The 144,179-nt window shown below is 44.0% G+C and overlaps 1 protein-coding gene across 2 annotated transcripts; it reads right to left on the bottom strand.

The window, feature by feature from the left end:
• Positions 1–44,461: 44,461 nt before the first annotated feature.
• Positions 44,462–126,549, bottom strand: SLC38A4 (solute carrier family 38 member 4). 2 transcript variants are annotated; one of them, XM_083182644.1, is made up of 16 exons: positions 126,455–126,549; positions 91,713–91,939; positions 89,992–90,085; positions 88,577–88,692; positions 87,603–87,676; positions 86,948–87,040; positions 84,728–84,809; positions 84,542–84,624; positions 83,809–83,867; positions 82,984–83,253; positions 80,431–80,510; positions 74,082–74,182; positions 57,115–57,239; positions 48,478–48,622; positions 47,246–47,343; positions 44,462–46,042 (listed from the first exon to the last, which is right to left on the bottom strand). In XM_083182644.1, the coding sequence occupies exons 2-16, from the start codon at positions 91,829–91,831 to the stop codon at positions 45,941–45,943; spliced, it is 1,641 nt and encodes a 546-aa protein (XP_083038770.1). In that variant the 5' UTR covers positions 91,832–91,939; positions 126,455–126,549; the 3' UTR covers positions 44,462–45,940. The 2 variants fall into 2 exon arrangements, with proteins under 2 accessions (XP_083038770.1, XP_083038769.1); XM_083182643.1 differs by lacking the exon at positions 126,455–126,549 and adding an exon at positions 95,885–96,013.
• Positions 126,550–144,179: the final 17,630 nt, after the last annotated feature.

The raw sequence follows: 144,179 nt of genomic DNA, 5'->3' as shown, positions 1-144,179 counted from the left end.
GAGCATCACGGTGTGCGGCATATGTGTAATGGGCATCACAGTGTGTGGCATATGTATAATGAGCATCACGGTGTGCGGCATATGTATATTGGGCATCACGGTGTGGGGCATATGTATAATGGGCATCACGGTGTGCAGTATATGTATAATGGGCATCACGGTGTGCGGCATATGTGTAATGAGCATCACAGTGTGCGGCATATGTGTAATGGGCATCACGGTGTGCGGCATATGTATAATGGGCATCACAGTGTGCGGCATATGTATAATGGGCATCACTTTGTGCGGCATATGTATAATGGGCATCACTGTGTGCGGCATATGTGTAATGGGCATCACGGTGTGCGGCATATGTATAATGGACATCACAGTGTGCGGCATATGTATAATGGGCATCACTGTGTGCGGCATATGTATAATGGGCATCACAGTGTGCGGCATATGTATAATGGGCATCACAGTGTGCAGCATATGTATAATGGGCATCACGGTGTGCGGCATATGTGTAATGGGCATCATGGTGTGCGGCATATGTGTAATGAGCATCACGGTGTGCGGCATATGTGTAATGGGCATCACAGTGTGGGGCATATGTATAATGGGCATTAAGGTGTGCGGCATATGTATATTGGGCATCATGGTGTGCGGCATATGTATATTGGGCATCACGGTGTGGGGCATATGTATAATGGGCCTCACGGTGTATGGCATATGTGTAATGGGCATCAAGGTGTTTGACCTATGTATACTGGGCTCATTATACATATGCCACACACCGTGATGCCCATTATACATTTGCCACACACCGTGATGCTCATTATACCTATGCCCCACACCAGTGGCGGGCTGGGCCGGGGGGCAGCGTGCCCCCCGGGCCACTCTGTTACCCAGTGTCTTGGGCCGCCGCCACTTCGAGTCACATTCATACCCCCCTCTCCCCTCCTGCGCTCCCTATTACAGGCAGAGCGCACTGTAAAGCACAGGTTTCCCCCACCCCAGTCAATTAGCGGCTATTTAATACGTGGCACCAGCCGCCAGTCAATCAAAACTTGTGTTCCGGCAGCCGCGGTGATTGGCTGCCGGGACACGAGCTCCGATTGGCTCACGAACTGGAGCCATATTTCAAACGCCTGCCAGAGGGGATAGCAGCGGCGGTGGCGGCGGCAGTGTGAGTCGGGCTGGGCTGAGCTCCGCTTGGATGGGGGAGAGATAGAGTTCTGAGAGGTGGCCACATCTATAACAGCCACCCCAGCCCCCGCAAGACCAGGTAAACACATGGCTCTGTCCCCTCTATTGTACTTTCTCCTCCTCCTACCTTACCTGCTGCTACAAGGGATGTGTCAGCATCGCAGCAGTGACAGTCCCCTCACTCTCTTTAATGAGTGGGACAGTCCCCAGCTCCCACCTAGTCTGTCCTGGCTCTCCTCTAACATGCAGCATCTCTCATCCTAATTCGGTACCAGCCAATTCCCCCTTTCCCCGGCTTCCACCACAACCTTCTTATTTCTGCCCTCCCTAGTACCCTGCATCTCTCTGCCCTCCCTAGCGCCCTGCATCTCTCTATCCCTCCCTAGCACTCTGCCTCTCACTATCCCGCCCTAGCACCCTGTGTCACCCCACCGTCACTGTCCCTGTGTCTCCAACTACGCTGTCCCTGCATCCCCGCCGACACTGTCCCTGCGTCTCTCCCTGCCATCTCTGTCCCTGCGTCTCTCTACAACCATGCTGTCCCCGCATACTCGCCGACACTGTCCCTGCATCCCCGCCGACATGGTCCCTGTATTGTGGCCCACTCCATGTGGCATAATGTTAATTTTGCCCCCTAATGCACAGCATAATGTGAATTTTGGACCATTCCGTGTGACATAATTTACATTTTGACGCAATCCGTGTGGCATAATGTGAATGTTGGCTCAGTCCATGTGAATTTTGGCTTATTTGTGTGGCATAATGTGAAGGACATGCCCCTTTTTGAGTGGCCACAAAAACGGCAGTCTTAATATTTAAAAAAAAAATGTTATAAAGGGGCCGCCCCCAATATACCTATGCCACACACCCTGATGCCCAATATACATATGTGGATCTCTCTGTGTCCCCGCTGTCACTCTCTCTGTGTTCCCGCTGTCACTCTCTCTCTGCTGTCACTCTCCCTGTCCCTAGTGGCATAACTAAATATTTTGCTTCCCCCTGCCAAAAAGTTTGTGTATAATTTATGGGGTGCTGCTAAATCTAATGTTTCAATCCAGTATAATTCCATGTGTGCCGTATAATTCGATGTGTGCTGTCCAGGGGTTCCGCCATCTGTGCTGTATAATACCATGTGTGCCATCATGTGTGCTGTATCAGGTCAGGGGTGCCACCATCTGTGCCGTATAATTCCTGGGGTGAGCCAAGTCTGTTGTTTAATTCATGGGGTGCTGCCAAGTGTGCTGTATTAGTCCAGGGGTGATGCTAAGTGTGCCATATCAGTCCAGGGGTGATGCTAAGTGTGCCGTATCAGTCCAGGGGTGCTATTAAGTGTGCCGTATCAGTCTAGTGTTTGTGCCGCCCACTTGTGTCGCTTATCATAGTTATCCAACTACTTCCGTGCAACCTTTTAGCCTAAAAACAATATTGTGAGGTGTGAGGTGTTCAGAATAGACTGGAAATGAGTGGAGATGAATGCTATTGAGGTTAATAATAGCGTAGGAGCAAAAAAATAATAATAATAATTCTGCGATTTTAGCAGTTTTTATGCTTTTTAAAAAAAAAATCAGAACCCAAAACCCAAAAATCCAAACACAAAAGGTAATCAGAACCCAAAACAAAAAACACAAAAAGTGGCCGGTGCACATCCCTAGTCCACATACATCTATCCTCCATGCTCTCCTGGTGATTCATTAGTGCCAAGCTTCTTTGAGTGTGTCTTTTTCCACTACAATGCGTCTTTTTTGCAAAATGGAGGAAATAGGATGCACAAGCTTCTGCTGCTTAAAATTATATGCAGATGCCTATATGCCTAAATAACTCATCAGCTCTTTTGGATTTCAGTATCATTTATATGCGAATGATACTCAAATCTGTCTATCAACCCCAGAGTTATCACCAGTGGTTTTGGGCTGAGTCTCTGAATGCCTCTCTGCCATCTCATCTTGGATGTGTTCTCACCAACTCAAACTCAATATTTCCAAAACGGAATTACTTATATTCCCACCAACTAAGAACAGTTAGCATCCTGATATCTCCATCACTGTAGACAACTCGACAATCTACCCTACCTCACAAGCTCATTGCCTAGGGGTCACCCTTGACTCTGTCCTTTGTTCCCCACATTCAATCTGTCACCAAATCATGTTACATGCATCTAAAAAACATATCCAAAATACGACCGTATCTCACACAAGACACTACTAAATCTCTTATCCATGCACTCATTATATACCGCATTGATTATTGCCATAGTCTCCTAAATGGTCTTCCCAAGAACAGACTCTTGCCACTGCAATCCATTCAAAATCCTCTTTCTAGGCTGATCTTCCTTGCAAGATGCTCATTGTCTGCTGATCCGCTCTGCCAGTCCCTCCTTTGGTTACCTGTGTTTTACCGTATTCAATATAAAACCCTTTTGCTAGCATATAAAGCTATTAACCATACTGCACCAGCATACATCTCTTCACTTATCTCAAAATATCTCCTATCTCGACCACTCCGCTCTGCACAAGATCTGCGTCACTCTTCTGCACGGATCACCAGCTCCCATTCCCATTTACAGCACTTTTATCTGCCTGCTCCCACCCTATGGAATGCCCTTCCATGCACAGTAAGGGCTTCATTCAGATCTCATCGGTACTGCGTGCATTTGCACGCAGTACTGATGTTGCGCGTCTGCGCATGCGCAGGCGGGTATCTGCGCATGTGCAGACATATGGGGGGGGCGGAGATGGGCGGGGGGCGCCGGGCTGCCCCATTACCATATGGGAATGCCCAGCTTTCCATGGGCGTTCCCATGAGAACGCTGGGCGTTCTCATGGTAATGAGGCAGTGACGCGAGTGTGGGGGGCGGGTAGCTGACATCACCGGATGTCAGCTGCCCGCCCATATCCACGCCAGCGTGCACGCAAATGTAAGTAACTGAAAAGTCACTTATATATGCGTGCACGCTAAACATCATTCGATAGTCGGTGACCATCGAAAGATGTGGGTGGTGACCCGAGCCATGCGAATGGATGTTTATGCAAAACATCCATTCGCAGCTGTTCGGGCGAAGCAGCACTTTGAGGGGCGGCGGTTGTTCGCCGGGCGGGGTTTGGTGGACTCGCAAGGCTGCAAATTCGCAGCCTTGCGAATCAACCTGAATAACCCCCTACGACTCTCCAATAGCCTCCAAACTTTCAAGCGTTCCCTGAAAACTCACCTCTTCAGGCAAGCCTATCATATTTAAGTTCCATATGCATAACCATCTGAGGCACTTATGTATCATATAGCTTCCCTTCTGGACCTACAAGCTATGCTATTACTGGTGCCTGTCCTTGTGTTTCCCTCCTATATCCCTATAGAATGTAAGCTTGCAGCAGGACCCTCCTACCTCCAAGTCTGTCTGATGTTACCCAGTTAGTTTTATCTCTGTTTACAGTTGTAAAGTGCAACGTAATCTGCTGCGCTATATATATATATATATATATATATATATATATATATATATATATATATATATATATATATATATATATATATAAAAATAATATTCGGTGTGTGGGTGTATCTGCATACAAAATGTTATGTTACATAATTCTAAGCAGCAGAAGCTGTTTGTGCATTGTTTTACTAATAAGATGTGTTGGAACTGGAAAAGTTGCACGCAAAAATGTTCGATAGTAAATGTGTAATGTGCAAGAAGGCTAGATGTGCAATACTGTGCAAATGTTTTAGGCAAAGTTAGAATGCTTTCAAGAATCGAAGTGTTAATAGTTTATTTTTAACATTTAACAAAGTACAAAGTGAATAAACAGAAGAGGAATACAAATCAACCATTTGCCTTCAAAACAACATAAATTCTTCACAGTTTCGACCTATTCAGTTAAAGTGCAGATTATTCAACTGTTGCCTTACTGCACTGAGGTCATGGGTTTGATTCCCACTATGAAACTAAAGGTGGCCATACACCTACAGATTTATCTTCAGATCTGGCTGGTTGGAACAAAAACATGGTAATGGATGACAGTTGACAGATGACAGCAAATGACAGTTGACCATTTGCTTGGAAATACTGGAAAACTGACAAACTGTCATTCAGATATTACCAGGTGTTTGTTCCAACCAGCCAGATTTGAAGATAAATCTGTAGGTGTATGGTCACCTTAACTGCATAGTTTGTATATTCTCCCTGTGCTTGCTATACTGGTAGGTTAATTGGATCCTGACATATTAACCCTATAATGTCTTTGTGTGTACATGTTGTAGGGAATATAGATTGTAAGCTCCACTGGGGCAGTGACTGATGTGAATGTTCAAATATTCTCTGTAAAGCTCATTCAGAAAATGTGTGCGCTATATAAATAACTGATAATAAATAAATAAATAAACTGTCAGAAAATTCAGCAGGGTCTGAAAACACGTGGATCAGGGAATTACTTGCCAATCCACGTGTTTTAGTCGAAATTGCGTCCGTTTTTCACATGCATTTTCAGCCAATGCAGTTTTGAATTTTTACAAAAGGGAAGCTGCATCATCTAAAAAAAAAATAGGAAAATGGCCGCAATTGAATAAGGAAAGTCCTTTTGTTCAGTAATAAGGAAAAAAATCGGACTGATTGAATACCCCCCATAGCAGTGAATACCCCCCATAGCAATGCATATCTACATTTTTGCTTGTATTTAGAAACAAAAGGCAATCATTAATTTATAGCAATATAAAAGCACGTCAGACTGAACCTGTCTAATCAAATACCTTGGGAATCTGAGAAGTGCCAGAGAACAGAATGTGCCAGATCAGAGAGATGCAGGATTAGCAGAACTATAACTGTCAATTTACCTAGATTCTGCTGTGCAGGAAAGTAGCAGTAGTACGTTCCTATTGGCAGTTTAATCCCATACCTTTAGCACCTGATTGTGGTTCACTTGCAAAAGCAAATTCTCTCTCTAATGGACAAAACCATGTGCACTGCAGGTGGGGCAGATGTAACATTAGAGCAGTGACGTGCGGTGAGGTCATTGCCTGGGGAGGCAATAACCTCACCGCACGTCACTGCAGTGCCTGTGCGGTATACAGCACCAGTGTGATATACATCACCTGTGTGTATACAGTCAGGGCCGGTGTCAGCCCTGTCAGCGCCCCAGGCACCCCCCCGCTCGTGCGCCTCCCTCTCCCCTCCGCTCACCCACTCGGAGGGGGGAGGGAGGGTGCGGGCGCTCCCCGCAGGTTGCCGTGGATTGTCTGTCCAGCACATGGGGGATGGGGGCAGCGGGCGCCTGCAGCGGAGATTGCCGCTCTGACTGTCCAGCACGGGGCTCCAGGGGGTGTGGGTGCGAGCACGGGGGACAGCGGGTTTAACACTGATGCCGGCAGAGAGGGGTGCGGATGCTCCCCGCAGGTTACCTCTCTGCGACATCACAGAGTGGGGATCAGCGGGTGGCTGCGTGGATTGCCGCCGGTACATGCCCCCCTCCCCATCCCTCCCCTCCCACCACCCGGCGGACTCACCTGTCCTCGGCGGTGGCGGCGGCCAGTCCTTTCGGCGGTGAGACGGGTGAGTGACATCTGCTTTCTCCCTGCAGGTGCCGAACTCCCCGCTGTCCCCGCTGCTGCATCCCTCCAGGGCCCTGCATGTATGTGATTGGACAGCGGATCCAGCACTGGATCTGCTGGCCCAATCACATCTGGGGGCGTGCGTTTATACTGGTGCCGCTGTCATTGCGGCATCAGTATAAGTGCCGCTTCCCCATTCATTTTCAATGGGCTTTTACAGCCCATTGCTGCACTCTGCCCCCTGCCCTCCCCTACCCGCCCCCCGCTGCCCGGAATTTTAATGTTAACAGCGGTGCAAGAAGGTGGGAGGCAGGGGGAGAGGTAGAAATGATGAAAAAAATAAAAGAAGATATATAAATATTTATTATTTTCATCATTATGACAGGGGAGGCTCTGCCTCCCCTGACTGCACGTGCCTGCATTAGAGAGTAAATGTTAGGTGCTATTTTGTTTCTGTGTAATTACTGGCTGCATAATTTTTACACTGCAATATAGATATCAGTTTGAAAAACTGTACAAACCCCACCCAAATCTAACTCTCTAAAAATTATAAAGTAACCACTCTAATGCTGTGGGTATTTAGGGGACAGGACCTAATGCTGTGAGGAGCCTGCCCCATCAGAGATCTGAGCTGTAGTCAAGTCGTTTCTTTCCTGACCCCGCCCTGCACCCCCATCTCTCTGACAATCTCTCCCTCCCTTCCTGGCACTATCTCTCTCTTTCTTTCTTCCCCTAATACTGTCTCTGACCCTCTTGCTCTCTCTCCCTCCCCCTCTTTCACTGACACTGTCTTACCCTGACACTGTCTCTCTCTCTCCCTGTCTCTCTCTCTCTTGATCTCCTGTATCTGCTCCTCTCACTCTCCCCTTGATGCTGTCTCTCCCTCCCCTCTGTCGCTGATACTGTCTGGCCCTCTCTTTCTCTCCCTGACACTGCTCTCTCTCTCTCTGACACTATCTCTCTTCCCCTCCCTCTCTCTCCCCCTGGCACTGTCTCTGTGTCTTACCCACCCTCTCTCTCTCCACTACACTGTGTCCCTCTCTTTCCCTGCCTCCCCTTCAACTCTCTCTCCCCCCTAATGCTTTATCTCTCTTCCTACCCTCCTTTATCTCTCCCTAAAGGCCCCCATACACTATACGATTTGGGCACGATTTCACCCGATTCGGATGAATCGGGCCATGAAATCGGCCCAAATCGCATGGTTTGACAGCCCCCCCGATCCGATGCGCGGTCCCGTGCGCATCGGATCGGAGTCGGGCAGTCGGACCGGCTGCACATAAGATTTCCTAAATCTTATGTGCAGCCTCCGGGCGGGGGACGCCAGAGCCAGGCAGGGGGAGAGCGGGCAGCGTCAGCGGTGACAGACGCTGGGGAGGGCGATGCTGGAGAGCCGGGCTGGGGACACAGGCAGCAGCGGGCGGGGGTGGACGCCGGTGAACGGAGCTGGCCGGGCGCAGCATGACCGGGGACGGGGAGAACGCTGCAAGAAAAAAAAAAACCATTACAAATGAATTGGAAGCCAGTGATTGGCTGAGAGAGCTCTCTCAGCCAATCAGCAATTGGCTGAGAGAGCTCTCAGCCAATCACTGGCTTCCAATTCATTTGTAATGTTTTTTTTTTTTTTTCTTGCAGCGTTCTCCCCGTCCCCGGTCATGCTGCGCCCGGCCAGCTCCGTTCACCGGCGTCCACCCCCGCCCGCTGCTGCCTGTGTCCCCAGCCCGGCTCTCCAGCGCCCCCCCACCGCCCGCTGCCTATTTGACAGCTACAATGCTCGGCTCCCCCCCCTGTTGCTCCCCAGTGTCCCTCACCCCGCTCTCCCCCTGCAGCTCCCCGGGAGTTTTATATGATAAATCGCAGCGATTTATCATATGCACAACTTGGCACATCAAGTGCCTTATCATGATGGAAACCTCCCGGGGAGCTGCCAGGGAAATCGGGTCCGACTTGTCCCTAGGACAAGTCGGGCTAATGTATGGGGGGCCTAACACTGCCTTTCTGTCTCTTCCTGGCACTATCTCTCTATATCTTCTAGTCAGTGTGTACCCAGCCTTAGACAATGAAAGATCATTAGAGATGGAGGTTCATGGTTCATGATTTGTGGGACAATTTATGAAATATCTCCATCCATGCGCAGTGTGTGCAATAAGAGTACATGTACATCACACAGAAGATTAAATAGTACAGTGACTGTAGGGTGTAGGCCCAGCTTGCCTACTGTGGATGTGTGTGTAAGCTACCAGACATGTAAAGAAAGAGTAAAAATGAGATAGATTACACTCTAAAGGATATAATAGATAATATCTATAAATTTGATTAGATCCCATATACCGTTATAAAAAAATTGGGCCTGTAGTAACTTGCGTTACTTGGATAGTTGCATGGAATATCTGATATCGTTGGCATTCATCTTTTGTTAAATAGCAGTTATACTAAAATTATATGGAAACCTTCAGCATGACTATTTAAATAAATAGGTCCCAATGTTTGCTATGTACTTATTACCCAGGTTATCAAAATACAGCACGTGTCATGGCAAAACATGTTTAATGGAAGTTATGAAAATCAGGGGCAGATGTATTAAACGGTCAAAGAGATAAACGCGAGGTGATAAAGAGTGATAAATATCCACTCAATCAGCTTCCAAATGTCATGTTATAGGCAGTGTTTGAAAATGGTAGTAAGGAGCTGATTGGCTGGACATTTATCTTTCTTTATCACCCTCGCGTTTATTTCTTTTTGATACATCTGCCCCTCAGTTACCAAATGCAGGAGAGAAAAAGCAAAGAGGAAGAACTGATCTAGTCAGTGGTTCATTTAAACATATTGTAGGTTCTCAAATTCTGTACTTTTCCAGCACTTTACAAAAGTAAGGATATCTAATCTGTACAATTCATCACGATAAACCACAAGACATGGGAAAATATATGTGTACTACAGTATGATTAAGGACTCACATGAACTCAGTGACATCTACTCAGATGACTTTCAATACATACCAAAATTAACATATGACTTCATAATAAATGACTGGCGCCTAATGCCTAAAAAATTGCATTGGATATATTTAACCATTTTGTCACAGCTTTTAAATGGCTTACACTGGAGACACAATATACACTTGCTTAGGCTGTTTAGTAGGAAGTAAAATAGTTGATTAATATGCAATACATATTTAATGCCTTATAGCAGTGGTTCCCAAAGTTTTTTGAATCTCGGCACCCTAGAGTATAAGATTTTCTTTTCAGGGCACCCCTAGGCCAAAAGTTTCTTATTCAGAAACTTAGAAAAAAATATTAAATTAAATATATTATTTTTATATGTCATAGTTAGGTTTAATTATGTAGTGAGGGGCAATATTTGTTTCTGTTTGTCCACATATTTTATGACTGGCAGCCACCAGCACTGGCTTTGCCTTTTACATTGAACATAAATAATTTGAATTGATCCTGGACCACCAATCCAAGGCACCCCTTCAAGAGTCCTTAGGCTCCCCAGGGAGCCTAGGCACACAGTTTGGGAACCACTGCCTTATAGTAATGCTGTCAGGGCCAGATTAAGGGCCTCATGGGCCTGGAGATTAAAATGTTCAATCAAGGGCCTATTATGAGAAGTGGAGGAGGTGAGGACAATGCCATGTAGGCATGTAGAACCCATAGGCCCCAATATCTCTTTAAATATATAAAATAAAAAAAAAGAGTCCTGTGATACTTACCTTGTAAAACAGGATCCCATCATGTTGACTGTCAGCAGTAGGATCGTGGTACCCAAGCAGCTGCTCTCCATGTTATGCTGTACATAGGACATGTAGGTAGGTACATAGGTAAGTAAAAAATAGGCAGTGGGAAAGTTGATAGGTACATAGCAGGTTGGTAGTATGTAAGCAGGCATTAGGTAAGTAAAGAGTAGGCTATAGATAGAGGTGCAGTAGTTTAGTAGGTAGTCAGGTATGTAGCAGGTAGGTAGTATTTAAGCAGGTGGTAGGTAGGTAGGTATGTAGAAAGTAGGCAATAGAAAAAGGTAATTATAGAGTAGGATAGGTAGACAGGGCTGGCAGCAGGTAAGCAGTCATTATGTATGTAGTATATATGTAGATGGTACATGTGTAAGTTGAGATTAGGATGTAGGTACTGTAAGTAGGAAAGTATATAGCAGCATGTAGCAGGTAGGCAGATGGTAGGTAAATAGTAGGTAGATTGTTAGTTTGTAGATAGATAGCAGATACTTAATATGCAGGAAGGAAATAGGTAATAAGCAGGTTAGTAGTTAGCAGTCATGTCTGGTGGAGGGGGTGCGGGTAGCTGAGCCTGAGGAAATACCGCTTTCATTACCCTACTCATTTTGCTGTCAGAGAGGCTCTGGTCCCGAACAGTTGGCAGCAACAGAGGAGCTGGGAAAAGAGGTAAGGGGACTATCAGTGGCATCCCCAGCAGTGGTAGTGGGCTGGGTGATAGAGTTCCATGGCGGCGCAGGGGCGGGCTGAAGGAGGAGCCATCAGTGGTGACTGACCAGCTCTGTTTGTTTGTCTGATTGTGATAAACTCCAAAACCACTGATTCAAATGCATTTGGTTTACACCATTGTGTAGGTTATTTTTGCCATTGTGTTTTAGGCTAGCAGCAGTGGCTAAGGGCAGTGGACGGGAGCAGCCATGCAGGTGGTGTTGCAACCTGGTGCGACCACATTGAAGATACACCATGGGCATGGCACTACTGGCATACGCCTAGGACCTTATTCTGGTCCGTTCGCAGCCGGTATTCTTTCACACAGGGGCCGGTGAAAAGACTGCAGGGGGGGGGGGGGGGGGTGGCAGAATGTCAAACCCATGGAAACGCTGTGCATTCTCAGGGACCCGGTGACGACCCGGTGACATGTGCGCTGGGGGCGGGCAGCTGACATCACCAGATGTCAGCTGCTCACCCATTTCCTCCCGGATGTACAAACATATACAGTATAACTGACCTGAAAGTCACTTTATATATGCATACACGCACCACATATTTCGATGGTCGGCGACCATCGAAAGATGTAAGATGTGGGAAGTTCCCCCTGGCATGTGAATGGATGTTTATGCAAAACATTCATTCGCAGCCCACGCTGAGCAAATCAACCAGAATAACCCCCTTAGTCACGGCGTACTTGCCTACTTTTGAAAAGTAGTTTCAGGGATATTAAAGATTAAACTGTAATACGCCGCGCAGAGCTTGGTTGAGGGGGCGTATTACATTCTGACCAGGTGGCATTTTCATCTCCACCTATGGGTGTATCTACTGTCACTAAGGGGTGTGTCCTGTAATGACAAGTGAAAAAGAGCACAAAGGACAATATCAGCTACAAACTAACATCGAACGAACATTATGCAGCAGCGCTACACACCGACATAACAAATGGGGTAGATACTGACATCAAACCTACAGTATATATGACAAATACATTTGACAGACTTTAAATCGGCTTTGGTGGCAACTACTAATTAAAAGTTTACAATTTCAACTCTTTTTTAAACAGGCCACCTTGGGGGGGAAAGAGGCAACTGCTGCTGAGAAACAGCCTTGTCCAATGATATATTATCCAATGTGCTAGCACTACAGCATACCCTCCAACATTTGAAGGGCAAAATTGGTACACGTCCGGAAAGGGGGCGTGGCCATGGAAAGGGGGCCAGCGGGGTAATTAGTCAAAAAGCCGGAGCCTCCTGCTAAACGCGGGAGGGTAGGCAAGTCTGAGTCACAATCCTGCCTCGGCACATGCTTTGTGAGCTGTTGCAAAAATCAAATGTTTTGTAGACTGTGCTTAAAAATGGACCCCATCTCTAATTTTTTAATAATTTTATTAATCACTCTTCGGATGCTCAGAACATCTCAGTGCAATCTTCCACAAATGCCACTAACAATATTGCAGTCCTATGTGCTGAGTTCATTAGCCTCAATGGTTGTGCGTTTGGTAAAGATGGTCCATACCATCAGCAAAGTAAGAGCAGAATATTTTGCCTAGTAAAATGACACTATGTTGTGCCTGCAAAATGATTTGTTTTATTAGCACAGGCTTTGTTATGAGAATATGAATATTTATGACATTTTCTTTCCGTTTCTCACACTGATAACTACTAAATCACTACTTGATTGGAAGAGGTACAAAAACCTAGAAGACAAAGCTGGTGAGTAACACAAATATTATGTAAAGGGGACAGTACTAGAGCGCATTATCCCGGCTGACTGTGCTGCACATGACACCTACAATGAATGTGTAAAAGTTAATATTTATGTGCTGTGCTTACTCATGCTACTTTGGCCAGTAACCTTCTCATGTGACTGAAGTGATAACTATCATTAAGAAGTTAAAAATAAATTAAACATAATTTCAAGAGTTAAAACATAAAAGAATAATACACTTAAATACAATTTTCATATATAAAATGGGAATGGTTAATATTTCCCTATATGTCCAGGACAATTGTGCCATCTGACTGAGACACGCGTGCGTCTCACACGCACGCGCGTCTCAGTTTCCGTTGGCGGGGCGACGGGAACCCTGTCCGTCTCCGCTTCAGGGAGACGGACAGGGTTAGGGGGGGGTGCGGGGAGGCGGTGGGGACCCCGGGTGACCGCCGACAAGCCGGCGGTGACTCGGGGGAAGCGCCTTCGGAAGAGGACGCGCGCGTATCTCGTGCGCATGCGTCCCCTTTCGCTGTACGGGTGGCGGGGGATGGCGGCTGGCGTCGCCATCGCCATCCCCTGCAATGATAAGACCTGCCCCATCTGTACATAGGATTTAGGTAGTATAGCAACAGCAAGTCACATACACATAAAATAAAACCTTGAGAGCACAGTAACCATAATGAAGGATCCATGCAGGCATTTTGGATAATAACTTCCATGGTTTGTGTGTTCCACCTAATGAGGTACCAGGTGAGGCAGCCATCTTGGGCGAACTGCGCAGGTTTGCACTCAGTTGAAAAGTTTCCTGGAATAATCTTATATTCTTTTATACCTGTATTTTGTTTTTGGTCTTTTGTGTTACTGCGTTGTTATGCTGCTTTTATATATGCTGTATTATCTTTGTGAGCATTTTAGCTGGATAATGGAAGATAAGTGTGAATTGAAATATGACCATTCATTGAAACGCATGATTATGTTGACAATAAAGGACTGAAGATAGGTAATAAATTGGTGGAATGCATGAATCATCTGGAAGTGATGTTTACCGCAAGTTAGAATACACCATGCACTCCAACTGATTTAACATACAGGAACTGGAATTGATGTTATGATATACGCTACGGATTAGAACGTAATATGCATTCCACTGAACAGCAGTGACCATTTGTGGGAAATTATTTGGGTTTAACCGTTTGAGTGCCAATATCTCTGTGAGGCATGTTTAAAATATCCACAACAAATGCTATCGTCGCTCAAATTTGTTATATAAATTAAAATAAAAAATGTTGTTTAAAAATAAGATTATATTTCCTATATAAGGTAAACATTACAGGTTATTATGAAGAATAAAAATGTTTGCTTAAAGAGAGAACCAATGTAAGATGGGCGCTGGTTTTTTGTTTGCTTCAATTGTAGCTCATAGAAAAAATAGAGAAACATAGACATACATAAATTAGGGACGTATGTGTATGTATGAGGTCTATATAATAGTAGCCCAGATGGCAAAGAATATCTCAAAGGGATATCGTACCCTCACTCACACAGAGTAATGGGTATACAAGCACATTAGGGTATCTTTAGACTTCGTGAAACACCTTTATATGTGACGGAATGCGTAAAGTGAATGCGTACCGTACTCACATGTACGATCACTTTTATAATCGCATAAGGGTATCTTTTTAGGATTCCACAGGTACTTCTAGGTGTTTTATGGCAAGTATCCTCCAATCGTCCCCAAGCATAAAAAAAGAAAGAAAACGTTCTTTCTTATTCAAAAGATTTTATTTGGGGTGTGACATAAAAGATGTGCAGGGTGCAACCTGTACCCAAGGATGTTATTAGAACAAAAGGGAATCGTACCTGAAATGGCAGAGTATGGCCATCCACTGCCAGTCAGGTGCTTCCGGGGTTACAGGTAGATAAACTGCACAGCTCCTCTCCACCAACGCGTTTCGACAGGTGAACTGTCTTTCTCAAGGCTGGAGAGCAGTTGTGCCTAGTACTGGTATTTATAGTAATGGCTTAATCATGGTGGACTCTCCCACTAAGGGGGAGGAGATCCTACCGGAAGTAACAGTGTAATACTGAGAACGATGTTATATGGCTTGAAAACAAGTAATAATGATCTATTTGAGGACCATATGAAGTGTATGTTGCCCCCTTTATGTATAATAGTTTGAGCGCTTGTGGCTGATTTCTGAGTGAATAAAAAACGTATTTAATCAGAACCAGGAAGCGGCGGGTGAAACGCATCTGAAGCGCATACGTCACTTCCGTCGCTTCAGACTGGACATTATAAAGGTAGCAGAATCGTCTGCTCCAATATCATAGCGGAACGTCACTTCCATCTATGTGTGATATCAGGAAACGGCGGGTGACACGCAAACGTCACATCCGCCGCTTCTAACTGGTCTTAGAGTTTATGCCAGCACGATCTTTCGAGCGTGCATCCGGCAGGTGACTTCCGTCTATTATGCATAGTGTCACGCTCTGTGAGCGTGTTGACGTCACTAGCGCTGGTTCTGTATGCGATGAAAGGGCCATACTAACGTGTATGGCTAATGACCCGCATCTGGAACGCATCCATTACTTCCGCTAGAAATGGTGTACCATAAAGGCGGAAGAAAATGTAGGATCATGAATTAAAGTGCCAGTGCTCATAATACCGTCAAAAGGACCCTAATAAAAAAGGGGAAGGGGAATGTCCTCATAATTTGGGCAATATGTTAAAAAGATAAAAAGATCAAGCCATTATAAAAATAAAATACCATTACTATTACAAAAACGGGGTTAATATACATAAAAATACCATATGCAAGAAATATGAATAAAAATATATACATGTATGCAGAATAAAATATGCTATGGCAACAAAAAGCACAGGAATATCATAAAAACACTTTAATTCAAAGTCAGAATTTAGGCCATGAGGTGAAAGGGTATTCAAGTCATAAATCCACCTCATTTCCTTTTGGGCTAATTGGGTATCTCTAGTATTATGTCTCCAATTTTCTTTTATTAATCCTAAGCCCCAAAACCCCACAATCCCATTGGGAGAACTATTGTGGTGGGTTTTAAAGTGCATAGAGAATGGGTGGTCCATATGTGCCTTTTTTTATATTCCGAATGTGTTATTGAGACAATAGACGATACTCTCGAGAACATTATGTCCAAACTAGAAAAACTTCTCTTAAAAGAGAATCAAATCTGGTGGGAAGTGGTGTCTCTTGAGAAATACATATCTGCCAAATTAGTCCCAAAAGGATTAAAAATTACCAAAAACGCCTCATTTAATAATATGTCCGACCTGTTTAAAAAAAGGTGGGACCAGACGTTAACAACGTGTTCACTCTCCTTAATGGAGATTATTATCCTGGAAAGGAAAAAGGAGAAAGATAAACTTGAAGAAGATATTAAAAAACTTGAACCCCTATTGATTCCATTCCAAACTCAAAAGGAGTATAAAGATCTAGAGGATAATATTAAAAATAAAATCAGAAAAAATGAGGCGGAGATCTCCTTACGCAAACAGAGAAAATTTCAAAGGGATCGTAAGATTGCTTTGGAAGAACAGGAGACCAATGTGACCGAGAGACCCGGTCCAGAGTCGTCGGTCACAACTCCTGGAATTCCACAGCGGAACACACCCCTTAATGGTAATAGGTTTTCTAATAAAAACCAAAACAAGAACAAGAACAAAAATACCAGATTGTACTCTGAAGCGGTTAAGAAGAATTATGGAAATTATAATAGCAATATTAGGAACGAGAGGAATACACAACCTCAGGGTGGTCAAAGGAGGGACAACTCAGAGAATTGGAGACAAATTCCTCATAGATCAGGAAACAACACCCCATACCAGCCAAGAAGGAAAACATATAGGAAACCTGATTCAGACTGGGAAAGTAGGATGAACCAATCAGTATATCCTGAAAGAGATGAAAGCTCCAGGGTACAACCTAACTATGACAACAGACGGCTTGAATCTACCGACTACTATCCCAGAACACATAATAGATACACTCCGTTAGAAAACAATCGGGAGAGTTTTTTATCCAGGGGACCAATACCCAGGCGGAATGTGTAATTAAACCCAGTAAGAGTAGGAAAAGGGGCAAGAGAGGGGGTAAACGAAAACGCACTCGCCCCCAAAAAACACTAATACCCCGCAATCCTCCCCAATCAGATGGTGAAAGCGGTACTAAGATTTTTAATCTCAGCTCTCATATACTGACCCCAGAAGAAGTGTCAGTTCTAGAGAAAGGGTTAAAATATTGCCCAAGCAACCAAATACATTTTTTTGATCTTTATATTGATGTAGAGAAATTCATAAGAAAGTTATCCTTAAAGAAGTTCTTTCTTTCAAAAGACACAGATAATGCTGAAGGTCAAACACCCACTCCCTTCAAAAAGAAGTCGACCTTTAACCCTAGTCAAGTCAAGGGCTGTTTTATTAACACTTTCCAAAAACTTGTTAATGATGAGATTTGTTCCCTCAAAAATAATCTTCCAGCCCATAAGCATAATTTATCCATAAAAGAACGAAATGCTCTGAAAGAGTTAGAAGACAACACCAAAATTATTATCAAACCCGCCGATAAAGGCGGGGGGGGGGGGGTGGTTGTTTTAGATAGAGCCAAATATATGGAGGAGGTATTTAGGCAACTAAAAGATGGAAAAACCTATAAAAAGTTAAGATCTGACCCTTCCCAAAGGGTACTAAAAAACCTTAAGACCCTAATTTCCACATATACAGAAACAGGAACCCTGTCCAATGAGGTGGCAGACTTTTTAATAAAAGAGGATTACTCTGTGCCAGTAATTTATTTACTGCCAAAAGTTCATAAAAGTCTCACAGAGCCCCCAGGTCGCCCCATCATTGCAGGGACCAATTCTATAACGTCCAATCTGTCGTTTTTTATCGACCACCACTTACAGCCCTTGGTGGTCAATAATAAGTCATATCTCAAAGATACCAAGGATATACTAAATAAAATCAAAGAAGTAAAGTGGGAAGAAAATTATTTTCTTGTAACAGCTGACGTCACGTCTCTTTATACGATTATCGATCACGAGCATGGCATTGAAGCAATTAAAGAGACATTAACGGTGACAGATATGGACAGCAATCTCCAGACTTTTATCTTAGAGGGGATTAATTTTATTTTACGTAATAATTATTTTAACTTTGACGGCTCATTTTATAATCAGGAAATTGGTACCGCCATGGGGACCAGGTTTGCCCCCAGCTATGCCAATACATTTATGGCACGCTGGGAGGATAAGATGGTATGGCGTGGCCATGACTGGGAGGCAAACCTGGTTCGTTGGTGGCGGTACATCGATGACGTGCTTTTTATTTGGAATGGCGAAGAATCCATTTTAAACGATTTCTGTGTCTTTTTAAACTCCAATTCTCTGAACATTCATTTATCTTTTAATATTAGCAAGGTCACTGTAAATTTTTTAGATTTAAAAATTTATGTGGAAAATAACACTTTGGAAACTTCAGTTTTTATAAAACCTTCTGATTCTAACACTTTTATTGACCCTAAGAGCAACCATTTAAAGAGATTGCTCACTAATGTGCCTAAGAGCCAATTCATACGTCTTAAAAGGAATTGCTCGAAACAGGAGTCATATGATGAGAGCAGTAAGGTCATGAAACACAAGTTTATGCAAAAAGGCTATAAAAACAAATATTAGACAAAGCTCTAGAGGACGTGGCCACACTCTCGAGAGAAGTTCTTTTAACCCCAAAAGAAACAATAGCATCAGAAGGCCAAGATTTAAACGTACCTATTATTCTGCAATATTCAAGCCATCACAAATATGTAGAAAAGATTTTTCATAAGAATTGGAATCTTTTATTGAGAGACCCTATCCTTAACAATATTCTACCCAATAAACCACGGTTCATATACCGTAGAGCTCCTACAGTGAAAGATAGAGTGGTTTCTAGTTCTTTTACTAGCAGAGCTATAGGGGGCCAAATTAGGAGTCAGGGCTTCCACAGATGTGGGGATTGTCCCATGTGTAAGACTTGCAGACATACGGATAAAAAAAACACCAATCTTGTTTTAAATTTTAGGATTAAACAATTTTTAACTTGTAATTCCAAATATGCTATTTATGCTATTATGTGCACATGTAACAAAGTTTATATAGGTAAAACCACGAGGGCACTAAAAACACGCTGGTCCGAACACATTCGGAATATAAAAAAGGCACATATGAACCACCCATTCTCTATGCACTTTAAAACCCACCACAATAGTTCTCCCAATGGGATTGTGGGGTTTTGGGGCTTAGAATTAATAAAAGAAAATTGGAGACATAATACTAGAGATACCCAATTAGCCCAAAAGGAAATGAGGTGGATTTATGACTTGAATACCCTTTCACCTCATGGCCTAACTTCTGACTTTGAATTAAAGTGTTTTTTTATGATATTCCTGTGCTTTTTGTTGCCATAGCATATTTTATTCTGCATACATGTATATATTTTTATTCATATTTCTTGCATATGGTATTTTTATGTATATTAACCCCGTTTTTGTAATAGTAATGGTATTTTATTTTTATAATGGCTTGATCTTTTTATCTTTTTAACATATTGCCCAAATTATGAGGACATTCCCCTTCCCCTTTTTTATTAGGGTCCTTTTGACGGTATTATGAGCACTTTAATTCATGATCCTACATTTTCTTCCGCCTTTATGGTACACCATTTCTAGCGGAAGTAATGGATGCGTTCCAGATGCGGGTCATTAGCCATACACGTTAGTATGGCCCTTTCATCGCATACAGAACCAGCGCTAGTGACGTCAACGCGCTCACAGAGTGTGACACTATGCATAATAGACGGAAGTCACCTGCCGGATGCACGCTCGAGAGATCGTGCTGGCATAAACTCTAAGACCAGTTAGAAGCGGCGGATGTGACGTTTGCGTGTCACCCGCCGTTTCCTGATATCACACATAGATGGAAGTGATGTTCCGCTATGATATTGGAGCAGACAATTCTGCTACCTTTCTAATGTCCAGTCTGAAGCGGCGGAAGTGACGTATGCGCTTCAGATGCGTTTCACCCGCCGCTTCCTGGTTCTGATTAAATACGTTTTTTATTCACTCAGAAATCAGCCACAAGCGCTCAAACTATTATACATAAAGGGGGCAACATAAACTTCATATGGTCCTCAAATAGATCATTATTACATGTTTTCAAGCCATATAACATCGTTCTCAGTATTACACTGTTACTTCCGGTAGGATCTCCTCCCCCTTAGTGGGAGAGTCCACCATGATTAAGCCATTACTATAAATACCAGTACTAGGCACAACTGCTCTCCAGCCTTGAGAAAGACAGTTCACCTGTCGAAACGCGTTGGTGGAGAGGAGCTGTGCAGTTTATCTACCTGTAACCCCGGAAGCACCTGACTGGCAGTGGATGGCCATACTCTGCCATTTCAGGTACGATTCCCTTTTGTTCTAATAACATCCTTGGGTACAGGTTGCACCCTGCACATCTTTTATTTCACACCCCAAATAAAATCTTTTGAATAAGAAAGAACGTTTTCTTTCTTTTTTTATGCTTGGGGACGATTGGAGGATACTTGCCATAAAACACCTAGAAGTACCTGTGGAATCCTAAAAAGATACCCTTATGCGATTATAAAAGTGATCGTACATGTGAGTACGGTACGCATTCACTTTACGCATTCTGTCACATATAAAGGTGTTTCACGAAGTCTAAAGATACCCTGATGTGCTTGTATACCCATTACTCTGTGTGAGTGAGGGTACGATATCCCTTTGAGATATTCTTTGCCATCTGGGCTACTATTATATAGACCTCATACATACACATACGTCCCTTATTTATGTATGTCTATGTTTCTCTATTTTTTCTATGAGCTACAATTGAAGCAAACAAGAAACCAGCGCCCATCTTACATTGGTTCTCTCTTTCTGCAATTCCGTCGTCAAGAGGTTTCTGGTGAACCCCTTCTTCCAGTGTACGGCTGCAGGATTCTGGATTTGCGCCTTGGGACGATCTCACTTTTTTCTGTAAAAAATGTTTGCTTGGCAATTTTCACACCTATTTTGACAAATTCACTTGGCACTTAAAGGGTTATATAGCAAGAGATGGCAAGAGATGGATGGATACAGTATCCGCACCCTGAGGAAGGTACTGTAATTCTGAAACACTATGTGATAGATGTACATTACTTTAATTAAATATTAATTGTTGAGAACAGTCTTGTTTCAGATATTGGAAACAGCTAGTTCCAATAGCTGTTTCAGCTCGAACATGGAATGGCCAGCACTGCTAAATATGCACTTGTCTGATTCTACTCAGACCATCTTGCCATTTGGAGGTATTCCTATGCATTGGGACATTGTCTGTGTTTTAACTTGTTTTAGGAGAGTTTAAATAAATGCAGTATTATGCATATATTTTATGGCCCAGTGAGCAGTTTCTGGTGGCACAGCAAACAGACCCTTGAACGGAGTGACTGGTACTAAGATCCTAACCTCACCTTGGCTAACTACAAAAACTGGATTCCATCCTGCTACAGCAAAGATCCTACAATACACCACTTTTGGGAAGCCCCACAAGGTCCTTGATCATACTCCAGCGGCCCCTTACCATCATTTGCGCATTCGCATCATAGTGAGGACTCTGGACCCAAGCTGGAAAAATCCCTTCAATTTGGTGAGATAAATACAGCTGTACATCCAGTGTATAGCCCATTTAAGAGGACTCAAATTGCACCAGAAAGACTCCTCCAAAAATCCCCCCCAAGGCTCACACCAATACTGCTCAGTAGTAAATACTTGTTTTAAATTAATGTTTTTATATTATGTGTATTGAATAAACTGTTATAATATTGCAGGCAATCCCATCTGATATTTTCATTTATATTTATATATTTTTATGGTTTAGAATTTATCAGCACTGCTTATCTGTGTATATGTTGTGATTGTCCCCTTTAAGGTTTACTATAGACCTTATACAAGCAGCTGCTTTGTATAAGAAAAGAAGCAACCAATACCAGCACCTAGTTCCCTGCTTTTTTGCTAAGAAACCCTGTTGCATAGTTTGGACATGCCTGCCTTAAGTCAGGGATGGGGAACCATCGGCCCTCCAGCTGTTGTTGAACTATGCACCCCAGCATGCCCTGCTACATTTTTGCTATTTGGCTGTGCTAAAACTGTTGAAGGTAGGGTTACCACCTAGTCCCTTTAATTCCGGACACATATTAATTACACAGGTTCTGTGGCTGGCTGACTTCAAGACTCCACTTCACCTGATTTTAAACTGCCACAGAACCTGTGTAATTAACATGTGTCCGGAATTAAAGGGACTAGGTGGTAACCCTAGTTGAAGGGCATGCTGTGATGTGTAGTTCAACAACAGCTGGAGGGCCTAAAGTTCCCCCATAGCTGCCTTAAGTAATGTGTGCTGTGCAGTTCAATCCTCTGTGTTGAGGAAAATGACAAGGTAAACTCATTAGCACTGGGGTGTTAAGGGCCCTACATACGCAGAGATGTGTGCCAGAGATACATAACGGGAGATTCAGCACAAGAGATTTCACTAATTGGCTCATTTCAGACAATGAGCCACATACAGAGAGATTTGTGTCAGAGATTCAAATTGGGAGATTCAGCACGGGAGATCTCAAATCTGTCACGACTGGACATTGTGCAGCTGGCTACTCTGGATGTGCCTGCCCAGACTGCGCTATATATATATATATATATATATATATATATATATATATATATATATATATATATACACAGACAGTATATATATATATATATATACATACACATACATAGTGTATATATATATATATACACATATATATACATATATATATATACATATATATACATATACATATACATATATATATATATATATATATATATATATATATATATACACACACACAGTATATATATATATATATATATATACATACACATACATAGTGTATATATATATATATATATATACACATATATATACATATATATATATATATATACATATATATACATATATATATATATATATATATATACACACACAGTATATATATATATACATACACATACATAGTGTATATATATACACATATATATACATATATATATATATATATATATATATATATATATATATATATATATATATATATATACACACACAGTATATATATATATATGCATACACAGTTTAATAGTTTTAGTCCCCCATATAAAAAGTTTAATCGTTGGTGGTATAGTGTGGCATCCCCCTCTCCCCTCAACCGTTGGTGGCACAGTGTAAAAAAAAAAAAAAAGAATATACTTACCAACTCCGTTGTCTTCCAGCGTCGCGTCCTCTCACTGCAGCTTCCATCTGACTGCAGAGGGCGGGCGCGGCACCCGGCAGGTCCAGGAAGCGTCTCTGCTGGGCTCCGGCGGCGAGGCTTCCAGGCGGCGGGGCTTCCAGGCGGCGGCGGCGGGGCTTCCAGGCGGCGGCGGCGGCGGGGCTTCCAGGCGGCGGCGGCGGCGGGGCTTCCAGGCGGCGGCGGCGGGGCTTCCAGGTCGGTGGCAGCGGGGCTTGACAGTCACAGTCACCGGCATGACAGTCGCTCAGATGGCCCTGCTCATCCCCGCGCCACACATGCGGGAGATGAGCAGGAGCTTCTGAGCGACTGTTATGAATTGACTGACCGGGCCATTCTGAATCTTGTGCAGATTCAGAACGGCGGGGGCGCGCATGTAAATCGCTGTGTGGGCTATATACACAGCGATTTACATGCATTTTCAGGCATTTTCTGAGCGATTTAGTAAAATCGCTCAGAAAGTGCCTGAAAATTGTGCTGTGTGTGGGGGCCATTAGAGAAGGTGTGTGCTCTTAAGTGTTATCGGATTGGGCTGTCCTTTATACACACTTTTTCCAGCAGTGGAGTGTTTCACCTGTGGTGCAAATAATTTGTTCTTGAAACAGTTTACACTGTGACATTTTTCTGTTTTATTAAAGAACAAAAACAGGGGTTCATCCAAGGGATTCGGTTGATATATCTACAATCAAAATCCAGACGGTCAAAATACCGACAACCATTGACCGATGGTCAAAATACTGACAAGGTCAAAATACCGACATTTAAAAAACTGACACGGTCAAAATACCGACCAGGTCAAAATACAGACAAGGTCAAAATACCGAAAAGGTAAAAATACCGACATTTAAAATATACACAGGTCAAAAAGTATACAAAAGTTATTCAGATTTTTTGGTCTGTATGTTGACATAGGTCGACATGAAACCTGTATTTGTGTACCGTATCCAGGGCCGGTGCCACCACTAGGCAGCCTTAGGCATTTGCCTAGGGCGCCGGCCGCTGGAGGGCAGCAGTTTGGAGCTTGTCCCCCCGGCGCCGCATCACCTAGGAAGCCACCCACTACCCCCTTCCTGCGGAGCATCGCGTCACATCCTGGCGACCTGCATCACCCACCAAGCTCCCCCCCCCGGAACGTCACAGTGATGGACACCCCCTCCCCTCCCTGGGAAGAGTCGCGGCGGCCAGCCCCCCCCCCCTGGAACATCACGGCGCCGGACACCCCCCTCCCCTCCATGAGGAGAATCGTGGCGGCCAGTGCCGCTACGCACGGCAAGCGACACCCACCCCCCCCCCCGAACGTCACGGCGCCGCATCACTGGACCCGGCAGGTCGGCCCCCCTGGAGTGGGTAAGTGGTTGATCGCCGGGGGGCCCGCCCCCCTCCCTGCCTGGGGCGCTCCGGTGCCTAGCACCGGCCCTGACCGTATCCCCTCGCCATGCTTCGGGCACAGTGCCTTGCTACACTTGGCACACTATTTTATTCTCCCTCCATGCCCTAGTAGATGGTAGGGCATGAAATTCCACCTGTTGGCACATGTCGGTGCGACATGGACAGTGCAACGTAGTACCGCGTCCCCTCGCATGGCTCGCTGCGCTCGCCTTGCTTTGGGCACGGTGCCTCGCTGCGCTCGGCACACTATTATGTTCCCCCTCCATGTCCACTGGGATGGTAAAGTATGAACAAGTTATATGTCGGTATTTTGACCATGTCTGTATTTTGACCGTGTCAGTATTTAAATGTCTGCATTTTGACCTTGTCAGTATTTTGATCTTGTCGATATTTTGACCGTCGGTCAATGGTTGTCGGGATTACAGCAACATTACATTTAGGAGTCAAAATGTAGTTTGTGCATGGGTGGTAATGAGGTTAAAAATCATCAATGGGGTTAAGAAGATATGGGGGGATTTTCTAAGCTTAACTAAAAGAGAGAGCATTTACACTTATGGGATTGGAGGCTAAAGGAAAGTATTGCTGTGTAATGGAAACAATTCCTCAGAGGTGATACAGCACAAAAAAAAGTACTTTAGCCATCAATGGGCACAAGTAATGATTGTGGAATAGGGGTGACATTCAATAGGATGCGAAAATGTGATTTTTGCGATTTTTTTCACCAAAAACAACCGAAATCGCACTTTTTCCCGAATTCACATATTTAATTAGATGCGAAAAATGGCAAAAACCTCAGATTTTGCCACAAAATCGCACATTCTGAAAGTGTGATTTTTAGTCACGACAACATCCAGATGTTTTCCCATTGAAAAGTATACAATTCGCCCATAAGATCTCAGAAAAAAATCACCAATTCCTCCCTCCCCTTCGACCCGGAATTTTGGCTGCTCAATCTCATGGATATACCCATCTCCCGATATAAGAACTCCCTAATTAGACATCTAATGAATGCAGCTAGAGCGGTCATACCTTGCCACTGGAGGTCCAAGTCACCTCCCCCCATCACACACTGGTTTCGCAGAGTGGATTTGTACATGTCAATGGAGGACCTGACATCCTTTCTGAAGGATTCCTCCCAGACCTTTACTGCCATGTGGTTAAGTTGGCTCTCCTACAAAGAAACCCCAGATTATTCTCATTATATCTCGTCAGGCCAGGCAGTTGAAACGTAATGGTCCCTGGGCACAACCCCCTCCTACACTATTCCTCTTCCCTTCTCTTCTTCTCCCCTTTCTTCTTAATTATACTGTCACGGTATTATCCTTTCTTTTCACAAAGAATGTGCATCTTTTTCTCATATGAGAGTTAATTGTATTAGACCAATGATATGATCGAATAATACTTTTATAGAGAAACACTGCACATAATTCTTGTAAATGTTTTTATTATACTCCTGCTTTTGTCGGAAGTGCATTACATTGTTTTATACCAAGATGTACTGTGACCCATTTCAATAAAAATTGATTGCATAAAAAAAGAAAAGTATACAATTCGCATATTTAATGAGATGCGAAATCGGGAAAATGTGTCTAAAATTACATATGTAGACCAGGTTCTGACAGGTGAATTGGCCAGAACCCTGCACAGATCATTGAGATCTGTGCATGGTCCTGTCTTTAAAAATGTGTAAAATTTAATTTTTTTAACACAAACTCGCATATTTCCTCAAATTCGCACATTTTCATGACTAAATATCGCACATTTTCATGACTAAAATATCGCACATTATCGCACTTATTCACACTTTTTTACCTGGAATACGCACCTCATTAAATATGCGAATTTCGCGGCAAAAAAATTATTTTAAAAAGTGCGAAAATAGGCGAATTTAAAAATGACTAAAAATAGCATCCTATTAAATGTAACCCCTGAAGTCCAGACCTTAGGCACAATGGCAGAGCCAGATTAAGGTCTAAATGGGCCTGGAGCTGAAAATGATCAAGGGCCTATTATGCACAAAAATAGGGCTTGTGGCCAGCACCTAATAGTGTGGGGGACGTGACCAGTGTTCTGGTTGGATGGTCTGCTCATGGGTGTGTCTGTATTTGTGTAAATGCTTTCAACTAATTATATATGCCTAGAAAAGGCAGGGGGCTGGCATAGGAAAAATGCAAGGAGATATATTGGCGGGTGCCCTCCAAAGGTACACCCGCAGGATGCCGATGTCCTAAAATACTTGCGGGGTGAGTCATAAAAAAAATACTGAAAGCCGAAACTTGGTAGACAACATTTCAGCACCTTTTATGTGGTCACCTTAGTTTACCACACCATATACCCCTTATACAAATCATGCAACACAATAGTAACCCCCTTATACTGTACTTGACTCTTACAAATTATGACATATGGAATGAGCCAAAATTCACACCGATTGAGCCAAAATTCACACTATGGCACACAGATTGAGTCAAAATTCAGGTTATGCCACACAGATTAAGGCAAAATTCACATTTTGCCACATGGATTGAGCCAAAATGCACACTATACCAGGCATGTCCAAACAGTGGCCCTCCTGCTGTTGTGAAACTACACATCCCAGCATGCCTTGACATAGTTTTAACATTCCCTAATAGCAAAACTGTGGCAATGCATGGTGGGACTTGTAGTTTCACAACAGCTGGAGGGCCATATTTTGAACATGCCTGCACTATCCCAAACAGATTAAGCAATAATGCACAATATGCTTCATGAATAGGGACATTGCATGCCAAAGGCGCGCATTAAAAATGTACACCATAATGCCCATTACATGTTAAGCCACACGCCATAATGTCCATTACGTATTATGCCAAACACCATAATGCCTATTTAAAAATGATGCTACATAAGTGATGCTTACCTACATGTTCATTGCCAGGGGTTCCATGTTCATTGCCAGGGGTTCGATGCTCATTGCCAGGGGTTCCATGCTCAATGCCATGTGGGATTACATGCTCATTGCCAAGGGGGAATACATGCTCGTGGTAACTGGGGGACAGCCACCGCCGGGCAGAAATGACAGCCATTGACAGCAGGGCCAGATTAAAGCAGGGGCAAAAGGGGTCAGTACCCATGGCCCCCCTCTAGCTAGGGGCCCCCTGTGGTTGGCATGTATTTTTAACAAAAACATTATTATTATTTTTTTTTTTATAAAGGTTTTGTGCATGGGAGTGGAGTAGTGCTGCAGCTTCATCTATCTGACAATGTGACAATAATTAATGGTGCTGAGCATCGGGAGCTGAGGTACACTGATTGCACAAGTGTGCAGTGCATTACTGGGAGTTGACTAAGCCCCATGACACTTTGCACAAGAGGGCAGAGGCTGAGAGGTTTATGCTGAGCTCTGAGTGGTGGAGCTCATTACATGCTTATCAGGCCTATGGAGGACAGCAGTAGCAGTCTAGTCATGGGAGGGTTTTTAATCAAAGGCAGCACTGACACTGTGAGATCTCCTACAGTCCTACAGAGTAAGCAGTTACCCATTGACCAAGTTTATACTGTCTTTACTCTGTGTTTTGACAGTATAATAGTCTCTCATGCAGTTTGTGGCCAGTAATGACAAGTGCAAGGGGGTCCCCCTGTCTAAAGTGCCCCGGGTCCCCCGAAGGCTTAATCTGGCACTGATTGAAAGCCGGGCAGAGAGCAGGGGGCTGCCCGGCTGTATTCAGAGCACTGCATGTCCTGGCTATTTGAAATAATACCCCTTTTACACCAGAAAATGCAGGGACTTACCCGAGAATATGGTCCCAGGATCATGCCGGGACATTCTCGGACTGGCCCCTTTTACACGAGCCTAATCCCTGCATTTTCTGGTGTGAGGGGGAGAGAAAACCACCGCCACCCCCCTTTAAACAAACAGCTATATCTTTAGAACCAACTGACCCATTTACATGTAGGCTTCAAATGATTTTGGTCCCGTGAAACTGGGCCGTTTGGTTCCAGAGAAATCTGAACAGCCATGAAATTACATTTCAGAAATGAAAAAAAAAATTGGTTTACCCACAATATCTCTAGAACCAATGTACCCATATGGACCAGGTATCAGATTGAAGGCCCAATGATTTGGGTTCGACTGAGATCAACCTCGAGCTTCTGTGATGCCAGAGTGGGAACTGGACAACATTCCAGGTTTGCCTGGCGGTATCTCTGGTTCCCGGGGGGCTAGCGACACGGGGCTGGGCTCGTTGCAAAGCCCTGGCCCTCAGCTACAGAATTTGAGTGGACCTGGAGCTGTAGCTCCATCAGGCCCATTGTTAATCTGGCCCTGTACAATGGTAGGGAAGATACTGTTATGCTGTGTACACACGGCTCCCGAAAAGGGGGCGCGGCCTCGAGAAAAGGGGGTGTGGCCTAGCGGATGACGCGACCACCGGTCATCGGCGCTGAATAGATGCTGTGCGCATGCGCACAGCGTCTATTCTTGGCAGGCTGGGGGGGCTCCCAACTGTCCCTCCCCACCGCGGGACAATGGCGGCCCCGGGCGGGACGCGGGAACGTCCCCGAATATCGGGACGTTCCCGCGGTAAGCGGGACAGTTGGGAGGTATGCCATATGGGACATAGATGGATAGTGTGGGCATAGACACACATACCAATGGACATAGGGGATACGGTCACTAGTTCTACAACAACTAGGTTGACAAGCATTAGGTCGACACCAGTAGGTCGACATGCATGAATGTTAACATGACTGAAGGTCAACATGGGGTTAGGCTTCATGTCCACATGAACCTTTTGACTGTCGACTCCCCATGTCGACCTACTGACCCTGTCAACATAATGACCATGTGGACATAATCCCACATCGACACTCAGTCACATCGACCTTTATGCATGTCGACCTAGTGGTGTCAACCTAATGCTTGTTGACCTAGTTGCTGTCTATCCAATGATCCATACCTGGACAGAGCACCATATGTGGCTATAGACTGACAGACGAATGGTGTTTGGGGGGGGGGGGGGGGCATAGGTGGACCATATGGGAGCATAAATGAACAGAGAGAGGAACACAGGTGGGGATGTGGTCGTTAAGTCGGCACAAGAAAGGTTGACACAACCTAGGTCAACATCAGAAAGTGGACAGGCAGAAGGTTGACAGGGACTGAAGTTTGTCCGGGTCCTTAGTTCAACCGGTGGAAGGTCGACGATGCAGAAGGTTGACACGGTTTTTAAAAAATTATTTTTTCCACTGTGGTTCCAGAACAGGCAGTAGGTCATGCCCTACCATCCACTAGGGCATAGACAGGCGCAGTGTGACAGGCTCAGCAGCAGCCTGCAGCCACAGACGACAGCAGAGGATGCAGAGCAGGGACAATGCCTCTCCTGCTCGGTGCCTACCTGCTTTGCATCCTCTGCTGAGCGGGTAGCGCCGGCCCTGGTAGCATGCCATCATGAAGAAAATCATTAACTTACTATCTTACTAGATATAAAGAACAAATAGATATATCTATATAAAATAGGTTACAGGTTTCAGAGTTAAACTTTCTCCAGTAATGTAACTAAGGATCATACAATGTATTATGCCACTCCAAGTAAATATTGTGAAATGCAGAGCTATAAACTTTCCGTCAGACACATGAAAATGTACATACTGTATAGTGTAAATAAACATTCCATATGGATTGTAACTATATCTGCGTAGCTAAAGTACAGGATGCCATTTTTACATAGTACAAATGCCTGACTAATTTCAAAGTTGCTGGTTGCCTCAGAAGCTAATTCCACACATGTGACTCTAGAAGTCTAATTGTACAAAGCATTATGCGGCTCCTGATGCAGTTTTGTACAATTAAAGGATACAATGGCAGAGTATAAAAATGGGCAATGGCAGAGTGATGTTTGGCATTAGCGGGGGGCGCAGAATATGAATATATTACAATTACTTCACTTGGGAGACTTACAGTAGTAAATATTATCTGATCCAGAGTGGATATAAAAGCCAGGAAATCGGGTACAAGAAGGTATGTTGCTTGTGCGCTGCCATGGGCCAATTGGCGATACACAATATATTTCACAATATACACTGCTCAAAAATATAAAGGGAACACTAAAGGCCCCCATACACTAGGGCGACTTGTCCTGAGGACAAGTCGCCCCCGACTTCCCCCTGAGCTTCCCCGGCAGCTCCCCGGGGGAGCTTGATAAGATTGGCACTTGATGTGCCATTTTTTACATGTGATAAATCGTCTCGATTTATCACATGTAAACCCGGGGAGCAGGGGGGGGGCTGCAGAACAGGGCTGCTGGTGGGGGGCGCTGCTAAGGCAGTGTGCAGGGGACGCTGCAGGGGACAGTGACAGAGCCGGGCAGGGGGAGGCAGGAGCTGTCAGTGCTGGAAAAAAAAACCCATACAATGAATGGGCAGCCTGTGATTGGCTGAGCGCTCTCTCAGCCAATTGCTGACTGGCTGAGAGAGCGCTCAGCCAATCACAGGCTGCCCATTCATTGTATGGGCTTTTTTTTCCAGCACTGACAGCTTTTCCTGCCCGGTTCTGTTACTGCCAACTCTGTGTCCCCCGCAGCGCCTCCCTGTCTTACTAGCAGCGCCCCCCCCCCCCCGCATTGACAGCTCCCGGCTCCCGGCGGAGGTAGTGCAGGCGGGGACCGCAGGCGTCGCAGTGCAGAAACTGTTGGCGCGGCGGGAGAATAGAAAGAAATCTTATTCAAAAGACTGGGCGGCCGCTGATTGGCTGAGAGCTCAGCCAATCAGCGGCCGCCCGGTCTTTTGAATAGGGAGCCGACAATGCGGGGGGGGGGGGGGGGGCGCTGCTAGTAGACAGGGGAGCTGTATATAAAGATATATTGGATCTGAACATCGTGGGTGCTAAAAAGCACCCATGATGGCTCAGATTCCGATATATCTTATGTTCTGTAGGTCCGATGCCGTGATCCGATCTGATGCGCGCGGGACCGAAATCGGATGAAATCGGCCGAAAATCGCATAGTGTATGGGGGCCTTAACATAACACATCCTAGATCTGAATGAATGAAATATTCTCCTACCAGACCTGGACTAAAGCATCCGCCAACTGATGTCCCAGATGTGCTCAATTGGATTCAGGTCTGGTTAACGGGCAGGCCAGTCCATAGCATCAATGCCTTCGTCTTGCTGGAACTGCTGACACACTCCAGCCACATGAGGTCTAGCATTGTCTTGCATTAGGAGGAACCCCGGGCCAACCGCACCAGCATATGGTCTCACAAGGGGTCTGAGGATCTCATCTCAGTACCTAATGGCAGTCAGGCTACATCTGGCGAGCACATGTAGGACTGTGCGGCCCCCCAAAGAAATACCACCCCACACCAATACTGACCCACTGCCAAACCAGTCATGCTGGAGGATGTTTCAGGCAGCAGAACGTTCTCCTTGGTGTCTCCAGACTCTGTCATGTGTGTAACATGTGCTCAGTTGAACCTGCTTTCATCTGTGAAGAGCACAGGGTGCCAGTGGCGAATTTGCCAATCTTGGTGTTCTCTGGCAAATACCAAATGTCCTGCACAGTGTTGGGCTATAAGCACAACCCCCACCTGTGGACGTCAGGCCCTCACACCACCCTCATGGAGTCTGTTTGTGACCATTTGAGTAGACACATGCACATTTGTAGCCTGCTGGAGGTCATTTTGCAGGCAGTGCTCCTCCCAGAGCCAGCCCTAGGCATAGGCAAACTAGGCACCAGCAGCTTCTGCTGATTAAAATGATATGCAGCATGCCTATATTCTGTGTGTGAGTGAGGCTGTATCTGCATATATAATAGTGTATTCATGGAAATCACTGTAAAATAGCATTCCGTATGCAGGTACAGCCACAGTCGCACACAGAATATAGACATGCTGCATATCATTTTAATCATCGGAAGCTCCTTATGTGTCTTGGTCACATAACAATGCAAATAAGATGAATTTTCAGCAAAAAAGGCACCCAACGTTAGCAGAACTGGCCAGGAGCTGCATGGCCTATTGAGGCAAGATGTATGAGGAAACATCTGTATCCAAGCCGAGGCAGAGGTCACAGTGTTAGCGGCTGTGCGAGTGCTGTCTGCGGGTGGGTTGTTTGTGCAATTGTGTTCGGCATTATGTGTGTCATGTATAAATGCATTAATAATGTGCAACATATGTGTAACAGGCATTATGTGTATCGTGTATAAGGGCATTAATAATGTGCAACATATGTGTAATGGGCATTATGTGTGTCATGTATAAGGGCATTAATATTGTGCAACATATGTGTAAGGGGCATTATGTGTGTCATTATGTGTATGAAGGGCATTAATAAAGCTTGGCATAATGTGTAAGGGGCATTATGTTTATAAGGACATTAATAATGTGTGTCATGTGTAAGGGGCATTACTGTGTGGTATTATCAGGGGTGTCAAGAGAAAGGGGTAGGGGGTACAAATTACCCAGGCCAAAGTCTGATGGAAGGGCTCATTGGGGGCCCCAGGCCCCCTCCCCTTAAGTGACAGCAGAAGCTGCAGCTCTTCTCCTCTGCCCAGCGCACACTGCTTTGTGCTGGGTTGCAGTGTGGCTATGGAGGTGCTTATAATACAATATTTTCTCAGGATTTTTTTCCAAGGGTATAATGTGAATAATGTGAGGGTAATGTATATAAGGTAAAGTGGTACTACTGTGTGATGTAACATGAATAAGGGACACCATCGCATGATATAATGTGAATAAAGTTGCACTACCGTGTGGCATAATTTGAATTGGGAGTACTATTGTGTGGCCATGCCCCTTCCCAGCAAGAACACACCCCTGTTTGGGCCGCGCACTGAATGTGTGCACTGTTTCTATTTAAAATATTGCGGGTAGGAGCACCAAAATGATGACTGCTATGATGAGGGTTGATGGTGCTGGGAAAGGGGAGCAGGGTCAGAGGCGGAACTAGTGGCGGTGCTAGGGGGCACCAGCCAAAATCTTGCCTAGGGCGTCATTTAGGCTAGGGTCGGCTCTGGCTCCTCCTGTTCCTCCTTGCACAAAGGTGGATGTTGCGGTCCTGCTGCTGGGTTGTTGCCCTCCCACGGCCTCCTCCATGTCTCCTGATGTACTGGCCTGTCTCCTGGCAGTGCCTCCATGCTCTGGACACTACGATGACAGACACAGAAAACCTTCTTGCCACAGCTCGCATTGATGTGCCATCCTGGATGAGCTGCACTACCTGAGCCATTTGTATGGGTTGTATACTCTGTCTCATGCTACCACTAGAGTGAAGGCATATATATATATATATATATATATATATATATATATATATAATGAATAAATATAATGAACAGAGGGATTTAATAAATATAAGTTAGAGTGGGAGTCAATAAACTAGCCCATTTATTGGCTTGGTGGACAGATAGGTTGCCCAGGGCTCCCACTTCAGCAAATACAGTATCTCCCCGGCCCACACTACACCCTTCCTGGAATGCTCCAAACTACACTGCAGTAAGTTATGGATGAGTTTGCCTCCATCTCTACAGGGGTGGCCCTTCTATCAGACACCCACTCCCGTGCGGAAATAATGCCATGCCAACATAACAAATCATGTACTTTCTCTCTGTCCCTTGTTCCCCTCTCCCCCTCTCAGTCTTTCTTTCACTTGCTCCCCTAGACACCTTCAGTTTTATTTACCAACTTTAATCTGACTCGGTCAATAAATATAAGGTATTCCTCGTGTCTATGTATATAATTAACAGGGGGATTACATAAATATAAATTTGAGTGGGAGTTCATATAATGAACAGTGTAAGCCAAGGAATAAATATAAGGAACAGTGGGAATAATATGTATAAGTATCAGTTGACGTTCATAATTAGAAGATACAATGGGAGTCTATTATCTTGAAGAAGGTGCTAAATAAATGATATGTAGCATCTGATTGGTTGCTATGGTCCTGGCTCAGTTTAAACACGGTGTCACAGTGACCTCTAACTATACTGGAACCCTTTGGCAATAAATATGTAATTTGCTAATAGTCGATGCACTTATGTAAATTATTTGCATTCTTACTGTACATGCATCATTCTTACTAACCAATGGAATGTGGTTATTCTTGACTATTCAAAGCATCAATATGCAGATTCAAAAGACTCAAGCCTACAGAAAAGATTGCGCATTGTTGTTGCATATTAAGTTTCAGAAATCACTGAACTCTTGTTCAGTGGTCTCCAACCTTTTTTGGGGCGTGAGCTAGTCAAGACAAAATAAACTGGCTGAAGAGCTACTAAAATAATAAAAAAAAGAAATCATACCTCCCAATATTGGAGGCAAAGGAGACATTAGGAAATTAGGGGGCATGGCCTACTATTGTGGTACTCCTATGAGGCCGCATCACCATTTTTTCTGCTATGGGGGCATGGCCAGCACTCTGAGAGCTACTGGCCATGCCCCCAGCCTCTCTGAATAGACACTGTTCCATATATACACATGCCACCAGTAATGCCAGTTACACAATGCCCCAATACCCCCAGTTATGCCCTAAACACAATGCCCTCCCCAGCAGTGCCAGATAAACAATACCCACCCGATTCTGTTGCCATTCTAAATAAATACTCTGGTGGTACCCACTGTGCCGGGTATGCCCCCACTTTGCCAGAGTATGCCCCCACTGTGCCAGCAGCAGCAGTACTCACTGTTGTTGTTGTTCCTGCTGCTGCTGGGGGGATTAGAGTCTGGTGCTCCCCAGCTGGCTGGCTGGCTGGCTCCTCCGTCTCCTCCGCCGCTGCCGCTTGCCTTCCCTGTGACTAGACCATCAGCTAATCAAAGCTCGCGGGCTGGCTCCTGAATGGCTGCCGGCCCACAAGCTCTGTTTGGCTGACAGCCCAGTCAGTCACAGGGATACACAGTGAGGGGAAGGAGAGGCGCGCAATGCACTCTCCTCCCCTCAGAACTGGAAGCGGCAGTGGTGGCAGACGAGGGAGGGAGGCACAGGCGGGAGGGAGGCACGAACTGACGGACGGGCGGGAGGCATGGATGGACAGGAGGCATGGACAGGCGGCAGGGCGGACGGCTGCAGTGGTCAAGCCACCCGGATCACTACTGCAAGCTACCAGTAGCTCGCGAGCGATGGTTGGCGACCACTGCTCTAGTTTAAATTGTCATAATATTACAAGGGTGGCATATATATCAAGTGTCAAATTTTGAATGAGATACACCAATCACTGATCGCATAGGCAGCATTGTTTTTTAATGCTGTATGAATGAAAATTTGTAATTAAAATCGCAAATGACAGCGCTTACAATAAGAGCTGTCCTTTGCGGTGTGAGGACTCCTGGGTTTATGATCCAGCAGTCCTACTGAACATGCAGAAACAATGGGGGAAACTGAGAGGCAGGGCAGTATCTAGACAATAAATATACTTAAAATAAACATTTTAACAGGAGCATAGACTTGTTGCAGTGGGCATGGCTTTGCAGGAAAAGACTGCCTTACACCATTGTTTTGGGCCCTGCAATCCCCAGGCATTTGACTACCAGATAAAAAAGAAAATCTGATTCATGCCCCTTATTTTATTTGTCACTTTTACGCTTTATAATTATGCCCCTTATACATTATGCACCATACCTTAATATCCATTATGAAGGTAAGTGCCCATTGCACCATATTATGCATCACACAATAATGCCCCTTGTACCACATAATGCCTCACATACAGGGGAGCCGAGAGAGGGGGGGAGCGGGTACTAATTACCCGGACCCACACTTGCTGAAGGGGCCCCGCAGGGGCCCTGGTCTGACCCCTCCCTTCCCCCTCCATCCCTCCCGGGTAGCAACAGTAGCACACACCTCTACAGCATGTGCTGTGCTGACAGCAGGCTCAGCATGAGTGTGTCACTGACAGCGTGAGAGGTCATGCTGAGCCTGCAGTCAGCACAGCACATGCTGCAGGTGTGTGCTGCTTCTGAGATTACAGTTTTTAGAGTTTTCTTTCACCCTCCTCTAAACATTTTGGGGGCGTGGCCTAAGTGTGGGAGGTTCCCACAACACACACTTAGGCCACGCCCCCAAAATTTTACCGGGGCCCGGCATTCCTCTCGGCTGCCCTGCTCACATACTAATGCTCCTTACACAAATTATGCCAGAAACAGTAATGGCCAGGGCACCATATTATGCCCTTTACACCATATTTTTCCTGCACAGTAATGCCCCCAACATCATATTATACCTTTAACACTGTATTATCCCTATATAGTAATACCCCTTACAGCAAATAAAGTGTCACACAGTAATGCCCTTGACAACATATTATGCCTCACGTATTAATGCCCATTACCCTTAAAAATTATGCCACATTACTGGATCCTTATCAGGGGGTTTCAATGAGACAGCTGCTGCCACCACCTTCTCTACCTGCGGCATCTTGATTCCCTCTTGGGAAGTTTGCAATATGAAACCCATAGACTTCTATAGATGGTACTACCTATGGGGAACAAACTATACAATTTTACTTTCCAGGGCTTGGTGCATGTGGTGAATAAATAAAATGCATAAGCAAATAACCTCTATATTGCTCAATGTTAGAGAGCCAAGTTTATTATAATTATTGTACAGGTTGAGTATACCTTATCCAAATATCTGCTATCCAGATCTTTCCGAAAACCATACATTCCAGAAAGTGAAAAAAAAAATTCTTACTAAAAGCACTACTGGGGACATATGTAACAGCACTACTAAGGACATTATATGTAACTGGTGCTACTGGGGACATCTGTAACAGCGTTACTGAGGACATTATATGTAACTGGCACTACTGGGGACATCTGTAAAAGAACTACTGAGGACATGATATGTAACTGGCACTACTGGGGACATCTGTAACAGCACTACTGAGGACATGATACAGTATGTAACTGGCACTACTGGGGACATCTGTAACAGCACTACTGAGGACATGATATGTAACTGGCACTACTGGGGACATCTGTAACAGCACTACTGAGGACATTATATGTAACTGGCACTACTGGGGACATCTGTAACAGCACTACTGAGGACATGATATGTAACTGGCACTACTGAGGACATGATATGTAACAGCATTACTGAGGATATGATATGTAACTGGCACTACTGAGGACATGATATGTAACAGCACTACTGAGGACATGATATGTAACTGGCACTATTCTGGACATCTGTAACAGCACTACTGAGGACATGATATGTAACTGGCATTACTGGGGACATCTGTAACAGCACTACTGAGGACATGATATGTAACTGGCATTACTGGGGACATGATATGTAACAGCACTACTGAGGACATGATATGTAACTGGCACTACTGAGGACATGATATGTAACAACACTACTGAGGACATGATATGTAACTGGCACTACTGAGGACATGATATGTAACAGCACTACTGAGGACATGATATGTAACTGGCACTACTGAGGACATGATATGTAACAGCACTACTGAGGACATGATATGTAACTGGCACTACTGGGGACATCTGTAACAGCACTACTGAGGACATGATCTGTAACTGGCACTACTGGGGACATCTGTAACAGCACTACTGAGGACATGATATGTAACTGCCACTACTGGGGACATCTGTAACAGCACTACTGAGGGCATGATATGTAACTGGCACTACTGGGGACATCTGTAACAGCACTACTGAGGACATGATATGTAACTGGCACTACTGGGGACATCTGTAACAGCACTACTAAGGACATTATATGTAACTGGTGCTACTGGGGACATCTGTAACAGCGTTACTGAGGACATGATATGTAACTGGCACTACTGGGGACATCTGTAACAGCGTTACTGAGGACATGATATGTAACTGGCACTACTAGGGACATCTGTAACAGCACTACTGAGGAAATTATATGTAACTTGCACTACTGGGGACATATGTAACAGCACTACTAAGGACATTATATGTAACTGGTGCTACTGGGGACATCTGTAACAGCGTTACCGAGGACATGATATGTAACTGGCGCTACTGGGGACATCTGTAACAGCGTTACTGAGGACATTATATGTAACTGGCACTACTGGGGACATCTGTAAAAGAACTACTGAGGACATGATATGTAACTGGCACTACTGGGGACATCTGTAACAGCACTACTGAGGACATGATATGTAACTGGCACTACTGGGGACATCTGTAAAAGAACTACTGAGGACATGATATGTAACTGGCACTACTGGGGACATCTGTAACAGCACTACTGAGGACATGATACAGTATGTAACTGGCACTACTGGGGACATCTGTAACAGCACTACTGAGGACATGATATGTAACTGGCACTACTGGGGACATCTGTAACAGCACTACTGAGGACATTATATGTAACTGGCACTACTGGGGACATCTGTAACAGCACTACTGAGGACATGATATGTAACTGGCACTACTGAGGACATGATATGTAACAGCATTACTGAGGATATGATATGTAACTGGCACTACTGAGGACATGATATGTAACAGCACTACTGAGGACATGATATGTAACTGGCACTATTCTGGACATCTGTAACAGCACTACTGAGGACATGATATGTAACTGGCATTACTGGGGACATCTGTAACAGCACTACTGAGGACATGATATGTAACTGGCATTACTGGGGACATGATATGTAACAGCACTACTGAGGACATGATATGTAACTGGCACTACTGAGGACATGATATGTAACAACACTACTGAGGACATGATATGTAACTGGCACTACTGAGGACATGATATGTAACAGCACTACTGAGGACATGATATGTAACTGGCACTACTGAGGACATGATATGTAACAGCACTACTGAGGACATGATATGTAACTGGCACTACTGGGGACATCTGTAACAGCACTACTGAGGACATGATCTGTAACTGGCACTACTGGGGACATCTGTAACAGCACTACTGAGGACATGATATGTAACTGCCACTACTGGGGACATCTGTAACAGCACTACTGAGGGCATGATATGTAACTGGCACTACTGGGGACATCTGTAACAGCACTACTGAGGACATGATATGTAACTGGCACTACTGGGGACATCTGTAACAGAACTACTGAGGGCATGATATGTAACTGGTGCTATATACGTGCAAGAAAATGATTGCTTAGCATTCAAATTCAGTACCTGAGATAGTGAACAAACTTTGTTTCATGTTTTGAAACCTTTTTGATATGTAACAGCACTACTGAGGACATGATATGTAACTGGCATTACTGGGGACATGATATGTAACAGCACTACTGAGGACATGATATGTAACTGGCACTACTGAGGACATGATATGTAACAGCACTACTGAGGACATGATATGTAACTGGCACTACTGAGGACATGATATGTAACAGCACTACTGAGGACATGATATGTAACTGGCACTACTGGGGACATCTGTAATAGCACTACTGAGGACATGATCTGTAACTGGCACTACTGGGGACATCTGTAACAGCACTACTGAGGACATGATATGTAACTGGCACTACTGGGGACATCTGTAACAGCACTACTGAGGGCATGATATGTAACTGGCACTACTGGGGACATCTGTAACAGCACTACTGAGGACATGATATGTAACTGGCACTACTGGGGACATCTGTAACAGCACTACTGAGGACATGATATGTAACTGGCACTACTGGGGACATCTGTAACAGCACTACTGAGGGCATGATATGTAACTGGTGCTATATACGTGCAAGAAAATGATTGCTTAGCATTCAAATTCAGTACCTGAGATAGTGAACAAACTTTGTTTCATGTTTTGAAACCTTTTTGATATGTAACAGCACTACTAAGGACATGATATGTAACTGGCATTACTGGGGACATGATATGTAACAGCACTACTGAGGACATGATATGTAACTGGCACTACTGAGGACATGATATGTAACAGCACTACTGAGGACATGATATGTAACTGGCACTACTGAGGACATGATATGTAACAGCACTACTGAGGACATGATATGTAACTGGCACTACTGAGGACATGATATGTAACAGCACTACTGAGGACATGATATGTAACTGGCACTACTGGGGACATCTGTAACAGCACTACTGAGGACATGATATGTAACTGGCACTACTGGGGACATCTGTAACAGCACTACTGAGGACATGATATGTAACTGGCACTACTGGGGACATCTGTAACAGCACTACTGAGGGCATGATATGTAACTGGCACTACTGGGGACATCTGTAACAGCACTACTGAGGACATGATATGTAACTGGCACTACTGGGGACATCTGTAACAGCACTACTGAAGACATGATATGTAACTGGCACTACTGGGGACATCTGTAACAGCACTACTGAGGACATGATATGTAACTGGCACTACTGGGGACATCTGTAACAGCACTACTGAGGACATGATATGTAACTGGCCCTATATAGGTGCAAGAAAATGATTGCTTAGCATTCAAATTCAGTACCTGAGATAGTGAACAAACTTTGTTTCATGTTTTGAAACCTTTTTTAATGCACAAATAAAATATATTTGTGTGTATTTCATGGGGTTGATGTGTTTGTACAACATAAATGCAAGCTACTTCAAAATACATAATTGAAATATCGAACTATTCTGAAATACGGAATAATCCGTTATCCAAAATTTTTCTGGTCCCGAGCATTTTGGATAAGGGATACTCAACCTGTATAGTGTGCATCAGCACTGTATTGTTCTGTCTTTGTAGAAATACAAATTGAAGCATGATATCACCTCTTATTGTGTTTGTACTTAGGGTGTGCAGTCCAACATCCCTTTCCCCTATATACTGCATATGAGAAATGCAGTCAAGCCTCCGGCATTTTTATAGGTTTGACCACGGTTTTGAGGATCATGAATCCTGCCCCAAAAATCTACTATGCAAATAATGGCATTCAACAATCCCTAAGCTAGTGGTTCCCAAACTCTTTTAAAGCACTGCACCTTAGAGTATCAGAATTGTTTTCAATGGCAAAAAATGGTCAAAAGTTTCTTATTTAGAAATCAGGAAAAATATTAAATTACATCAGTTGTGTTTATATGTCATCCTTAGGTTCAATTATGTGGTGAGGAACAGGATTTGCTTCTGTATGTCCACATATTTTATTTGGCAGCCACAAGCACTGGTTTTGCCTATTACTTTGACCGTAAATAATTTGAATTGGTCCTGGACCACCAACCCAGGGCACCCCTGAAGGTGTCTCGTGGCACCTCGGGGTACTACGGCACACAGTTTGGAAACCACTGCCCTAAGCGGTTATTCATCATATATGTAATTACTTATACTGTTGCGTCCTTCTAGTTTATACAAAAGTACAATGCTTTGGAGACACAAATTAAACAAAACCTTTTTGGTTCAAAAAGTGGTTTATTCCATATTTTTTATCTTACTATAAAAAAATACAATGTCAAACTACAGTATATTACAAACTAATATAGCAAAACATCACAACTGCAATTAAAAAAAAAAAATCCACCCAAATCAACCTAAAGTTTATCATGTGCATTTTCTGAATACAGCTAACATACTACCACTAGTAGTTTTATTATGCCTTTAAGAAAATAAAAGAACATTCAAGTTAGTAATAATAACTATATCTAATGTAGGTATTATGATGATTTTAATTAAAAAAATAAAATACTACAATCCATAAAAGAAGTGAAATCTATATACAGAGAAAACCCACAAAATCCCTAACCTATCCATAAGCTCTCAGGGACTGATGCAGAGTAGTTGGCAAATTGGGCGTAAAGTACTCACCCCCCCCCCCCCACCTTAAAAAAAAAACACCTAAGACCAGGAGTAAGAGCCTATTTCTGCAGCATCTGTAGGCAGGAGATGCGCCTGCGTTTTAAACAACTCTTGTGCATATTTCTGCATGGCTGCATTTGTGGAACCAGCCTTACTGTACTCAGCTTATGACAGAATGCCCCTTTCCACCAAGGTCCTACTTCTCCAGGCATAAGCAGCAAAGTCACACAACTCCGGCCTAGGCCTATATGTGTGAACCCAGTTTCTAGCAATGTGTAGACCAAGTACATGTAACATTTGCTACACTATGAACACTGGTGAAGTAGTTCCTCTGCATCCGGCCCTTACAGTACATAAACATTGGCAGATCATTATACATGAGAAGGTGAAATCAACCATCTGAGGTATTTTTTTATTGCTATGGTATATAATGTACTGATGATGTAATGATTTGATTATGATAATTTATTCTATTATCATAATATGACTTAAGTTATTAAATTAACCATTGATGGTCGGCAACTACCCGCATACCATGTATCGTATGCAACCCCCAACAAGTGCTGCCGGATCAGACAAATTTTACATGCAGCACTTGTGATTACTGGATCCAATCAGAATTGGAGGTTAGACACATACGATTTTGCCACTTTTCACCTGATTTCTCGGCCCAATCTGCGGGAATCAGGTTAAGCGGGCACAAAAGTGTATGGCCAGCTTAAGATAGTTTTACCATTGATGGCAGAGGAACAGATAGTAAACCATCATGGATGGTGGCTACAGGCCAATGGTTTTTTTTTGTTTAAACTTGCACTGCAGCGCAGAGTTACTTGGCTGTCAGCTTTGAGTATGGCAGCTTCAAATCCGAGTGAGTGGGAATGAGACTGCATGCACGATGGCCATACCACCTCTCTGCTCTCATTTTAGCGGCAGTCAGTGCACTGGTGACTTGACAGACAGCTGTCAGTTAGCATACTTGCCACAACCCATACATCTTCTTCATAGATGGGCAGGCTGTCACTCAGCTAAGCTGCACAGAGAGATGCCAGGAACCACCAATGGTACACCATTGCATAATAAATTGCCAAAGATAATTCCTTATTTTTCTCCATCAATGGAAACTATCGATGAAAAGTCCCGGACATGTCTTCCAATTCGACTATTGCTTATTGCCTATGTAGCCGCACTGACATCTATGTATAGCATTGGCTTATGCTGATATGGTACAGAATGCTGATAGGATGATTTACTGAATGGCTCTAACAGCCTATGTTACCACCATTAGTAGCGATACATGTTGTTTATTGACGTCTAGAACGGTTAGATGTGGATACATGTGCCCCATTGTCTGTTACAAACATATGTAACCGCTATCACCTCTCTACAACATAGAGGTACAAACAGTGCCCAAATCAATATGTAACTTTGTTGTGTTACAAATTAAATATGAGTAGATGCCATTAGAAAATCACACTGCATAATCAGAGTCGGCCACACTAATAACAAATAAAAATATGCTGAAGTATATATACTGTATGTATAATCAATATGAATGCTCAATACAATGAACAAGACATGCTGAACGTATAATATACATACATATTTATAGATATATATTTTCTAAAACTTTTCTCACACTGGGGCAGATGTGTTGTGATAAAGAGTGATAAATGTCCAGCCAATCAGTCCCTAACTGTCAATATCCAAACACAGCCTATACCATGACAGTTAGGGGCATATTGGCTGGATGTTTATCACTCTTTAGCACCCTTGCGTTTATCTCTTTTCATGGCATCATACATCTGCCCCACTATGACATACACGGAATCATTCATCACTAATCTAGCCATATCCATTACAGCTCTCCCTGCACCACCTCTCTGAGTCATTGTGGAAGACACAGTCATACTCGGACTAGACATTGTACCGGATTCAGCCCTGATCACTGGGCTGCGAGTGTTCAGAGCCCACCGATCAGGTAAAACACTACCCTATCCAGCCATCTGCCTTTTCTGGGGCACTCCCAGAAAACATTGGCATTACACTCCCAAAGCTCCCGGCGCCTGTCAATCAACTTGTGAACAGCCAACAATGGCTATCCGCTGCCGGCTGCGATTGCATGGACAGCTTGCGCAAGTGCACTGCATACCGGTTATTCAATAACTTAAGCTTCAAATTCACAGCCTAGAGTACGGATCTGAATGAGGCAGTGGAGCCCTGGTGATCCAGAGTACAGTTGCTGTGGTGGAGAAGTGGGGATGGGGAGCGATGGGGGGGGGGGGGGTATCGGTGTGCGCCACTGGTGCACAGCTGGAGGCAGCACTGGGGCAATCCCAATTAATCAGTGGTATGCCCAGAAATCTCAGGAGAGCCCGCTCCTGCAGCGCAGCTCAGCCCGATAAATTTCTGGGCATACCACTGAAGAGGTTAATACAGAGTGATTGACAGTAAGGAACCATTTGGGGAGGTAACGGGGAGTAAAGGCAACACTACAGGAGTACACAACAATTTTCAGGGCAGTATCTGCCTTCAGCTACAATCAGGCATGTAGAGAAACATGGTGCCAGCGTCGCTACTGCCTCGGACAGTCTATGGGGGGAATTTACTATGGACAGTCTATGGGTGGGAATTCTATTTAACATGAGATGTTGCTATGGGCAACCAATCAGATCTATCTATTAACTTCTAGAAGGTGCTAAATAAATAAGTAGATTCTGATTGGTTGCCAAAAGCAACATCCGGTGTGAAACAGAACTCTCATTTTAGTAAATTTCCCCCTATGTGACCAAAGACTTGGTTGATGTTCCCCGATATTGTGCTTATGGAGCTCATGTCTTTCTGTCTGGTTTATGTCACATGCAACCATGAAATCAGCCATTCATGATGCCTGGAACCATCAAATATGGAGGATTGCAGTGCATCATGGGAACTGGTGGAGTCCCTGTGCTTGAATACCATTTTTTATTCTATGTAAATGGTGGTAGAAGCTACAGTATAGTAAAAAAAAAATCCTTAACTATTAGGGAGGTACCGTAAGTAACTATTACAGTTAACCTGAACTAAAAGCTGCAATCTACTAAACAACACTGAAAGTACATTATGACTAATAACGTATGGTCAATTTCCCCCAATCAGACTTAACGCAAGGACAGTAACAATACAGATACGGCACAGACTGTCCATTAATATCCACCAATGAGAGCAGAAACGAATAGTATCTTCTTGAATCCAGAAGTTTTTTTTCTTTCAGACTTGCATCAATCCCCTCCAGAGATCATCTACTCCATGTTAATACTTCTAATAATAAAACAGTGGCATGTGGTAAAGTATAAATAACAAACCCTTGTACAAAAAAGTGTTTTATAGTTCACATATTGGTGCCAACAGCAGTCTTTGGATTGATCTAGCATCTTGTATTAGAGGATTTCCATCCACGCTGGCATCCAGCCAAAGGCAGGCGTCGTGTATGCGTTAGGCAACACAGGGGTTAATGGTGCTTGGAAGAAGAGGAGTTGTGGATCCAGTCAGATATAATGAGTGACATGCTTCCAATCATAAATATGAACCCAACGATAAGGAAAACAAGAGCCTACAAGACAAGACATAAATACATGAGTCATGTATTCTGTGTTCTCACATGTAATACATATGAATATATTATACCCTAAAAAGAAAGGTTTGCTTGATAATATTTTGATTTTACAAACGTAAACATAATATCACAATATTTCAGATTGCTAGTGGCAAAGTAGCACCCTCTACTGTCATGAATGTCTTATATCATAGTCATCATTCATACCGCCAATGGTTCCAGGAGTAATGATTCATTGTTGAAATGTTCTGCCTGTACATTCCATGGGTGTGTTGCACAGTGTTATCAAGTCTGCACACACTACATAGTGATAGCTTGAGAAAGCGCTGGTGCATTTTTTTTATGGTCATTAAGAAAACGGAAGTCATATTGCTTAAAAGAAGACATTATTAACCCTTTCAGGTCCAACGTCTAGTCAGGCTCAACAGACCCAGTGCTACCAGCAGACCCAGTGGTGCGTCACTTTAAAATAAGAACATTAACATTGTTCAACGTTCAATGTAGACCATTTGTGAATAAAAGAAAAACAACCACATTTACAATTAATTTAAACATTTAAACCAGACTGTTTGAATTGCAAAAAAAAGTTATTAAGTTGACATTAAAACATATTTACTGCAAGGTGCTCCTCATTCTAAAGATTATAAGGGGAAATTTACTAAGATGTTTATTCTACTTCACATGTGATGTTGCTATGGGCAACCAATCAGAATCTACTTATTTATTTACCACCTCGAGTCTAGAAGTTAGTAGACAGGATCTGATTGGTTTTCCATAACAACATTACATGTGAAGTAGATTTCCCATCTTAGTAAATTTCCCCCATAGCATCATAGAATTTTGTGGATTTTTTTCCCCTCAATCTAGAAATCCGTACACATTGTTCTTGCTGAGTTCACCTTACATTATAACACACACAGACAGGAAACGTAGCACAATGTGACAGTTAGTCATATTTCTTTGATATCGTCAAGGAGCAAAGCTCCCTCTGCTGGTAAAAGAATGGAATTGTAAATGCAGTAATTTTCCACACAGTATGACTAATTTATTAATGAAATGACAGGCCGTATCTGCTCTTTATAAAGACATTTTACCTCGCTGACATAAGAATAGCATAACAGTTTACTATCGCAAGTCAGTATTTTATCATTTCTATGCTATTTTTAGAAGGGGCTTTTCTTTTTAAGTATTATTACTTACCCCAATTTTCTGTGGTGAACGGAAAGGTTCTTTTTTCACAATTCGTAAATAAAAGGCAGCTGGAAGAATAAAGATCAACATTGTTGCCGCAGAAGCCCCTACAGTGAAAAAGAAAATCCACAATTTAATTTTGTTAAGTTCATTTTATATTGCTGACCTGATTTCTGTGCTTTACCAGTTTAAGGGCCAGAAGTACTAAGCTTGAAAAGTGGTAAAATTAAGCCAATCAGCTCCTAACTGTCATGTCACAGACTGTTTGAAAAATGATAGGTAGGAGCTGATTGGTTGGATCTTTATCACTCTCTATTTTATCACTTTTCAAGGCTGTCGACAGTGAAAATTTTGACAGTCATAATGTTGAGGCCAAAATGATAACACTGATATTGTTAGCTATAAAGCAGCACACTTGCTATTCTGGATATACAGTAAATCTGGAGTATATATTATTGATATACAGCTGGCCATATGAGATGGACAAACAAGCAGTGGAGACTCATAACTTTTGGGGGTGGGGGGTGCCACTAGCCGCAACCGCGTGGGGATACCACAATGCAGGCACACACCCCTGCCGCCACCGTTCCTCCTGGTCCCTGCAGCGTTCCCGGCACCCGTGATATGATGACAGGCTCCGGGACTGGCGCATGCGCAGTACAAACCTCTGTACTGCGCATGCAGCGAGATTCTATGGACTGCTTCTGCAACAGCCTGTAGAAAGGCGTCCCGGAGGGAGGGAACACCTTCCAAAGGGACTGAATTGGGTGACTGGCAGGTCTGACTTCCAATAGGAAGTCACTACCAGTCAAAGTGAAGCCAGTGCAGTCTCACAGACTGCATCTGGCTTCACTACAGTGGTGGATTTTACCTGGGGGGGGGGGGGGGGGGGGGGCTGCAGCCCTGCCGCCCATAGGTAAAACTAAATATATGCTTTAAAAAAAAGTATTTTCTGAATACATTTTTATGATTACAAATGTGTATTGTATAAATAACTGTGATATTCTTATTAACTTCAAGTTTGATTTCAGATGTGGAAGTATGGACATCAAACCATTATTGTTGTTTTTAATTGCCTTTAAAAAATGTTTCTATGTTAGTTAAAAAGGCTAATTAATGTAAATTTGCATGATTAAAAGGTGACGTGAGCTGTAATGCACACTGATTATTTTCTCAACCTTTTTATCCACAATGGCACAACAATGCACACAATTAAATAGAACATAATTCTAATAACATACCTATGAATCCAAAGATATCCTTAATAGTTGGCACAAATATAACTAGAGTGTTGTTGAGGGCCAGGAGTACGAATGCTATGAGGAAATGCCTTAGCAAATTGAATGGTCTTCCGGGAAATAACATTGCGGAGACTGAAGAACGGATCTGGAGAAAAACAAAAACATACTTATAACGACTATATACTATATATGGCTAGTGTCCGTGAGTCTCCGAAACACTGCCTTCTGTTGGCAGAGAGTGAAACTACATCTTTCTCAATCATGCAAACACAGAAGGTAGAAATATATTGAAAGGCACATGGTTTCCAGTTGGTGGGGAAAAATGTAGGATATATAGAGACAATTGTAAGATGGCGCCTAATGTTATAAGCCCTTATTTAGAACAACTCTATAGGGTTAACGACAATAAGCAATCCAGAAAGTCCTTGTTTGTATTTATTTTCATGAAAAGTCTTTTTAGTTCATAAAAGGTGATAACATTTCACATTAGGAAGATTTTTTTTTACATAATATTATTTACATTTGTGGACATGGATGAAATTGAGTCAATGTAGAGAAGATTCCAACGTGTTTTGCCTACATGAAACTTCATCAGGGGTCTTTCAAGCATGTAAAGAATTACAAAGAAGGTGCTTCGCAGAAAATGTAAGTATTTCAATGTTTGGTTTTCAACAATCCTTTAATCAATATTAGCTGATTTTGATAGTTTCACTGATAAAAAGGGTTTTAATAGGCCTTGTATGTGGGTGAATGGCTTAAAACAATATTAGTGGTCCTATTGCAGAGTACCATTGGATAACCAAAATTCTATGGACCAAACACTAAGAATGGACATTAGAGATGTGACCTAATGTGTAGAAGCTTCTACACATTAGGACACATTACCATTCATACCTTACCCTGCATGATATAGACAGGGGTATCACTGTCATGTACAGTAGCACATATCTTTGCATTCCTATGTGGGAGAAGTGGTGTCAGCACACATAAGTGCTACATGACAGTGGCGCCCCTGTCTATACCATTTAGGGTAAAGTATTAAGGGTAACTGGCACTTAAGGTGGCCATACACACGCAGATTTATCTTCAGATCTGTCTGGTTTTAACAAAAACATGGTTATGGATGAGCGCAAATGACAGTTGACTATTTCCTTGGAAATGCTGGAAAACTGACAAACTGTCACTCATCCATAACCATGCTTTTGTTCCAACCAGCCAGATCTGAAGATAAATCTTACTAGTGTATGGGCACCTTAACTTTCCCTATACCTGAACATACCTCCCAACTGTCACGATTCCGTCGGGACAGTCCCGATTTTCGGGTCCTGTCCCGACGTCCCACCCGCGGCAGGCATTGTCCCGCTGCGGGGGGGTGGCAGTTGGGAGACCCCCCAATGTAGTAGAATAGACGCTGTGCGCATGCGCACAGCGTCTATTCTCGTATGAAAATGAGGTTGCGGCTAATTAGCATAAGCCGCGCCCTCATTTGCATACGCCATGCCCCCTTTTCGGGCGCTCGCGCGGTCTTCACATGAAAAGTTGGGAGGTATGCCTGAAGCTATCATTTTCAACAGCTTCCATGTTACAGACTGGGTTAGAAAATTGACAGGTGGGAGCTGATTGGCTAGTTGATTATCACTCTCCATTTTATCACTTTTCGAAAGCCATATTGTGTAAGTGTATGGGCCCCTTAGGGGAAAGATAAACCTACTTGTAAATAGTATATACAGTACTGTAACAACTGTTTCTAAAAAAAAAAAATGCTACTAAACTAAATAAGGTTATATTATAATACAGAAAAGTCTAAAAGATAGTTAAAATTAGCAAAAGCAACTAATTTACACCAATATCAAAACAGATTACTTTAGGTAATTTGTGACTGTATTGATTACTGAAACTACGTCTGATAATGTAATGAAGATTCCGGCTTCCTATTTCCCCTGCATGTGGGGAAGTCAGCTAAAGGAATTTATCCACCACACACACACATATATATATATATATATATATATATATATATATATATATATATATATATATATATATATATATATATATATATATATATATATATATATATATATATATATATATATAAAGTATTCACAACAAAGCTTAGCTGTGTATTCTACAGGCACGCTGAACATTCTTCTCCACATTTACACAACTACTGTACTGCTGGGCTGTGATGGATCTACCAGACAAAATGTAAGGCACACATCAGCTGAAGGAAAGTAGGTGAAAGTTCAGAAGTGGTTACTAGCAGATTACATTACTCTGGCAGAATGTTCTGGGTGTGGAGAGGAAGCTGTTGCTATAATAATTAACCTGAATTATACAAATAATCTGTAGTAATAGGTGTAGTGTATTTTTTATTAATGGAACTGGATTAACTGGTTTAGTGGAGTTTGTCCTACTCCTATATTAATATGGATATGTGCCATACAGTTTTCTAGAAGCAATGTTTTTATATATATTGTTTAAAATTATATAAGCATTTTTTTTATTAGGAAACTAAGACTTTCTGTTCTCTTTTTTTAGCCTTCTATGCTGGGAATTTAGGGTGGTAGGTATATTGCATATTCTGCATCCACATATGTTATGATTTGCAGCCAATAGCACTGGCTTTGCCTAGTACACCGACCATAAATAATTAGAACTTGTCCTGAATCATTAACCCAAGGCACCTCCTCAAGTGTCCCAAGACAACCCAGGGTGCAACTGGCCATCGATAGTGTATGAATGATCATTGATGATTTTGCATATCGATGGTCATCCATTTTCTCTGATTGAGTGGCCTATGGGCCAGTGAAAATGTGGGGGCAGTGCTTTGCAGGTGTTGGGGGGGGGGGGGGGGGGGGGGTGTGAAGCTATGCTCCGTGTCCCGGCACTGTAGGGAAAAAGCAAAAATGAAACTATTCGTTTAAGCTTGACATCGATGGTGGGAAACCATCTGGTTTTCCCCCATCGATGAAAAAACTATTTGACATCGGCCATAAACCATCGATGTTTTCTAGTCATCAATGGTCATCCCTAGCACACAGTTTGGGAACCACTGACATAAGGATTGATTTGTGCACAAGTTTAGAGATACACAAGTTTTATTTACTGATACCGTAGAAAGTTGTAAACTATGCATATGAGACACACACACACACACATGTGTAAAATGTGAAATTAATTTATAAGGTTTAAACTTTAAATATACCAAAGTATTTATCGTGAAATAACAAGACTATAAAATAAATGATATATTGCTATAAGCTGGTCATTACTGGTCATAAAGCCGCCACTATGATTAAAAGGATTGAGCGCAGGCTAATATTTAGCTAAAATAACATGATCATAAATCGCTATCACAAATGCTAGTTCCGCCACCTATACGTTGGGTTATTAACAAGAGGTGAAAGTGAGTGACCACCTGTTTCCTGTTTGTCACAGCAATTCTTTCTGTTTGATTTTATTTAAACTTGCACTACAATGTGTCACTCAGAAATTAGCAAACAGCTTTATGCAAAAGACTTTAAAGAAGTCTTTAAAAATCTCCGCTTTCAGCACAGAAACTTAAGGAATGATTCTGGTTGGTTTGCAAAAGCAAACTCCTTCTTTAATGGACAAAACCATGTGCACTGCAGGTGGGGCAGATGTAACATGTGCAGAGAGAGTTACATTTCAGTGAATTATTATGTTTCTGTGCAGAGTAAATTCTGGCTGCTTTATTTTTACACTGCAATATAGATTTCAACACACCCCACCGGAATATAACTTTCTATGCATGTTACATCTGCCCCACCTGCAGTGCACATGGTTTTGTCCATTAAAGAAGGAGTTTGCCTTTGCAATCCAACCTGAATTAGACCCTCAGACCTCTCTTTCAGACAAATGAAGCAATGCAGAGAATCGTGGTGGCGCAGATATCCTAACTGGTGTGGGCTCTGGACATTGAACCACTACTTTTGTTTAGTATGGAGCTTAACAATTAAATATATGTATAATATGGCTGGACAGTTCTAAACACAACATAGAATGGCTAGATCTGAAATCAATGACACTTTTCAGAGTGCAACATTTCATGCTTTAGGAATCCAATGGGTCAATTATGATTTTTCACAGGTCCAGTCTCTACCACTGTTTTGTGTACAGGAGAAACATTAAAGGTGCCCATACACGGTCCAAGGGTGCCGTGCGATGCAATGCACCCTCCCGCGGGCATCCCATCGCACATCATATAAAGTCTGTGCATCTCATGCTTTTAGCTTCGGATCGCATCGCACGCAAATCGCATGTGATGTGATCTAGTTCAAAACGCACCGAAATATTGTACAGTGTATGGGCACCTTTAGTGTTTCTCCTGTATCTGGCACTCTACCTAAATGAATATGTCCACAAGTCACTATATATTTATTTTTTGAAAGATGCAAATCACATAAAATAATTAAACATATTTATATTATACAACTATTACAAGTCGGCAAGGGCGTATCTACCATAGGTGCAAGGGGTGCAGCTGCTATGGGGCCCAGAGCTGAAGGGGGTCCATCTTTACTGTGTAAGTAATATGGTTTACATACATTTATCACCATCAGTTGCTAAATAAGGGGCCCTTACAAACTTTTGCTATGGGGCCTACGAATATCTAGGTATATCCATCTAACAAAACAATCCAATTATTCTTTGTATATATTCGTTTTTTGTATCTTGTGGCCTGTGGCCAGTAAGATATGGTTTTCCGAAGAATCTAAAACACATTTTTTCCCTTCTCAGGTATTTCTGTATGACTGCGTTATTTATTACCCTGGTGAGATGGATATATTCAGTGTCAGACTCGAGCTCAGAGATTCTCAATGCAAGCCCCAGGCAGCCTACACAGGCCTGATTGTACATGCGGAACACAGTCAAAAAAAAGTTCAATGTTCAGTGTATCATTTGGTACAGTATAGTTATATGTTGCATTTGATTCCTAAATGGTTCTTCTAACTGATTTGTGAGAATGAGATAAATAATCAATAGCAGTGCATGGATCCACAGATAAGGCACGGGCTAATAATGTGGACGTGATAAATATTTCTGTGAATATGTCTAGAGGCCGTTCTACATTCTTCAGAATCACTGTCAGTCCAACAATTGCTGACGATATTTATATAGAGTGACAGGTGAAATGCTCTACTGTAGCCACTAGATATTTAAGAAATTGAGGTTAACAGCTCCCTAGATGGATTCCCAAATAGCACGTTTTCTTTCCATACTGTAGGTCCCGTTTTACAGCAATCCCTGGTTAGTGTATAAATTAATGTTAAATTATCATTGCTGGAAACATTGAAAGAAGTAACATTGTAAATATACACACACACACACACACACACACACAGGCGGAACTACCATTGGTGCGGCAGGTGCATTGCACTGGGGCCCCTGAGGACTAAGGGGCCCACTACTGCCACCCACTGCTGTGTGTCATATTGTCAATCTTGGTTGGAGTGGAGTAGGGGGGCCCAAATTGTATTTTTGCACCCACAAGTTCCACCACTGTGTGCGCACACGCACACACACACACACACACACACACGTGGGTGGCTATAATTTGGGGTATTGTGGACCACCTGCAGTCTGCAATCATCCTCTGCCTGGACATTTCTGGTGGCTGGTAGACCTACACACAGGGCGACTGTGATAAGCGATCTGCGCAATGCTGAATTGATAGCTCAGCAAGATCACTCAGTACACAGTGACGTGTCAGTAATGTGTGCTGAGCGATCTCTCAGGGCCAGTGTTCTCCGGTAAGAACACTGGCCCTGACTGGTGACCTGACTAGATTTAGCGAGCATGCAGGATATTCATCATCCTGGCAACAGCAACACCTGGAGCGATGTGGGGTAATTTTCTAAGCAATCTAGTCAGATCACTTAGACAATGGGCTGAAATCGCCCCTTGTGTAGGCCCCATAAAGGGGCAGACAAGATGATATAAGTGGTTCTTATCTGCTATCAAGATATATGTGTCTATGATCCTCTACCATACAACTGTGTTATACTCAGCGGTGGATTTTACCTATAGATAGCAGGATTTCAGCCCCCCCCCCCCCCTAAAAATCCGCCACTCTGCTCAGCCTTAGTGAAGGCAGATGCAGTCCACGAGGTGCAGGTTGTACAGGGACTTTGGGCAGCAGAGACTGGCAACAGCCCCCCTCTTACACACAGGTAGGAGCTGCCTCTAGTTATAATACAATCACAGTGGCTGGGTAGCATTCTCTGCCTGCCTCACTGCCACCAGCTGATTGGTGAATGTCACTCTGCTGGTTTTTGTGTTCCGGGCTTACACCTATTCTATGGACAGGAAAATGGCGGAAAACGACAGAACAAATTATCATTATTACCTACTGTATATATGAAGTGAAACTGTATCAAGAGATTACTTCTCAAGGCCAAGTCATTTCCATGCAAATATTGAAAGCGTAACAATTTTATCACTTCATATGTGTGCATATAAATACTGTATGTGAAATTTCAGATTTTATTTTGAGTAATGTCTCAAAACCAAATTGAAATCTATGCAGTCAGCCAATTGCTAACATGAGAAATACACCTTTTTCCAATATATGATTTTTATTGCAGAACTGGGGAAACGAGACACGGCGACGCTGTGTTTCTGTTCAACACTTTTAACATTTTGTGGCAACCAGATTATATTTATAGTACATGAAAGGCAATACTGCCATAACAAGCTAACAGCTGCCTCAAATCTTCAAAGCAGAAGCCTTCAGCAAAAGCTATTGCTAGGAGAATTACTGTGCTTCATACAGGCTGAAGACAAGAAAGCAAAATAACCAACAAGACAGCAGAGGGCGCTACAGTCAGTCAGGGACATGTAGAATGCTGCAGCTTTCTGCACATGTACAAAGTATGGAACTTTAGTTTTGAGTAAAATATTGTATACTGTACCATTAACATATAAAGGGCTCAATCCAATTAGGGACAACATTGACAGCAGGAAACTTCCTAACCTCTATATAAGACATATTCTCACCTCTATATCATCCCAATTTAGCACATAAATAGCTCATTTTGTCTGCAACCCCATAGGGATGCATAATAAGTTGTGCAATATCAGGGCTACCATATGTGTAATACCCCTTTTAGACCGCAAATGTTGGGTCATAACTGGGATTAGGACACGAGTCTGTCTCAGGAGCAAACCACCATTTGCAGAGTGTAAGCTCCCCATCCAACCTGGCTTATTGTCGGGTTGCTGACGTCATACAGGGGTGGGAGTAGTGGTGCATCATTAGGGGGTGGGGGTGGAGCAGGGCTTGGAGCTGGCAGTGCTGCATCCTCCATAGTGTGAACTGGACCTAGGTCGCTCGACCCTGGTTACCCGTTCACACTGCACCTTAACCTGGGTCAGAGCCATGTTTATGCCTGGTCGTCACCAATCCTGGTTGCTTGGGTGGCGCTTTCACACAGGATACGGTCATTGGGTCACCAGCATGACGGTAGACAAGCATTAGGTCAACACCATTAGGTTGACATGACTTTAAGTCAACATGCAGGAAGGTCGACATGACTTAAGGTCGACATGGGTTAGGTCGACAGGGTCATTAGGTCGACATGGTTTTTTTGAGCCAAAATGTTCCGACAGGCAGTATTTCATGCCCTACCATCCACTAGGGCATAGTGGGAGAATAAAATAGTGTGCCGAGCTAGCGAGCCACCCGAGGGGACACGGTGGTACATTTCGGTGTCCATGTCGACGCAACATGTGCCGACAGGCGGTATTTCATGCCCTACCATCCACTATGGAGTGGTGGGCGAATAAAATAGTGTGCCGAGTGCAGCTAGGCAACGTACCCGAATGTTGATTGTGTTGACATTCCGGTAAAAAAAAAAAAAAACATGTCACCTTTTTCAATGTCGTCCTTACCCATGTTGACCTAATGACCCTGTCGACCTTACCCATGTTGACCTAATGACCCCATCGACCTAAAGTTATGTCGTCCTTCCAGCATGTCGACCTTCCTGCATGTCAACCTTAACTCATGTTGACCTAAATGCATGTCGACCTAATGGTGTCGACCTAATGCTTGTCGACCATAATGCTGGTGACCTAATGATCCATACTCCTTTCACACCAAACCTCGACCCTGGTTGGTTACATAATGACCCGGCAATAACCCGGGATGAGAGTGCGGTCTAATGCCCCCCATACACGGTCCGTTAATCGGATCCGTTGTGTGCTTAAACAGCACGGATCGGATCGCATGCCTAGTGCATGCAGTGTGCATGCACTGCGATCCGATCCGATGTATAGCTAGTACAAAAAGCTTGTGCAGCACATACTTTTTGTACCGTACTATGTGATGCGCGGGAGCGTGCATCGCATAGTACAGAACGGAGCCATACACAACGGACCGTGTATGGGCTCCTTTATGACTAATGTGCACACTACATTGCAGGCATTGCACTTAAGTAAACTGACCTCCTAAGCTTTTTGTTTTATAGTTTTGCAGTGTACATATAGACAAATGAGTCTAGCTGGCAGCTCATTAGCATACAGCATTTTCTAATTCCATCACTTTCACACTATAATTAACAGTATAGACAACACATTTAAGATTTCATGGCTTCAGGTGTATGTACTTACTGGGAATAAAACAATTGGAACTGTTAAGGTTACTGCCACAAGTACTGCCAAACGGACGCAGAGAAGAAGGGTGTCAAATCTGTACACTTTTGTGTAAGTGTGAAGTAATTCGTCCTGCACTTCGCCTGCAAGCATGGCAAATAGAAACATGATAGTTTATTTATAAAAACAGAAATACCAAATCAAAAAACAATAAATAGAATCAAAAGCTTACCTAAGCTTGAGATGAAATAAGCACCCTGTTTTTGTAGTAAGAATTAGTAGAGCAGTTGTCATTGGTGGTTTAGTCATAGGTACTGGTTGGTTGCAGGTCAGGTGGGTTAGCCAGTAGTGACAGAGAGGGGGGAGGAGTCTGGAAGGTTATATAAGTCTTGGCTGAGGTAAATTATCCCTCTTGCCATTTTTGGATTCCCTGGAGATTGCGGTCCCTCTGGAGTCTGGATAGGATAAGTATCGCTTTAATTGCTATTTTTCTATATCTCTATTCGCTCTAAGTTTCATATTCTTTATTCTATATCTTTGTGCAAAGCTTTCTTCTCGTTTTAAACTTTTAATTTTCTGTCCTCTTTCCACGGCTTCAGTGGCTGGCTGCTGCTGCAGTCATTTGCTGCGCCTGCGGGTTCTTTTAAGGTTTGTGTGGTAAAAGTTTTTCTGTAGGTAGTGGTATGTCTCGCCCTCGCCGCAATGCGCCCCCTCCCCGGCGGCTGGTGGAAGCGGCTAGGCCGTTGCAGGCCGCCGCGTCCTCCCAGGTCTCCAGGGGAGCGCGCTTGTCAGCGGCGGCGGCGGCGGGGGGTTCGCGCCTGGCCCCCGCTCCCCCAGCTAACTTGGCGGGAGTGAGAGGGAGGGCGCGCGGGCGAAGTAGTTCGGCGGGGCGGGTGGCTGCGCGCTCTGCCGGGGTACAGGTACCTGTAATGGCGGCCGCGGGTGTAGGCACGCCGCGCCCGTCCCCCTCGCCTTCCGGCCTGCAGGCTTGGTTGGCTAGGGGGGCGCAGGGCAGGGGGTCACCTTCCCTGGTTACCAATATTCAAGGGGGGGGATCTGGGTCGGACAGTGGAGGTACAGAGACGGCGGCTAGCCCCGCCCACCTGTCTCAGGCGGACATTTTGTCCACAGAATATTTCCAGGCAAGGGGCAGTCCCACAGCTTCAGGAGCTGGGGACTCCCACCAGCGGGGGCAGTTAAGTAACTTGTCCCCTGCCAGCAGGCAGCGGGATCTTAGGGTGTGCGATTGGCAGTCACCTCAGTCAAGGAGAGGGGCTTTTTCACCCATTGTTAGGGTTAGGTCATCCCCTTTGCCGGGCTTCGCCCAGCCCCCACCTGCTCCAGTATTAGTACAGGGGCCGGTGTCGGTAGTGCAGCCGGCAGGATTGCAGGCAGTGGGTGAGCTAGGGAGCAATGTAGCAGCGGCACAGGCAGCTCAGTTTAGGAGTTGGTCCCCATACTTTAACACAGCAGCCCAGCAGCAGGGGGTGCAAGGGCAGTGGCCAGTGGCGCCGCAGTGGGGGAGCATGCAGCAGCCATTTTATCAACCGCAGGGTCAGGCTTGGATTAACACGGTCCCTGGTAACATGGGCCAGCAGTTTTGGCCAGTAAATCAGGGATTTGGGCAGGCTCCAGGTGGCTTTTATGGCGTTATGGGGCAGCAGGGAGTAATCACATCAATGCAGCAAGGTAATTTTCAATTGCCACCCCCACCACCGCCCCCGCCCATGCCAGAGGCCACACCCCCCAGGGTAACTGCAGCGCTTCAGCAGGTAGGGCAGGGAGGGGGGCCTGTCGGGGCGCAGGGTGGCAGTGAGGAGGTTATCGCAGTGGTTGCTGATGAGGAAAATGTTATGAGCTCTGTGCCTGTTAGTATTCCTTTGCAGGCGGTTTCGGATGGAGCAGGGCCTGGGAGCGTATCTGAAGTCCTGGAGTCTTCGAGTCAAGTCGCAGTGGGCGCACTGCGCGACGTGGGACAGTCGGTTGGAGCTGAAGAGCAGGCAGGGCCGTCAACATCAGGAGCAGGTGAGATCTCGCGCTCAGTGCGGCAGCAAGCGGAAGGGTCGCATTCAGACAGTTCATCTGATTCATCCAGCTCGGATGGTAGGCCGCGCAAGCTGATGAAGTACTTTGCGCAAAAGATTAGGGGAAAGAAAAAGGGAGCAGGGGGTTCAAGGAGTGCGGCTAGTAGCGCAGCCAGGGTAGGTCCGGATGCATCGGGTGACGCGGTGCATTGTTCTAATACGGCCATATTAAGGGGTGTGAGGTCAAAAATTAGGGACAAAATCAGGAAGGGACGTTTCGTGGACATGTTTGCTATAACACATGAAGCAAAGAAGGAATTGGATGAGGCCAAGGCAAAAGGCCCGGCAGCGGAGGAGGCTAGGAGGTCTTATACCAACTGGCTGGCGGGGGCTTATGTGTTTGCAGCATGCTACACGGAGACCAGGCCATCGGAGCATATGAATATGTTTAAGTATTTTCATCTAATACATAACATGTATTCAACAGGCAGGGTTAATGCATGGAGGCAGTACGATGAGCTTTTTAGGAAAAAGCAGGATGGGGAGAGAGTCTTTAGTTTGGGATTTAAGGACGTGGAGGTGTGGTTGGAAGTTACCCAACAAATGAGGGGGTCAAGTGGGGGCGAAGTAGGGGGGGGGCGAAGGCAGTTTTTTCTTAACAGGCCCGGGTACAGTGTGCCCGGGAGGGGAAAATGCTATGCGTATAACAACGGGCAGTGCTCAAAAGGAGCAGGGTGTAGATACAGGCACGTGTGTTTGCAGTGCAGTGGGGCCCACCAGGCAAGAGAGTGTACAAAGCCAAGGGGGCAAGCAGCTGGGAGAGGAGAGACTGGGCCTGGCAATAGGCAAGGCGGAGTCGCCAGTTAGGATTGAGGAGTTAAAGAGGTGGTTGAGGCTCTATCCTCTTAGGGAGGAAGCAGCCTTTTTGTTGCAAGGGTTTTCAGAGGGTTTTCGTTTACCAGTTGTAGATAGGGTTATTGCATCGGCAAATAGGAACCTGAAGTCAGCTAGGGATTTTCCAGAGGTGGTTAGGAAAAAGGTGCAGAGTGAAGTGAGCTTAGGCAGAATGGTGGGACCCTACAGGGAACCACCAATAGAGGATCTTTGTATTTCTCCGCTGGGGGTGGTGCCTAAGAGAGAGCCTGGGAAATATAGATTGATTCAGCATTTATCTTATCCAGAAGGGGGCTCGGTGAATGAGGCGTTAGATCAGGAATTTTGTAGTGTAAGCTATGAATTGTTTGAGCATGCGTTAAGCTTGGTGCAGGGTTTTGGGAAGGGAGCCTTGATGGCTAAGGTAGATGTGGAATCAGCTTTTAGGATTTTGCCTTTGCACCCGGATTCGTTTAAATATATGGGTTTTAAGTTGGGAGGAGAGTTTTACATAGACAGATGTTTACCGATGGGTTGTTCGGTTTCATGCTCATTCTTTGAGTGTTTCAGCAGCTTCCTTCAGTGGTGTATTAAGGTGGGCTGTAAGCAGCAAGGGGTTACCCACTACCTGGATGACTTTTTGTTAATAGGTCCGGCGGATAGTGAGGTGTGTAGTGAGTTACTGTTTTCAACCAGTGCATTGTTTTGGGTGCTGGGGGTGCCGATCGCAAAGGATAAGACAGAGGGGCCGGTTAGTAAGCTATCTTACTTGGGCATTGAGATAGATACAGTAGTGGGTATTTGCAGGCTTCCAGAGGAAAAGGTGTCGAGGTTGAAGGGGCAGTTGGAGGAGTTCTTAAAGGTGAAAAGGGTCACTTTAAAGCAGTTGCAGTCATTGCTGGGGTTGTTAAATTTTGCCTGTAGGGTGATTCCAATGGGCAAAGTTTTTTGTAGAAGATTGGAAAGGGCTACGGCCGGGGTTAAGAAACCTCATCATCAAGTTAGGATCTCGGCGGAGTTAAAAGAAGATATAAAAGTTTGGTTATGTTTCGTGAGGGATTTTAATGGAGTTAGGATTTGGCAGGAGGCGGTGGCAAATGACGAGCTGCAATTATTCACGGATGCATCTGGGGCAATAGGTTTCGGGGCTTATTTTAAGGGGCACTGGTGCGCGGAGGAGTGGCCGGAGGATTGGAGGGTGAGAGGATTTACTGCTAGTATGTTGCTGTTAGAGCTTTTCCCAATAATAGTGGCAGTGGAGCTATGGGCTAAGCAGATTGCGGACAAGAACATTGTTTTTTGGTGTGACAATTTGGGAGTAGTTCACTCAGTCAACAATCAGAGGTCGGATTGTCCAAGGGTAATGCGTTTGCTTAGGCATCTTATTCTGCGTTGCTTGCAGGAGAATATTACTTTCTCTGCAAGGCACGTCCCGGGGGTAAAGAATGAAATAGCGGATGCGTTATCAAGGTTCCAATGGGATAGGTTCAGGAGGCTGGCGCCAACAGCTGATATTGATGGTGTGTCATGTCCTTCTCAATTATGGCAGATCATCGAGCCGGCATCGAGAGTTTAGCCCTGAAGGCTTTGGCCCCAAGTACGCTGAGAAGTTACTCGGCGGCTTGGAACGAGTGGTCGGTTTTTACAGCAAGGTGGGGTGAGGGTAAGTGCCAGGAGGAAGTCATGTTAGAGTTCGTTTGGGCTTGTCACCAAGAAGGTAGATCTAGGGCTGCAATGTCTGGGGCTTTGGCGGGAATAGCTTATTTCGCTAAATTGAAGGGTCAAAAAGACCCTACTAAGTCATTCATTTTGGCTAAGGCTTTGAAGGGGTGGGCCAAGGAACAGAGGACAGGGGGAGATTTGAGAAGGCCGATAGATCAAGGGTTACTGCAGGATTTAGTCACGGCAGTTTCGGGGGTGGCAGTGGATGAGTATGAATCAGCCTTGTTTGGTTTAGCATTTGGGCTGGCGTTTTTTGGGGCATTTAGGATCGGAGAGTTAGTGGCAAGAAATAAATCGTGTGGGGTGTCTGGGGTTTTGAAAGAGAATGTGGTGATTAAAAACGATTTAGTGTTGATAAAGATTCAGAGATCAAAAACGGATCAGCTGGGTAGGGGGCGCTGGATTTCTTTGAAGGAAGAGGAGAATAAAGGGATCTGTCCGGTTGAGTTGGCAAGCAAATTTAATTTGGTTAGGCCAAAAGGGGGGGCTCAGTGGTTAGTACATAAGGATGGTACGCCATTAACTAAATTTCAATTTTCTAGTGTGTTTGGTAAGTGCTTAGTGGCCTTGGGCATACCAGAAGAGGAATATGGTACTCATTCCTTCAGAATTGGGGCAGCAACTTGCGCAGCGGTTGCGGGCAGTTCAGAGGAGGCGATAAAGCGGCTGGGTAGGTGGAGATCGTCAGCTTTCAAGGCGTACATAAGGGGGGATAAGCTATAGAGAGCGCGCTCCTGGCGAGTTTGTTTTTTAGGTAACCCAGGGCCATAAGCCGCCTGCCTTTTATAAAGGGGGATTGGATGGCGTTTCACTTTTTTCCTCTTAAAATCTGAGGTTTTGTGTTGTTCACATCCATCTGGGTAGCCTAAACAACTCAGTTTACCTTTCCTTGGCTAGTTGCTTTAGATACGTTAAGTAATTTAAGTTTCTAATGGTTATCTTATATAATTTTATTTTAGGTTCGGCTGATGTGGTGGGTAGGGTGTGGATTGTAGGACACTCATTTATATATTGGGCAGGAAGGCATGAGAATAGGACCAAAGGGGCTGGTAGAGTGAAGTGGATTGGGGTGAGAGGTCTTTCCTGGTTTAGATTATGGGACTTATTATTGATTTCGGAGAAGAAGTGGGGTGCTCCAGATGTGTTGATTATTCACGCAGGTGGCAACGACTTAGGGTCGTGCAAAGGCGTTGAATTAATTATAGCAATTAAGATTGATCTTCAGGGCATAAAAGAGAGATGGCCCGAAGTGAGATTGTATTGGTCGGAGATGATTCCGAGGAGGGTATGGAGAGGGACACAAGGAGGAGCTGCATTAGATAGGGTGAGGAGGAAGCTAAATGCAGCAGTGTCCAAGTTTATCTGGAGCATGGGAGGTTTTGTGATTAGGCATCCGGGAATCAGATATGAGAAGGAGGAGCTTTACAGGGCAGACGGAGTGCATCTGAATAAGGAAGGGATGAAGTTGTTTGTCACAGCCTTGTTGGGAGCGCTGGGTATGTGAGGATTTCTAGCTGGGTGGCGGACTCTGGCCTGCGGGGGCGGCCATCGTTTTGGCGGAGAGCATGGCTCCTCGGTTGAAAGAGATTAGCGTGACAGAAATTGGCTAGCATTTTCCCTGGGAGAGAGGCGAGTCGGTCACTACCTTAGGGGAGGACCAGGTCACCATCTTAGGGAGGGACCAGTGCTCTGCCAGTTAAGGGAAGATTTGAGCTACTCAGTTAGGTTACGCAGGGCGTGGCTATGGCCACGCCCATTTTTTGCATTGATACATAGGCGATTGCCGAGGGCCATGCTTCTTGGGCCACTTTTGATTAATCCTTGAATTTCCAGCCATTCGTTTAAATAAATTCTGGCTGTGACCTTAATTTTCCAATTTACACAGTTGTCTGAGTCATTATTTATTGTCTCCGAGTCAAGTTATTTGTGTCCGAGTCTTTATTTTATTAGCGTAAGAATTCTGAAGGAATAAAACATATGGGTGACTTAATAGAATCAAAAGCTTACCTAAGCTTGAGATGAAATAAGCACCCTGTTTTTGTAGTAAGAATTAGTAGAGCAGTTGTCATTGGTGGTTTAGTCATAGGTACTGGTTGGTTGCAGGTCAGGTGGGTTAGCCAGTAGTGACAGAGAGGGGGGAGGAGTCTGGAAGGTTATATAAGTCTTGGCTGAGGTAAATTATCCCTCTTGCCATTTTTGGATTCCCACCCACCCACCCGAAGTAAGAAAATTTTGTTGTGTAAGTGCAAAGGTTTAGGACCTTGCAGGAGGAGGAAAAGGAGAAGTTGCATGGGCTGAGGGCCTTGCAAATTGAAGGGCGAAGGAAAAGTGCAAAGGTTTAGGACCTTGCAAGAGCGTTGGAGGGCGGAGAGCATGGCTCCTCGGTTGAAAGAGATTAGCGTGACAGAAATTGGCTAGCATTTTCCCTGGGAGAGAGGCGAGTCGGTCACTACCTTAGGGGAGGACCAGGTCACCATCTTAGGGAGGGACCAGTGCTCTGCCAGTTAAGGGAAGATTTGAGCTACTCAGTTAGGTTACGCAGGGCGTGGCTATGGCCACGCCCATTTTTTGCATTGATACATAGGCGATTGCCGAGGGCCATGCTTCTTGGGCCACTTTTGATTAATCCTTGAATTTCCAGCCATTCGTTTAAATAAATTCTGGCTGTGACCTTAATTTTCCAATTTACACAGTTGTCTGAGTCATTATTTATTGTCTCCGAGTCAAGTTATTTGTGTCCGAGTCTTTATTTTATTAGCGTAAGAATTCTGAAGGAATAAAACATATGGGTGACTTATTGCAGAAAACATATATTTCAAATAGTAGATAAAATACTTATACCAAAATCAACATATTATAAGATATTTAACAGAATTTAGATATCTAAATACATAAAATGTGTGTTATTATTGCTGTGACTATTGATGAGATAAGATAATAAGGGTAATGGGCCTCTACTGTATGATATACTGCTCAAGCACCCTCTGTATGCCTCTGCACATACACAAAACATGGTTTTGCCCCTCGGGCGGCGTTACATTCTGCCCACAATAGAATGTAACACTATAAGTATACACTTATACACTTAAGATTTTGAATCTTTGTCATTTTGAAGTTTAGATCAGTGGTTGTCAACCGCAGTCCTCAAGTACCTCCAACAGTTCACGTTTTGCAGGTCTCCTCACAGAATCACAGGTGATATAATTAGCTCCATCTGTGATCTTTTAAAATGTGTCAGTGAATAATGAGTGCACCTGTCAGGTGACCTGGAAAACGTGAACTGTTGGGGGTACTTGAGGACCAGGGTTGGGAACCACTGGGTTAGATTATGGACTTTGCGAAGTTAGAAAATATTTGAGTGATATCTTCCGATGTCACAAGATTTGGGGGGCAAATATTAAGAATTCCCTGAATGCATGTGAGGTATGATTTTCCCTGTTTTGACCACATAAACCACCCTTGGATTTCCATAGGGACTGCTAAAATGTCAAATTTACCAAGCTCCAGAACACAAAGCTTGTCTTAGTAGCTAATGCAATCCTAAAATAGCATTAGCCATTGCAGCCTATGATTTAAGGTGCGCACACACGGGGGCGATATTGGCTGAAATCGCTGGGAATATGGTCACTGAGCGACCATATTGCCAGAGATTTGGAGTGCTGCTGCCGATAAATCGGGATTCCGGCGTCAGGATTTTGAACGCCGGGATTCCGACCGCCTGGATTGTAATTGCATACCTTCTCCAAGTTTGACTATCCTAAATACTGTTCCAACTATTTAAGCAGTGGCCCCCCAAAAGAGTCTTCTTTTTTCTACTGTTTGTCATATGTTGTTACTGGGGAGCACCACCAACCCACCCTATATTCACCTATAAGAGGAATACTTTTTGGTAGTTGGTTTTACGTCAAATTTTTGGGCGCATCTCAGTGAAAATACTGTTCTTCTAACTTTCCTGGAATGTCTGGAAGAGTCCAGAATGGAGGGAAAGCACTTACAGCCTACAAAGGGAGTCTTGGTACCAATTGTCATTTAATCCATAATTCTAACCCTATCGCCCACTGTAAGTTGCTGGAAATGGCAGCTTTTATCAGTAGGGGACTGGTCAACAATCCAGGGTAGCTCTGCCACCATTGTAAAATGCCACAAATTACTGCTTTAAACAGCAGCAGGTAGGGCCAGTAGGAGATTGCTGAGCCATTGAAGTTGGTCAATGAAAGTAGGCATGTATGCCATAGCGGCATTGTTTGTGGTACAATAAATGCTAATAGTAGTTTCCAACACTAACTAGCCAGTTGCCACTTTCTCTCAATGGCACACTCTCATCGGTACACCAGAAGGAACATTATGGGGGTTATTCTGTTTGGTTTGCAAATGTAACTCTCTCTGCACATGTTACACATCAACCCCAACTGCAGTGCACATGGTTTTGTCCATTAAAGAAGGACTTTTGCAAAACAACCAGAATAACCCCCAGGTTTTCTTTCTGTCTTGGCAGCAGATATCTACTCGCAGTCATCTGCAACTTTGCAGATTAGTGATCCACTCTAAATCAGGTCCTTAGTGTGCTACAAAAACACTGTTCGCGCAGGCTGCAGGGGCAGAGGATGTAGAGGCATGTGGGGAGGAGCAGCTACAACACTAAGGGCCAGATGTATCAGGTTTCAAAAAGTGATAATATGAAGACTGATAAACAGCCAGTCAATCGTCTCCGAACTGTCATTCTACAGCCTGGGTTTGAAAAATAACAGGTAGGATCTGATTGGTTGGTCATTTATCACTCTCGAATATTTTTGAAGCTTGATATATCTGGCATAAACACTCACTCTCTAAGGTGTAAATTTACTAAAGCTTCTAAAAATGAAAAGAGGTTAAGTTGCTCAGAACAACCTCAGATTTTGTCTATGATTTCTCTATTGCATCCTAGAAAATGATAGACAAAATCTGATTTTTTTGGTTGTTATGGGCACCTTTAACTTTTAGAAGCTTTAGTAAATGTACCCCTAAGACAGATCCTCAATTGTAAAGTAAGAAAGGTGATGGAGAGGAAAGGTGGTGCTGATGTGTTAATGAATTAGAAGGATGATGGAGGAGAGGAGGTGCAGGAGTGTGATGGAATTCGCAAGGTGATGGAGGAGAGGGTAGGGCTAGAGTATAAATGAAGAAGCAGAGTGATAGAGGAGAGGATGATGCCAGATTGCAAGTCTAGGAACAGAATGATTAAGGAAGGGATGGGACTGGAGTGTTATGGAGGAGAGATTGGGGCCAGAGTATGAGGGGAGGAGCAGGATGAGGGAGTAGAGGATGGGGCTGGAGTGTGATGAAAGGACAAAGGTAATGGAGTTGGGGGTGTAATCAAAGGCACAGAATGATGCTCTAAAGGATTGTATTTTATTGTGAGGGAAGAAAGGTGGGTGATGGAGGAGAAAATGGGGCCAGTGTGTGAGGGAAAGAGAAGGGTGATGGAGGAGAGGCTGTAGTTGGTGGGATGGAGCAGGGTGATGAAGGTGAGCATGATGCAGGAGAGTTAGGGAAGAAGGAGTGTAAGAGAAGTAGAAGGTGTCAGAATGGTGCGCTCGGCACCTGTCCCCGGGAAAGCAGCAGTAGCAGCATCAGCCCCGTAGGCTTATTTGTCCCTCTGCATTTCCAGTCCCTGCTAGTGGGCAGCCTCGTTTCCCGTGCGACCTGTCCCCATTGGCTTTGTGCCTTTTAATCTGTCGGCGTGCCCTTTTGTGTGTGTCTAGCGCTGTGTGCCAGAGAAGGAGCTGCCCACACTAGTAACCTGACAGGACGGCGCCATCATTGCTGTGCAGAGTGTCCTGAGCCCAGGCACTTCTACCTGGTGGGGGAGCTGTCAATCACCGCCGCCAGCAGCCCTGTATATAAGCCGCAGCACTAAACCTAAAGTACCTCCACCAATACACCTGTTGTACACCTGCCTGCTATATACTTCATATCTGCAAGTTAACCCTTTCAGCAAGGGTGTAACTACCATAGGTGCCGGGGGTGCAACTTCTATGGGGCCCAGAGCTGAGAGGGGCCTACTTTGCCTGTCAAAGTATCATGTTCTGTATACATTTTTCAGCACATGTGATAAATAGGGGCCCTTACAAACTTTTGCTATGGAGCCCAAATGTATCTAGTTACACCACTGCCTTTCAGTTCCTGTACCAAAATAAACCAACCCCACAAGCACCACTATATACTCTACAACAGAATGATGATGAAGTAAAGCATGGGGCTGAAGTATGAGGGAAGGAGCAGGGTGCTGGTGGACAGGACTGGGCTGCAGTGTTAGGGAAGAAGTAGGGTGATGGAGGAACTGATGTTGCCCATAGCAACAAATCAAATTCTACTTTTTTATCTAGCACCAGGTTGATATAGACAACATCTTTACTTCTAAGAACCCGCACTTAAGTAAATATAGCCCATAGTGTCTAACGGACTTGATCACAAAAATACATAAAACATTATTGCAACAAGACAGTTAAGCGATGTTTTACTTCTGCACATGTGCATATGCTGGGTGCGAGCGGGCATGGCAAACCGCTAGTTCACCATCTCGTTCACACCCAGCAGGGTGGGCGGAGGGTAGCGGTGACGGGCTGCGCCCATGGGAACGTCCAGCATTTCATGGGTGTTCCCATGGACATTAGGCAGTGACGCGGGTGCCGTGGGTGAGCAGCTGACAGCACCTGACACCCTCTTCCTGTACAGGGAGCACGCAAAGCGAAGACACCAGAGACTATCTTAGTTTTGCATGCACCTTCCATCGAATGATTTGGCCCTCTCACCCAAGGCTGCGAATGGATGTTTATGCAAAGCATTCATTCGCAGCCGTGAATGGGATTTGCCAAGCAGGGGAGGCTGTGTGAGCGGCATTTAATCCACACGCAAAGCTACGAATTTCGCTTTTCGCATTTATTGGACCTCATCTTGGGAGTGCCGGCTAAAATACGCTGCGTATATATATATATATATATAGGCAGTTAGAGCAGTATGCACACCAAACAAGATCAACTGTAAAGTGCTGTAGCCATATAAATGTCAATATGCAAAAAATTAGAGGCCAGCACAATGAAATAAATGTCCAAAAATATTTTATATGTAGCAAAAAATCGATTCCATCAGGAAAAGACAAGGAGTGGACACACCAATGATGAAGCAATACAGTCCAGATACATGGGAATTACCACATCCAATAGAAGTAATGTGGTGGTCCACTGCGAGGGTCACTGATGCCCAACAATATATACATACATATATCCCCCTACAGTTACCCATTGACCAAGTTTATATTGCCTTTACCCTGTGTTTTGATAGTGTAATATTCTCCCATGCAGTTGCGGCCAGTAATGACAAGTGCAAGGGTGCCCCCCTGTCTAAAGTGCCCCGGGCTTAATCTGGCACTGTGTGAATGTTCTCGTTGCTTTAATGGGGTGTGGACAGCAGGATCTCTGCATGACCCCAAAACAGTGTGATGCTGGAGGCATTAAAAACAATTGTGATGTTATTTGGTGTAGCAGCGAGAAATAAAGTATTGTAAACATTAGCTTTTTGGCCATTATATAAAAGCCCTTTAACCTGCACAGAGATTGACCCCTGGCACGCATTCAACTCCAGCAAGGCACTCCTTTAAAAATCAATGTTATGTGCATTACGTGGAAAGAGCATGACTTTAGCAGCAATGTGAAAAATATGTGAGCCCAGTAAGAGAGCCATGCCTCACTCTCACTTTGCATTACTTAAGTTTAAGGATCGCGACTTCAGAATTACAGTTAGGAGTCTCAGGAGTCTTATATGGTTATTTTCATCCAACCCCACAAACAGACTGCCTATTTGGCTTATATTAAAGTTCTGATGATCTAATGGGCCAGAATGGCCATGTAGAGATACCAGGGATGGATGAGCAGTTTGGCTGCAGGCATACTACAGAAAGTAAGGGGAATGCCATGAGAGACTCTTGAGTTGTGACCACACCCCCTTTTTTGTGCAGGATGCCGCTGTTGGCCATTTGACAGTCGGGATCATAAGCGCTACATCCTGCAAATACATACCGTACATTTTTTAGTATGTAGGGTAAATACTGGCTGCATATGGCCCACATACGCTGTAAAGCTTTATTTGTACACTGCAAATTAGATTTGAGTTTGAACACGTCCTGCCCACAGCTATATCTCTCTGCACATCTTAAATCTTCCCCACCTGCATTGCAGCATGCTTTTACCAAGATGCACTTGCTCTTTCTTACTTTACAGTATTCCCAAGTCTGAATTTGGCCCAGTTTTTGACTTTCTGTTTACCTCCAATCAACTTGTCTCATTGTATCACTGCCAAGTACATACAGCCCTAATGCCCCTATATAGTACAAATCGATTTGAAAGTGACCCTGAATCGCAGTGTTAGCCGCATTCGATGCAGACTCAATCCCTATGTGCGGCCCCACGGCATTGGGTTCAAAAGCAGAAATAGACTGTGCAGGCAGGTATACTTCTGCTTTGATCTAAAGCATTGCCATGCTGCTCAATACATCCCCCCCCCCCGTGTGTGTGCCCTCCCTCCCTCCCTCCTGGCAATGTCTATATCAAATCGATATCGACCGTTGACAGGTCGGCCTGTGTGTACACCCAATAACTTCCATAGGGTGCTCTTTTTTTATCATATTTTTGCCTCAAGTAATGTCAACTCAAAAATGTCTTCTACCAAATTACCAGCATATTAATTTTAATGATGATAGTGAACTACAGAACTGTAGAAATTTAAAAAGCTCCAAAAAGCTAAACTTGGCCCCAATTTCCAAGTAATTGTAGCCTATAGGATCCTGCCCTGCACATGGCCAGTAGGTGATCTGGGCCCAAACCAGACAGTAAAATAATTGATAACTACTACTTTACTATTTACTTTGCTGTTATGGCCTCTATTAAAAAACAAATTCTGGTACTTGTGTATTTTCACGGGCCCACGATGTTGATCGTACGGCATCTCATTGCATCACATCGCATGCAATATAGTGGCATGCAATGCATGCGATGCGATCTTTAATTGTAGAAGCATCCGGATGGGTGCTTACAATGTTTAATGCACCCCCATTGTCAACGCCACCCCCACTGTCAACGCCAACCCAAAGCATGGCAAGCGCAGCGAGCCCGCGAGGGGCGGCAGTACGCCTTCTCCGACCTTTTCATACCCCCACTATCCACGTCAGCGTGGAGTTGATCTTAGATAGTGTGGTGAGCGCAGTGAGCCTCCGAGCCCGAAGCGCGGCGAGCCCCGCGAGGGGACGTGGATTACTTTACATGTATTCCGCGTCCCTGCGTGGGGCTCACTGCGCTCGCCACGCTTCGGGCTCGGTGGCTTGCTGCGCTCGCCACACTATCGAAGATCAACTCCACGCTGATGTGGATAGTGGGGGTATGAAAAGGTCAGAGGATGCGTACCGCCACCCAGCGCGGGCTCGCTGCGCTCGCCACGCTTCGGGTTGGAGTATATAGTGGGGGTTGCGTTGACAATGGGGGTGCAGTTAAAATTCTGGGGGCATTTAACATTGTATGCACCCATCAGGGTGATTGTACAATGAAAAATCGCATGGCATGGCATCGCATGCCATTTGCTGGCATGCGATATTTAATTGTACATTCAGGCTTTTTCACGCAGAAATCGCATCGCATCGCATACCATCGCATACCCTATTTAGTGGTATGCGATGCGATGGGCGCAGTGATAATACACAAGTACCCAAATTCCAAATTAGCCCCTAAAATTCATTGTTTATCACTGCAATATGATAAAATGTAGAGGTTCTTCATTATAGACATTATAGAATTATAAAGGGATCATTGCCCCATGCATATGGCTCTTGCATCATCCTCATTCGAAGGTTGTGCTGCCCCACTCAGGTGTTATTTACCCGCCCATCCAAAGCGGGGATATATCTGCAGATGTGACAGGCCATCTGGATGTCTGTATGTGTGGTCGGTTCAATTTCTGAGGTGGATGAGGAGCAGCTTCAATTGTAAGAAGCATCTGGCTACTATATTGCTGCTCCACATTGGCTGCAATTTGGGGGGCATTAGAGCCTTGGATAGCCCATGCCTTAATGTTGCCCCTGCCACCACATGATCAAAACAATTATCTCCTGAAATACTTGGTACAATTTATTAAGACCTGTCTCCAAGGGCCTTATTTTGGTTCATTCTTTCTGACAAAATCCTTCTTAGATGGACAAAACCATGTGCACTGCAGGGGGGGCAGATGTAACATGTGCAGAGAGAATTAGATTTGGGTGAGTAATTTTGTTTCTGTGCAGGGAAAATACTGACTGCTTTATTTTTACACTGCAATATAGATCTCACTTTGAAGTAAAACCCCACCCAAATCTAATTCTCTCTGCACATGTTACATCTGCCCCACCTGCAGTGCACATGGTTTTGCCCATCTAAGAAGGATTTTGTCAGAAGGAATGAACCAAAATAAGGCCCCAAGATAGGAAAATGCCTGCAATTTGCTGGTAGGGTGCAGGGTATAGCGATGTGATTGGCGTCTTTTAGCAAATCTCTCCTGAGATGAAAGGCCGAGTTAGTTGGTAAGATAACAAAATATTAAAATGTTATAGTCCTATAATGATATTGGTTTAAATAAATTATTGCTATGTATCATAGCAACAAAATATTTTGCTTAGGGAGACATATAGCTATAAATTACATATGTGGAGTACAGATAACAAAGCTATATATTCTATATACCGGAGTTCTTGGTCTGGGAGTGTACACCAATAAACATCTGGAAAATCTACATAGAACATCTAACATGCTTCCTCTTTTCAATAAAGAGTTTTAAGATGTATTGTCCTTAGGGTGCTTCAGGTTTTATTTTCTGTTTGTTCTATAATTCCTGTTCTACAGTCAGTTATTCTTATTGGAATTCATCAATATGAGATATTATAAAGCTACAACATACATTAAAGTATTTCTATAGATATTTTCTAATGAAAACCAATATTAGATAATTATATTTATAGTATTTATAGTAAATGAAATGGTTATAATATTTGTAAAAAAAATCCTTTATAATACCCAGTAATCTTCTTTTATAAGGCTCTAATTGATAATGCTCTATTGGCGTTGCAAAAATAATAATACTGTAAATAATAAAGGGAGGAGGTTATACATTTCATTCATGACAAGCGCCCGTTTTTCATTACAAGACCCCATATAAATGTCATTTCATGACAGCCCCAATGAATGTCCTACACATTCCTTTTATTAAGGCTCCTGGTGCATTAAGATGAATTTGCATAAGTGCAAGTCCTTGGATGCCGCTGCACTTGCTTCAACAGCGTGAATTCCCCAAATAACTTGAGGTTAATTAAATGATCGATGTCCATGCAGCTGATCCAATGCTGCATTCTCAGATGCAGCAGCAGATCACAGAAGCCATCAGGAACATCTATTACAGAAGATGCCTCATTTCCATTAGCATAAATCAGCGGCTTTAGTGATTGCCATACAAAGCATTAACTGGGAATGATGAGGCACGAGTATGCTTACTTTTACACCCACATTCAATATTTACCTGGGCCCAGGCTTGCTAGAGGGGCACGGCGGGGGCCCTGGTTTGACCCCCCTTCCCCCTCCATCCCTCTGGGGCAGCACACACCTACAACATGTGCTGTGCTGACAGCAGGATCAGCATGAGCATCTCATTGACAGTGTGTCAGCACAGCACATGCTGTAGGTATGTGCTGCTGCTGCTGCTGCTGCTGCTGAGGGGGTGGGGCAACAATAACGCTATCCCCTCAATTTTAAAGTTGTTTCTTCACCTCCCCTAAATGTTTGGGGGCATGGCCTAATCACAGGAGGTAGCCACACCTCCCGTGATTAGGCCACACCCTCAAAATGTTACCGGGGCCCGGCATACCTCTCGGCGGCCCTGCCTGCATGTTCAGACAAGTGAGGTCCTCGTTAATGATGTTCATGTTGCAGTTGCAGAATGCCTCCCCTCTACTGTAGGGGGGAGGCATTGGCAAGTGTGTACGCACTTACAGATGCCGATACCCTGCCAGGTTCCTGCCACTGCCAATATCGGTGTTGCCGGGGATCGCCTAGTGTGTGTGGGAATAGCAGATTTGTATCATTTAAAAGGCAATGAGATTTTTTTTGTTGCTATTGTACGAGTGTTCGTTTTATTTTATACGATTACATTTACATGAATGGAGACCTCACTAAAGTGATTTCATTCCAATAAATTGTCAAGGAGATAAATAGTTTCTTTGTTTGTGCAAAAAATACCAATAAGAATATCTCATAAAAAAAAATGACATATGAAATGTGAGCTATATTGACTTTGCATATGCAAATAAACATTTCTTACCATAAAATGTAAGATAACCAAAAAGTGCAGCAAAGAGATACATTGCCAGCATTGCAGCTATTGATAAATTAGAAACATTCTGCATTTTCCTTCGAGATCGGCTAGAAGATAATTAAAGCATATGTCAGTCTTGATGCTAATTAGCAAACATAAAGCAGTGTGGAAACCTATCTACTGCATACTTATAAATACTTATTTTATACTGAACAATGACAATTAAACAGAACTGTCAAATGGTTCTATAAAATCAGCAAAAAATCACGACCCTAATAACAATTAATAATATAAAATTTGCCTCATTGATTGTCCATATGTATAATTCTGTATCAAATAGTATTTTCATTATTGCTCTTCTTACTTTATAATATTATCATTTCTTCCAACAACATATTCCACAGCCAAAATCCACATTTCTACATCTTATCAACTGTATATGCTTTCTCTTCTAACTATTAATCTTACTATTTACACTCCGCCACATATTGGGCGGGATTCTCTAATCTAAATATGCATTTTGATATGCAGCAAAACCCGCACGGCGGGTCACCGCTGTGGGGGGTATCGCCAGCAAAAGCTGACGATACCCCATAGAAGCCTGTAGGCTTCTTAACGCACCCACGCCGCCCCGAACGGACCCCGCCAATCCCCCCCCTCACGTGTGCTGTGCTGCCCGGACCTGTGATCTCCTCCTCCCTGCACTGAAAATCATCTTCTGGGTGCAGGGAGGAGGAGAGCCTGCCCGCAGCAGCACAAGCTGGGTAAGGGAGGGGGGAGCTGCCGGGACCCGCAAAAGAAACGCTTAACGCAAGAGCTGTCTTATGCCATAATTGTCGCATATGTTAGAGCATATGCGATAATTATGTCAGCGGTAGCTGGCGATGTGCGGACGGGGGGCGCAGATGTTGGAGCATCCCGACTCTAATATTCCAACTTTTCCCCCTGTATTAAATATTACCTGTTTCCACGTATAATTTGCCCGTTTAGCATACTATTTCCCCCTTTTACCCATCTCCACATATTATATGACCATTTCTTTCCCTGTTTAGTATATTACATTTCTTCTATTTAAATAACTTTACATATTAAATACTCCCTTCTTACTATACTTTGTATATTACATTTCGAATTTTTACCTGCCTCACTATATTGTCATTAATGTCTTGGCGAGTGCACAAACATGCACCATGGTCAAGAATTCCTCAAAAGCAGGATACACAATATAAGTTTATCTGTTCAATCTGGATGGTTGGAATGAAAAACTATTATTATACAGTATGGGAGTAATATCAATTAACCATTTCCTCCCAAAAGCTGGAAAATGTGCAAAAATGGTTGGAAACATTGGCTAAATCATTTGGATCTAACCAAATTGTCTAAACATTCATTATTGACTGTCTTCCAAATTATCAATTGTCATTTGTCCCATACGTTGCAAGATTTTCATATCAACCATAAAGATTGGACAGATAATCTTATTGGGGTAAATTTACTAAAATGGGAGTTTACGGAAGATGGGATGTTGCCACAGCAACCATTCAGATTATGGGGGAAATTTACTAAAATGGGAGATCTATTTCAGATATGATGTTGCTATCGGCAACCAACCAGATACAATTTATTATATTTTAAAAGTTGCTAAATAAATAAGAAGTAGATACTGATTGGTTGAACATAACAGTATCCCATGTGAAATAAAGCTCAAATTTTAATAAATATACCCCTCTAAGTTTTATCGGTACTTGTGTAGTTTCATGGCAGCAGCCTAAACTACGTTATCAGCGTAGCCCAACGGCTGCCTAGCCTAGTCAGCGTAGTGACTCCACGGCAACCCTGCATAGTCAGCGTCCCCGTGAGGCAGCTACTCACCGTACTGTTGCCGGGAACTGCATCTCTGTTCCCGGCTTCCCTGGCAAGCCTAGCGAGCGCCTCTCACACAGCGTTGGCGCCCGCATGATCCCCACTCCGACGTAGAGGGGATCATGCGGGCGCCGGCGGAGAGGTGCTCCATCTGTCTGAGACACAGGAGCATCTGAGATGCAGAAGCATCTGATAAGCTTCTGCGTCTGAGTAACTATTGCGGCAGGGTACAGCAACCCTACCGACAGAGTCAGGGGTTCGGTAGCGCGTGCGTCTCCTGCACAAAGAGGGGGTGCGGACGCAAGTGTGTCTCATGCACAATAAAAGACGCATTTGCCAGTGCTCCATGTTACATACTGGCAAATGCCTCCATTTAAATCTCACAATATCCATGCCAGCCCGAAGAGGGGACGTGTTACGGGTCCTCCTGACCTTTTCATACCCCCACTATCCACGTTGGAGTGGAGTTGAATTTATAAAATGTGGAAGCGCAGCGAGCCACCGAGCTCGAAGCGTAGCGAGCGCACGTGAAATACATAAAGTAAGTAAAGTAATCCGCATCCACTGGGCATGCTTCGGGCTTTCTAAAAGCAACCCGACGCCGACGTGGATAGTGGGGGTATGAAAAGGTTGGGAGGACGCGTAACGCATCCCCACGCGGGGCTCGCTGCACTTCGGACACGTCTTGGTCTCAGGGAAAAAGTGGTGAAGCTGCAAGAAATTCACCTCCGTCTGCGGCAGGTTAAAAATGGTTAATTTGTCGGCAGCCATAACTGATACAATGTACTACGTACTGCTGACTGACGTGGCTGGTCGCGGGAACAGTATGCTGGCTCTGACAGGGGTGCGTACTGCTGACTGACTGCGCTGGCCATGGGAACAGTACGCTGGCTCTGGCAGGGATGCTACGCTGACTACGTAACTCCCGCCGTGAAACTACACAAGTACCCTTTTATCTTCTAGAAGGTGCTAAATAAATAAGACGTAGAATCTGATTGGTTGCTATGGGCAAAATCACATCTTAGTAAATTTACCCCATAGTGTCCAGTCTAAGGGTACATAGCATTATATTTCACCTTTAACCTGTTTCCACATACAGCCATTCCCATTTTACCTGTACTAAACTTGCATCTATCTCTGCATACAGTATTACATTAAGGATAACGCCTTCTTTAATGGACAGAACCATGCTGCACTGCAGGTGGTCAAGGAGCAAAGGAGGTAGGTCTGCACACTACTGTATGGATCCTGTTTGTTCAGGTATCTAGTCCACCTTATTGTTAATTTATTTTAGGTGGGGGTGCTATCTTAAACAACCATTGGTAAGTACAAGAAATTAAGAGAGAAGAGAGGTTGCGTGGTTCGATGCACACCTTCTGACAAGATTTAGGTATCACATGCAAATTCTATTTTTTAAACCAGTGCTTACCTTGCACAAATGAACATAACAGGGGTTCTGTATTTTTAATGCTACTGTTGCACAATTTTTCAAACTTTTCCCCACACCATGTATGCAGGGCCGGATTATAATGGAGGCACAAGGGGTCAGTGCCCCTGGGCCCCCCTCTAGCTAGGGCCCTGTGGTTGGCATGTATTTTTCCAAAAAAATATTTTTTTTTTTTTTTTTTAGCTAAAAGTATTGTGCATGGGAGTGGGGTAGTGCTGCAGCTTCACCTATCTGCCAATGTGACAATGATTAATGGTGCTGAGCATCGGGAGCCAAGGCACACTGATTGCACAAGTGTGCTGTGCATTACTGGGAGTTGGACAAGAGAAAGGATGGAAAGCTGCGCTATTATAATGTCCTGTACCATGGAAGAATGCACTTACAACAAAAAGGGTGTGTTATGAAATATGTTTACTGAAAATATTAAATATTAATTAAACATTTATTTTAAAAAGAAAGGATAATAATATACAAATGTTATTCAAGGTGGCCACCTAAAAACATGTATCGGTGTACATTAATGCAGATAACAATTAATTAATGATCATGAACAATATTTAAAATAATTGAAGACATTAACGGAAGATCCTGTCTTTCTAATAAAAGAACCACTTTGAATGGAGTGGTATGTAACAGTCACAGTTTGTTATCAAAGACGCTGTAACTGCGTCTCTCACCTGCGCCTCCAGGCGCTGCTGGCTGAGTCTGAGTGTCCCTCCAATGCAGCCGGGGAGGGGAGCTGGCCAGATGGTTGTTGTTGCTGGCAGCCGCTCTTACCCTCCAGAACCGTGACGCTTAAGGTGTATGTAGCGGCGGCGTCTCTCTCACAGACGCTGGGTTCTCTGGTGCAAAAGCTGGAGTTCTCAGGGTGCCGGATGGAAATGCAGCGAAGGTGGCGGGTGGATAATACCGGTGTAGGTGCCGTGCTTAGTCTGCTGTAATGAACAGGCAATGTACAAAGGTATTCCGCAGGCTGTGTGTACCGGTGGCTGGACAGACTCTTTGAAAAAGCCCCCACAATAGGGGCGAAACGCGTTAGAGGGATTGTCCAGCCACCGGTACACACAGCCTGCGGAATACCTTTGTACATTGCCTGTTCATTACAGCAGACTAAGCACGGCACCTACACCGGTATTATCCACCCGCCACCTTCGCTGCATTTCCATCCGGCACCCTGAGAACTCCAGCTTTTGCACCAGAGAACCCAGCGTCTGTGAGAGAGACGCCGCCGCTACATACACCTTAAGCGTCACGGTTCTGGAGGGTAAGAGCGGCTGCCAGCAACAACAACCATCTGGCCAGCTCCCCTCCCCGGCTGCATTGGAGGGACACTCAGACTCAGCCAGCAGCGCCTGGAGGCGCAGGTGAGAGACGCAGTTACAGCGTCTTTGATAACAAACTGTGACTGTTACATACCACTCCATTCAAAGTGGTTCTTTTATTAGAAAGACAGGATCTTCCGTTAATGTCTTCAATTATTTTAAATATTGTTCATGATCATTAATTAATTGTTATCTGCATTAATGTACACCGATACATGTTTTTAGGTGGCCACCTTGAATAACATTTGTATATTATTATCCTTTCTTTTTAAAATAAATGTTTAATTAATATTTAATATTTTCAGTAAACATATTTCATAACACACCCTTTTTGTTGTAAGTGCATTCTTCCATGGTACAGGACATTATAATAGCGCAGCTTTCCATCCTTTCTCTTGTCCAATTTTGTCCTCTGATTTCCAGCGGGTTGCCTTAGGTTTCCTGTAGGCAATCAGTCGTAGTGTACTAACACTTGTGCACTGAGAAGGCTGCAGCTCTTGGAATATAATTATCATTGTACATTATTTAATTTTCAATTGAATATAATTATCCATATATAAAAAGTATTTCCTTTTTTTCTTTTTATTTTAATATATTCAGCGCCCTAATTTTCGACACTGTGTCGACTTTTTTTGTTTTTTGTCATTACTGGGAGTTGACTAAGTCCCATGACACTTTGCACCAGAGGGCAGAGGCTGAGAGGTTTGTGCTGAGCTCTGATTGGTGGAGCTCATTACATGCTTCTCAGGTTCATGGAGAACAGCAGCAGCGTAGTCATGGGAAGGTTTTTAATCTGAGGCAGCACTAGGACTGTGAGGTCTCCTACAGAGTAAGGGGCAGAGGGACAAACACAGGCTTTTCATGTTGTATGTATGTATGTATGTATGTATGTATGTATGTATTTATGTATGTATGTATGTATGTATGTATGTGTGTGTGTGTGTGTGTCTATATATATATATATATATATATATATATATATATATCCCCTGCAGTTAACCATTGACCAAGTTTATTCTGCCTTTACTCTGTGTTTTGACAGTATAATATTCTCCCGTGCAGTTTGCGGCCAGTAATGACAAGTGCAAGGGAGCCCCCCTGTCTAAAGTACCCGGGCCCCCCGAAGTCTTAATCTGGCACTGCATGTATGTTATATGTGTTAAAAGTATGTGATTTTAACCGCTTATTTCACCGTGTTTACTTTATATGTTCTCTTGTCCCTGAGTTTCACATAATAAAAGAAAAACGAAAGGGACACTTTTAATAAAACTTTAATCAAAACTTGAATAGAATTTGCATGTGATACGTAAATTATGTCAGAAGGTGTGCATCTAACCACACAACCTCTCTTCTCTCTTCATTTCTTGCACTGCAGGTGGGGCAGATGCAACATGTGCAGAGAGAGAGGGAGTTACATTTGGATGGAGCGTGTTCAAACTGAAATCTAAATTGCAGTATTGCAGAATAAGCAGCCAGTATTCACCCTGCACAGAAACAAAATAACTCACCCAAATGTAACTCTCTCTGCACATGTTACATCTGACCCACCTTCAGTGCACATAGTTTAGTCCATTATAGAAGGAGTTTGCTTTTGCAAACTGACCTGAATCACAACCTATATATCCTTGTAATGACATAGAATCCCTACTAATTACATAGGAGTTTGTCAAGGTAAAAATGTCATCTGATTGTTAAGGGTGATAATGCAGAAAAGCGGGTGTACCTTTTGAGCTCACTGTAGATTGGTAACACTTCAGGATGGCACACAAACGCAAACGCCAAGATAGGAATAGCATAGGCTGTCTTAAAGATAGAATGACAATTGTTTTTTTACTTTTGTTATACATTAAGTATTGCAGTATTAAAAATAAAGCCTACTTCTACAAAACATATGAGAACAAACCACATAGAATTACAATAAAAGCAAACACTAGAAAACAAGTAACAAAGAAAAACATATCAAGCCCAGGAAGAAATAAACTTGTGAAATTCAAGTAGAATGGATATTCTGTAACCCAGAGCAACCAATCAAGTGATTGGTATTAACATCATGTTATTGAATAGAGTCATGACTCCATGCTCAAAAGTCTGGGACCCACAGTTTGAGAACCGCTGATCTATTACATACTGTACAGAGGACACATGAAGCTGGTGTATGGTTAACTGGAAGTTAATAAAATAATATGCTGTAAGCTATAAAATAAATCTTTTACAAATACATTCTAAATATAATGTGTTATCTGGCTCTCATTGTTATTTTGTGTATGTACTGCAGGGGTGTCCAAACTTTTTGTGACGAGGGACAGTTTTGGTGAGGTGAAAATGTGTGGGGGCCGACCATTCAGCTTGACATTCTTTGAATCATTAATCACATCAGAATGGTCCCCCACTCTGCCCCCATTCACTTTATGTCCCCAAGCGTGCCCCCATTCACTGTATGTCCCCCAGCATGCCCCATTCACTGTACAGTAGGAGCAAGTTTCATCTTTGGTCATGGCTAGCCATGGCTAGCCATGGCTATTCTATTGTTCTCAGCTGCAATACAATACGAAACTTGCTCCTACTGTATGTCCCCCAGCCTGCCTCTTCACTGTATATTCCCCTGCCTGCCCCCATTAACTGTATGTCCTCCACTCTGCCCCCTTCACATTATATTCCCCTACCTGACCATCCTTCACTGTATGTCCCCCAGCCTGCCCCTCATTCACTGTATATTCCCCACTCTGGACCCATTCACTCTGTCCCAGCTTGCCCCCCCCCCTTCTCTGAATGTCCAGGGGTTGGACACACACTCACCCGAAAGCTGCCAAACACATCTCACTGTGGCAGCCGGCACCTCCTCACTGCTGCGGACAGCAACGTAAAGGCACGCTCGCTGGGACCCCACCTTTAGTGTCCTGTGCTGTGCACCCTGCATCTGATGCTCCGCCCGCTTCTGGCTGGAGGCTGCGGGCCACTTGAAATGACGGCACGGGCCGCAATTGGCCCCCGGGCCGGACTTTGGACATGCCTGATGTACTGTATATGGACTTTTTTCATTTTCTTTCCTCCTGTCTCCCCTGGATCTTTCTTTCCTGTCTTCCTTACATCTCCCTCTGTATTCCTCCTGTATTTCTTCATCTTCCCACAATGCTCCCTGTTCTTCCCCAATCTTTCCCTGTTCTTCTTCCCATCTCTGCTGTTATTACTCCTATTCTGTCCTGTGGTCTTGCTCCCATTGTGCCCTGTTCTTCCCCTAAGTGTTCTTACCCCCCCCCATCATCTCTTTATGTCCCAGCCATCCCCTCCGTGTGCCTTTCATCTCTTCCTTCCTATTCTTTTCTGTTCCTCCAGTCTCTTTTCACATGAGCTTACATTTACAGCTGCAGATGTCTTTTTCTCTTTTATATGGCAATCACAAACAGTGCTGTGTCAAGCCTCCATTCAGGCCTGGAGAGAGAAATGGTTTGTGGTGGGTGAGTGAAAGTAAGTTGGAGGGCGACTAGGGGAAACCAGAGAACTATGGGCCTTATTCTAGTTCACTCTTTCTGACAAAATCCTTCTTAGATGGACAAAACCATGTGCACTGCAGGTGGGGCAGATGTTACTTGTGCAGAGAGAATTAGATTCGGGTGGGGTTTTACTTCAAAGTGAGATTTATATTACAGTGTAAAAATAAAGCAGCCAGTATTTACCCTGCACAGAAACAAAATAACTCAAATCTAATTATCTCTGCACATTTTACATCTGCCCAACCTGCAGTGTACATGGTTTTGTCCATCTAAGAAGGATTTTGTCAGAAAGAGTGAACTAGAATAAGGCCCAATGTTCATTATTCATATTCATATATGCTTGCAAGCAGGGCCATCCTACCTCTAGATCTGCCTGTTATTACCCAGTTTTGTTCTACCACCAATTGTAAAGCCCAACAGAATATGCTGCACTATATAAGAAACTGTTATTGTTTCCAATTTTGATGTGTGGTTTATGGTTTAATGCAAAAAGTAGCAGGACTTTACATATAATAATAGCCTCACTACATCCCATAGGGTACTGTCTGTGGTGGTTTGAAAACAGCATAGAAAAACATGGCCTAATTATGTAATAAAGAGTACAATTAAAGAAAAATGTAATTGGTTGCTGAGGGTTACATAACTTTATGTGCATAGGACCACCGCCTCAGTTTTTATAAACGCTCAATTCTATAAAATAGAATTTATGCATAGTATTATATTGTGTTGTCAGCAGTTTTTAAAACAGAGTGATATGTCCTTGTAATTACACACCGAAATCCTACCTGGGAATTGAAGACAAAATATTTGGGTTGACATTTATCATCTGTGTGGGCTTCAAATTCCACCGTTCTCTCGTGGTCATTGTCTTTGTGCTGGTTAAGTTCTGGTGTCTCTTTTTGCGTATAATCCATCATAAAGTTCACTCCAGAATCGATGGTGTAATTCTGTATCATAAGGGGGTGTGAGTGAAAAGTATTGTTGCTTGTTACATTTCCAGAAGGATGATCCATCAAAGGCAAAGGACAGGGAATCTGTGTCTTCTTATAAATGACCTGCAAGTTACAGTGTTAGAGCCGAGAAATTAATGCATTTCAATGTCAAGAAAAAACATTCTGATATACATTAGTTCTCATAAGGATTCTGTCCATAGATAATACTTTACGTGACTGGTCTTTATTTGTCCAGGGCAGGGTCAACTACCTCTTAATATCAGTATGCTGGCTAATTGCTAAATATGTAAAACATTTCATACCACAGAACTGTAATGTGGGAGTATTATTGAAAGTGTTAGGATAAAAAACTTGGTGGCAGTTTACGTTTAGGCTTATTGGCATTGTCTGCTATACATAACTGAAGTAAATGACCTACTCTCTTCATTTTAACAGTTCACAATTCAAATAGAGGAGCCATACCAACTGCCAGTGAGTCCATTTGGAATGGCAGTTGGTGGGGCTATCCTATTTGAATTTTGAACTGTGCTGCAGCCCCACCCCTGGAGCCACCACTGGACAGTATCCTATATTTACCATTTCCCCTTACTTATACATATGAATTGTGCAGTTTATGAATTCACTGATCGGAATTCACAATTAAACAGGGTTTCTTACCACACTGACGAAGAACACCATGCAGGTCAGAGAAAATCCACTGGTATATCCAAGGTATCCTATTAATTGCATAAATCATTTTAATCAGTAACATCATATGTTTTCAAACATATTTAATGCAATACTGAGTAAGGCTATAAGCAGCAATATTTAAAGGGGGCCTTAAAATGTGGTCTTCTTATAGAAGGGTGCCGGATAACTGCCTGACAGGGGGGGATCCCGAAGGTCAGTATCCCAACTGCCGGTACTCCGACAGGGGGGATCCCAATCCACAGGGGCTATTCTCCCTTGTGAGGGTCCACTACCCCCATAGAGGGAGAATAGAACCTGTGGCGAGCGAAGCTTCTTTGCGCTCACCCCCCTGTCAGAGCATCGACAGTCGGGATTCCTATGTAATGATACTGAATTTTGGAAGCACACCAGGAAAATATCCAGAGAAGTGCACATAAATGTACATTGGCGTGAGACAACACTAAAGAACATGGCTAGAAGAATGTGATACTATGAGGCTGATTCAGGTTGGTGCGGTTCTGCACATGCACATTGTGTTGGGAGCTTATTAACCATTTATTTACAGGAGTACCCAGAGCAAACTCTTGGAAGAATGGGGAGTATAAATTCAACATCATCAGGGCCCAGGTGGGAATCAAGCCCATGACTTCAGTGCTGTGAAGCAAGTAATGCTAACCATTACACTGTCCGTGCCGCTCCCAACTGTATATTAAATAATTACCTAAGTTCTTCAGAAGAGATAGTGGAAGGATCACTCCAATGGATACAAATATGACCAGGTAGTTTCCATTCAGGTACCATTGCCTAAATATAGGAGAATGCACTAAATATTAAAAGACTGTTACAACAGAAGCACACTCTATAATAATAATAATAATAATAATAATAATAATACATAAGTACATACCCAGAGTTCTCTTCCAGATTCATGAATGTTTTTATCACTTCAGGCAGTTCATATTTAACAATAAACAAGTAACTGGACATTGCTATAAAATGAAAAGCAGAAAATAAATATGTTAAATTCTAAATTCTAAACAAAGTAATTGAGTGAAAAATATTCTGCAACCCATAACAACCGGTCCCTAATTGCAAATAATTAAATTTCTATTACAGTTTAACAAATGAAAGCAAACTTTTATTTTGTTTCTGTGGGTTATTTCTGTATGTGCATCAATGCATCACTTTCTTATGTTCTTTATATGATTTGCTGATTTGGTTTTTTTTTTAGATACAGATTTTATTTTACTCATTTGTTGGGCAAATACCATACAAATTATCCATAACTGCAGAGTACTAAGGCCCAATCCAGCAGTATCCCAGAGAGCACAGGGAGTGACTGCCGTCACGGCTACAACACAATGTGGTGTGGGTCTGGAGGCCAGGCAGATGCTGGCACTTGTTGGTGGCTGCATGATACTTTGATTAAAGGGTACTTGTTTCCTAGCACGGCGCCCCCGATTTTGATCGAAGTGCATCTTATGCAATCGCATCGTATGCAATTTAGTGGCACGCGATGCATGCGATATTTAATTGTACAAGCACCCTAATGGGTGCTTACAATGTTAAATGCACCCCCACTATCAACGCCAACCTGAAGCGTGGCGAGCGCTGCGAGCCCGTGAGGGGCGGTGGTACGCGTCCTCCGACCTTTTCATTCCCCCACTATTCAGGTCAGCGTGGAGATGATTTTAGATAGTGTGGCGAGCGTAGTGAGCCACCGAGCCCGAAGGGGACACGGATTACTTTACATGTATTCCGCGTCCCCTCGCCACGCTTCGGGCTCGTATTCAGCGTCGGTGGCTCGCTGCGCTCGCCACACTATCTGAAATCAACTCCACACCATCGTAGATAGTGGGGGTATGAAAAGGTCAGAGGATGCGTACCGCCGACCCTTGCAGGCTCGCTTTGCTCGCCACGATTTGGCTTGGCATTGATAGTGGGGGTGGCGTTGACAATGGGGGTGCATTTAACATTGTAAGCACCCATAAGGTTGCTGGCATGCGATGTTATGCGATATTTCATTGTACAAGCACTCCTGTTAATTTAGCGGGAAGATCGCATCGCACACATCGCACACCACTAAATACAGTATGTGATGGGCGCCGTGCTAGGAAACAAGTACCGATCAAAGTTTTTTTTTGTTGAAAAAAGGCCAGTGTGACATATTGACGTCACATGCACCACACAGAAGAGGAGCTTTGAAGCCGGCTGCACCACAATGAGAACAGTTGCTGCCAGAAAACACAGGATAAGGCAATTGCCTGTGGCCTGTCTGTGGCTTCTGTGGCTGGCTGGAGACACAGAAGGGGCCGGCCAGCTCCTGCTGCTATAATGAAAACAGTCACTTAGAAAATGGCTGCCCCCATACTGCAGACAGTTTTCTGTCTGCAGTATGGGGGCAGCCATTTTCTAAGAGTCAGTTTTCATTATAACAGCAGGGGCAATCATGCATTTCCCATGAGGTCATATTGTTAAAAGCATAATGTTACCACATAAGGAATTCTCAGAAATATTTAAGAAGACCTAGAGGAAACTTATGGAGCCCTTATCTACCAGTTTGTCATATGTTAGTGAAATAGAAATGTAAGTTCTGATGCAGAGGTGCACACAGTTCATGTGCGGATGCTATTTGTCTTAGTGCAAAAGAGTGGTCTGTAAACAGCCTTATTTACTATTTGGTCCTACTCTGTTGCGTGAGAATAACCCTTTATATGACTAGTCAGTGGAAATGTTTAGGTCTATACCGATGGAGCCATTGTTGTGCTTATGCTGCCCGCACGCCATAGTTTTCCGAGCATCTCGCACGCCTTCCATTGCCATGACTGAGGCGTGCAAGCATCTCACACGCATGTGCGTCCCATTCTCAGCGAATGGCGTACCGAGATGGAAAGTTATGGCACACCGGGGCCATATCAACAAGCATGTCTCCATCTTTACATCACCCACATGCATAGAGTGTGAGACCAACACCACAAGTCATGGGGAGATATGTTAAATGCATCAGTATGCATCTGTCAAAGTAAATATTACATTAGAGAAGTTGCAGACTGGTAAATTGTATCCCTATATACAACATTCAATGGCCATTCCTGTTATTCTGATTATGGTTATTATGTTAACTTACCACCAATGTTTTGCATTGTTATAGAGACAAAAGCTGCAATTTTTCCAGGCCACCCAAAAGCTTTCTCACCCAATGTTTCATATATTAGTGACCCTATAAGGAAAAAGCAATAATTGGTTGATTTCATGATCACAAATGATATTATCTTAAGTGAGCAGAGCATTCATTAGGTCACAGATCTCACAACACGTATAACTAGCATCAGAGGTGCTTTAAGAGGGAAGGGGCTTATGTTTAGACTCCGATCAGGTCCCATCCTCCCCGGCAGTGCGGTACACTCTGGCAGTCTACCAGAGTCTACAGCGCATGTGTAGGTCTTCGGGAACATGGTGCCTGTGCCGTGTTCTTGGGGTCATCCCTATTGCTCATGCACGAATCACTGGAAATAGCGACGGTGGCCATTTTCCTAGTGATAATTGCAGCTCTGCAGTAAGTGCTGGGACAACAGAGTGGTCAGTATAATTAATCATACTCATGTGCAGTGAGTATGGGTCCCGTTTGCTGAGCGTAGCTTGCACCCATTATACAGTAGATATGCCACTGACTAACACGCTATGCTTTATCATGTCAGCTTTATTGTTCTTTATGCAGGGCGACAGTAAAATCAGGATACAACTCATTTTTGAATATAAATGATAAATAAATATAGTCTTACCTCCTTCTTTTGCTGTCTTTAATAAAAGATGTACAGAGTACAGTGATAGAATCGCAACAGCGAGAAGAAGAATCCTAAAGGAAATGATCCACAAATTATTTCAATCTGAACCAAATCTACATCATATAAACCAAATATATATTATTACCTAAAGCAGAGAGACAGCTAGGGGTAAATTTAAATGGGGAATATAATGAATGTGGGATATGCTCATAACAACCAATAAGATTTTATCTTCTAGAAGATGCTGAATAAATCTTCAATAGAACTCCCATCTAAGTAAATTTACCCTTTAGTATTGAATTACTGGATTTCGGAAGACAGGATAGTTCCTGCCTGATACTGTGATAATGGTTAGCATTACTGCCTCACAGCCCTGAGGTCATGGGTTCAATTCCCACCATGGGTCTAACTATGCAGAGTTTGTATATTCTCCCCGTACTTGCGTGGGTTTCCTCCGAGTACTCCGGTTTCCTCCCTCAATCCAAGAATATACTGGTAGGCTAATTGGCTCCCAACAAATTAACCCTAGAATGTCTGTGTGAACGTGTACATGTGGTTGGGAACATAGATTGTAAGCTCCACTGGGGCAGGGACTGATGTGAATGTTCAACTATACTCTGTAAAGCGCTGTGGAATATGTATGCGCTATATAAGAAACTGTTAATAAATAATAAATAAATACTGCTCAGCATGTGCTGCAGTAAGCGACACTACATCCTTTGCTGCTGCTGGACGGTGAGGTGGTGAACACTGATTCTGAATGTCTGAATCCCATGAGTTGGACCCTGAACTACCTGCCATTGTCACAAAGAGTAGCTGTATTTTAGATATAAGGGGGTCACCAAACTTCAACTTGCCTCTGGGTGAGTGGGATGATCTTACGCCTCTGCAGCCATATGTATCCCGTTTAGTTCATATGTGTGAATTTCCATTTTGTAACATTTTAGTACATATGATACTATTATACTCACACAAACAAAATTATTCCTGTATTAGCCATGGCATAAGAAAGTCCGAGGATTCCGCTGCCCATGATGGCATTGCTGAGGTTGAACACCGACATTCCAACTGAAGTGGTCCCAGGATGCTTTTGGAAAAAATAAGAAGAGTTGAGAGTTGCGCAGAGACATATCCTGCCAATACAGGTCATGGATTTCTCAATGAGCTGATGACCTTCCTGTGCGACATGTGCAGAGCTGTACTACGTGCATAAGTTAATAATTACACATAATTCAAACTTACTGACACTGTTGTAGATTTACTAAGGCTTACTGTGTCAATGCAACACAGATGATAATGTCACAGGGTTAAGGACAGTATTTCACAGTCTATGTACTGTATGAGAGTCTGGCGGTATAGATACAATTATAAGGTTAAATTACCTAAATAAAAAGTAAGATAATGTGTTAAACATCTTGTTTTATTCATTATTAACCATTTTATCGTTATTTAGCAAAAAAGTGAAAAAAATAAACAGATGTAAAAATGAGCCTACGCTGCGCTTTGCTTGATCTGCAGGGCTACAATAGCTTCCTGACATGATTGCACCTCGCAAATGTCTTCAGCACATACTGTAGCTGTCACAGTCCCGCTGAGGTACCACACTCTAAAACACAATTCACCATTCCAATATACGCCATGGACGTGCAGATAAATGACTGGGAAAGTAAACACTGCCATTGAAATGAATGGCAGTGGAATTGTGAACAATCACGTAAATTACAAATTACTACTGGATTTGCCTCATTTCTGCCAGAGGGATTGCAGTAGCCTTGGGTTGGGTTCAGTGGCAGTTTTTAGCTATGGGCTGCAGGGCTGCACTGGCTTCACTGTGACTGGCAGTGACTTTCTATTGGAAGTTCGACCTGCCAGTCATCCAAGGCAGTCCCATTGGGAGGTGTTCCCCTTCGGGATGCCTCTATGGGCTGCTGTGGGGGCAGCCCATAAAAAACAGGTTCTGCACATGTGCAGTACTGAGGATGATACTGCGCATGCGCCGGACCCGGGACCATGAATATGCTTCTATTGATTGCTGCCAAAGCAGCACATAGAGGCAACCATGGCAAGGTCTGGACCGGCAGTGGGGATCAACAGGCTACAGCAGTGGCGGTAGCGGAGGGGGGGGGGGGGTATCGCAGGGCAATGGTTAGGTTTGGGATTTAATACCTGATGGGCATCGGTGTTGGTCAACAAAAGAGTACCACATACTGTATTTTTAGCCACAAAACTGCCAGAAATGTCCATTAGTGTCTGAACAACAGTACATTTACCTAAAAAGGGTTCCCATTGTAAGCAACTAAAGCAACATTTATAATCTTAATAATTTATTATTCCATGTGTCATAGTCAACAGTCATTCTTCTAATCCAGTGAACAATGATACTTACATGCTCCTCTGTGTATTCTTCCAGTTTCTTCTTTCCACCCATTCCATTTGTAAGAAACTTCTGACTTTCAGCATCTTCCTCGTCAACATATTGACTGTATGAGTCAACAATAACATGTCATAATATGTCCATTTTTAGCATTAAATGAAAGTTCTATTTACTGGTCATGCTTTCTAAGTATGATATTATTGTACACATGTAACCAGCTATTACTACAATAAGCAGTGATCTTTGTGATCATGTGTACCTTGATGTGGTTAGGTGAGTTCTAGTATAGTAAGTAGGCAACATGTGCAGTCTGCCTAGCTGATCTCCCTTTGCAGACATTGGCAGTGCCTCAGATAGGCAGAGGTGGATTTAGACCTCATGGGACACTAGGGAAGACACCATGTTGGGGCACGCCTCCCTCCAACAATCCGGCATCGATAGAGTACCTTGGCGCATACAAAGTCTACCAATAAATGCTCAGCTGTGTGAACATTGGCACTGCCTCCAAATCTGAATCAGGCTTTAGATCTTTTGGAAGTAGGCTTAATGCCTGTGTCACATTTAAAGTAAACTGACTGCCCCCATACAGTGGATAAAACCATTTTGTGTGCCCAGATCCACGTGATGTCATAACATCATAGTCATGCAATGCTCCTCTATGAACGTTTTAGACAGCAATGATATCTTTATGGGGCCCCTTGGGGCCTCCTGGGCCCTAGGCAGGCACCTAGGTTGCCTTGTGGAAAATCTGCATCTGCCCAGCAATGTTCCTTGACCACTGAAATCTCATCATTTGCAGAAGTGGGGAATGCATCTGAAAGTCTGTCTCAGACTGGGAATGACCCTGCTAATCTTCAATGCTTCATTCATTACCATGGTTTTAAAATAGACAAGACCCTCCTTTCAAGCCCAATGTCTAGTCGGGCTCAACATCCCTAGCAATATTAGCAGATCCAATGGTGAGCCACTTTAAAATAAGAACATTAACATCATTCAACATTCAATGCACTGTAGACCATTTTTGAATAATTACAAATTTTTTAAATTAATTTAAACATTTAAACCAGACTAATTGAATTGCAAAAATTTGGAATGCAAAAGGTTAATGTCACTTTAAGTCATAGTCTTTGTTGTAGGCTTTGGCTATGGGAAGGATATGATGCAATCTCTAAACTTCAACTTTAATCCTTCATGTAACGAGAGGAAATACATGAACTAAATAATAGTCCACTAACTTGATTTTAATATAGAATTTTAAAACTAGATACTAATTGTTACTGCTATTTATCATTACAAAAGACATGTTCCAATGTTAACACGTCATTCTTTAGGTGCCTGACTTCAGTGTCGGACTTTGGGCCCACCGGGGAAATGCTGTGGTGGGGTCCCATGCTTAGTGGCTTGGCTATCCATTAGTACACAGTCTTCTCCTTCTAAAAAATATATGGTAATGTAACAGATTAATTACCACAATGCACTGTAGTAGATACACCATAGTCATGTGCAGTAAAATGTAGCCTATCCATAATGTATAATTCAAGTGCACAGTCTGGAACCTGATCCCTAGAGGAGAGGATGGCCCCCCAGGCAGTTGGGCCCAGCTGGGCTTTCCCATGTACCCCCATGGGCCAATCCGACCCTGCCTGACTGTAGCATTGACAAACTATTTTGTAATATCAGTATACACTGTTTTTTACAAGTATTTAAGGTGCACTTTCTTTTGCACACCCCACCTGCTTATAGTAGCTTTCTCGCAGTCCATGTCTTTGCAATATCCATCTTCAGTGCTCTCTCCACTGTTGCTGTCATCATCAAGATCCGTGTTGACGCTTTGCAGCTCCATGCGGTCCATTTTAAACAGTCAGCAGTCAATGACCAGAGCCCCGCTTTTCTTCAGAGCAAATACCGCTGTTCTTGTTAAGGCTTATCACACAGTTTATTGGCTTCAGCACACTATGTTCTGCAAACAAGACATAAAGAAAGCAGTTTCTCAGATGAGCGTTGATTACTAATTGATCTTCCTTTGTGCCGTGAAAATCCTGAAAGCTTTTCCAGCTTATCTACAGTATTACATGAACGGAAATGCAATAGACCAAATAGTATGTTGAACTAATGTGTATATTTATTATTCTAGGGTTTCAGTTATTTAGCTATCCATGTTATTTGTAAAAGATTTTTGACATTTCAACTTCACACTTCCAAATATAAAATGATTTGTTCTGTTATGGGGCTGAGTGGGACACAAAGTGACTATCTGCAGGCAGCTGCGGAAGCCTGAATGACTAACTTATGCTACTGCAGGACTACATTTAGCTAATGCACGGATCATTTAGCTAATTCGACAAGCCGTTCCCCCACTCATTAGTATCAACACTTGTGCTAGGTGCCAGAGATCCATCAGAAACAGGCTTCCTCTCTCATGCCTACAGCTCAGAATCGTGCAGTGCCTAAGATACAGTACCTGCTGCCCATGACACGCCCATGCCACTCCCACAGGTCAGGATAGTTCACTGCGATTGCACATGTCACCTTAGGTAACCCCATTTTGGCACCAGCTTCAACTACAGAGTATCCCTCATCCGAAATGCTCGGGACCACGAGCATTTTGGATAAGGGATTTTTTCGGATTTTGGAATATTTTTTTTCCATACTTACCTGGTGCCCTAGTGGTCCCCACGGCAGCCTTCAGGATCCTCTTCAGCTGCATCTCCAGTCCCAGGGGTGCATTGCATAAGTGCGCAGGTGCACCGGTGATGTTACCAACACATTCGCGCAATGCACGCGTGGGACCAGAGATGCCACTGAAGAGCATCCCGGAGGCTGCCATGGGCATCAGGGGATGAGGTAAGTATGAAAAAAAGGCGGCTTGAAAAAAAACAACACCCCCCCCAAATCACGGTTTTCAGAATATTTTGGTTATTGGAATACACGGATAAGGGAGACCTGACCTGTATTTGTAATGCAAATTATTTTACAGTAGTAAAGTGGCTATCAATAATGTATGGTGGGGGGATGGATTTCAATGGTAGCCAGTGACGACCTGGGGCCCTGAAACAGCCCTGTATTAAAGTCTGAACACAACATGGGGGTAGTGGTTATGTCTCTTAGCAACATGAGAGCAGTTATGGGAGCCAGGCCATCACTTTCTTGCAAGTTGTGGCCGAGAAGAGCTTTTAGACCAGTAAAGCCCATCAGGCCATTGACCTTTCTGGACCAATGTATTGCATGCAATGCATGCATGCAATACATTGCCATTATTTATGACTCAGAATCAGGCCCATTATATAACAGGCAGCCATGCTAGAAGCAGCATTGTCTATAACCCCGTTATTTATTTATTAACAGATTCTTATATAGCACATACATATTCCGCAGCGCTTTACAGAGAATATTTGAACATTCACATCAGCCCCTGCCCCAGTGGAGCTTACAATCTATATTCCCTACCACACAGACATTCTAGAGTTAATTCTTGTTGGGAGCCAATTAGCCTATCAGTATATTTTTTGATTGTGGGAGGAAACCGGACTACCCAAAGGAAACCCACGCAAGTATGACAAACTCCGCACAGTTATGGTGGGAATCGAATTTATTAGCTTGCTTATACCCCCTCACATTTGCCCCCACTCCCCCACCCCCCCAATAAAAAGAAGTGAACTAAAATGATATACTGTATGTGTGTTTTTTCTCTGTGGTTCTTCTTTCTGCATTAATCCACTAGAAAAAGCTGAATTCTTCACATGATGTTTTATGTATATAAAAAAAATTCTGCACTTGAATGTTATAACAGTTTTTATCATTGTTTTGCCATTTTGAATAAAATACCTAAAATACAATATGTAGTGATAATGTGATAGTTCATCAAGGCATACCAGTGTAAAAATTTGATGATTTACAATATCAAATTAGGCTAATTATGAGTTTAGAGATGCTGGAAGGGGAAAACCTTGGGATTAGAACCTTCAATCCAAGACTTCAGAATATTTTGCATAGTATAGAGTGTTATTGTCTGATGAATTTGAGACAAAATCTACTAAGGGGGCTTACCATTTGAAAGAAGAAACTCCCATGGTTCCTTAACATCTTGTATTGTGACTGCGGCGCACAGAGATAAATGATGTTATCAAGTCCCGCTTTATCCCTGGCTTCCATTGGCAGAATCTAGCATAAGTTTTCTCTTTTTTGGGCATCAGTTTTAAAATAGAAAATCGAATGGGCATTGAATGGTTTGGTACTTATGTAGTAACTGGGCTGCCGATTTTGAAATCGGGTCCATCGCATCGCATCGCACCCGACCAAATCGCATGCGATGCGATGCGATGCGATGCGATGGACCCGATTTTTCCATAGGATTCAATGTTAAAATGGACTGAGTCCATTTTAACATGGAATTCAATGGGAAAAAGGGGTCCTTTTCATACCCCTACTATCCAAGTGGGCATGGAGTTGGATATAAACCTGTGGCGAGCGTAGCGAGCCACCGAGCCCGAAGCGTGGCGAGCGTAGCGAGCCCCGCGAGGGGACACAGAATACCGTCCCCTCGCGGGGCTCGCTTCGCTCGCCACGCTTCGGGCTCGGTGGCTCGCTACGCTCGCCACAGGTTTATATCCAACTCCATGCCCACTTGGATAGTAGGGGTATGAAAAGGACCCCTTTTTCCCATTGAATTCCATGTTAAAATGGACTCAGTCCATTTTAACATTGAATCCTATGGAAAAATCGGGTCATCGCATCGCATCGCATCGCATCGCATCGTATGCGATGCGATGCGATATCGCATCGCATCGCATCTGATTGTATGCCTTAACTTAAGGCATACAATCAAAAAATCGGCAGCCCAGATACTACATAAGTACCAATGGTTTTTCTACATTTGATGCAGATTCAATCCCAATGCGCGCTCCCGTGTAGTCGAGTAGAAAAAAAGTCTTGGCAGGCAAGACTATCTAGTGGAAATCTAATGTAGATAGTGCAAATCTAATGTGTTCACTGAAGCATTTGATACGATCCAGATTCATTTTCAGTCTCCTGCCTGAAGGATCAGGAACACTGTGAGACCGAATTGAAACCGAATGCACATTGAATAGTAAATCGAATTGAAAATCGAAAAGGAGTAGAAAAAACTTTAGAACAGGTTGAATAACCTAAATCTAATTCGAAATCGAATCGAAAAGGAATCAATCCGTGTGTGTGCACTATAACTCATAACTGAGAGTGGCATGTATGGCAAAATAGTTATTCATTCATTCATTCAATAATATAACAATGCACAACGTAACTGTATATATTTTCAAAGATCTCAAAATCTTTTTTGATTTGCTAATTTTATACTACGGTAAGTACAGTAAGTGACATATAGGGGCAGACTTATCAAGCATATTAAGACTAATATTTGAAAGTTAATATTCTCAGACTCTTCATTAAAATTAAGCAACTTTTGAATATATTATAGAATTTTTAAAGTAGATTTAGCAAATCATATTATATTGATCATATACAAAATCAGGAATAAACTACATTATACAGAAAAGGTATATTTCAAAACACAAGGTATGAAATAGTTACCTGCCTACATATAGGCATTTTTAGAAAAAAAACAAATAATGGAGTAGAATAAATAATGTTTACACAAGACAACTAAATATATCAAACAATGTACTGTAAATGATCAAAAGCGTAAAATTAAGTAACTGTTTATCTAAAGTATGTAAATAAGGTTATAATTTAATTTAGCACCAGTTTTATACAAAATAAAAAAAAAAACATTTACACAAATGCATTATCCACAATTCTTAAAATATACATACTAGATGTATTTGATTATAAAATGTATAAAAACAAAATAACAATTATATAGGTTTAAATCAAAATCAAAGGAGAACGGAAAAAAAAAAAAAAAAATTACCTCCAATTCCAATTTGTACAATTTCTAGGTAACTGGCTTAGATATTCTTTTTTTGGCTGATTATACCTATAGAAGAGTTTTCTAGTGTCATTCAGCAGTGTAATACTTAAAGGCAAGAGGGAGTGTATGCTCTAGACCAATCAGAAGGGTTAGAAAAGACCAAGCCTTTCCAAGTGGCGTCAGATTTTGTAGATAAAACCTGATTACGCCAGCTACTGTGTACTCAATAAATTTGGCATTGTACATCTTCAAAAAAAACTGGATATGTCCTGAAACAAATACAGATAACCATTAGTTTACTAGACTACATGCCCTTGTTAACCTAAACATCTCCTGACAATATAGATTAGGATTGTCTGAAGTTTTTGCCCTTTAATGTACACCTTGTACGAATGTTTCAATATTGTATGCAAGTTTCAATATGTGTCATTCAGATCTTCATAAGCCCCATTCTTGGGAAAAATATTCAAATAACAGCTAATGCAAGAATCTTATTAACAGGGCAATGATATTAGTCAGTTCCACTCCTACTGAGGTTTTGGGTCGCAGACCTTTTTTTTCTAAATAAGATGTTTTCTGCCAGCCAAGTGCAAAAAAATAAAGTTGTGTAACACAGAATAAATGCTCCTCCATAAAGACAAGAGTCAGTTTATCCCTTACATTCTGAGTCTTAAAGCATTAGCGGGAACAAGTATTCAGAGCCTTTTTCTGGATACCTGTCCTCACGGGGATAGATTTCACAAGGCTATAATTAATGCACTGCAAGTTCCATCATAGCTCTCTTTCACACAGAAGATTCATTTGAGGGTTCTGTGAAATAGAAATCAAAAGACCACTCATAAGTTGCTGTTCCTAAGGCTTTTTAATACTGTCCTTGCAGACGACCAAGAAAGACTGCATTGTCAGTGGGGTTTCCAGTTATTCCTGAGAGCTCTTCACTTGATCTTAGACAAAGGCACAAGAGGTTATACAGAACATCCAAGAGTAAAAAGGATTTGTGCAAAATAAAATAAATGCAATTTACAACAAATCTTTAGAGTCAATGGTCCAATTTGCGGTAATAAGCTTAAACACTGATATTTTATCATTTGAAATAAATTCTACAATTTGTATTTACAATGATATATGTTTAGTTATAAGTTACTTGATAGATATTGTTTAAATAGTAATGTATTTTGATTAAATGTGTGTACACACTAGATGACAAAATTTTTTTCCGATATGAACAATATATAAGTGCATACTGTCTAGTGTGTACGCACTATATCATTAATGACACACGCTCCTGGTGGGTTGCTAACGATATCCTCCATCATACTGCATACACTGCATGTACAGATGACAGAGGTTAATGATGGACATTCACATTCTGAAGAATGCAGCATCGCCCCTGATCTTCCCGCCATCACTCTTCGCTGCCAGCATGGGCAAGTTGTATCCACTTGCCAATGCCTGCACCCCTGCTTGGTCCCGTCGCTCCTGACATCGCTGGGTACATACACTGTGTAGTGTGTACCCTGAAAAAGTCTGATATGGAGTAAAAGACACCTGGAGAATACAAATAATAGCTATAATCCATAAACACCTCTACCAGTTTAACTTGCATAAAAACAAATTCTGTAGTCTGACAGTTGTTTTGTAGCAATAAGTCAAGCTTTCGTGCCTACCGTGTATACTGTAAAGGAAGTTAAGAGTTTAAAGTCCTCTAACCTAGCTTTAGTAGCTGAGAAAATACCTACAGTACAATGGAATATTGGTAATCATAATAGATTTACAGCTCGTGGTTTGTTGTGAGACCTAAGTGCATAAAAATATGCTTATAAAACATCTGGTAGAGGGTTGGTCCTTGAGCAGTGATTGGCAGAGCAAACATAAAACCTAACACACCCCTACCATGTGGTACACATGAGAAACCCTCTGTCATGGAGACTGTGCATTAAAAAATGAAGGGAAGAATAAAAGCAAAGATTCCAGAAATAATGTGATCGCTGTCAGACCAGGTTCATCACAGGTAATGAAAGAGCTGACTTAATGCTCTGAGACTGTGTCATATTTATTTGCCTGCAGCAAACACAAAATCTAAAATTATCATGCACAATTGTGTCCTGATTACAACAATGTAATACTCAATCCTAGGAAAAAGATTTTAATAATAAAATGTCCTTCAACTACTTAGACACATAAACTAAGTGTATAATATTTTTTCACCACTTTTATACTTTGTTCCTATTTTATACACGTAGGGAAATCAGATGGCAGACTGGTACGCATCCCATGTGCAACAATGTGCTAACGCTACAGCCGCCTGGATAAGTAATGTGTTAAGACGCCCACTGGTGACAGTGCTTATCCAAACAATTGTTTGCAATATACAGCGTTGTAGATCCTTCGATACCTGATTCCACGAGTGACCCTAAGGTTGCAAAGAATGACTGCGAAAGTTAAGATACTGTGATTTATTATTTATTGTTTATTAACAGTTTCTTATATAGCGCACACATATTCCGCAGCGCTTTACAGAGAATATTTGAACATTCACATCGATCCCTGCCCCAGTGGAATTTACAATCTATATTCTCTACCACATGTACATGGACACACAGACATTCTAGGGTTAATAACCTACAAGTATATTTTTGGAATGTGGGAGGAAAACGGAGTACCTGGAGTAAACCCACGCAAGTACGGGGAGAATATTCAAACTCCGCTCAGTTAGAGCCATGGTGGGAATCAATCCCATGACTTCTGCGCTGTGATGCAGTAATGCTAACCATTACACCATCCATACTGCCCTGTGATATTTCCATTGTTCTCAAGGTGATGACATCTGGTGTGCACTCTGGATAACTCCCATTCTCCAGAGGAGTCTGCTGCTGATAAGGCAGCCCCATCATAGCGCCACAAACCTCAACAGCGTATATAAAGACTAATATGGAATCATACCTACTCTCTAGTACCTGATGCAGAAGATATCACTGATATCTCCTGGTTACAGTCCTGCTGCACAGGTTAATCTATTTATCATCTTACAAAAGTTATTCATTTTTGGAAATTAACTGTGTAACTGTACACCATCCTCAGATTGTGTACAGACCACAAATGGCCTCATAAGCTGCCATTTACATGGCAGCTGGTGTGACTTTAGGTAACGCATGTACAAGGCTGTGAAGGCTTACAGTAATTCATGGGAACCCTCTTCACAATCTGGGTCGGATTTAAAACAGCAGGTTTATACTGATATAAAAGACCTGTTCATTGTGTTGATTCCAGAGAGCAGCACAAGAACAGTAGACTCTGGCACCATGCCAGAGTCCACTCAACTGCACCTCCTGAGAGCGGAGGGGGCCCACATGGAGACTGCATACAGGCCCCCTTATCTCTTAATATGCCTCTGGATGAACTGTTGTGTTTAAGATAACCATAATTCTGATAAATGTTCTTTTTACTTTAAATTATAACATGCATAAGTATTTACAATGCCAAATTGGTATTTGTTGTTCTGGTAGATCAATGCCAGTACTCTGAATTGTCAGTTCATTGTGATGTCCAGTCAATAATGCTGGCAAGCTTAAAAAATTTGTCAGCAGAATGAAAAAAAAACCAAAAAAAACAATCTGTTCTCTTTATTTTTTTTATTTAGAGTTATGCCCGGTACACACGGATTGATGTGGTCTATTTTTCTATTTGAACGGAAATTGAGCAGATTCAAAATTGAATAGAAAATAGACTGCGCAGGCAAGAATATATAGTACAGATCTGAACTATATAGTCCAAATCGAAAGCGTTTGCATTGCGATTCAATCCCGATTTCAAAGCAATTGTATTGTGTGTACACCTCTTTACTATGGAAACACTTTAACTGCTAAGTTTGTAGGCGAAAGCCAAGTAACAGCAAACACTAAGATAATGAGGGACAATCAGCTACTAACCAGTGGTGGATTCACCAAGGGGCCACTAGGGGCGGTCGTCCCGGGGCCTCCACACATCAGGGGCCCCCACACTGGAATTAAAGTCCAGTGATACTGCAGTTAAAGTCCATTGTTTCTGCGGTACTCTTTACCTAGAACGGCGCCCATCGGGGTGATCGCGGGATCGCGGGCAGTACATAAACGGCCGCGACGCGATGCCCGCGATCACCGCGATTTTCCCATAGGGAACAATGTTAAAAAGTCAGATTGACCGCGATTTTGCATTCAATGCCTCAATGCCCGCGATTTTACCATAGGAATCAATGTTAAATGGGCTACAGAGCCCAAATAGGCTCAATTAACCCTTAAATGTCACCCCAATTTTTTGACGCCACCCCACGATCCACGCCAACCCGAAGCGTGGCGAGCGCAGCGAGCCCGCGAGGGGCGGCGGTACGCGTCCTCCGACCTTTTCATGCCCTACTATCCACGTCGGCGTGGAGTTGAGAATAGAATAGTGTGGCGAGCGCAGCGAGCCACCGAGCCCGAAGCGTGGCGAGCGCAGCGAGCCCCGCGAGGGGACGCGGATACCTTCACAGTTATACGCGTCCCCTCGCGGACTTCACAGGTGTCCGTGGCGACGCCGACACCTGTGAAGCCCGCGAAGGGACGCGTTTACCTGTGAAGGTATCCGCGTCCCCTCGCGGGGCTCGCTGCGCTCGCCACGCTTCGGGCTCGGTGGCTCGCTGCGCTCGCCACACTATTCTGTTCTCAACTCCACGCCGTTCTAGGTAAAGAGTACCGTTTCTGCCTTTAAAGTCCAGTCCAGTGATACTACTGGTGCATAATTCGTTATTCCAAATCAGTTATAGTACTGCTGCGTAATTCCAGCCCAGTATTACCACTAGTGCATAATTCTAGTCCAGTGATACTTTTAGTGCCTAATTCCAGTCTATTTATACTACTGGTGCATAATTCCAGTCCAGTTATACTTCTGGTGCATAATTCCAGTCCAGTAATACAGCTGTATAATTACAATCCAGTTATACTACTGGTGCATAATTCCAGTCCATTTATACTACTGGTGCATAATTTAAATTCAGTTACACAACTGGAGCATAATGCCAGTCCAGTAATACAGTACTGGTGCATAATTCCAGGCCAGTGATACAGCTGCGTAATTCCAGTCCAGGGATACTACTAGTGCATAATTCCAGTCTAGTGATACTTTTAGTGCATAATTCTAGTCCAGTTATACTACTGGTGCATAATTCTAGTCCAGTTATACTACTGGTGCACAATTCCAGTCCAGCAATACTACTGGTGCATAATTCCAGTCCAGTGATACAGCTGTGTTATTCCAGTCCAGTAATACTGGTGCATAATTCCAGTCCAGTGATACTTTTGGTGAATAATTCCAGTCCAGTTATACTACTGCTGCAATATTCCAGTCCAGTAATACAGCTGCAATTTCAGTCCAGTGATACAGCTTCGTAATTCCAGTCCAGTGATACTACTGGTGCATAATTTCAGTCCAGTTATACTACTGGTGCATAATTCCAGTCCAGTGATAGTGGTGCATGATTCCACTCCAGAAAGATAATGGAGATCCAAAATTTGGAGGATAAAATAGTGAAAGAAGAACAAGAACCACTTCCTCCTAGTGCTGAAGCTGCTGCCACTATTCATGACATAGATGATGAAATGCGATCAACGTCATCTGCCAAGGCCGATGCCCAATGTCATTTTAAAGGGCATTTAAAATCCAAAAGGTTCAGTAACACGAAGAAACAAAAACAATCATTTGAGGAGAAACATTAACATTACGACACAGAGTGGCAAGGAACGCCTATGTTCATGACTAGTGGTTCAGCTTCAAATGCCAATTTAAGCCCTCCTACTTCCCCCCTCTAGATAATATAAGACAGTTAAGCTGTCATCAAAAACACAGCAAATAATTGTGCGTTGCGATTCCACAAATCATATAGGTCTTGTGGATAAAGACCTTCATACGCTTTGCCAGGATATGAGGGTGGTCAGTCTATTAAAGTCAGAGGAATACATTCTGGCCACTGTGCTCGATCCTCAGTTTAAAGCGTATGTTGTGTCTCTGTTTCCTGCGGACACAAGTCTACAGAGGTACAAAGACCTGCTGTTAAGGAGAATGTCATCTGAAGTGGACGGTGACACGGCAACAGCTCCTCCTTCATTTTCTCCCACACCTGTGGCTGTGAGGAAACAGCTCAAATTTCCTAACCGACAGGCTGGCGGTGATGCATGGCAGGCAGGAGAGAGTTTGGACATCTGGTCCGGACTGAAGGACCTGTCAAGGATTGCTGACATGTCTACTGTCACTGCATACGATGCTGTCACCATTGAAAAAATGGTGGAGGATTACATTGGTGACAGCATCCAAGTAGACATGTCAGGCAGTCTGACAGAGCCAATTTGGAAGCCCCTGTATAAACTGGCTCTAATTTACCTGAGTTGTCTCCCCTCCAGTGTGTTCATCAAAATGAATGATCAGTTCTTCAATGAAGACCAGCAATTGCCTCCAGAGACTACAGAGTGACCTGTGATTGTGGAGTCCAGTGGGGACAATTGATAATCTCTGAGGATGAGGAAGTACACACTGAAGGGGGTGAGGAATCAGAGGATGAGGATGACATCTTGCCTCTGTAGAGCCAGTATGTGCAGGGAGTGATAAATTGCTATTTTTTTGTGGGGGCCCAAACAAAATAATTTCAGCCACAGTCGTGTGGCAGACCCTATCACTGAAATGATTGGTTTGTTAAAGACAGTGTGCATATCCTATATATGCAACATAAGGGTGGGCGGGAGGCCCCAAGGACAATTCCATCTTGCACCTCTTTTTTTTGGCATTATGTGCTCTTTGGGGCCTAGTTTTTCAAACTGCCATCCTGTTTGCTACTGCAGTGCCACTCCTATGGGCCACGTGTTTGTGCCGCCCACTTGTGTCACTTAGCATAGTCATCCACTTACCTCGGTGCAGCCATTTGGCCAAAAAACAACATTGTGAGGTGTGAAGTGTGAAATTACACACTCTCGACTCAGATGCCTGCATTTTCCCTGGCACTACCTAAAAATTACCAGGTAACAACTCCAAACGCTGGCCTGTCAATGAACTGTCATATGGCCAGCGATAAACATGTAGCAGGATTTTATCACAGGATGGCCTTGTACATGCATGCTACGAACTGTACACATATGCAGTCTTTTGATAATCACCTGGTTTGCCAATTTGCAGCAGTGAGATCAGACCAAATATTTGGATGTTAACAATGGATTACAACTGTATAATTTGCTGTTCTACCAATGAACTTCTGGAATGATTATTTTGGCTTACTATATCTGAGAAGCCAGTTGGGCTATTTATGGAGATTCATCTGTGCTCAGGCCACTCACATAGGGCCAGATGCACTAAGCTTCAAAAAGTGATAAAATGGAGAGTGAACAACCAGCCAATCAGCTCCTACCTGCCATGTATGATACAATTTTACGGTTTATACTGAACAAGACCAATTATTTGCACCAGATATTGGGCATCGCCAACATATGCCTTTGTCCTACAGATAATGTGGTTCATGCACTCAGTGACTCAGAATCACTCCTGAGAGCGGCAATTGCCACGAATCTGTTTATTATTCATCTGTAATTGATTGTATTGGTTTAATTATATGCGCCCGATATCCCTGTTCTCTGCTGTCGCGCTGTGTGTCTAAATATATCACACCGCAGCGATAGAAGACTCAGGGTGCTTGTTTTGTATATAATTTGCCCTTGTACTATGATTTACCTGAGTTTTATTTTATTTTCCCATTGGAATGGATGCGTTTTGCAGAAAAAGATGTACTTGTGATAAAGAGTATTCATGTACAGTCAGATGCATTTCATGATTACAGTTGTGAAGGTATATTGGGATTGGCTGGCAAGGGGTTCCATTAATAAAGTAGTAGTAGTACGCCCTATCACTATACATCAAGCAGGTCACAGTTTGACTTTTTAATGTATAAAAGAAAATAAGACAAATTGCAAGTTGAAAGAAGGAGTCAGAGCTTGGAGGCGGAGCCGAGAAAGCCAGAGGCCCAATACGGTTATTTTTGACAGGACAGGAGTAAGCAGTGACACAGGAGGCATGAATATGGAAAGCAAGGAGGCTGGAGGGGATACGGGGGGGGGGGGGGGGGGCATGAGGTGACACAGGCGGAACAAGGAATAGCATTTATTTATGAGGCACCACAAAGATCCACAGCATCATACAGAGAAGTGATGCTGCGGTGGACTACCCCAAAAATCAGATGTCTCGCGCAGCTTCAGGGAGGGTAGGCAAGTATGGGCTTATCAGTGGTGGGTGCCTGTGAGTTGGTGTAAATATAACCTAAAGATAATCACTATCGATAGTACTACTTTAAGCACTGGTAATACTGTATGCTGGATATGTATTCACACCTCTGAATCTTTTATAGGTGCTTTCTTTATTGGTCAAGCAGCATATATTATATGATTCTGGGAGAGTTAAAACCTGCTATTTAAAGTTTACTAAAATCTATAGGTACTGTAAGTATAAAAATCCGTTTTATGTATTGATTACTAGTTATTTATATAGGGCACACATATCTACGGCACTTTACAGAGAATATTTGGCCATTCACATCAGTCCCTGCCCCAGTGAAGCTTACAATCTATGAGCCTGATTCAGAGATGACGCTACAGCAAAGCTACTAACACTTTGTACACAGCAACTGTGCTTAAATATGTAAAAGCAGCAAAAGGCAGACGCTGCATCAGCAAATGCAGCCATTGGATCAACTGCATGACCATTGGAAATGTGAGTAACCCTCATGTAAAAATATGCCCATGGCCGTCTTACTTGCTAGCCACAGTAGTCGTGGGTCATTTGCATGGCTAGCATGTCAATGAAAGTTGTGTGGGCTGCTTATGCACCCATGACCCACAGTGCTGCTTGAAACACAACAGCCCATTAATGAGCCCCATGTGGTTGTGTACAGCTGCATATGCCAATGGGAGTGGTTTGTGTATAAGATGATTGAGGACTTATATGTACACACATGCACACTAGGGCTAATTTTTGTCAGGAGCCAATTAACCTAAATGTGTGGTCCTGCATACCTCCCAACAGTCCCACTGTCTCACCTGTGGGGTGCAGTGTCCCACAGTGTGTGTGTGTGTGTGTGTGTGTGTGTGGTTGTGGGGGCAGTTTGGAGTCCCCCTGTCACTTAGCAGAGCAGCAGTAAATAGATGCTGTGCATCTATAGACAGAAGGCCGAGGGGCTGGGAGCATGTCAGAAGTTCATGGAGCGCTGGGCAAGCACCCACAGTGATGGCAAAAGGGGCATGGCTTAGCATGAATGCCACTAAGGTCCAGCCCCTTTTTGGGAGCGTGCAGCATTGCAACTTATTTCAAAGTTGGTAGGTATGTTTTTGGACTGTGGGAGGGAATTGGATTGCTTGATGTAAACTTCCAAAAGCACAGGGAGAATGTACAAACTCCACACAGTGAGCTCTGTGGTGGGAATTAACCTCATGACCTCAGTGCTGAGAGGCACTAATGCTAACCATCACACCAGCCATGCTGCCCAATCTACTCTATTCACTAAGTTTATCGCTTAACCACTTTGCTTGTGGAATTCTGGTACTGTATATGTGCGGTTATATCTGTGTACTGTAGCTAAACTCACTGTTCAGAAAATATTGAGATAAAAATATTTTTTTTTTACTACGAGTTTTATTTTTTACTCATATTTTAATGGAAAATAGAGGCGTTATGAAGTATTTTTCTAAATCAAACTAATGCTCAAATAGTTTATTACATGTAAAAAAAACCCACACAAATGTACACAGAAAATGGAAATGAGTGCACAAAATATGTGCTCATCTCTTACTTGAACTTTGATATTTATGTTTTAGGCATGCACTGTGTCATAGTACATATTTGCTTGAAATCGCCTCTTCCAGCCTGTTATTTAAACATGTTGATACACTTGTTTTGCATTTCTTATTGCAACGTGATCACAATAAAGAAATGAAACAAAATAACCATTTGAACTTAGGCCAAAGTATTACAATGGATCCCTAAGTACTGGAAGGCTACATACAGTAGCCACTGCTAATGCACAATAACAATAACTGTATCATACTGCAGAGATTATTGACCACATTTAGTTGGACTTCTAATAAAGGCATTTCTATGCTGCTCTGTGATTTACCTCATGCTATAACAGCCAGGCACTTCCATAAACCGCCAGTGGTTATAAAGCTGCAGGGACATCGGGATTGATGCAATGTCATTCATTTCTCCCTGAGCAGTGACATCACAGAGTCTATCTAGTCAGCATAGGGTCGCTAGGTTGACATACTGTACCACTAAAGGTCGGCCCATGATATAGATCGACAGGGTTGGAAGGTCGACACAAGCATTAGGTCGACAATGGGAAGGTCGACAGTCACAAGGTAGTTTTTCACATTTTTGGAGCTGACTTGTGACGACAGGCGGTAATTCATATCGTACTAAGGCGTGGAGGGTAATAGTGTGCCAAGTGCAGCGAGGCACCGTGCCCGAAGCATGGCGAGCTGTACACTGACACTGTGTTCATGTCGACATCAAAAATCATGGACAAAAAAAACCTTGAAAAACTCATGTCAACCTTTTGACTTCCCATGTCGACCTAATGCTTGTGTCAACTTTCCCTGTCGACCTCAGTCATGTCGTCCTATTTCATGTGTCAACCTAAGCCCTGTTGACCTTTAGTGGTCGACCTAATGTATGTTGACCTTCATAGGGTCGACCCTATGACCCACACCCAACTAGTCTTGTTGACATACATAATGAATGGCCACCAATGTACTGTGAACAATTCTTAATACATAATAAAAAGGTTTGTGCTTATTCATTTTATGTACAGGGCCTTCTTTAAGTTACGCTTACTACATACACTGTCAACAAATGGGGCCTGATTCAGACCCGTTTGCTTGACTGCAAATTCACATACAGAACGATTTACCAAACGACTGTGCATGTGCATCACTATCTGTTTGCAAGGTGATTGACAGCCAAGGGACGCTTGTAGGCGGCAGCCCAGCATTTTTCGGTAGCGTCGCTTACAAACGCAGATGGGCCTGGCCGTGGGGAGGGCCTCTCTATGCCCACATTGATCGCAGCTCCAAACAACTCTAGACATAATCAGCGGCTGGGAACAGGAGGGAAACCAATGGTGAGTGATTTCCCCTGTGTGCATGACTGTGGTGGCGTTTACCTGACTGCTGGGCTCCGAACAATAGCCCAGCGATCAGGCCTGAATTGCACCCATTGCCCATCTTTTAAAATACATTACACATATGTACAATTATCAATGTATTTTTAAAATGTTTTCTTATGTCATCATTACTTGGCTTTTATTTCTTTTTCTCTCCACCGCTATTTCTCCCAACCTCTCTCTGTCCTCCAACACTTTTCTCACACATCTCTCTCTCCTTTCCTCCTTTCTGTCTTCTGTACCCAACACTTTCTCCTCACCTTTCCTTCTCCATCCCACCAATTAATTTCTCTTCTCTGTCATTGCTCCCCATGCTTGTCTACTCTCTTGGAAACGCCGGGTGGCTCTCGAAAATCACGTCCCCCCAAAAGTAGTCAAGTGTCTGGGATTTTGCTGCGGCCCACCCCCCTATGAGGTAAGGGGTTAGGGAATGGACATAAAATGGTTAATGATCCCTAATCCCTTTGAATAATAGACACCATATAGGCCAAAGTTGCATCTCCAATAGCATAGATAATGATCATGTGACTAAAGTCTTTTTAAAAAAAAAAAAAAAAAACAATCTTAAAAGGGGATGTCTCCATTGCTGTCTAGTTACCCCTAAAATTACCAGAAATACACCTGAATGGTGGCTCCCAAATTGTCATGGCATTCATAGGTGTCACATTGGGGAAGTATCGGGGTGCTACAGAGTCATTGTCATTGCAAATCAAATGATGGTTTTAGGAAGGTAGAGCACAGCCATTTATAGAGCTTGTGTTCTATTTACCTCCATTCCTTGCCCACCCCTCATGCCCATGCCATGTTTGTCCCATTCTGTGTGCCTCCACCACCCATCTGTTTATCTGTCACCACCTTTGTATTGGTTTCACGGTCCCAAACCTGTATGTTCACCTTTGTAGGTGAGCCTAGGTTTCTCCATTCTAGGAGGAGGAGAAGAGCTGCAGATGAAGCAACCATGGAGGCAGAATGTATGCATAATCCGGCCTTGCTGCTGGTACTTTTAAATCACAGTATCAGAAGATCAGGATCCCTGTGCAGATGCTGCTGCTAGCATTGGCTGAAGAGTTTATTAATGAATGACTCACCGCTCAGCTTAGCTGTGTGATGAGTCATTCATATTCCTTTTATGGCCAGCGCCAGCAGCTTTTTCTGTGCTCTGAGTGTAATGATTAATTCTGGTCCTGGCAGTCTACCCCCCTGATGATATCTCTGCCAGTAACCAGCCAGTGTCTCATCAGTACAGTACCACCCACTGTCCTGCCACTATCTCTCCAGTACAGGCCCAGTGTCCGGTCAGAATCTCATTTGTCCCAGCATCCAGAAGTGTGTATTTTAGCCTTGGTCCTGCTTTCATCTATCCAGTTTCCAGCTGCATTACCTTTATATTATTAATATAACTTCACAAACTAACAGCTTGATCTGGTAGAAGTACCCAGTAACATTCTAAGGATCCCTAGTTGGTAGATCACCCACTAATTGAGTATTATGAGATCAATTAAAAGTATAATAACCCAGAAGTATATGGGAAAGGTCATGTTTTGACACAGAATGTCATCACTTTTTCTATTGATATTATGTTGAATCCTTTGATTATTATGTTTAAAATGATATTAATGCATTGTGATTAGCTTTATGGTTTGTTTTAGAATATCGACATGGCCCCATTTTCCCAAATGCCAGCCCCCTCTGCACTGTCACTCCCCCAAATGCTCTGCCTGTCAATCAGGCAGACGCATTCACTAAACTGCTCTGCGATCGCAAGACAGGTTCTGCACATATGCGGTAGGGGTCCGGCACATGCAATCCATGTAAACATTAACTCCCAGTTCATTAATTCAGAATCACACCAAGTGCCTGGAAGTAACTATGCTCCTGGACAAACCATGTTGCACTGCAGGTGGGGCGGAATTAAAACATGCAGAGAATTAGATGTTAGAGGTGTGTCTAAATTGTAATATAAATTGCAGTGTAAAAATAAGGCTGCTTAGTATTTGTAAGCTTCATGCAAGAGCAGCCAGTATTTACTCTGCATGTATTTCCTTTAAAGAGGAGTGACTCTGGTACTTTCGAGCCTTGCTTAGGTTTTCCTGCCTTGCTCGTATTTAAAAAAAATAAAAGGCAAAACGTCCTCTTGGTTCCCATCCCCCCCCCCCCCCTTCTGACACTATTCTGCTTAGCAGAGCAGTGAGGAACAGAGGCTATGTACATGCGCTATTCAGGGAGACAGAGGGACAGGGAGTGTTTCCATTACACCCCCCTCCCCAGCAGTAAAACAGGGGGTAGCCTTGCGATTGTGGACATTCCCATGAAGCCATGCCTCCTTTCCCTGAGGCCACATCCTCTTTTCTGGAGCACTTGGTGGGGCCACGTACAGGAGTCCTGAGCATGTCCTCAAAAAAGTTGGGAGATATGGGTTTTGGATTCACCATTTAAACTACTGTAGGTCTCACACAGTGGGGCTGGGCAGATGTATAAAGCCTTAACAAGAGATAAATGCAAGGGTTATGCATTTTTTTTTTTTCAAACACAGTCTGTAACATGGCAGTTAGCAGGTGATTGGCTGGACGTTTTTTTCTCTTTATCACCCTGGCATTTATCTCTTGTTAAGGCTTAATACATCTGCCCCAATGTCCTTAATGTTTGTAAAGTGTAGGAGTGCAAAAGTACTGTGTCTGTGTGTGGACTCAGAGAGGGTGCACTATGTGTTCAAGTCAAGGCTGTGTCACACTGTAAAAAAAAAAACCTTTAGGACTGGGGGCTGGAGCACATTGTGTGACTGTCACTGTACATTGAGTCCTCCTATAAAAGTTATTTGGACAGCGACCTACTGCTTGTAGTCAGTGGTCAGTGTCACTTGTTTAAAATTGAAAAAAATATGCTTTTTAAACTTCTGCATGCTTATCAAACCTCAGGCAGGCAGTGATACCGTTTATAATGGTCAGTAAGTCCTGGGCTACTGCCTTAATATCTGGTACTAGCTCCAATGCGACTGCTTTAACCCTTTGAATGTCAATGTTGCTGTAAAAGATCCTCAAAATATCTGCTAAAAATGCCAGCGTTGCCCACAGCACCTGTTCTTTTTTTGGGTGCAATATTTAACTAAACTTCAAGTATTTGACTTGGCTGTATTTGTATTTATTCATCGTTTTATTATCGTCATTGTGGGTGACGCTGGCATTTTTAGCGGCCATTTTGAGGATCTCTCACAGCAACGTTGGCACTCAAAGGGTTAATATCTGTGTAGAGAGTCACAGCTGTTGATATTGGAAAAAAAACAACCGAAAAGCAAGCAACTTTTTTAAAACTACTAATGCTGTGGCTGCTGCGAGTCACAATGGTACTACCTATAATAGAGGTGGTCCAGGGGCAGAAAGTCTAGGAAAGGGTACATTCAATTAAAATCTTTCACAATGTTTAAAAAGAGGTAGAGATCTGCCACTGCCGGTTAGCATTGTTTCATACAGTAGATCATGTGCTATACAAAGTGGTTTGTGATGCTGCTCTGTTGCTTAGTACAGTAGCTCGATGCAGCCTTTAGCCAATGTTTGTGATAACAATATTGGGAGCTGTGAGGTGTTCAAAATGGACTGAAAATTAATGTTAATAAAAATGCAGATCCTGATCCAAAAACTTGTTTGCAAACCAAAACCAAGACATGTGATTACATCCCTAATTTCCCCCCTTGCATTGCAACATGGTTTGTCTAGGCACACTTTTTGCTTTAGTACCACCTCATAGTCAGTGAATCTGCAGTGTTCATGCAAATGTGTAAATTAGAGTTAAGTATTGTCTACTGACTAATGGGCTTAACTAAGGACATATCTATATTAATTCTGGTTACTAGGCTAAAGTGCACAATGCTTCATGTAACCTATCAATATGCTTTCAATCCAGAGGTGGCTATCTGCATCTCTTGGCGTAAATACACTAGCTTGCACTTGATGTAAATGTTGCTCATATGCTGCTGAAAAACTTGCCGCTTTCCTGTAACTTCTTTTCTGTGAGAACGCAGCCTCAGGCCCTTTTTATAAAGCAGGTTTTCAAACACTTTGTTTTTGTCATTTACGCCTTTAGCAGAGTACTGTACTTCATTTAATAGCAGAACATCATTTTAAGCACATACTGTACCAGCAGTGGGGTGTAGCTGGACCTGATCTTGTATTTGCTATTTGTCTTGGATTTATTAGTGCTGAAATAGGTTAGACCAAATAGAACCTCACGTGACACCTCAACAATTTTGTGGTACAGTAAATACAAAAATACAATAATTTTTGGAAGAAAAAATGGAGTTTTTTTTCTGCCATTGATCTTGGTTCTTTAACTACCTTAACTATTTCCTGCAGTGCAATTATCTGCTATCTATATGGAAAATGCTTGCACAGGTGATAACGTTCTAGAAGGATAATTCAGTGTTGTGGTAATTGAGTACAAGCAACTGTATATCCCATCAAAAAACATTGTTTAATCCAATATGCTCCCTTTGAAAGCTAAAGAATAAAACTTGCTAAATTAGACCAGAAATTAAAGTTATTGTAGTGGAAAAACAGATTCATGTCATTAAGGGAAAACTACTTCTGGTCATAAAGATGTTAACGATTATCAGAAAATGCAGTCATGGGAAATATTTTCTAATTCATTATTTTCATTGGCTTTACTACAGCTTTCAATTTACAGTAAGTGAATTTGATGACCACATTTTGGATTTTGTTTTTCAAGAAAAAAATGTAGTTGACATGATCCCAGAAGTAACCCTCTGACTGTATGCACAACTTGCACCACTCCAACATCACTAACACACAAAGACATATGGTGTTTTCATCCAAAGGGTTTTTGCAGCACAAGCACAAACACGCTAGCAGTGCACTAACCAGAGCAAATGTAGCTGATAAGGCTGAGACAAAAGAAGCAATATTATATATTTTCTGAGTAATATACATATTGGATAAAGGACGCTACAATGACAAGATATGTTTCTGATATTTAAATCTGTCGGCTGGTCAGCTGCACTGTTCTGCGTTCTATGGTCAGCGTCACAGTGATGAACAGTTACAGACATTTTCCACCACTCCCACACAGGGGGGTGCTGTGGGTACAGCTGTCCTGGGCTCCGGCCTCTGGAGGTGCCCGGGCAGCTGCCCACAGTGACACCCCCCACCTCCGCACACTGCCTCCCCTACCCGGCGGCCCCCCAGCCAGGCATGCGCGATACACAGTGCAGCCTGCAGAGAGCGCCGAGCCTAGGACACAGAGGGTTGCTCTGTGCCTGTGTTATGGCTTGTGTGTTCACCGAGAGCGAGGTCAGCTGAGGTGAGGGGGTGTGCGGGTGCGGGGTGTGTGTGCGTTTTGCGGGAGCGTAGAGGGGGTGGGGCCCCGGACTGAAGTTCCCGGGCCCCAAAATTACTAGTTGCGGCCCTGCTCCCACATACAGCCCCTGAGGAAGTTGTATTTGGCTTCCGTTTTACATACAGAGTTTCCTGTATTTGGGCTCCAAAAAGCATGAACAATTTGTATTCATTTAAATGAATTTGGAAATCTGAAAGTTACAAAATACATGACGATGGCACCAGCAGCATATGCCCTCATACCAGGCATATGTCACATATACCTATTCAAGTCCTTATAATTTGATAGGTTTGACACATTAGGGTACTTGTTTCCTAGCACGGCGCCCACGATATTCAGTCGTATGGCATTGTATTCAATTTAAAATTGTATACAATGGCATACAATGCAATGCGATACGATTTTAAATTGTACAAGCACCCTAATGGGTTTTTTCAATGTTAAATGGTCCCCCTATACGATTTTTAATTGTATAAGCACCTTAATAGGTGCTTACAATGTTAAATGCACCCCCACGCCACCGCCACTATCAACGCCAACCCGAAGCGTGGCGAGTGCAGCGAGCCCGCGAGGGGCGGCGGTACGCGTCCTCCGACCTTTTCATACCCCCACTATTCACGTCGGCGTGGAGTTGATTTTATATAGTGTGGCGAGTGCAGCGAGCCACCGAGCCCGAGCTTCGGGCTCGGTGGCTTGCTGCGCTTGCCACACTATATATAATCAACTCCACGCCGACGTGGATAGTGGGGGTATGAAAAGGTCGGAGGTTGGCGTTGATAGTACGGGTGGCGTGGGGGTGCTTTTAACATTGTAAGCACCTATTACGGTGCTTATACAATTATTTCTCTTATAGGGGGCACATTTAACATTGAAAACACCCATTAGGGTGCTTATACAATTTAAAATCGTATACCATTGTATATGCCATACAATGGCATACAATTCGATGGTATACAATTTAAAATTGTATAACATCGGCTAACATTGCATCGCATTGCATACCATCGCATACCATCAAATGCCTTATGGTATGTGATGCGATGGGTGCCGTGCTAGGAAACAAGTACCCACATTAGTTATTAGGCTTAAGCAACCCTTCTCACATATAAAAAAGTAACAAACAACACAAGGCAAAAAGGACAACTCTCTATTTTTAGTTTGGCTTCATATGAATAGGATTTGAACAATGGCATATCTCCCAACTTTTCGATGGGGGTGATCGGGACTGCTCCTGAAAAGGGTGCGTGGCCTTTGAAAAGGGTGCATGGCCTTGCGGGATGATGCGTCCTCCAGCCGCGCCCCCATTTTACGCCACACTGCGGCGCTGCATAGACGCTCAACTGCCCCCCCCCCCCACTACGGGACAATGGCAGCCCCGGGCGGGACGCAGGAACGTCCTCGAATGCTGGGACGTTCCCACGGTAAGTGGTATAGTTGGGAGGTATGCAATGGGGCTAATTTGGCACTGTTGGCTGGGCTGTGAATTCGCAGCCCAAGCGATTATCGGAGAACCACGCATGTGCACGGTCCGCAGTATGCATGCGCGAGCCCTCCGTGCAATCACAACCAGCAATGGGGTGTTAAATATCTCCACACTTGTTAGAAAGGGATAGTGGGACCTTTTAAATTGTGACATATTACTAAACCTTGGATGGAAATAAAGTGGATGGATATATAGGAGCAGATTTATCAAGCTTGGTGAAATGATAAAGTGGGCAGTGATAATACAGCAGCCGATCAGCTCCTAACTGTACCTTGACAGTTAGAAGCTGATTGGCTGGTGCATTATCACTGTACACTTTTTCACGTCACCAGGCTTAAAAAAATCTGCCCCATAGTATCATCCAACCAGTAACTAACTGTCATTTTTCAAACACATCCTGTAGCATGGCAGTTAGGATTGCCTGTTAACCTAAGCTCCTTCCAATTTCTCTCTACAATGCATAGTAAACAGACCATATATTTTGCCTACCAGATGTGGTCACTGAATGCCTGCCGATGTGTCTTAAGCCACCAAACTTCTATTCATATAAGATACTTCCCTATCCTCCCTAAATATCGGAAAGACTCCCTGGTTTATCATGGCCATTTACATGAAACCCCTTGTGGGTTAAACACAATACATGACCAAGCTCTGAAATGTGTTAAGTCATCAACAAGTAGACTGAGCAATAACTGCAAAGTCTTCTAGGTAAATAGTAGGTAAGTATGGTTACTGTAGCTTTTCTGTGATGTGACAATATAGAGTTCATTGGAACGCTACCAAAACTTCTTTAGATTGTTAGCAAAGACATCTTGTTTATGTGGACAGCAATACAGGAAACGTTCCTCTAATTTGATATAGATATGACTCACACCTGAAAAGTGTGTATGTTGCCAGTTATCTAGAAAAAAATAGTAACACAACGAATATGATAAACTGAGAAACAATTGGTTCGCTCATATACTGTAAATGCAACACACGTCTTATCAGGCAATTATCTTATACTTAGTGCAATTTATGTTCATATATTATTATTATTATTATTATTATTAATAATAATAATACAACATTTACAGAATCTGATTAACAGACCTACATTTTCCCACTTTGCACAGTTGCGTGGGCCGTGGGTGCAACTGCATTACATGCATGTAAATAAATATGGATATTTGCCCATATGCCGTACCACTCTCCATCTGCCCACTTTGAAGAAGTACCTGTTTAATTGGGCAGTATTCAATGTGAAATTTTGCTGGCTGCCACTCGCTCTCTCCGTATTCAATGTCGGAGGGGCGAGTTGCCCCTTGCGGCGAATCTTAACCCCTGCAGCGGATGAGCGTCCGCGGCATGGAGCCATGGGACGGTGGCAGGCAGGGAGATTAAAGTCTCCCTGCCTGCCCCAGAATGTATGTGGGGGGAGGTGGGCTCCCCGGGACCCAGGCAGCACAAGCTGCCCCCCCCCCCCCCCCCAGAGCCAACAGGGGACCAGGGAATATTCACTGCTCCCGATCATATGTAATGATCGGGTGCAGTGAATATATGAATATCTAATGAGCAGCTCGGCTCCCGGCGACCTGCTGGCTGCTGCTCTGTGTAAAAAAAAAAAAAAATTTTTTTATTAAAATATATATTCATGTGCTATAAGCACATGAATAAAAATAGCATGTCCTTTCTCAGAATAAAATTCCTGATTTTTTTACACCAAAATTTAAACAAAAAACCTTTTATTTTAATAGTTCACATTCCACTTCTCCATGAAAAGATGGAGAATTGCTACACGGAAAGACATGGCGAAAATCACTCAGAAAGACGGCGAGAAGTGCACATTGAATAGGGTTGTTCGCTTTTTGAGAGCAAAAGTCTCCATCCAACGCGAGAAAAGCACAAACTCGCCATAAAACACGGCAAATTTTTCACATTGAATACTGCCCATTATGTGCATTTGGTGCAAGGGATCAGTTCAAAATCAGGGGCCAAATGTAATATGATGTGAGAATCAGAAAGTGAGAGATTCTGCTCAATTTTGTGTCGTCTGCAAACATTGATACATTGCTGAGTAACACCATCCCAATATCATTATTACAAAGTTGAAATAAAATGGGCCCTAGAACCAAACCCTGTGGCAATCCACTTAGTACTGGTATCATATTTGATATGGCACTGTTCACAACCACTCTTTGTTCTCTTTTACACAGCCAGTTCCCTACCCATCTACAGACATTTGCCCCTAATCCCATGTCCTCCATTTTAATTATCAAGGTCTGTACAAGGTCTGTTTCGCATGTCGACCTTCAGCTTGTGTACCATTCATGACTCTTTACCTAGACACCAATGACCCTTTGATCCACACCCAGTTGAAAATTGGACAGTTTGTTTTAAATACCTGAGATGGTGGAAATGTAAATAATATTTCCAAGCAGAAGAGGGCACAGACATGAGATAGATGGAAGAGCAGTCCTGCTTGGGATTGCTTACAATCTACAGCGAGAAGATAATGCCAACTCAATAGAAGCAAAAGAAACAAATGGTAATGGTAATATCCACGGCACCCCGAGTGCAGCGAGCCCTGTGAGGGGCGGCAGAACGCGTCCTCTAATCTTTTCATACCCCCACTATCCATTTCGGCGTGGAGTTGATTTTATATAGTGTGGCGAGCGCAGCGAGACACCGAGCCCGAAGCGTGGCGAGCGGACGCGGATTACTTTACATGTATTCCGCGTCCGCTCGCCACACTTCGGGCTCGGTGGCTCGCTGCGCTTGCCCAACTATATAAAATCGACTCCACACAGCCGTGGATAGTGGGGTATTAAAAAAGTCAGAGGATGCGTTACGATGCCCCTCGTGGGCCTAAATTGGCCCATACGATGTGATGCAATGCGATTTCACTACATATATAGAATAGCCCACTAAGCAAATTGCTTGGTGGGCGCCAAACTAACCTATAAGTAAAACTTTTTTCTACTCATGAAGCATTATTATTATTACTATAATTATTATTAATAATAATAATTATTTTATTTATATAGCGTCCTTTCTACCATACCATTCCCATAGCATTGCATCACATTATTTCCCATGTGCAGTCTAAGGGGTAGATTTATTAAGCTCGGTTAAGTGATAAACTGTCTGCTTTTTATCACCGGCCAATCAGCTCTTACCTGTCATTTTTCAAACCAAGCCTGTAGCTTCACAGTTAAAAGCTGATTGGCCGGTGATAAAAATCAGACTCTTTATCACTTCACCGAGCTTAATAAATCTGCCCCTAACTCCCTTAAGGGTTTTGTAAATGAGGGATGCTGGAAATTAGAAAGCTAGAATGTTATCTGATACTTGGGTTGAAAGTCAATGCTGCGGTATGGGCGTTGTTGTCTGTAGTTGTTTATTATCTATTTTTGTACAACATTCATTAACTTAACTTGAAAACTCTTTGTTATTCAATCAAAATTACATTTTAAGATGCATACCCGGGTTTTAAACCCATTGCCTGCAGCATTGCAGTTAGACACTCTATCCATGAGCTATCTGACCCTTCATAGAAATCTAGAGAATTCTAAATATTTGAAGCTCCCTTTCTACGTTATGAAAAAATGCATTGCAGCGGAACATATCTACCGTATGTAGAGTGTGGCTGCAGGGGATTGGATATATACTGTAGCTGCACGATACATAGATCTGCTCAATACACCAACTGGGGAACCATGTGCCAAAAGTAAAAATTTGACAGACTTAAAACTTAAGAAAACAATATGTCAACATTTTCATGTGTCGACAATTTTCATGTCATAATTTTTCTTGTGTTGACCTATGTGTTGACATTTTTTGGTACTTATGTAATATCTGGGCTCCCATTTTTCTTATGAGACCGCGTCCCCTCGCGGGGCTCGCTGCGCTCGCCATGCTTCGGGCACGGTGGCTCGCTGCGCTCGCCACACTATATAAAGTCAACTCCATGCATAGTTGGATAGTAGGGGTATGAAAAAATGGGGTTCATTTAGCATGGGAGCCCAGATAATACATAAGTACCCATTTTTTATATCAACCTTGTGGGGTCGACCTACACACTTTTTACTATTAATCTAATGAACCATACCTGCTAGAATACATACATCACAAACTATTGTAAGACAAATGTAAATTGCATGCCCTTCCAGCTTCATAATGAACTCTTGAAAATTCCACTGTACCAGCAAAAGGTGCTAGCAGACTGGAACCACACAGATAAGGGCCCCATACACCTGCGATCACAATTAATTGCTTCTCAGATCCATGGATTTTTTCCCCCAGATAAATGGTTTCTTCAATCTATTTGACTTGCCCACACACTACAGATTTGTTTCAGTGATCAGCAGATTTTTCCTGTTAGAATGCCCACACATACAAAAATGAAACTCCAATAAAACCAGATTTTTAATCATGTTTAAAAATCTGATTCAGCAATCGATTGGCGATCCCTATTAATTGTTGATTGGGATTGCCAAAAGGAGGAGCCCACACACATTAAAGAGTAATTGTGACAATCCTCTCCAGAACGGAGGTTTGTCACAATTAATTGCTGATGTATGGGGCCTATTAGATAATGACATCCACTTTCAATAAATGAGTTGGAAACATTGATACAAATTTGTCATGCAAGATATATTCCTAGCAATAAATTGGCTTTGGAGAAGTGCATTCATTTAAAACAGCAGCAAAATGATGATTAGACGCACGTCAAGATAGTGGGGGTTATTCAGACCTGATCGAAAAGCTACTTTTTTCTCAAATGCACAAAACCATGTGCACTGCAGGTGGAGCGAATATAACATGTGCATAAAAGTTAGATTTGGGTGAGATATTTTTTTTTTTTTTGTGCAGGATAAATATTGGCTGCTTTATTTTTACACTGCATTTTATATTTCAGTTTGAACATATCTTACCCAAATCTAATGCTCTCTGCACATATTACATCTGCCCCACCTGCAGTGCAATATGGTTTTGTCCATTTGACAACAAAGGAGGTTTGCGATCAGGTCTGAATAACCCCCAATGCACAGGTTATCATTGAGGTTAACTTTGTTTAATTTACCAGTAACAAAAACGAATGTAATAACTAATGGAATCCTTGACTTTTGAAGCACTGCCTTAAATATCAAGATCTAGTGTATATTGTAGAAACACATCTACTACATCATTTCTGCAACCCATACATATTTCAACAACATACAACATATTCTTAGGAACAAAAATGCAGTATTTACCCTTGTAACAGAACTAGTAATCTTTTAAGAGCCTGACAAAATGATATGATTGACATACTGTAACAAACTGAAAATCAAAGTCCTTTAAAGCCTAAAGGTGAATAACTGAAGTGCTGATACCAGCAAATTCTCACTTGTCTCTATAGAAACCATTTAGAAGAAATGAAAAAAAAAAATATGTCCAGTGCAAAACTGCACTTTGTCCTTTTGTTAAAAGGATATTTATTGAGTATGGAAACAGTTAATTTACATTAGCTTCAATTCCACATGCATAATAAAAATGCCCACATTTATGACTTAAACCCCTTTCTCACCGGCCACCAGGCAATTACTAGGGATGTGCACCGGCCACTTTTCGGGTTTTGGGTTCTGATTACCTTGAGGTTTTGGGTTCTAATGGGTTTTGGCAAAACACCTCCTAAGTGTTTTGATTTTTGGGGTTTTGGGTTCTGATTTTTTTGTTAAAAAAGCATAAAAACTGCAAAAATCGCAGATTTTTTTTTTTTTGCTCCTACGCTATATTAACCTCAATAACATTCATTTCCACTCATTTCCAGTCTATTCTGAACACCACACCTCTCAATATATTTTTTAGGGCAAAAGGTTGCACCGAGGAAGCTAGATAACTACGCTAAGCTACACAAGAGTGCGTCACAAACACATGGCTCATGTAAGAGTGGCACTGCAGCAGTAGATACGGCAGTATTAGGCACCAGACAGGTAGATAAGGCAGTACTAGGCACAAGACAGGTAGATATGTCAGCAATACTAGTATGTGCACCAGCAGAATTTATAATAATACATTTTATTATTAGGTACTGCTTGGCAGTGGTACTCAGTGGCACACGTCAGTGCACCAGCAGCATGGAATTATTTTTTACAGTCGCACACAGCACAAGTATTTTTTTTTAAATTAAATTAGATATAGCAGCCTAGTATGTAGTTGTACTACTAGGTAGGTACACTTAGGCAGTAACACTGCCAGTGGCAACAGTGGACTGAGTAAATAATACTGGCAACCTCTATTCACAGTATTCAGTGCAGGCAGCACCAGTGGACTATATATAATTCAATGAATTAAGTATTAATAATATAGCAGCCTAGTAGGTAGAGAAAATAAACTACTAGGTAGGTAGGCAGGAAGGCAGTAGCACTGCCAGTGGTCACCACAAAAGGTAGTTATATTACACACCACCAGTAGCTTTATGCAGTGCACCAGCAGAATTTATAATAATTTATTTTATTATTAGGTACTGTTCGGCAGTGGCACTCAGTGGCACACGTCAGTGCACCAGCAGCATGGAATTATTTTTTACAGTCGCACACAGCACAAGTATTTTTTTTTAATTAAATTAAATATAGCAGCCTAGTATGTACTAGGTAGGTACACTAGGTAGGCAGTAGCACTGCCAGTGGCAACAGTGGACGGAGTAACTAAATAATACTGGCAGATTCAGTGCAGGCAGTGGACTATATATAATATAATTAATTATTCATATTATATATATTACAGCACAGCACCAGAGGTAGGCCCCAGCACAGAGGAGACAGTAGTACTACAGGTACACAGTTAGACTGTCCTCCTTGCTAGGGAGAGCCCACCCTAAGCAGAGAGGAGAACAGAGTACACAGCAGCACTGAGGGAGACAGCCCCAGCAAATAAAATAATTACAGCACAGCACACCAGAGGTTGACCGCATAGAGGAGACAGTAGTACTACAAGTACACAGTTAGACTACACAGCAGCACTGAGAGACAGCCCCAGCGAATAAAAAATATTGCGTTCAAGGTCAAGCTCAAGCTTAAGCCCCAGCAGCAGCACCAACACACCCTCTCCCAACCCACTACTAGACTGGAGTGAAGATGGCGGGCGCAGCAGCCGCTTTTAAAGCCTCGTGAAATCCGGCGCTGGGAGATGACATCCTGACCACGTAGATGGCCGCGAGTCAGGCGGGAATCTCCGAGCGCTGCTCCGAACCGGGCTCGGAATGATGACGTTCGTGGGGGCTCAGATCTCTGGAATCCGAGTCTGCACATCTCTAGCAATTACCCAGCATTTTTGAGTGCCGAGTCATTTTGCCGGGTGCAGCCTGACCCCAATTCATATCACCCGCAAACAGGGCCGGCGCTACCCACTCAGCAGCTCCTGCAAAGCAGGGAGGCGCCATGCTGAAAAGGCGCTGTCTCCCTCCCTGCTCTGCTAAAGCTGCCTCAGCCCTCACTGTCACTGCCTCCTGCACGCCGCCCGCAGTGCCTGTCTGACAGCGGGCGGCAGTATGGAGAGGCTGAGCAGCTCCCTGCACCACGCACACACTGTCCTCCTCCTGTGACCTGCCCCCTCTTCCTCACAGACACTTGCGCTGAGGCATGTAGCGCTGTCTGTGAATGCCTGGATGACAGGTCATGTCCGGCTCCGCCCCCTACCCATTGCTCCCTGCGCCTGTCAGCTGTCAATCAAATGTCGAACGGGCAGCAGTGCCGCCTCCCCTTCCTTCCCTCTTCTCAGTGTGCTGTGCCAGTGCCACTGCCAGTCCTCAACACTCCGCCCCCTCTATCTCCTCCCCTCTTCTTCCATCTTCTCCTTCTCTCCCCTCAGTCACGAGTGCTGCACATACTTTTTGTACTGCTTTCGGATCGCATCGCACACACATTGCATGCATGCCGTGCGATGCGATCTAGCCCATACGGTATGCGATTCTCGCAGCGTGTATGGGCACCTTTAGTGCCTGCAACATTTTGTGGACACAGCACGATGGTGAATGCATACATGTACATGCACCCGAGATCCTCCATAGGATCGCATGTTGCATACACTCCCACAATCGGTCTGCAGCTAGTTGCAATGGCAATGTGAGGGGCGCAAAATATATGGTTTGCAGGAGGGCGCCGGACACCCTAGCACTGGCCCTGCCCACAAATTACTGGGTTAAAGCTTTTCAACCTGGAATTATGCTGAAAAACCCGGGTTTTTCTGTGGTGTGAAAGGGTCAACACAGGTCTTAAATCCCAGCATCACCGACCTTGGTCAAGAGCAGTTTTGGAGTACCGGGATTTAAAACCCATGTTGACCCTTTCACACCAAAGAAAAACCCAGATTTTTCAGCAAATTCCCAGGTTGAAAAGCTTTAACCCTGTAATTTGCTTCTGGTGTGAAAGGGGTATTAGGGGCCCATTCCACATTCCGTACAGAAGGTGATAACATTATTTGTCACTTACTATTGAAGTAACAGGTCCTTTTATTATATAGGTAAGTAACACAGGAGATATTACTAATATCTCCTGCTAGCTTTTATTTGCATCTCCATATGCCGGTATGGGAACCATGGCTCATTAATTTTGTAATTTGGTTGTTGAATTTATGGCAGCTTAAGTTGGGAAGAAGGGCTGGTTTTTGCCACCACCCTCACTGGCCCTACGGTGTAGAGAGACATATTGTCTGCTCAGATTCAATCAGCCAAATTGAGCAAAGTTGATTGCTCAGAGGTTAACACTACAGAGGAGCAATGACCCAGAGCATACTGCAAAAGCAACCCCAGAGTTTCTTGAGGCAAAGAATATTCTGCACTGACTGAGTCAATCACATGATCTAAAACCAATCAAGAACACATCTCACCTGCTGATGACAATACTAAAAGACAGAAAGACCCAAGAACAAACAACAACTGAAGACATCTTCACTAAAGGGCTGGCAAAGCATAAAAGAAGGGAAATCAAATTCTTATTGCCCACACTGCAGCAATATATAGTGATTTCTAAAGCCCCGTACACACGGGGGAGATATATTGCTCAGCCATATATCGCTGAGCAATATATGGCTGAGCCATATATTGCTCAGTTTCTCCTTTTCATCAGCGACCAGAGATGGTCGCTGATGAAAAAGAAACTGGTGGGGGAGCCCGGCAGTGGTAATCAGCTGGTCGCAGGAGCATGTTCCTGCGACCAGCAATCACTACAGGGGTAAAAACGGGAGCACGCACCCGGCGATATATCGCCAGTGCACACTCCCATCGTGGGCAATATGGTCGCTTAGCGACCATATTTCCCGCGATAGTGTACAAAATCGCCCCCGTGTGTGCGCACCTTAAGGGTTAAATAACAGAAATGCACTGCTCCGATTATAGTCTGTATTAGGGAAGAATGAACAGCAAACTGAAATCGTTCACTATCACTATGCTGCCAGGCTACTGATCCAGAATACCCTCTGCACATGCCAGGCCATCCTGCCACATGTGCTCACATTGCACAGGGCATGGAGCATAGGACCAGACCACATTCCCCATTCAAAATAATGGGGACTGCTGTTGTCTGTATTATTTAGATGAAAGCATGAGATTGCTCTGATTATTTACATAGATACTTATTGCCACCAGGGGATCTTGGATATGTGTGCAAGCTCGAGGCAGTAACAGAAGGTTAGTAGTGGGATCCTACTGGATAGGATTTTAGAAATGGTTAGGTCTAAATTGTAGAGGGCTAAGGGACCTCCTGACGTCACAGGGGAGGAGAGGGGGTGGAGAGAGGAGGAGTAGGGTCAGAAGAAAGGTCCCAAATGGACCCTCATGGGCTTGCTTTGCTCGCCACGCTTTGCGCATGGTGGCTAGCTCTGCTCCGCTTCGCTCGCCACCTGGTTACTAAAGGCAACCAGTGGTGGCATGGATAATGAAGGAGCAAGCCCCCTGGCCTTGCTCCTCCCCCTGGGTGTGGAAGGTCCCTTAGCCCACTTCAATTTAGCATCTACCTTTTAGAAATTGCCAGAGATCAATGGAAGATCATATATAGAAGGGCAAATCTACCTTAAATAAATGCTGCCTTTTGTGAAGGCGGGTTTTACCAGGTTTGAAAAGACTTCATGTCGCTGTTTAGTAAATTTATCTCCTTAAGGTTCACTGCATTTAAGTGTACATGAAATTCATTGGTGACACCCATACACGGAAATTGATGGGGCTCAGGGGTTGAGACGCCCAGCCCCCTCTCATAGGGCCCCCATGGCTAAAGCACACTACCAGTTTGCTACCACTGGCTGCTGTACATCATCGCAGCAGCAGCAGAACATCATGTACGAGGAGAGTAGACATCTCCTGCTCATTGGCAGCATCCTTACTGGACCATCCACCATCCACAGCCCAGCACATGCTGTTGGTTTCAGGAGGGAGTCTGCTGCTGTTTTGCCCCTGTGCTGTTATATAATATCAGCTGTAGCGGACAGGTAAGATGTGTTACAGGGGGGAATTGCACTGATGTATCAACCTCACTCCCTGGATGAGCCTTCCCGGAGTGGGAAGGGCACTCCTTGTCTGAACTGCCCTTTGCCACCAAAATGCTCAATAGTTACTGTTATAATCATCATATGTGTCAAGTGAACCTACAGTAATTTCTAAAAATACTACTGGTATTAAAAATGTATTCTTGTAAAAGATCATTTGTTACTGTGTTATATTGAATAGGTCATTGTGGGGATTGTAAACTCCAAGTACATTACGGAAAGTACCATTTGGGACATACTTAGTATATATTTTTTAAATTAACTAAGGGATATATTTACTAAATATGTAGATATATAGAAGAGGGAATGTTGTACATAGCAACCAATGAGGTTCTAGCTATCCACACTAACTTACCACTTATGTAGGGTACACACCAGGACGACCCGCTCACGATGCACATCGTGAGCGGGTCGTCAGTGTCTCGTCCGACCCGCTCACGGTGACGCGGGGGGGGCACGACTCGCTCACGATGTGCACCGTGAGCGGGTCCGATCCGATGGCGACCCGCACCCGGCTGTATGGTCGTCATTGAGATCCTACCTGCAGCAGGTAGGATCTCAATAACGACCGACCGACCCGCGGGACCCCGCATTGGATCGGTATCGGTCCACACCAGGACAGAAAAGGGCCCAATCACCACACAATCTACATCCAATTGGTCGGAATTGGATCTAGATTGAGGGGATCAGGCCCTAGTCGTCCTGGTGTGTACCCAGCATAACAAACCATGTTTTGGTTCTTGATGGTATTTAGTGATATTTATTGTGTACCTGCAAATATCTGGGTCTGTGCGAACTTTGTGTGGATCCAGAGTTTTTGTTTGGAGCTGACAAAATTTGTGTGATTATGGTAGGATACAGCTTTTACCCACAGACCTTATATATGTGGATCCAAACTGATTAAATATAGTATTCTTTTTAAACATCTCTGTCAAGTAATAAGGAACTTTTTGTTTCTCCAAGTAATTTTTTTTTAAAGACACAGGGAACATGTATTAGCCTTTGAGAGATAAAGTGGAGATGGTGCACAAAGTAGCCAATCGGCTTTTTCATTTGTCTAGCAGTCTGTGAAATGACAGTTAGAAGCTGATTGATTGCAAAGCCTACAATTCATTCTGGAGGTTTATTAACATTGCCCATGCTCTAGCAAGGGTACAGCAGATTTTCATGATGGTTGTTTAATTATAAATATCTAAAGAAGAGGGGTCCAGGATTAAAATTTTAACAGGGGCCCACGGTGGCCTTGTAATGGACCAATGCACTTCCACAGAGAGGTAGTTCCAGGACATGCAATCTGGGTCACATCTTTAATTATGTGACACATGAGTGTCCATAAGTATGCCACTGAAACATGAATTATTACAGTGTGTATAACTCCACTGCTGACACCAGCCCCCTATGCTGTAATACCATCACTCATGCTGTAGAAGTGCTTGCAGGTCTAAGTTCATCACATACTGTACATAATAGTGTACATGAGAAGACCAGGAAATGTTTCAGAGGGTTAGATAACAGCAACCACCACAATTGCAGCAAGCTAATAATAATAATATTAATAATATAATAATACAAATGAATACTAATAATAGAAATAATAATACTAATAATAAAATAATAATAATACTAATATAATAATAAAAATGAATACTAATAATAGTAATAATAATACTACTAATAAAATCATAATAATAATAATGGCTCACCAGCACGCTGTCTAGTGCTACACAGTTGAGTGCGTAATGTGTTTTAATGAAACATGTCGCATTCTAAAGATAGATTATCATACATAAGTTATGATTTCTTCTATATTTGTAGATGATTGATTACTAGTGTCTGGAGTTGTATAAAGCAATCATATGCAGTAAATCACATTAATTCCAGAAAAGACTTGCATCTCCTGAATCCATGGTTCTATTAGTTGTATTATAGAAATATTTATATATTTACAATATAAATTCAATTGATTCTCTAAAATGATTGCATGCAATATAATTATCTGCAAAATCTCTGCACTTAAGTAAAATTGAGAAGCACTCACCTTGTGCTGTGTAGTGCACAGCTGAGCAAGCTACAGTATGTACAGCCTGTGTCTGTGGTGATTCTACTTACACTCAGTTGCTTTTGCTGAAGAGAAAAGGGGCTGCCTCTCTCAGCATCACATTTCACACTAGGCAAACCTGCTCTTAAAGGAACCCACCAACCCATGTTCCTGTAATCTTTGACACTTAACCATCATTAATCACTTTTTTCAGATAAACCTGAATGTTTTCTAGTCAAGTACTTTTATAAAACCATGCACATTTTTTTTTAAATGTCCCAATGCTATAGGCATGGTATCAATTACTTAAAAGGTCAAATAACACAGACTGACCAAAGTAAACTAGAACATATATATATAATTATATATATATATATATATATATATAGCTTTTTTATTTTATATGTATGTTCTTAAGACTGGCACTTAAGGCATTTATTGCATCTGCGTCCATTGTGCCTTTTGCCACTTGTTTAAAGGCCGTGTGAGTGCCACTATTCCTATATATTAATTTTTATTCATTATGGGGGTTTTTTTGCGTGTAAAACAGCCGCCCCCATGACTCCCAATATATGCTTTATGGCAGCTGTGTTAGCTTCTATGAAGTAAAACGTAATGGCTGCATAGACATGGAGGGGATTAAACATGATAGCTGGGTGTGACCTTAGAGGTCATGTGACATGGAGAGCCTATGGCTACCTTGAATTTGGGTTGTTGGCTCTGATCATTACTATGGGAGTAGGAGGAGTCTTCCTCTTCTTCCAGAGAATTTTCAGTGAGTACACACAAATTTTTCTGCTCTTCAGTTTAGGCCCTGTTAGCTTAAATTTCCCCTCTCTAGTTTATCTTCCCCCCTTAGCTTAAAAGCTGGTCATGTCCCGTTCTGCCCCCAGCCGCTCAAGGCGTGCTGTTAGGCCGCCCGCCCGTTTTGCAGAAGCCCTGGGTCCTGTGGGGGCGGCTGCGCACTCACCTGAGGCCGACAGCCCCACTATGCGTGCGGCTGGCGGCTCTGGAGGGGGGCGTCGGGCTAGTGCGGCTGCTGCTGCGGTCTCCTCATCCCCTTCCTTGGAGCTCCCGTCTAGCCGCGGGCGGAGAGCGTCACGCGGCGGGCGTGCGGGTGCAGGAAACGCACGCCGCGGCCTAGCCTTGCTGCAGCAGAGCTTCCCCCACACGTTCCTTGAGCCCGGGCCGGAGCAGCCCAGCACCTCGGCCGGGCGTACGGGGAGAGGCCGTGCGACGGGGGCTGCGACGCGGCGAGTGCCCGGTGGTGACGGCATCTCGCCACGCGTGCAGCCTTCCAGGCGCGGCAGAGCAGCATCACGCGGTGGGCGCAGGTCGGCTGACGGCGCCCGCCGCGCTGCTCACGGGACGGGGGACACTGTTGTTTTAGGGGATGGGAGCCGCGCTGCTGCCGCTGCTGTGGTTGCTCCCACCGAGCGGCGGCCATTACGCGGTTCAGCCCGTTCCCCTGACATGGCGGCCGGGCCTAGTCGCCCCAGAAGCCGGGGGGGGCAGCAACAAGGGCTAGTACAAGGTCTAGGGATGGTTCAAGGGAGCAAGGGAGGCTCATAGATCCTTCCCCTGACCCCGAGACTCCCCAGTACGGCTATAGGCCGTCTTGGGAGAGTTGCAGTCAGGATGAGGCAGAGGTGACCCAGTCCCCCACTAGAGCAAGGGTCAGGAGTAGGGCTAGTGCGGATAGGAGGCCAAGGAGCGGTAGCAGGGACAGTCATTCCGCAGGAGGGGCCAGCAACGCCCGCAGGCCTCCCTCCGCAGCATTTGATCCGGATTTATTATCCGCAGCCTTGTCCTCAATGGCTGGGGCTTTAGCACCTTTGGTCGAGGTGGATTCTGAGGGGGCTGATTCACCTGGATCTGCCAGTCGTAGATCATCTGCTAGGGGCAAATCTATTCCGGGTTGTGCGGAATTCGTCAGGGCTTTTAGAAATATCAGCCCCTCAGGGCACGGTTCCCAGCCAAGGTCTTCTCGCAGGCATGATGTTAACAACTCTTCCAGTGTACGCAGGTCTGGCCGGGGCAGGGCCGGAGGGCCCTCCCGGTCTTTGTCCGTTGTCTCCTCAGATCCCAATGAACGTGAAGCTGACCCTGTGGACGAAAGGGAGGCAGATTTGACAGATGACACGGATGACGACACCTGGGCGGCGCAGCCTGAGTCGACAGGTGAGGAGAATACTGATGAAGGGGCTGGTTCAGTGGCATACTCATCCACAGTGGGGTCTGGATCTAGCCGTTTTTCCTCTTCCTCCTCCTCCTCATCGGCTGGTGGGTCAGATGTAGGTAGTGCTAAGAAGGCGCGTAGGCAGGCTGCCAAATACGCTAAAAAAGAGGCGGGTCGTCAGGCCCTCAGTCGCAAGCGTAAGCGGGCAACATCAATTACGAAGAGGGAGCGCAAGCGCCGCAATTTGCCAGGGGTCGTACACTGCGACTACACCGCTGTGCTTAGGGGTCTTAGGGAAAGCTGTAGGTCAAAAATACAAAAAGGGGAATTTGTGGACTTGTTCAGTTTAACTGACGAGTCCAAAAAAGCCTACAAAGCTGCTAAGGCTAAGGGAGGCATAGGAGCGGAAGCTTTCCGCTCCTATGATAACTGGCTAGCGGGATTCTGTGTTTTCTCCGCATGTTATCTGGAGGATAGGCCACGGGAACATATGAATGTAATCCGATACATTCACATGGTCCATGAGATGAGGCGCACGTACGGTGGGATAGCGTGGAGGACATACGATGAGCAGTTCCGGCGCAAGCAGGACTGCTTACATGTCATAGATTTTGGGTGTAAGGACGTGGAAGTCTGGATGGCACTCACCAGGACTCCCGTGGAGGCGGTGGAGAACACGCGAGCTATTGCCGCTCCAACTCCCGCCACAGCGGTGACTCAGCGTACCACGGGGAGTGACACAACCGGGCCGAAGCGTTTCCCTGCAGGCGGTAGGTCCTTTACACCGGGTGCCGCAAAGGGTAAATGTTATGGCTTTAACAACTCCTTTTGCAATCAGGGGCAGCGGTGCCGTTACAAGCACGTCTGCATAAACTGCTCAGGGAATCACCCGGCATTTAACTGCTTTCGAGGGGGCCGCCCCTCTCGAGGGGCGGTTGCCTCGGCAGCAGCAAGGCCTGCCGCGTCAGCCAACCCTAGATAGAGCCTATACTCCGGTAAGGGTGGAAGCCATGTCACCATGGCTCCGCCAATACCCGGACAGGGATTCCGCGGATTTTCTTTTGCAAGGTTTTGCCGAGGGTTTTCACCTCCCTATTCAGGGTGAAGTTGTTGGGGGAAAGTTTAAAAATCTTCAGTCTGCTCGCTCCTTGTCCTCAGTTTTAAGGGACAAGGTTGACACCGAGCTGCGTTTAGGTCGCATGGCCGGGCCCTTCCCTTCTTCTCCCCTGCCCGATCTAATTCTATCCCCCGTTGGGGTAGTGCCCAAGAAAGTTCCTGGTAAGTACAGACTTATCCAGCACCTTTCTTATCCAGCAGGCTCGTCGGTAAATGATGCCATCCCAGAGGAATTTTGTTCAGTGACCTATCAGTCGTTTGATGACGCACTAGAGATGGTCCGGGCCAATGGCGCGGGGGCCCTGATGGCGAAGGTGGACATCGAATCGGCCTTTCGTCTCATGCCCCTGCACCCCGATGCCTTTAGGTACATGGGCTTCCGCATAGGTGAGGAGTACTTCATTGACAAATGTTTGCCGATGGGGTGCTCCGTATCCTGTGCATTTTTCGAGAGGTTCAGTAGCTTTTTGCATTGGTGCGTGGAGAGGTCATCCGGGATGAGTGGGATCGCTCACTATCTGGATGATTTCCTCTGCGTTGGCCCTGCGGGTTCCAAAAACTGCGCAGTGTTGTTAGAGACGGTTCGTTCTGTCTTCTCGCAATTCGGGGTGCCTATTGCAGAAGACAAAACCGAGGGCCCTATGACCTGCCTGTCTTTCCTGGGGATCCAGATAGACACAGTTTTGGGACATTGCTGTTTACCTCTGGAGAAAGTCAACAAGCTGAAAGGAGTCATTGACGCATGCTGTGATTCCCGTAAGATTACGTTGCGACAGGCCCAATCCCTGCTAGGGCAGCTTAACTTCGCCTGTAGGGTCATTCCAATGGGTAGGCTGTTCTGTAGGAAGTTAGAGAGAGCAACCACTGGAATAGCCAGAACTCACCATCTAGTGCGGCTATCCGCGGAGATCAGGCGCGACCTAGCTGTCTGGGCTACCTTCTTAGAGGACTTCAACGGCATTCGCATCTGGCTGGCCCCCACGATTGACAGCTGCTCTCTGCAGCTATTCACCGATGCTGCTGGCGCAACAGGGTTTGGGTGCTTTTTGGGCGGTAGTTGGTGCGCACAGGCATGGCCCCCTTCGTGGTTCACTAAGGGCCTCACGAAGGACATGTTGCTCCTTGAGCTGTTTCCCATCATTGTGGCGATTGAAGTCTGGGGCGCGCAGCTTGCTAATCGCAGCGTACTCTTTTGGTGCGACAACTACAGCACAGTGCATGCGATTAACAACCAAAAGGCAAACTCACCTTTAGTCCTAAGAGTGCTGTCACAGCTTTTCCTGCAATGTCTGCGTTTTAACATCCTCTTTAGAGCTAGGCATGTCCCGGGCACAGAGAATGGTGTAGCTGACGCGCTTTCGCGATTTCAGTGGGATCGTTTTAGAGAGCTGGCTCCTTATGCTGACGTTGTTGGGGTCTCGTGCCCGGCTTATATTTGGCAGGTCATCAGCCCGGACTGGAGGGGCTAGCTGAATTATCGGTAGCGCCGGCTACTCTTAGAACATACCGCCAGGCTTGGTCGGAGTGGGAGGCTTTTTCCGGAGGGGCAGCACAGCCAGGTACGCGGGGTAGTAAGCTATTCCTATCTTTTGTCTGGCGTCTGTACAAGACAGGAAAATCCAGAGCTGTTGCAGCACGGTACCTGGCAGGAATATCATTTTTTGCGCAGCTGAAAGGGAAGCAGGATTTTACAAAGGGCTTCTTGGTGCGTAGGGCTTTGAAGGGTTGGGCTCGCATTGCTCCTGTAACCCCCGATTGCAGGCGTCCCATTAGCTTCCCTCTTTTGTTATCCTTGTTGGATAAAATTAGTTTGTTCACGGACTCCGAGTTTGAGACCCTGTTGTTCAGTTTAGCCTTTTCCATGGCATTCCATGGAGCTTTTAGAATATTAGAGCTGGTTGCGGCATCGAAAGCTAAGGTTGCTGCGCTGTTATATACAGACATTCGCATAGATGCAGGGTCGCTTTGGTGCAGGATTAGGCGATCCAAGACTGACCAGGCAGCGAAAGGGACGTGGGTGCATATAGCCTCTGTCATACCCAAATCAGCTTGTCCGGTGGCAATGGCCGAACGCTATACACTAGTGCGACCAGCAGGGGCTGCCTCATGGTTGGTACATTACGATGGATCTCCCCTGACTAGATATCAATTTACATGGATGCTCAGGAAATGCTTGGGTAACCTGGGTTTGTCGCCTGAGGAATTTGGCACCCACTCCTTCAGAATTGGAGCTGCAACATCTGCTGCCGGCGCTGGTCGGTCAGTTAGGGAAATTAAGAGGCTAGGGCGTTGGCGCTCTGCGACATACAGAAAGTATATTAGGCCTCACCTCCTGCCCTGAACGGTCTATGCATATATGGGTTCCAGCTGTGTGGTTGTACTCCTATGTTACCCCTGCCCGATTGTTTCCTACTCGGGGATTAGCCACACTCTGTTGTTGGGCCAGTGTCCGGAGTTTTCACGCTTTTTTACCTGAACTGACGGACTGAATTCGGCTATATCTAATTCGGCTAATTCGGCTCCAATTAAGAGTCCCTCAGCAGGTTCAGACGTTTTTTCCTCCGGCCGAGTAATTCCTTGTTTCCCAAATTCCCTTCCAAACCCATTCCTCCCTTTGTTTGTGGCTTCCCTTCTGTGTCCAGGAGTGGCTTCAATTGGTATTGAAGCATTAAAGCACCAAATTGTGCTGCAACCACCAAATTCCTTTTTTCTTTTGGCAGACCCTTCTAAAACTAGTGAATTAACGCTCCGGTATCCTAGAGGCAGGTGCTAACTGATATCAAACATCTCCTTCTTTATAGGTGTGGGCTCCGATGCACGCAAAATATGGATAGTTGGGCACTCCTTTGTACATTGGGCGGCCAGGTTGATAGCTGCAGGCGAAGGACCCGCATGTGATTTTGGTCATTTGGTGAGGTGGATGGGCGTGAGAGGAATGTCCTGGCGCGAGCTAAAGGCATTCTTGCTGATGAAGGTGAAGAGGTTTGGTGTGCCAGACATATTGGTGATACACCTTGGGGGTAACGATCTTGGGAAAATGTCCCAATTGCAGTTGCGGGCCCTGATTATAAATGACCTGGCTGCCATTAAGGGTGCCTGGCCTGGATGCACCCTGATCTGGTCCTTTGTGGTCCCCCGGTTGTGTTGGAGAGGTGCGAGAGACTGTAGGGCCATAGACGAGGCCAGGAAGAAATTGAATTCAGCTGTGGCTAAATGGGTGATTGAAGCCGGCGGGGCCGTGGTACCACACGAGCGTATAAGGTTTAGGCATCATCAGCTATTTAGGCCGGACGGGATTCATTTAGTTGAGGGGGGTCTGTATTGGTTCATCGAGGACTTGCTCGCGGTTGTGGGTTTAGTCCTGGGTTAGGTGGCGGGCGGGTGCCTCTTCCTAGAGTCCCCGCGTTGGCGGGAAAGAGCGGCAAGTTATTGATTCAAGAGGTTTATCAAGTTATGTTATTGCGTATTCGGTCATGTTGCGGTGCGCTCGCCTCTCATTTGGCTCAGGCCTTCGCTAGATTACCCGACCGGGGATGGCGAACCCACTCAGAGGAGTGGGCAGCCAGTGCTGTAGGTTGAGTGGATACCGCTTTATATGTTAGACCGATTTTGCATGGGTGTTGGGTGGAGCTTAGTTAAAAGCCGCTCTTTTCTGGGCCACCATTAAAATTAAAATACAAAAATAAATAAAAATTAAATATAAATAAACAAACAAAAATAAAAACAAAAATTAGCATAAAAATTCTTTTGAAATAAAATTCAGCTAACAACTGTTCTGCCAAATTCAAGTCTCCGTGTCTTTATTTATTATTATAGAGGTATAAGTATTATGTGACATCAGAACATGATTGGGGTCACACATCTGCTATTACAATGTTTAGTAAAACGTAATGGCTGCATAGACATGGAGGGGATTAAACATGATAGCTGGGTGTGACCTTAGAGGTCATGTGACATGGAGAGCCTATGGCTACCTTGAATTTGGGTTGTTGGCTCTGATCATTACTATGGGAGTAGGAGGAGTCTTCCTCTTCTTCCAGAGAATTTTCCCCGCCCTCCCTCCCCTAAAATTACTGTCTAGAGGGCTTGGGTTAGTAGTTTAATTGCGTTAGCTGTTAGGCGGGAAAGAGCGGCAAGTTATTGATTCAAGAGGTTTATCAAGTTATGTTATTGCGTATTCGGTCATGTTGCGGTGCGCTCGCCTCTCATTTGGCTTAGGCCTTCGCTAGATTACCCGACCGGGGATGGCGAACCCACTCAGAGGAGTGGGCAGCCAGTGCTGTAGGTTGAGTGGATACCGCTTTATATGTTAGACCGATTTTGCATGGGTGTTGGGTGGAGCTTAGTTAAAAGCCGCTCTTTTCTGGGCCACCATTAAAATTAAAATACAAAAATAAATAAAAATTAAATATAAATAAACAAACAAAAATAAAAACAAAAATTAGCATAAAAATTCTTTTGAAATAAAATTCAGCTAACAACTGTTCTGCCAAATTCAAGTCTCCGTGTCTTTATTTATTATTATAGAGGTATAAGTATTATGTGACATCAGAACATGATTGGGGTCACACATCTGCTATTACAATGTTTAACATACACAGAGTGTCATAGCAGACCCATCCTCCGTGGACATTGGCAGGATGGGAAGAAAAGTAAATATTATAATTTTTTTTGGTTTCAAACTGAAGTACCTGCTATTGCAGACAACTAGAGAGTTGTCTGCAGGACAGGGAAGAACATTACCAATAGAAGGTCTGAAAAGATCTCCCTTATGCTGGACTCTGTTATAAAGATAAATATGCCATCAATTATTGCATGCAATTCATACTTGCCTACTCTCCCAAAACTTCAGAGAGGCCTTCCTGGCCCTCTGGGTAAGTCTCCAAGTCTCTTGGGTCCTGCTGCACACATCACCCCATGGTCCCAAATACCCAGCAGTTCATGGACGATAATGCAATTCTTCCTGGATCGCATCATCATAGCCCCAGGGTCTGCTTTACAATGCCTGTAATCTGGACATTGTAGAGCAGTGGCATGGCCTCAATGACATGATCAAGTGTCCACTGCCCCATACCGCCAAATAAGGAGGATGCCATCTACCTCTGCACCAACCTGGCTTCTCCTTACCAGAAGGGTAGGCCAGAATTTTGGTAAGTATGAGTATGTGTTTTCCTGAGTTTGATACATTTCAATAATATCCCAAGAACCATTGAGTTCTACGGTTCTGGTGAAGTTGCCCTTTCTAGACTAAACCATAAACAGCCAATGAAGGACGGCACTCTGAAATCACAAATCAGCACAGTCTACAAAGTCTGTATCTGTCTGGAACATTGACAGATACAGACTTTGTAGACAGTGCTGACCACCAATGTACTGCAAATACAATTTGCAATAATTTGTCATATAAGCTAATGTCAAAGTATTCAATTCTGGTCAGTGCCTAAATCTGATTGTATACGCAAGCAATACTTTTTTTTCTCACTAGGTTAGGTCTGCTAGCCCGTTGACTAGGCCAGCCCAGGTTGTCTACAAAATGAACGATTATGCATACAGTCGAGTATGTGCAAAAGTTGTTACAAGCATTTTGTTTTTTCTTTTTATTTTGGTGGAGGGGGGGGGGGGGGGGGGGCAGCAGCTTTCTACACTTGGGCCCATCCCCATGCTCACCCACATCCATAAATCTCTGCCAATAACTGAGGAGACATTGCCCCTGATTCAGACCTGCTGGCTGGGCTGCGTGTTTTTGGAGCCCAACGAGTAGGTCAATGCCACCCAGCCAAGCACATCACCTGAGCCCATGTTTATGGCTGAGAACGGATATATATGGGTAGACATCTGTTCGCTAGCACCCATGCAAAGGAAAAACTCTTCGACGGTTACTTAGCATCAAAGGATTCCTCCTCCTCTTCCCAGGGCAGCAGTAAGCTGGTCAAGCAGGAGCGGCTGTGTATATGGTGGTAACAGAATCAGAAGCTCTATGCCTTAAAGCAGGGGTTCCCAAATGCAGTCCTCAAGGCACCCCAACAGTCTAGGGTTTAGGTATATCCATTAGTCAGCACAGATGGTTAAATCAGACTGACTGAGTTACTAATTAAGTCACCTGTGGCCAAGCATGGATATACTTAATACCTGGACTGTTGGGGTGCCTTGAGGACCGCATTTGGGAACCTCTGCCTTAAAGACACTTTGAGGGAAATTTACTAAAAAAAATTTGTGGAAAAAAAATCGTAATTGGTAATCGCTAATTGGCGTGAAACAGCCACGAAAATACGTTAGGAAAATACACCTTATTTTCCTGTCATATTTGCTTTAAGCCTGCACGGATCAGTAAGATCCATGCAGGCTGCAGTGTAAAAAAAATGGTAAAATAAATAAATAAATAAAAAAAACAGTGTGGGGTCCCCCCCACAGCTGTAACAAGCACCAGGCTTACAGAGCCGGGGCCGGTAATTAAAAATCAGGAAACCCGACAAATAGGGGTTCCCCGATTTTTAACAACCAGCCCCAGGCTCCATGTCCGGGGCTGGTTCCCAAAATACGGGGGAAAAAATGAGCAGGGGTCCCTCGTTTTTTAAGAACCAGCCCAAGGCCAAACCAGCCAGCAGAGTAATTCCACAGCCCGGGGGAGACTTTTTATACAAGTCCAAAGCATTAACCCCTTGACCGGTCAGCCTGGCCAGGGGCTCTGGGGGAGTGGGGACCCCCCCAATAAAGGGGTCCCCCCTCCAGGACTTACCTGACCAGGCTGAAGCCTGGTGCTGTCCCCGGTGGCCCTGTGCGGTGGCCACCGGGCTGATAAAATGGTGTAAAAAAAAGAAACTATTGTTTAAAACTGTGGAACTATGAGTCCCAGCAAGCCTCCCCACAAGCTGGGACTTGGAGAACCACAAGTCCCAGCCTGCGGGGCATTAAAGGACCCGCTGGCACTTGTAGTTCCATAGTAAAAAAAATAGTGAAATAAATATAACACTGAGACACAATAAAAATAAAACTTTAATGCATCCAAAGCCCATACATACTGATACTTACCTATCTTGAGCCCATAGGTAGGTCCCAGGGTCTTGATCCGGTGCCTTGTCCTGGTCCCGGATCCACGTCAGCATTCTTCTCCATGTCGATGTCCATGTTGGCGTCGTCCGTGTCGTCGTCCGGTCCGTGGTCCGAAGAAATCCATGGGGGACCTGTGGAAGGAAATCCTACTCTCCCAGGACCTCCATGGAAGATCTGAAGTCTTGATCCGCCGTAGTCCTGGACTTCTTCAAGCTGCCGGCGATTCCTGGAGCTCCCCGCGTCAGACTGAGAGGCGCAGAGATCCTTCATCCTCCGCGCCTCTCATCAGAATGATTCTATTGGCCGCTAGGTGGCCAATCAGGAGCTGAGAAAGTCGTTTTAATTTGTTTTAATTCTATAATCATTCTCTTCACGCTATATCACAGACTAGCAGCCCACAAACTTCTCACTTTAATAGATGTGTAATTGCCGTTGTCACTTTGTTTACATCCAACAGGTTTTTCTGTTGGTCTTATTACATATCCTATCATGGACCCGGAGAAGCCCAGCAGACAGCGTCCTTGGTAACCCAGCAACGGCCCTGATCACATGATGGGGGCGGAGCTGAGATCCCGGAAGTTCAGCCTGGGGGCACCGGCGTCCGTGCAGGACTCCCGTTTGTTAGAGCTGCTAGATAAGGTAGGAGAGCACACTGCTCTATTCTTTTGCACAGCGCTTCATGCACTTTTGACAAGCACACGTCCTGAGGAAAAAGCCTATATGGCTTTGAAACGTTGACCTGACAATGCTTTGTATCACTGCTTTAAACTTATAAAAATTTGGATACAACCCTTTGCCCTGTGAGTGCCGCCTGTGTTCTATAGGGGTTATATACTCCTGGGAATCAAGACGCCTATACCAATTTGAGGAAGGCACCAGGGCCTTTGCCACCATAGATGAGAGAGCCGGACAACTACTTCTTCTATATATATATATATATATATATATATATATATATATATATATATATATATATACTATGATCCAATGCTGCCGGCACTCAATAGTAAACAAACAACTTGCTCATGGTGCCAGAAAAGTAAGTCAATACATATATCCAACGTTTCCAAGGTGTGGGAATAAACGGCACTCAGGAGACTGATTGAAGCAAAAAGAAGTGTATTTACAGATGGGGCAGGTCTCATCCTTGCCGCCAGGCCTCCATGGCGGAGGTTCTGGTGCTCCGATATTCTTCTTGCGCCGGCGTCCGCCAAGGGGCGTGGGTGCACACCATGCAATACAATCCGCCACCACTGGGTGGCTAATGCTCCATCAAGCTAGAGTCGGAGTGGTATACTGCAATGTGCCAATGGAATCCCGCCATTCGCCGCACGGAGCGCGCTTACAGTATGAGACGCTCATGCGCGATGAGACACTCATAGGAAATGAGACGCTCATGCCAATGAGTCGCTCGTGAACATCGGAGTGCGCAAAAGGGCTGTGTAGTGTCATGATCCTATACAAGCATTTACCTTCACATTCACGTAGCCGATGCTGAATATTTTGAACTGTTGGTACTGTGCATAATGTGCATGCAGCTGAAGTCAATCGCCTCCTCCCCTTCCAGGGGTGGAGGGGGTCGACTTGACCTGAAATACAGTACAGTACATTACATTACAGCGCTAATTCATTAAAGGACCGTATCAGACGCTGCCGCGACTCAGGTTTCGCCAATAGGGCTGTGTATGCCACTGATTATATCAGCACTCTACAGACCATACACATCACTGTGTTGCGTAGTGTAGTGAATAGCTGCGCAGGTCTTCATGCTGGAGACCTGTGTTTGATTACGGTGTCAATTTTTTTTTCTTTTATTAGAATATTTTGTAGAGTGATATTTAATAAAACTAGACCATGAAATGTAACAGTTTTAACAAAACTAGACAAATAAAACAGTTAATGTTTTACAGGTCTCCTCACAGAATCATACTGTAAGTGAGGTAATTAGCTCCACCTGTGGATCATTTATAATGTGTCAGTCAGTAACGAGTACACCTGTGCCCCAGCTACTGTAGGTGTTCATGAAGTGTTGGTACTGTAGAGTAAGAGGACTTGATTTGGCTACAGTACCACTGCACTATTGTCTCTTCCAGGGAGTAATGTGTATGCAGCTGAAGTCAACCGCCTCCTCCCCTCCCCCCAGGGGTGGAGGGGGGTTGAAGTGACCGGAAATACATTACAGGACATTATACTACAACATCTCCTGCAGCGCTAATCCACGAAGGGGCGGGCCATCTCAGACGCTGCCGCGACTCAGGTTTCGCCAAGGGGCGGGCCGTCTCAGACGCTGCCGGGACTCGGGTTTTGCCACTAGGGCTGCGGATGCCACAGATTATATCAGCACTCTACAGACCATACACATCACTGTGTTGCGTAGTGTAGTGGGTAGCTACGTGGCTCTTCATGCTGGAGACTCGTGTTCGATTACGGAGTCAAGCTTTTTTTTTTCTTCTATTCGAATATTTTGTAGAATGATATTAAATAAAACTAGACCATGAAATGTAACAGTTTTAACAAAACTAGACAAATAAAACAGTTAATATTTTACAGGTCTCCTACAGCTCAGATACTGTAAATAGAATATTTGTCATAGCGATTCAGTATCTTAAAACTCTTTTAAATAAAGTTTTGGGACACATGATGAAAGTCATGTGTCGCACACAGCGTGTGTGACTAGGACGCCCGCTCTGCCATTTTCTAAGCTGCACAATGGCCCACCACGGCAGAGAAGGCCCGTACAGAACCCGGGAGCTTAGGCACCTGGTGCGCCGGAGAGATAGGACTCTCTCCAGCAACAAAGACAAAATCCGGGCATACAGAAAGGCCCGCAGGGCCATTCTGGAAGACGTACTAAAACCCAGGGAGTAGTCTTTGGCGCTCGGGACAAAGGGGGTGTAACTTGTCCCCCTGCAGCCACCACGTTAGAGGATTGCTAGCCTCTAAAATATACAGGAACGACAAAAGAACGTAGGGCGCTTGGGTATGACAAGGAATACACAATTTATTAAAAAACATAAACCACAACAATACATACAATATTACAATTAAAACCAAGGTGTCACTAAGGTGCTATTGAAATAAGCATTAGACAATCTAACCCCTTATGGTAGAAAAAAGGGGGTTAATTTGGATGGTGAAAGTCCAATTAATTTCCAAGGTACAATATCCTTTAGAAACAGGGTAGTTCACATGGGTGATTCACCGCGTTGGGCAAATTAGTGTGCACACTTTTTGTTTTTTGCAGCACAGATATCCTGCTCATAGGGGTAGTAGCAGTCACAGTTTGAACATAGGACTTCTGTCACACAGAATGCAGTGACAGTGTCCGTCCTGTATTTTTAAAACAGATCTTACCGCTCTGTAGCGTTGGCAGGTATCGGCAATGATGAATTAGTGCAACTGCACTGTAGCGCCTGCCTGCTTGTGCCTCTCAGCTGGCTCAGCTGTTAGGTGAGAGCGCACAGCCGGTTGTTTGTATTTGGCCGGTGCCGTCTCCTTGCCGCAATAGATGTTACCTCCGGGTTACGCTCTGCCACAGCGTATCTGTTGGAGTCAGGGGTCGGCGGCAAGTACTTGGTTGATAAAGCCGCCCAGTGTGCGGCGAAACGCGTCCTACAGAGTATCCAGATCCCCTGCTGAAGGTACCTGCCCACTGCTGCCTTACATAACCGGAGAAACCTCCGTCTCCAGCCGCCGACCCCTGACTCCAACAGATACGCTGTGGCAGAGCGTAACCCGGAGGTAACATCTATTGCGGCAAGGAGACGGCACCGGCCAAATACAAACAACCGGCTGTGCGCTCTCACCTAACAGCTGAGCCAGCCGAGAGGCACAAGCAGGCAGGCGCTACAGTGCAGTTGCACTAATTCATCATTGCCGATACCTGCCAACGCTACAGAGCGGTAAGATCTGTTTTAAAAATACAGGACGGACACTGTCACTGCATTCTGTGTGACAGAAGTCCTGTGTTCAAACTGTGACTGCTACTACCCCTATGAGCAGGATATCTGTGCTGCAAAAAACAAAAAGTGTGCACACTAATTTGCCCAACGCGGTGAATCACCCATGTGAACTACCCTGTTTCTAAAGGATATTGTACCTTGGAAATTAATTGGACTTTCACCATCCAAATTAACCCCCTTTTTTCTACCATAAGGGGTTAGATTGTCTAATGCTTATTTTAATAGCACCTTAGTGACACCTTGGTTTTAATTGTAATATTGTATGTATTGTTGTGGTTTATGTTTTTTAATAAATTGTGTATTCCTTGTCATACCCAAGCGCCCTACGTTCTTTTGTCGTTCCATTCCGGAAGAGACTGGCCGTGAGCGGTCTCTCCGCTGCCTAGAGCGCCGCTGGAGCGACCTGGTCAGGAGAGATCCTGACAGACTTCAGGCCATCAGGCGCTGTAAATACAGTAATGTGAGAATACTGTACAGTGTACCAGAATAAAGTGTTAATAAAGTGGTGACTGCAGTACAAGTGTATTACAGTACAGTGTACAGTACCTGGGTGTCCGCCATGTGTACCATAATACCGGTGGGGCCCTCCATGTGTATCCTACAGTATAATAATACAGTATTTGGGGTCCCACTAGGGTTACCAACTCATCCCTTTAACTCAGGACACATACAGTACTGTATTAATTACACAGGTTTTGTGGCTGATTAAAACCAGGTGAAATGGAGTCGTGAAGTCAGCCAGCCACAGAACCTGTGTAATTAATGTGTGTCCCGCATTAAAGGGATGAGTTGGTAACCCTAGGTCCCACATACAGTAATAACTGTGGTTCCACCATGTGTATCCTACTATCCTACTGTATAATAATACAGTACTTGGGGTCCCGCATAATACGGGTGGGGCCCTCCATGTGTATCCTGGTACATACTGTAATACCAGTGTGGTTCCACCATGTGTATCCTACTGTATAATAATACAGTACTTGGGGTCCCGCATAATACCGGTGGGGCCCTCCATGTGTATCCTATAATAATACAGCATTTGGGGTCCCCCATACTGTAATACCAGTGTGGTTCCACCATGTGTATCCTACTGTATAATAATACAGTACTTGGGGTCCCGCATAAAACCAGTGGGGCCCTCCATGTGTATCCTATAATAATACAGTATTTGGGGTCCCACGTAATACCAGTGTGGCCCTCCATGTGTATTGTACTGTATACAGTACTGCAATAATACTGTACCTGGGGTTACAATATTTGTCACAATGTTTTTTATATAGACCTGTCGCGCCAACGTCGGAGGGAGGAGAGGCGCTGCCCCCCCCTTACCACCGAGGCAGAGGAGGAGGATGATGATGAGGAGCAGCTGGGCACCAGCTCAACTGGTAAGTACTTTACAGTATAACACCAGGGGTCCAACCATTTAATTTACTGTACAGTATGTTTACAGTGTTTTTTTTTAATTTGCAGCATCGATAAGCCACACCCCCACCCAGGGAGAAGAGGTGGTGGTGGTGGTGGAGGAGGAAGAAGAGGCGGAGCAGGAGGAGGAGCAGGAGGAGGAAGAGGAGGAGCTGGAGGAGGAAGATGAGTAGCTATTTAGTAAGTACAGTGGTACAGTACATACAGTATATACAATTGGGGTTGTGTGTGAATAGCGATCAACAATGCGGTGTAATTGCTAAACAAGGTTAACAGTATTTAATAATACAATACACGATCTTGCATATAGTAAATTATACTGTACAATGCAGGGGGTACTGCGCAATATTATTGCCAACCATTACGAGAGAAGTGAGAGATCTTACAGTATCTCTGCTACTGTACAAAGAATGGGGTAAACTACAGTACAGTCCTGTTATTGGGTGTGTGGTGGGGGGGGGGGGGGGGGTGGCCATTACACCTTGTCTGACTGTGGCATCTCGCCAGATGCCTGTGTCCGGTGGAGGGGGTGCTTTGTGGGATGCGGAGGTGGGGGTTGGTTGCTGAAGAGGGTCGAAGTGCAGGTGGTTCTGGAGGACCCGACGATGCCGTTTGGTGTAGGCATTCACTTTGGGGTGCTCTGCAGTGGGTGTCACGCAGCCTTTGGGCCTTGGCTGGTTGTACAGTAGGTGGGTGGTGCCCGCTTGGAGATGGTATGTAGGCATTTCAACCTACAGCATTAGGGCTTTCTTCTATGGAGTTGTACAGTAGTAGGCAATTTACTGTACAGTATGTTTACAGTGGTTTTTTTTACATTTGCAGCATCGATAAGCCACAACCCCACCCAGGGAGAAGAGGTGGTGGTGGTGGAGGAGGAGGAGGAAGAAGAGGAGGAGCAGGAGGAGGAAGAGGAGGAGCAGGAGGAGGAAGAGGAAGACCCCGCCGCCCAGCGTGGTCACGTCGGAAAGTTCCGACTGCTACCGTCATTCTCCAATGAGACGCTCGCTGCTATCCATGCACCAGCTTCCCCGGAACTTCTCCTCTCTGTTGCTATAGTGACAGAATATATACATTACAAGACAATCATAAAATAACAATAAAAAATGTAATTCAGAATCAGATACAAATGGCTATTAATAATATAAATTTTAGTAATCATGACCCAACTAAGAGTATCATTTCATTTAAGCCTTTAGGTGCCACTACATTCAAATGGTGAATCCACCGTGCTTCACAGCGAAGTAGTGCTGTTCCTCTATCTCCACCTCTTTTTGTTAAGGCTATATGATCTATCATTCTGTATCTAATTGATACTAAAGAGTGTCTGGCTTGTAAAAAAGGTGAGCACTCATTTCATTGTATATTGTACATCATGACGATATTTCGATGAGAAATGAAACGTTGATGTTAAAGACCGTGTGGTGATCTTCATTTATTGAAAAATTCTCCTAGTGCCATGTCAATTGTTTGGCTATACCTTCCGTCCCTGTGTGATGGATACGGAGGCACCGGAGTAAGTTTATTCTTATCAAGCCAGTGCCAGCTCCCAGCATACTATATATATATATATATATATATATATATATATATATATATATATATATATATATATATATATATAGCGTCACAGGATTTCCAAGACCCGGCAGGCAGAAAATCGGCAGAAAATCAGCAGCGGCACTGCAGCAACTTTTCAAATGCTTTTATTTCCCTCGAGGGAAATAAAAGCATTTGACTCGAGGGAAATAAAAGCATTTGAAAAGTTGCTGCAGTGCCGTGCTGATTTTCTGCCCGCCGGGTCTTGGAAATCCTGTGACGCTATTACATTGTGCAGGGGCACGCAGCTCATCATCCCTATTGGAGAGTGCCGGGCCGTGAGCTGACTATCTAGATATATATATATATATATATATATATCTGTCATGCGGTCGGCAGCTCCACCAAATAACACAGAGAAACGGACCCCGGTGCCTTCCCTTGCAGGGAATCTCTCACC

This window comes from Crinia signifera, chromosome 4, assembly GCF_055691185.1.
Source record: "Crinia signifera chromosome 4, ASM5569118v1, whole genome shotgun sequence".
NCBI lineage: Eukaryota > Metazoa > Chordata > Amphibia > Anura > Myobatrachidae > Crinia > Crinia signifera.
Note: the sequence above shows the minus strand (reverse complement) of the source record. Positions and strands in the feature narration are given on the sequence as shown.

Excerpts from the sequence above, each read along its gene's own strand:
- SLC38A4 (XM_083182644.1), bottom strand. The coding sequence starts at position 91,831 with ATGGACCGCATGGAGCTGCAAAGCGTCAACACGGATCTTGATGATGAC. Across the intron at positions 83,254-83,808 it reads TGGTGTTCTTCGTCAGTGTG|GTCATTTATAAGAAGACACA; the intron begins GTAAGAAACCCT and ends TGTAACTTGCAG. Across the intron at positions 80,511-82,983 it reads ATTTTGTCTTCAATTCCCAG|ACAGCCTATGCTATTCCTAT; the intron begins GTAGGATTTCGG and ends TCTATCTTTAAG.